Genomic DNA, 118,153 nt, shown 5'->3' on the forward strand with positions numbered 1-118,153 from the left:
ATCCATTGCCATTTAGCTGGAGACAATCTTTTTGTCACTCATTGGGCGTTACCAGATATAACCCGTGTATAGTCATATGTCTGATGACATCATGTACATTCCTTCTATTTTAGAAGATTAAATAAACTTCCTCTCCCCTCCTCAGATGCTCATTTATCATCTTTTGGTGAAACTATAATACAACTTCCTGTGAATAGTCTAAAAGTTCCGACCATCCTTAAACTGAAAGCACCCTTAGTGACAGTTAATCTTTATCAGGGCAACCGTCCTCTATTTTCAGTATAATTGCTAGGCTAAGGCTGCACAGGTAAAGAACAACTGTATTTTTGTTGGTATTCACTGTGCTAATTTTTTCTGACTCGCACAATGATGAAGTAATTCAAAGCGGAGATAACTGTGCTGTGTCTTACACATTGGGAGATACAAACACAGATATGAACTCAAGCAGATATAATTTGTCAGACATAATGAAGTAGAATTATTCTACGGTTTGTTTGTTTGTTTGTTTGTTGTTTTTCATGAGACAAGTAGACACTGAGGTACCAGTTAATGGCAAAAATAAAGATGTAAAATAAATGTCTACACAAAGCTGGGAGAAAAGCCAAACGTCATGTCCGAATGAAATTTATTTCCACAGCAGCCCGACAGCCGGCATTTGTGTGAAAACACAAAGTGAAAAGATCCATTCCTCATCCTGCAAAAGCATGAAAGGTCTAGCTCTCCAAAAATCCTGTAATTTTGAGCTAATGAGCCATAATGGTCAAATGAGTTGTGGAAAAAAGCACTTAGGAGTTGCATAAATTACATAAAAGCATTTCATTGTAAGCACTTTCCCATTTTACAGACTCTTTCTTAAATGTCACTTGGCTTTTAGCAGGGGGAAGGTTCAGGAAGTATCCATCAATGGGAGCCCTCATGGTCATGAAGTAGCAGTGGGAGGAATGTGCTGAAACCCACTCTGCAGCCACAGACGTGAAAGGAGATTAACATGCTCCTCTTCATCCATACGCAACATTCAAAGCTGCAACAGTCAGTATTGTTATTGGTGCTAGTCAAAGTCATAGAATTCACAAAGGCAGACTCTGCAGTAATGTGCAGCCTCCTTCAGTTCAGTGTTTGGATTTCGTGGGCCACAATTCGATCATTTTGTTAAAGACAACTCAAACAGCTGAACACTTGGGTTGCAGTAGTGTGGGATTTACAAAGTTGTATGCTTGATGCAAGTTGGTGAGTTTGACTGGCTGTAGATACACGAATACACACCGTATGATAATCCCCCATTTTCATATCAGTGTATGCTGCCAAACGTTTCTACCAATGCAACGTCAACAGACACAATCTAAAGGTGAAAGCTTAAGTTGCTCTGGATCTGGGTTTGTTGGAGGTGTAAGGCCAGGAGTATACTCGCTTTTGATTAAGGATGCACGGGATTATCATGGCTTTCTGTTTGGAGCGTCCTCAGAAATGATCGTAACATGTTCGCATGCTGCAATATGTAGGTGACTGCGAGTGGCAGCCGAGGGCCAAATTTGACGATATGGTTGGCAGCAATAAAAATGTCAGAAGGTTTTGAAGACAAACTTGTAGGGAAAGTCCACAATTACCCAATCTTTGTGATGTATCTTTGCATCCACACAGTGACAAATATGCTTACAAAAATTGCTGGTGTGTGACCAGTACCTTTTTGGAAATATCCATGTCCAGAGAAAAAAAAATTGGAGAAATGGAGTGGAAACAGGGCTGATGGCATGTTTTTTCCACTCTGAGTAATCTGATGTGATCCCCAGAATCCTCTGGTAACATGTGTTTCATTGTGTAAATACACTGTCTGCACTAGACAGTGCAGACTAGTCATCCCGCTCCCGCTGAATTTCCTACCATTACCGCCCGCCCGCCCGATCCCAATGCAGCCCTCTAGTCTGCACTGTTTCAAATCCAATTTGAAAACTCTCACTGCTCAAAAGATTGGTGAACTGACAGCTGCACCGAACCCCCATGCTCCCCTGGCGCTGTGAATAGCTGCCCACTGCTCCAGTGCATGGCATCTGTCTGTATGAGCGTGTGACCCCGTGCATGTGTGCGACAAGTGCCAAGTCAAATGCGGAGGAGAAATTTTGTATATTTCGTGTGACAATGACTACATGACAATGAAAGTAATCTTAAATCTTTTTTTTTATTAATTTTTTTTAGCTAGGCTACTTTTCATAAATTGGCATTATATTAATACAGTTTAATATATCAGAGTGTGTTGGTTTTTATCTAATTGGACAAACAGCTTGCTAGCTAGCTAACGTTCTTTGTAAAGTGCCTTAAAATGACTTTTGTTGTTTTTTGTAAGTATTCTTAACAGCATTTTAGAGTTTGTTATTTCCAAAGATGTGAAAATCTTGAAGGCATGTACAAATTTTGTGCCCAATGAAACACTTCAGTATTACTATTTCATCAAATCAGGGGCCAGATTAGGCTTCTGTAGGGCAGTTAAAGAAAAACAGCCAATTCTGTCTTACCTCTGCAGGGCAGCTGCAGATTTTGTTTAGTTTGAAATGACAAAATCGAGATCATCAAATAAAAGAGATTAATTTTTTTTCTGCTTCACTGATAAGTCTCTTTAATAAACTCTAAAACTGTGCTTCTTCTTTGTGGTTTCTTTCATTATTTATTTTTAGTTGTGGAGCAAACAATGTTCTGATACGCCTACATCCTTTTATGGCAAAAATGGCAGCAGAGTTTGCTTTTGTACATACATGTGTTTTTTATAGTTTATCTATAAATGGCAAACACTGTTCTGCATCTGCTCCCAATAGAGCTGATGTTTATTTTCTAATTACAATATGGATAAAATCAAGATTAAATATGCCAACTTTTATTTGGGTGTCTCATATTTAAGTATAACATTTCACCACGTACCACCAAGCCATTTGAAACAATACAGATATTTACATGCAATCACAAACCTTGCTTGCTTTGGAGAGGTTTTGACATTGCTTCGGAAAGTCAATTTCCTGATGTTACAGAAGGGACTGTTTACGTACGGTTTAAACCAGATTCATTCTGTGAAACCTCCATCTTCTAAACCCGCTTAATCCAGTTCAGGGTTGCAGGTGGGCTGGAGCCTAAACTGTAATTTGGTGACAGGCAGGCATACACCCTGGACAGCTCACCAGTCCATCACAGGTAATTTGGTTCCACAAAGAAATTGTACATGCAGGATTTTTGTATAGCAAAAGATTTTGAAATACCAATGAGGCTCAAGTTCCCCCCACAACAGACTTTTAACTTGTGAACCAGTAAGAATATTACATAAGTTTCACTAACCATACCCCAAAACTATTTAACAAATAGTACTTCTGTGAATGCCAGTAGGGGCATGTTCATTAAGGTATTTCTAGAGTTGTTCAGGAGGTACAAAGCAAACTTTAACAGGTGCACATCTTATTAGGGAAATTTTATGGGGAAGAACAGAGCATAATAAACTATTTCAGGCAAACGCAACACGCTAAAGACGCACACGATCCCTTGTAATGCCATGACATGATGTTCTTGTGTTCCAAATACATGGGCCAGACGTAACCATCAAACAGGCCGGGGGGGTCAGGCACCAGGTAGATCCTCGGGCATGACATATAAGCTGGCTGGGGATAGAGACTCATAAAAAGCTCGGATTCTATCTGCTCTGCCTGTGTTCTTGTGTCAGTGCAGCTTGCAATTTGTTTGGCAATTAAAGGAAAGACCATTAAGTACTAAAATTATGTACAAATCATTGTAATATCCCTATAGCCTGAGAACAAGTCCAATTATGGGAACATTAGCCATAGAGTAATTTGAAATCCTTGTAATCAAAACAAGACCACCTGTAGAACCTGCAGCCCGGGAGCTAGTTTGGCTGAGGAAAACAGCAATACCTTATATTTGATGTGATTCTGAAAATAGTTTTGTGGGCCTCATCCCCAAACGACCTCTATTAGGACAAAGAGAATTAAAAAACTGGATCTCCCTCTGTGCTACCATTTCATAAATGCTGATTGAAATAGTTCTGAAAACGTTAGAATATCAATCAACACAGAGAAGAAGCAGTTTGCAGGAAATAGGAGCTTTTCAGCTAAAGTTTTGTAGCACCTGAAAGGAACAAAAACCATCTGGTTCAGTCACAGTTACATAAGCAGAGTTTGTGTTTTTACATACAGTGTGAAAGAAAATGTAGATGTACCTCAGCAGCTTCTATGGCCGTCTTGAAACAGGTATTCCTAATCAGATTTGATATGTTTAGCAGTATCTATTACTGGAGATGACGCCAGACGACACATACAGTGAAAGTGAATAAAATATTGGTGATACACATGCTCCTGGCACTACAACAAAATACCTGATTAAAAATTAAGAAGGAAGATACCTAATTAAGTTTTCAACATAGTATACCTGGTGTAGGTTAGCAAAAAAATAAAAATACATGGCTTGACATTAAACTCGAGCCCAGTAGCCAGAAAACAAAGCATGTAAACATTTTGTGGATGCGTTTCAAAAAAACTTTAAACATCTTCATCTGGAGCACACACCTTTGTAATTTGGGTTCACGATAACGTGAAAGGGCAACGTTACCGGGTTAACTGTAATTGTGATGTACATTTTGCTGCTGAACATGTCGTATTTAGGGAATGCTTTGCATTTACAGCAGTTTGTCTATGTAGCTGTTAATATTCACCTGGCCATTAGTTTGGGGATGATGGACAGAGACTGCAGAGAGGTCACGGTGAAGGTCAGGTCAATGAGAAGGAGCCTCTCTGCAGCCTGGATGTTTGAACTGTTAACCGGGAGTTCCTGTCCACGTTGTTGCGCTGTGTGTACACTGCTAAATTGTTGTTAAGCTACAATAACAACGGCCCAGTCCACACATGGTAATCTCTAAAGTTTCTCTCAGACCTCTCCCTGCTACACTTTCAGCTAGTTTTTATTTTGTTATCTAACTACAACAATAGCATGTCTTTAACAATGTATACTGCAGTAATATAATTTCACCTCAGGGATTAATTCGATATTATTGAATTGAGTTGAAATGTTGTGTGTTGATATCAAGTAAACAGAATTGTTTATAAGTCTGTGTGACTCAACAACCTTTATTCTTAATTAACAGACAGGTATATAGCGGGTAAAACTTTTTCCCAGTCACTAGTCTAACAGATCCCACAATGCAAGTTGAATTCACTGGTTTCTTTTCATCGGTGTGTGTGTTTTTTTGTTTTGTTTTTTTCACGCGTGAAACTCTGACAGTTCAAATGTTTTTTTCAACATTTGCTATTACGTTAGTCGCCAAAGTGTTTGCTCATAATATGTTCCCTAAAATAGCACCTTATGAACATGTTAAAATGGTTAAAAAAAACTTCCCTCGCAGTGGGGAGGGCTTTTATACATTGCTGTGTTTCGAGTTTGCTCTCCCTAAGTGGCCAAAAGCTAGGATTAGCTCTGCTTCAATCCCTTGCCTGGAAATAAAATGATTTATTTTAAGACCATGAAAATGAAAATTTATTGTTGGACCTGTTGTAAAAGCAGAAGTTTTATTTGTTCAGGCTTATAGTAATTTAGAACTGTAGGACTCCTTGCTGAGAAACGCTTTAAAGCTGTACCTCTAAAAATATTGAAAAAGTCCACATTTTAGGTCCTTGATGAACAAAGGTACCTTAATCCAAAAGATTGTGAACATCAAATGAATAACCCCAAATTTTTGCCCTCCACAGTCTACATCTTTTTAGTAAGAAATCTGTATTATTCACGGAAATTGCATTTGGTTTATGAAAGAGACATACAAAGTGACTAAAGAAATTAACTTTGGTACAGGTTTTTGTATGCTTGTTTGTGAAGAGAAACAATAATCTGAAGGGAGCTGAAGTCACTGCAGTCTGAAGTAATTCCTCTGATGCAGTTTTAACTGTGAAACCTTTCTGCTCGGGCTAGAAAATCACAAATGAAAGTTTGTTCTACTCAGAAAAGGTAGCAAACTCTAGATTATGTTCTGTCGCTTATTCAACGCATGTATTTTTATCGGAAGCTTCGTAGTTTTAATGCTGACAGTATTTTTATGAATATGTTTTACTCTTGTTTTACAGAATTTTCTCTTTTATTTGTTGGTGCGGTTCCCTTTCTCTTAAAATAAAAAACAGATTGCAGGGGATTGTAAAACAGTGTGGGAAAATTGCAGGTTTTAATCTAAATGGTCTCTCTACCCGGTATTGAACCAGAGTCCGTGCGATCCAGACGGATCAGAGCCACCCTTTGGCTCATGAGTTTCTGCTGCTTCCATCAGGGCAGAGGTGCATCCTGCCAAAATGCAGGACAAATAGATATAAACATTCTCTCGTCCCTGCTGCCATTGCTCCTCTAAATAAGCAGCTTTACTTTACTTTGTTTTTATCCATCATTAATTCACCATTAGTACCATGCTGCTATTTTATTGGTTTTGCTTTGTCTTGTTGTTTTTGCATGATTGCAAGACTGAATGACTGCTTGCTGCAAACCAAATTACCCCATGGGGATAGTAAAGACACCTTGAACCTTGAACCATCACACCCTATTATGATATGGTGACCTAGAATGTTGTGACATTTTCTTCTTTCACTCCACTGTCGCATTTACCTCACATGCAAATTCAAATCTTGAATTATCTTGAAGTTACAGAGAAATGAACAGGACCTTCATCAACCATGGATAAAACTGCAGCCATCAACAGCTTATCAACAGAATTAGAATAACTTTTACAGCTCGGTCACTGTGCACATGTTTTAATATGCTCATGATTTCATTTGATTTGCAGTGAGTACCAAGTTCTACAAATCGCACGTGAAAAGGGACATGCGAGAAGAATCTAACACCTCTTGTTAAAGAGAACACAAGAAGAGGAGCTCTGTTCTTTTTCATTATCACTGTCAGCCTCTGCAGCGGCAGGATCTCTGGATTTACGTCAGACAAGCTTGTAAACATCCCCACCAGCAAAGAGAAAAGATTTTATTTGGGGCTTCTCTAACTTATTCAGCTTTGAACAATAATGGGTATTGTGATCTTACTCAATCTTACGCTGATACAATTTCCTTTGTTCTTACTGATTATTCACAATTATTTAAAAAAAATTAATAATTCAGAAAGACTCACTAAGACTGAGATGTTGACCGAATACAAAATAATACTGAGGTAAGTAAGAACTGTCACACTTTAGCATAAATTACATTTATCAACATTGGTTGACGAGTGACATTTAATCAGATTTAAAACCTCTGTAATTTGGCTTTTCTTAGGTTGGTTTTGCCTCTGCCATCACCATTAGCTGCCACAGCTTTGTCTACCACATTTGACATTGATTGAATGGAGAGCCTCTGCACAGATTGGTAAAGGGGACTGAGTTCTTCTACAGAATCCTCCAAACTTTCCTCTGCCTTTTTCCAGACACTACAAACTTTTTATTTCCACATACAAGTGTGATATGACTCAACTGTCTTACCAACTTCCTGTCTTTAGCATTAAGAATGCAGAGGAGGCGGAGTGAACGTGAGAAGTGATGTAAGTCTACATTAAAAATGTGTCTGGATCATTAAGTAAGATATTTTCAAAGCTAGAGCGTCCAAAGCAAAGTTCCAGGGTCGTGTTTTATCTCTGTTTTCGAGTTGTTAGTGACTTACAACATGCAAATATCTGCTCTAAAGCAGATAAAAAAAAGTGGTTTTTTGCATATTACGTCCCCTTTAAGACACCTTTGCCAAGTATGGAAAGACACCTATGAAGTTTTTAATCTGATTAATGGCTTTATATAGAAAGAAGATTTTAGGCTGCCAGAACATCTGTTTTCATTCCTTTCCTTGTGGACATGCCTCACTTGGCACAAACAGTCAGCATTCTCCCAAAGAGAGGCACACGGGGCAGATTCATGGGATGGCACTGCCTGCCACATTTGTTACTCCTGTCACCAGCAGCAGGAGACATCTCATAAATGGAGTGGGCTGTGGGTGTCTTGTCACACATTTGGTTTGCCTTTACCCACCTACGTTTCCTCTACATCCTTCTACACTGTCTCTCTTGCTGCACATTGGTACAGGATGGCAATGAATGAGGGTCAGAACTGCAGAGAATGTTATTCATGATCTACAATCCCCAACAGTGTGGAAACAACACGTCACTTTTACCCTTTCACAGTTTTCATCAATATAAGCATATGTTCATCTCTGTAGAGTGCTACAGCGTTCCAATGAGCATCAAATTCACTTTCAGTAGCTTTGGTTCATTACTTTGGTCCTTACTTAATTAGCCCATGATTGGACGATTGCATAAAATGGTATGCAGACATGTCTGATCTCCGGAGGTTGAATCCTCTGTCGTTACTCAGGTTAGTTTAAAGAGAAATGTCTCCATAACATTTAGAAGGGTTGCAGTTAAAACTCCAACCTACTTTGACTGGCAAGCCATAGCTTTTCCACCAAGCTCTCCTATTTTATCATCATTTCGAGTTTTAAGTGAAATATTTCCGGAGATACTAGTTGTATTGTTATAGTGTTTCAGGTTTACCCATTAGGGTAAATTGGAAATCCGGGAATATTCTTACTTTTCATTTAGAACCATTGCTGTGAGATAAATTCTTTAAGGCTAAACATTTTCAAAGACACAAACATATCTATCACTAAGTAAGCTGTTTAATGCTAGTTTGCAAACGTCAGTGTTGGGAAAACACGAGCTAATGAGGTAGCATTTCCCTCAAAGCATTACTGGCTAAAGTGCGGCTGCTCAGCTTGGCTTTCAGTTCTGTTAACAGACTGAGAAATGATGCAGAGTAGACTGGCCTTGAGCCTCTCATTCTTTCAAAAAGATACTGAGCAGCACCTGAAACGGCATGTACATCATATGCACAAAAACCAGAAATACCTTATGTATGTCTCTGCTCCTGCTTCTTTTCATTTGAAATGTTGTAGCTCAAATAAAAAAGCAAAAAAAATATGCCTATGAAGGACCTTTTTCTCATCAGGAAAACTGATTGCCAAATGTGTCATAAACCTGTGGTCAACCAGATGGTTTGTTGCTATTGCATTTAAAAGTCATAAAATGTTCTTTTACTGGAACCCAATAACCCCCGGAGGCAGTTAGGCAATCAGGGTTGAGCACTGAGCATAACTTGAATTGGCCAAGTAATAATAACACAGTGAAGTTCCACTTCAACTGCAGTAAAATCACTCCTTGATTAATAAACCCTGGTCTGCATGCTTTTTTATATCTATTGTTGAAACATATGCAGGGCCCAGTATGGATCCCTGTGAAGCCTGGGGCCACTGGTTTATGAGGTCTGTAAATCAAAGTGACACAGACACTGTAAGTAAGGCCACGTAAGATCTGAAAGCTGAGCAGGAGAGAGGATGGGTTATGGTGGGCCTCGTGGTGACAATACCAAGAATAAATGATGACGTTCTCTGTCTAACACTAATAGTGCAGATAATATAATTATCCTTGTAATCAAGGTTGGCGTCGCAGCTGCGGTCTGAAATCCTGATTAGCAATATGTATATGTATATTCCCTCCAATATAATTAACTCATTAAATATCAGCCGTCTAATCAAATCGCTTAAATGTTTATATCATCATTGTAAGTGGGGTTCGCTCATTAATGTTAAATTAATTCTTCCGACACAAAAGGTCACGAGGAAATGGATCAGATCCTCTGTCTTTGTTTTGAGTCTGCTGGTTGCCAGGGTTCGAACTGAGAGATCGGATCAGAAAAGCAAAACAGCATCGTACAGAGGCATGGGTGTGGATTTGATTTGGATTGTTGATCTTCCTTATACAGATCCTGGATCTAAAAAACAGCAGCAGTCCCAGGCAGAGGTCCGTGTCTGACCAGCAGAGAGGTGGAACGGGATATAATTAGCTCGTCATAAAACTGCCAAGTGACCCAATCATCTACATTGATGAACACACTCACATTTGGCAAGAATATTATCAAGCTTTGTCCTTCTCCTGCTACTCCAAATCTGCTTATCTGGTTGCTAGACATAATGTTCGACTCCATCTGTTTTAGATAATGTCCTCTTTTGTGAAATTTGGATACACAAATCTTACATTTTAGTCACTGAAGCTCAGACAAATGAAGAGGAGCTTTTCTCAGCAGTTGTTGATGCATTTGTAACCCCATCCTCTTTGGTTGCTCAGAGATAAGGTTGGAAATCTTTTGAAAAAAATAAACATTGCTGCTGGAATAATCCTCACAGTCATGAACAAATTTCCCGTTTTGTGAAAAAACAAAGAAGAACAACAACAAAAAACAATTTTAAGGTTCATTACTGGACAAATGACATGCTAGTATGAATGTTTTTGCTCAGTAATAAGCTCAGTCAAGCTTTGTGCTAAATTCTGGTGATGTCTTAAAAATCCCTCTTGTAAAGACACTCTTTCATGTTCTCAGTACAGAGGCTGGAGAAACCAACTATGGTGCATAAAAATGGACAAAAATTCCCAGGGTTTAGGTGAGACAACAGAAATTAGCTGAGGCGTTGAACTTTTGGACTATGGACCAGAGAGCTATTGGCTTGTGAAAAGTGTAATAACATACAATGTAAAAGACCAACTGCATCATCTAGATATATGGAGAAGAGATATATGCAGTCTACATATACACCTCACCTCACAAATTTACCTGAGATGTCCATGACCTCTTTTACAGCACAATGTCTGATGGCAAATAATGTGCTGAAATTACATGCTGCTGCCATAGAAATGGATAGTGTTGAGGGTTTAATATTACCTTTTATTGTACACATTTATACATTGTGCTGATACAGAGCTGACACACTCCTTTTTGAAGGGAACAAGCATTAACTCCACAGTGTGAAGGGTTAAAAAGGGAAAATTACCGACACAGGGAGAAGACATCTGACTGGAGCAGAGATGGGGAACGAGGCAGATAGTGGACCAAGGACCTATCAGGGAAAGCCAAGTCTAAACCATAGCTTCTCCCCAACTTTTGGACCATTAATATTTACATCATGTTTGTATGGCAATATAAAATGGTTCCCTGGAGGTAGTTGAATTGCACAGCTGAAAGGCATTCATCCAGAGTGAGACTCTCCTCCTCCCTAAAACATGCCCAATGATTTTTATTTTCATGCAGGCAGAGGTTAGCTAATAATCCATTTTCTATACCGTCAATCCGTTAAGCGGGTAGCGGGGGGGGGGGGCTGGAGCCTATCCCAGCAGTCATTGGGCTAAAGGCGGGGTACACCCTGGACAGGTCGCCAGTCCATTACAGGGCGTTAGCTAATAATGTTAAATAATATGCATTATTTATTGGTTGTAAGAGCAATGTATTTTAGTCCAAACCTTGGTTATTTTCTTACCCAAATCAAGTAGTTTGTAACCATATCTGAGTGACGTTACGGCTTAAACTCAACCAGGAAGTGACAAAGTCTGTCCAAGGCAACCAGCCAAATAGCGTCAATGAAGCTAACAGTGTAATTGTAAAAATACTTTATTCTAGCACTAAAAATGATTGTTTCATGCTATTGCCTTACAATAAGCCATAAGTGAAAAAAGAATGGTCATATGTTTGACTCAAAATCATGTCATAGGAGGTCGCGTGATTGAAAGAGCTTTCTGCCATGCTAACATCATTTGCTATAACATAGTAGGACTAGCATGTCTTTCTGTGGAGATACAATGTGTTGATTCTTGTTTTGTCCTTGGAAACAGCACATCAGTAAAAACTGCAGTTGTTCACTTAAACTTGTTCAGTTAAACGAATAAACTCCCAAACCTAGCTTCAATTTTAGCACATATGTATGTGTGTGAGTGGCACTGATATCTAACCCTTGCAGACAGGGAAATCAAGCGAAAAGCCTTTTATAATAATTTTTTGCTAAAAATTCATTATTAAAGTTCAGCTTTCGAAATACCAGTATGAGATTATTTTCAGTTGGCCTTGGGTTTGCATTACAAAGTGGAATGTTGTCCTGACCCAGATATCACCAGCTCTGCATTTATTAGCTCATTTACATATTTAATCAAAGCTGTCGCCCTGATTTACTTCGGGCCCTATCAAAAACAAGCTATTTGTAACTTTACTGTCCTGTTTATAATTGAGCTTCAACCTGTCACTGTATAACGGTGATATAAAAAGGAACATATTTATTCTGATATTGCCCTAAAGCGGACAAATCACACGTCTGACTTGATTTATAACGTAGCTTCAGGCAGCTTTTAGTTTTGGCTGTTATCTGTCTTGCTAACTTACACGGGGGTGATTGATTTTCACACTAGCGTCCCCCCCTCCTTAAAACAATCTCAAACATATTGAAGGATTACATGTCTGAAACATTATGCAGGCATTGTTAAATAATAACAATAATGGAGTGATTTAGTCCAGCTGCCTGAGATTATGAAACTGACTTGCTCCAGTGAAGTATTCCATTAAAAGCAAGGACAGGATTTACTAGCATATTAGAAATAATGTTTTTAAGCCAACTGAATGAAAAATGTGTATGACACATACGAATTTTGTGAGCCACAGCTATTCATCAGGTTTTAGCAATGACTGTTGATGCAGAATCCTGTAATGCCTTCGTCAAATCAGAGTAATCAGCCCCTTTCATTCACTTGACACTGCAGGCTCTCATCGATTTACAGCCTCCACCACTTCCCTCCACTGCCCTACATACTGTACTGTAACAGCTGCTTCATGTCTGCACTCTGCTAATCAATGAGTTGAAAGGTGTAGACAACCTTTGATCTGAGCCCCTTTATTTTTCTTCACCCTGTGTCACCTTTCGACATGCAATTACATGACTCAAGATGGTGAAATCCACAATAAGCATCATGAGTGCTTAAATAAATGGAACAATAGATACTCAACTAATTTCTCACCTGCGCTTTTCACCTCATCTTCACATCCTTATCCTGCCTATTTTCTACTTTTCAAAAATGCTGAAACTTCAGATAAAGAGATGATGAATCAAAACAGTGAAGCTGGAGTCAGATTCTACGGTCTTCACCACCTTTGACAGTTTTGGAGGAGGATTACTTCCGCTGACTGGTAGCATTTGATCACGAGCCTTAAAAATGTAATGAATATGAGTCCAGCAAAATAAGTAGGACAGTCAAAGTAATGCTTGTGTCCACATAGTTTTTTTTACTGGCAGAAAAGCACCTGCAGAGAAACAAGGAGCACAACTTGCAACTGTTCAGGAAGAAAAATCACAAAACTCAACAAAACCAAGAAGGACATTTCTGTGCTTGTTGTGGTGATTTCTGACAGACAGATCAGCAGGTTATGAGCAACTGGACAACTGGAACACCTTCTTGGTTATATGACTGGTTATCTCAAATAGCAGCGGCTGTACCAGAAAAAAAGAGCACTTTGCTAAAGAAACTGGATGCATTTATTTTCTACAGGTGATCATATTTTCTTTATTTCTTTGGAACAAAGTTTGTTAGCCGAGTGAAAAAAAAGGTACTGGTGCTCAGAAAAAAAGAAAAAGAAATAAAAATGCTCTGTGGACACACGCTTTTTATTTTTTCTTTTCTGTTCGGAACTCCACCACATCTTGAGCCTCTTCGTCTTTGTCTTTTTTCTTCTAAATATGTTACTCTATATTATGAAATAATTCCTCATAGCATTTTATTGGTTGAGCTACAGTGTGGCGATCCACTGGTCAAAGTTAACAGTACTTGAATGTAATGCACAGTGGATCATTGGGTATAGTCCACTATCATTTATTCCAGAAACAGTTTAATGCACTGTCTGAGAAGAACACGCCTTATCTGTAATATGATATGAGGACATTAAAAGATGATGCGTGGTGGTGAAGGGGTGAGGGACAAAGGAAGAATGAATTAATATATATGGAGTAGAATAAAGAATAGGGTAATTTCAGGATCCCACTTTTTTAAAAGTAAAACATTTTCTTGTGTTACAGGGAGACAATGTTGATCATTAACCAGTTCCAGTTCCTCTCCTTGGCCCCATCCCTCTATTTTGCAAGGGTAACGTGCCCCTTTTTCTTTTGGAAACCAAGTTGTAGTGGTCATCGAGCCATCCAAAACAGGGGACTTTAGACTTGCAAAACAGAGAACTGGGACCAAGGGGAGAAACTGGCATTTGGCCCAGCAGCACAGCAGGTGGAAAACAGGTCTGACCTCAAAGTGTCAAGACTAGACTAAAACCCATCAATAATCTCATCAAAGTCCAGTTAATTGGTGCATTCCAGGTCCCTCGGTGCCTATTAAAAACATTTTACCTGTAAAACCTATTTTGAATGTCTTTTTTAATGGTATATAATAGGCTGAATGTGCAACATTGGCATTCGGGTTTCTATTCATGTTGGGTTTTTTTCAGCCACTGAGTACACAGGTGTCTTCTGTAGCATGATGCAATTACTTATCTTGAAATGATGTCCATAACAATATCCTCATATTGTCTTCACTGGGCCTATCTCTACATGATAAATAAAACATCAGTTTGGGTTGTGAGGTCATATCCGAAGCCATAAACCTCAAATGATTCAGTAAAACTGTTGCTTTAGAAACTGAAAAACAGATCTAATTTACATTCAGATATGAACAACAAAGCATTACCAACCACTACAGCTCTGCAGATTTATAGTGAAGGAAAATACCGGCCTTCACCACAGGATAAACAGCTTTCCATTTATTGCTATTTGCTTTGGCTTTCAGGCCAACCAATCATCAGGCGTTCTGGGGGAGAAAACCCTATCGAGCGCCATAGCAGTGCTGCCAGAGTTGGGCTTTTAATAGACTTTATGACTGTGATGTATGCTGCAGTGTCCTATGCAATCAACATCCCACCTGAAGCCCCATTACCCTGACTGAATGACAAGATGATGGAGTCATATGACAGATGGCTTTCTATTCCCAGAGGAGCCCCCCCCAGGCGTCACCATGCCCCAACAATTTACACTGATCTTTGATGAGAGCATTCAAGAAAGAAAGGTTTTGCTTTGACTGCAGAGCTACAACCTGACTTGTGTCAGTGTAATATTTGGGAAAAGTATAAAGGTTGTTCACAGGTTACAGCAAACCTGCCACATCTGTAAACCCGATAAGCAAAATGGAACAGAGCCCAACGGTCCAGATGTTGACATTGAGCCCATTCACCAAGTGGAACATCATGGTTGAACAGTCTCGTCCACATTATCATACATATAAAGATTCTACTGTTAAAACGTCTACAAAGAAGCAAAATACTAACAAAGTCTCTCCACAACAAATTCTCATGACAATAGTAACAACAACTCAAATGCGTTACTTAGAAACATCTTTATTTAATCAAAGAATCTTGTTTTTCCTCTGGGTTTAGTAGGAAATAAACTTTACAAATACTTTACACGTCATTAGTTTGATTGAAACTCAATGATAAAACCACAAACACAAGAAAAAAGAAAAAGAGGAAGGCAGTCACTATAAAAAACATGTTTTCTGGATGAATCGAGTGAAAAAATCTTTATGGTAAAAACAGTCGCTGAACACAGATTTAAACAGGCATCAGTCTGCCTCTGGACGATATTCAAAACGATTTTGTTCTGTAGCTTAAATGCAAAATATGAAAGCTCTGTCAGAGGTGAGTTCAGAGAGCGAGAAACAAGACTGAGAGCTGTGGGTTTGACTGAGCTGATGAGGGGCGAATATAAGCCAAAGCTCTTTCCGTCACACACAACTGTGCTTCATGGTCATTCAAGGTGAAATCCTGCAATATGAGATGTGCACACGGCACGGTCAAATTCATAAGCCAAGGCTGCTTTTTATACAAGCAAAGCTGAGGTGCTGGTGAGTGCTGCCGTCTCTGCTCAGAGCGGGAGCCGAAGTTTTACCGAATCACTTCCTGTGAAAGGACTTTAGTTTGAATCGAACAGTTCATGCAAAGACCGTGTCATGCCGCTGTTTTGTTTTAGTTTGTCGGGGGTCCGAGATAAAGACTTCTCCCGGAACTGGCTTCTACAATAATAAAACAATCCGTATGAATAGAATTTATCCAATATTTTAGGTGTAAGACTGTATTTTGATGTTTGAACTGTACAGTGGCTGCAGGCTCAGTGGGAACAATGAATCGCCTTCATCACTTCAAACAAAAGAAAAAAACAAAACAGCATTGTAGAAAGAGGTTCAGAAACTGTTTTTTTTTTCTTTTTTGTTAAGCAAATATCTTTTAATAATGCCCAACTCAAAATTCTCCAAAATCATGGTATTTGTTGAAAAACAACATTTCTTTCCTACATTCGGAATTTTTGCAAAAGAAATAGATGAACTCATTTTAAGGGGAAATATGTAGCTTATGTTGCACTTCATGGCGCCTGAATCTCGAGCACGTCGCTCTTGTTTTTCAGAAGAGTAAAAAGTCAATTGAAATAAAATCCCAGCAGCACCTCCAGAGTTTAGCACTGAGATTTTATTCATTTCATCTACATGTTAAAAAAGAAAAAGAAAAAAAGAGGAGGATTCTGTTCCAAAACGAGTTCCAGTGTACACGAGCTGAGAGAAAGTGGCTGTTTCTTTTTGAACTGTGAAATCGACGCCCAGAGTGGCTGACGGCGGAGAATTGAGCCCCGTGCAGAGAAAATTAGGGCCGTGCATCACAAGGCTGAGGAGCTAACCTGAGCTCTACAAAGCATCATGAAATGTACATGAGGAGGGAACACATTCAAACGTCTAGATCCGCTGGTTGCATCAACTACCTTAAAACCCTGTCGAGGAGACCAGAGGAAACAATAAAAGTGGAAGTCGAGAGTAAAACATTTAGCTGCACACCGTGGCAAACCTATACCAAACTCTTTGGCAAGTACAATCAGAAGAATTTACAGTTGAGGAATTCACTCTTCTTCTCATCAATATAAAAATTGACATAGAAAAACAAACAAAAAAAGTATCAAATTTAATGTCTCCAGTTTGTTATCTTACAATAAAATGTTAACATCAAAGGGTTTATGCCAAAATGGCTATATACCAGTTCTACAAAAATCTATGACTTTATTTACACGGCAACGTGTCATTTCTGTACAGGACATTCACTTTTTATTACAACACGCATTCATGGCTCACACATCCCAGTTATACAGATTCCAAAGCAGAAAAATAACTTCTAGGTACCACTTGTAGGGACGACTTGGGTTGTTTTTTTTTGTTTCCTTGTCACATAAAGTCATTTAGCTCCGCCTCCAAAGCGGCGGCCATCTCATCTTCTTCTGAGTTGCTCCCTTCCTCTTCCTCGTTGGAGTCTTTGGAGGACTCATCGGCGAATTCCTCCCCTTCCCGCTTCTTTTTCAAATCGTCTGCGTCGACTTCGGCTTCCTCTCTGGCTTCATCGTGCTTCCGTTTGTGGCCCCTGGAAAAAAAAACAAAAAGGTGATTTAGAAAGGGAACACGAACACCCACCAGTCCCCTTAGCCACTCTGCTTTGAAGATGCTGAACGAAGGGGAAACATAAATGAATGTTACACCTGCGTACATATCTGCTATTCTACAGGCTGCCGTCGCTTTCAAATGTCTCACAAAATCCAACAAATCAATACAAGACCAGTTGTGGTGACAGAATGTGAACAGACAACAGTAAATTTAAAAGTTTCTTTTACTTCCTGTTTAACATAGTATTCTCCTATTGAAAAATCACATATATTCACATAGAGTTCTCTGTGTAGACTTTATGCAGCATGCCATCGATTTCCCACTCAGCACAAAGCTGAAGACAAAAAAACGTGTCCGATTCCAATTAATTTTTTGTGGCAATTCAAAAGATCACTTCAGTTTTGCATGACTGAGGAATGAAAGCCCCACCTGTCAAATCAAAACAAAATTGGGTAACGTTAGCATATGTGAGGATGGAAAGGGTAGCTGTTAGCCTGGCTCTGTCCAAAGGGCAAAATACTGACAAACAGCATAGGAAGCCGACATCGTTGTCGGATCACCTGAGAAACAAAGACGTTAGAAGAACCAACTCTGCGTGGTTACCATTTCCAGCTAATAATAAAATTTAAAAGAAGAAATAAAATTAAGAAAATAAATAAATTGCCGGATTCATTTTGAGTTTTAGAGTTAGAAATAAATGCTTTTTTTTTTTTGTAACAGACAGTTTCTCATGGCCCAGCTAGAAGTCTTTAACCTGCAAAGCTGGGCTAAACATGATCCTGCTTAGCTAGGCTAGCATTAGGTGAATATGAGGGGTATAAATATTTTCATCTCACTCTGAGAATACACAAGCTCTCAAATAACTTTGCAAAAGAAAGAACTTAAATGAGATAAATATCTTAAAAAGCTGAGGTGAGATTTTTGCTAACTGAAGAAGGATACACAGTGTTAGCAAAGGTGATGACAACATACCACACATTTAGATGTACGATTTTGTACCTGTAAACACGTGTTGAACCAAAATCAAACGAGGTCTTGGATAATAATGAAGCTAAAATAGGTGAGCACATATTTCTCTGTGGGTAAAAATTGATTTGATATGATTGTAAACATGCCATCCCTTCCACTCCTCTCCAGCTTCTCCATGACATCCCCTGCAGAGTGGCTTATTAGCGCGATGCTAATGAGGGCGATTGCATAGTTATTGGGGGGTCTGACACCTCCTCTGCCGGGAGGGCCCCTCTCATTAGACCTGTCAGACAGCCTCGCCAACCTACCACAAGAGCAAGACTCAGGCTCTGCGTTCATTAAAGGTTAAATTTCGGCTAATATAATCGGAGAGGATTGGTGACGTGCCAGTTCCAGGACCCCGTGTGTGCGGGAGGGACGGGGCTGTGTTTGTGTAACAACAGAACAACTCTGATTCTCCAAACTGAAGTTTCATTTTCAGAGCCACCGTGTCCTGGCTTAGCTGCAGCATTGAGAGGTAATTTTAGTATTTAATCTGTAACTTTAGCATTGCTGTGAGAAAAGGTGGCAATACTAAACGCTGTGCTGTTCCCCCTACATGAGCTGGATAGAGATGCTGTTTGAGGAACTGCAGTGCGCGTGTGTGCACATATAAGCATTTCCTCACAGCCGTGCCTCACTCCTTCTCCTGTTTCCAAATATTAAGAGTGGAGACGGCAGGGGGGTAGGTTCCCCCACTGCTTTTTGCTTTGCATCATTACATCCAATCTAAATCCTCAGCTATTAATCCAGCCACCCACAGACACACACATACAGGAGATACTTGCACCACATTCAGTCATGTCAGCTGCTACACATGTTTCAGATATAATCCACTGTTGTCTGTTCAATTCAGGGAGAAGTCAAATACAACACTTAAATTTTGTGGATGAGTTGCTGGGATGATAAGCCGATCAGGAGAAATGATAGAAGTTATACGCGGCCTCCTTGTCAGGTTGAAAAAAAGAAAAAAGAAAGACTTCTGGAAGGCGGTGTGCAAGGTGATGGACAGCTCCCTCGTTATCAACTCTTAGATGTTTCACACGGTGCAAGTGTTTCAGGCCATGACATGTTTGGGCGTGCATCTTTCATTTCAATTCCCTCGTTACTGGATGTCTTATTAGCCGGTAAATTTGAAGAGAAATCTGTGAAACTGTAAAAAGTGCTCGGGAGAAACTTCAGACTGTGTTTAGGAACGACAACTTATGCCATAATGCATAAAAAACGTGAGCTGCTTAAAGAATGGAGCCCTCAGAGAGAGAGAACACTCTCCATCTAACGGCTGGAAGCAGTCAGGTAGCAATCACTCAGCAGAGTTGCTGATACTTATGCAGTTTGGACCATAATTCTCTGAAAAACTCAAACCAATTAAACTCATTTATTCACAGTTTAAGCTCTGTTCATATGCCAGACAAATGCCAGAATTTTCAATTATGAGTGTGCAAAAGGTAACAATGTGCCTGCTTTTACATACACAGATGCTCAAGTCATTACTCTGAGATGTTGTTATGTCTATGTATTGTGGGAGTATGATTGTATTAAGGGCATCAGGAGGAAATACCACACAGCGCCTGCTGCTTCACCCGCCTCAACGCATCATTAGGGATAACACGAGAGACACAAAACGACCAATATAAGTTAGGAAAAATGTCGAGATAGAAATTTAGAGTGGGTTCTTCAGTCCAGACAGGATGAATGTGGGGGGGGCACAGTGGCCACAGTGGGAAAGACCTCACGGAAAGGGCACAGTAGCTAGATGTGCTAATAAATAAGCAAGCTCTAATTTGGGCCCAAGACTACAAACTTTACCCAAGGCATCCAAAAAAAAAAAAAAGACTTCAAACACTTCTCATAGCCCCGCTCTCTCTGAGAGGCAGGGAGGGGATGGAGAAGAGCGCAGAGAGGAAAAGCAGCAAACAGAGTGAGAAAGAGGAGGGAGCCGAGCGCGGAAGACAGAAGGAGGAAGTAATGAACTAAATAATTAACTGAACTTTTAGAGTTGAGACTGAATCAGCTTGACTTCATTTGACACAGTTTGTTCGGAAAAACTTCCTACCAGTTTATTGACCTTATCCCCCATGAAGACTTAGAGACCTGACAGGGACGGACATCGACGTATCGCTCAACATAAAACCTTTTCCATCCATACACGTCATTCACCGTCACTGCGGATACAAAGGCCTCCAAAGTCTCTATGGTTAGCCTGCCAGAAATCAACCAACGCAATGGATCTATAGGCCCAGAAAGTGTTGGCTTTCAAACCCTGTGTTCACAGGGGCAACCGGCTGTCTGCAGAATTCCTCCACCAAACTCAGACCTTAAAGGTGGTCAGTATTCAATTGATGGTCCTAGCAGAAAAACTAAAAGTTGCAACATCGCAGATGGTGTTTCGGGCCCTTAAATAAAGGACGGTTGATGTGTGGTCACAGATAAACCAACCGTAAACACATTCACAGAGACAGACCTGCTCTCATGGAGTCACCAGCTCTACATGCACACTGCTGATAAGCAGCACAGTTAAACCGCTGTTTCTAAACACATCTTCTGAGTTTACGAGGGAAGTGTCAGTTTTGCTGATTAAAAAACAATGTTGCATGGAAACCCACTTAAAGACTGACGGCCCAGCAACAAGCACTCAGAGAGTGACAAAGTCGTTTTTGAGGCCTCGTGTTTTTAAAGCCCCGCTAGTGGGGAAAAAAAACACAAAAAAGCCCACAATGACAAGCATTTTAGACATGGTGCTCACAGCGGAGAAATTCTATATGCCTGGTGGCAGCTGTCAGTCAACACAGCGGCGTTCACCGTCTGCATTCCTCTTTTCTCTCGCAGCAGCAGGAAAGTCAAAACAAAAAGGATGACAGATTTGCTTTTCAGCGGCTGTATCAATACAGCAGAGCTAGCTTTGAGTGCGTTATATCGTTTAGATGGTGTTCATATGACAACAGTTGCATGCAGCGCCGCTATGACGATCAGTACAGAACCCCTGTGAGGTTCAGGTGGAATCACATGTGGTGGAAAGCATCTCTGTGCGTAGCTGCGCCATGTGATGGAAAAACGTCGCTGTTCTTCTGTCGTTGTTCAGAACACAAACACCATCCAGGGAGGCGCCAAGGAAACACTTTGTGCTAAAATGTCAAACTTTGACAAATGCGATCAATTCACTTTTTGGAATAGGAATTGCTGCTTCTCTCCTCGTCTCGCTTCAATCAGGAAGGCTCACTTGGCAAAAAATGGAAGGGTGGAAGAATTACTGCCAATAAAAATCTACAAATATGAACGTTGTCACTGTGAGATCTAAAGAGATCTAAATGTTCTTTTTCTTCTGTCATGTGAGCAAATGGCAGGTTTTTTCTCTGTCCTGCGGCCACTAACTTCCTTTTCAGTTGGCTTCATTGTGTGACTCAGAAGGAATTAACAGGAAGGTCAGTCTCATGCAGCTTTTAATCACACAGACTCTCCAGACTTGAACTGAGTTTAATGACCGGAACTTTCTCTTTTTTTTTAACACAGCGTGTGACTTCCAACATGGCTGCCAAGCATTCTAGATGCATAGTTCCCTGAACTTTTTATTTTTCCCTGCACTGAGAATGAAAAGGAAAAAAAAAAAGTGATGTATATTGCTTTTCAATTCGAACCTTTACGGTCACCTCCTTTCCAAACAAAGAACCGGGCTGACATTAACGAGAGTGACAAAGGTGTGACTCAGCAAACGGCATGAGTCACTGTCAGTTATGTCTCCCCAGTCACCAGCGTGTGCAGAGAACCACCCCCATCTGTGCCGCAGGATCACATTTAAGCACCCAGGCATCCTTTCACGACACTTACTTCTTCTGCAGCTCTGACAAGACACCAGAGATCCCATTTTAACCTCGCTGACTTGCTTCTTAGTGGACAGCAGGCTGGGGCATCAGTTGAGCCTCGGGTGAAAGTCTCGAAACAGTAAATGCAGCAAAAGAAAAAAATGCACGTCAGGTTGAACGGTGATTTGAAATTGAATGGAAGTCTGTGTTGGCCCTGCAATAGACTGATGCTTCTCCTCTGTTTGCTGTGACTACACGACCGGTGGTGGACAACTAATCAGGCTCTACTCTGTCTCTTCTACTAGGGAGAAGACTATCAAATCAGACAGCAACTTATTACAATAGCAGTGTAAAGTTCAGGCAGCTTCAAGCTTTTTATCCAAAGTGCAAGCACTTTTCAAACCTTGAAACCTTTTGAGGGATTTCCGGCACCCGTAAGAGCTCCATTTAGACTATAAATCATGTAAAATGACCTTAGTGAAGTCCAAGAATAAAAACACAGAAGTAAATGTAACTAATTCATAAGCTGAGAGTGTCACTGCTCATAAAATATTTGAATTTGGGAATTTCTGTCTTTGTACTTTTCTGGAACTTTGCGAACATCTCCATTGGCTCCAACATCGCTCAAATATTAAAGGCTTCTCAAACTGACACTGACAAGTGACCAATAAGAAGTGGGCTGAGCAAAGAGTCTCATAATCTATTATTCAATGCTGTAATGTCGAGGATTATAATTGTATTCTACATATTTAATACCTTTAGCACAAGTTCATGCTTTCTTATATGGTGGATCAGTCCATCTATGTCAAAGGACCTTCCAGCTCCAGCAGAGTGCATGTTGCATATAGTAATAGATGCTTATTAGTAAAAACAACACTTCACCTGATTTATGTTTGCTCTGTTTGGAGAGTGAGTCATTTATTATGAAGAAGAGGTGTCAAAAAAAAAAAAAAAAAAAGACGATCAACAATAGAACAGGACTTCTGTCTGGAAGAAGAACGATGGACGTGTTGGAAGGAGTTTGGCTTGTTTCACGCCGCTACGCTGACGGCTAACCTGGCCCGATCCAAGCTAAACCCAATGTGATATTACTTGCAACTCCCATCAATAAAACACAATAGATTCTACTGAAAAAACATTGGGAAAAAATCAGCAGGATTGGCTGTGTGATTCAGTCATTTCACATGCAGATGGTCGATTCTTTGCCATGAGGATAGAGTTATGGTGGCTGGCAGGTCTGTGACCCACTGTGGAGTCTGCTCAGAGCAGTCAAACCGAAGCCTGATTTAAAGCCATGTGCAGGACACTGCTTGGGATGTCTTGATAATCAGTTAAACCACCAAGAGCGTGCGCACAAGTTTCATTTTAGCTTTGACACGAGTCATCTGCCAAACTTTACAAGCAAATGAAGGAAGGTAGCACGAGGCTGCCGACTTTGGAAGGAGACCAAGGAGTGGCTGGTTGTCGCCAGCCTGCACAACAAAGACTGTGGGTGAAAAGTACAAACTCATAAGCAACATGTGATGAGGGCTAAACAGCGTATCGGCACAAACACCTCATACAAACTACCAAGCACGCTGGTGGAGAGCTGATGATTTGGGCTTGTTCTGCAGCCACAGGAATAAAGAGGAGTGAAACCACCGCTCTGTTTAAAAGCCCACGTCTTTGATAGTATGGGGGGGGGGGGGGGGGGGGGGGGGGGGGGGGGGGGTTAATGTCTGTCTCAGGGAAGAACTAGCTCCATTTCAGTGCTGAGGACTGTGGTGTCCCTCTGAAGAACAAAGTTTCACTGAACATCATTGTGATTGGAGGGTTAACTGAATAAAAGGTACACTGCTTTCTAAACTCACGACTGCTTTTGATACGCCCACCCCTCCAACCTCACATGTTCTCATCATTCCCTGATGTGGGAGGAGAGCAGTGAGCAGTTCTTCCTCGTTGATCCGGTGAGGTGCGTCCGCATGAAGAACTCTTCTTCGTGCATTCACTGTCAGGAGCTGTCTGCCAACAAACAGTGCAGCTCTAAGCAAAGACCGTCACCCGCGTCTCCAATTCCTGGAAACCAAAGGCTGAAGGTGCATGCTCTGAAAACCTTCTTGCCATCATGTGAGGCTCTTTGAACTGTTCCTCACTTAGTGAGTTTTTTTTTTTTTTTTTTTTAAATAAGTGCAAGATGTACCGTGATAGCATTTTGGTGAAAACAAAAGGTAGGCAGATGTTGGATGTCAGGGTAGCTATAATCCTCTGTTAATAAACAGTAGATGATTTAGACCCTCTGTAGACTGAAGGGAAACGTTCGACTTTATCAAATGGAATCAATTAAATCTCAACATTGGTTTTCATGTCTGCTGTGATCAGCACGTGATCCGTCAAACTCCTGGATTCATCCCTCAAAAACAAAAAGACTTCCTGTCTTCCAAAATATCCTAAACAACTTCTGCTCCCGAAGTGTATAAAAAAGATGTGATAGAGTCTGTCATGACCTGAAGTAAAAGCATGCAAATGCATGAAAAAAATAAACCCTTTATTCTGTAAAAAAAGAAACAGAAAAAACATATGATATACAAGCAACATATATGAATGAATAAAGCAACATATATGAATGAATAAAGCAACATATATGAATGAATAAAGCAACATATATGAATGAATAAAGGAAGAGAAAAATCTATTCTATTCACAAAATCTATTCACGCATACTGCACGGTCCTCAGAGGCATAGCAAAAACCTCCTTCCCACTCTAAATCACATTGTGTACACATTTCCGTGTGAGGAAAAAATAGTCACTTGCATGTGTGTATGGCTTATGATAAACAATGGCTATTAAGAGGCGGACCATCCCATGAGAGGCAGCTCTTTACCTCATAGTGAGATCAATCCAAGGCAGGAGCAGAAATAGAAGAAGTGCCTGCATCACAGGCGCTGGGGAAAAAACTGGGTCAGATTACTTGCAGTTTTCTTTTTCCCTATTTGCACATTTCCCCCTTCCTCCACTTTTTTCTATGTGAAAAGCCTGAGTAAGCACTCCAGTCTGTCGCCCCCTCACACACTGCAGAACGCAGGGTTCACTGTGCGGCGTCTTACTGCTGCTGGATTCATGGAGCTCACACAGAGCAGATCTGTATCACAGACGTAATCCTGCTTGCCTGCACTGTGACATCTTTCAAAGCCATCCAGGGGTTAGGACATGACTTTAAGGCTATCAGTAAGGCTGGCTTCCACTCAACAGAATGTTGTATTTGCTTGACTGAACTGATCCACTGTCCCCCACATCAATTTAACACCAGTTTACAAACTACTGCAATCGACAATGACTTTAGAGAAGCAACTGTTGCTGCCCATCAATCTGGAAATGGTTAAAAGGCCATTTCCAAACTATCCTCCAACATTCCAGTATCAGGAATATAGAATGTGAGACACTGGTACGATCTACACTAAACTCCTGGTTTATCCTACTGCTGATTCCGGTGAAATGAGTGCCAAACATCCACATTTAATCAGCATCTTGAGTAGACCACATGACCATGAAAACAGAGGAAGGACTGGGTCTATTCTAAAATTCATACACAGCCGTCTGTGTACAATTTTCAAGAAATACTTGACAAACATCAAGTGAACATTGCTTTTTTTTTTTTTTTTTTTAAGAAGCCACCGTCTGCTTTGTATCTGCTCATGTGAAAAATCAGCATGAGACAAAGCAGAGGAGACGCTCCCATCCAGGTTTGAGGGCGGCTTCTCCAGTCTGCAGCCCTGCACTGCATTATTGGATATAATTATCTGCTGAAATTTCATTATCGGAACAATAATTGAATTTTTCTGCTTACTGGTCACAGATATGTGGAGCATCCCTTGCTTTATTTATACATTTGCAAACACATATGGGAAGAAGCCACCGGACAACAATGTCATGAGGCAACAACGTGTGAACTCACACTACTGCACGCACACGCACACCCTGCCCCCAGAAATAACCCGACAGCAGGCTTTATGCAGACTGCGACAGTTCCAGCAGCGCTTTATTACAAACAATGCAAACTCTGGGAAAAAAGAAAGAGGATTCTTTGTTAACTCAAACAACTGCTCTGACTTCAGCTGACAAACAGTGTTGCTACCTGACGAATTGCATAATCTCTGAGCCTGGTCTAACAGAAACAGCTCTGACTGCATGTGGAAAAAAAGAAACATTACAAAAAAAACAGGCCCCGGCGCAGCCAACCGAGCTGAGATGTGTAATGAGGTGGAGAGGCAAAACAGATTGAAGTGACAAGCTGAATTCCATTAGGCTGTTTGTTTCGCTCTCATCCTCAATGTCAGAAACCTGCGCAGGTTCCAGCCGCAAATGTAGATGTTTAATTAATCTACAGCGAGCATCACCGTGCCCTGCAGCGGAGGACAGAAATGAAAGCTTTGCCCTCCACACAGAGGGGGGGGGGTGTTGATATAACAACAAAGCTCTGTCTATCTACAGGTTGAAGAAAACACCTTCAACAAACAAAAAGAGAGAGCAGGGAAGAAAGAAGCGGGAGAAATGTGGCGCCACAGCGGTCTTTGGGGTATCGGGCGATCCTTAAAAACAATCATCCTCTATGGGGCCGCCGGGTGCAGACTTTCTAATTGGAAGGCACTTGAAGTCTAACTATCAACAGGCGCATGGAGATAGCAGCCTTATCTCCCCCCCAGCATCCCCGTCGGACAGACAGCTCTTCAAACACCAAGCATTCGAATGGGATGAAAATCACAATGAGCCCTCTCAGGGTTTCACAGGAGCGCCTTTACATTTAACCAAGGAGCTTCAGACAAGAAGTACACTTCGTGCTCACGTGGCACAGCAGCACCGTTGTCTCTGTATCTGTTCATACACTTGACTGTGTAACGCCCAGAGGTTAGAATGGGCAGTGCGCTCCATCTCCCTGCCTTTATTAAACACCTATAAGTGCCCTCTCGCGTGCACTTTGCATTGATTTCTGAGCCAACAACACACCGACAAATTGTCGATTGGTGAGACGTAAGAAAAAGAAAGAAAAAAAACGGGCATATTTTCAGACTTTGACCAGCAATTTACTTAAATTGGAACAACAAACGGTAAAAATCCAACACTCATCCATCTTTTCTTTTCTAATGCACTTTGTTTGTCCTTGACTTTCTTTTTCATTTTGGTTTAATATATTGGTTGTTTTACAGAACGACTGATTGAAAATGTTCCACTGGAATCCGTTCTCTGTTTAAACAAACAACCAGAGTGCCAGCACTCAACAACCAAGGCGAGGCCGTGAACAGGTCGCGTTTTCTTGTTTCCTTCCATTATCACTCTTGATCAAACAGCCTTGGATGAGCTTCTGACATCTTTAAAGGTGTTGAATTAAACAGTTTACAGATACAGCTCCCGCATTTAGCCCGAGAGGCAACAAGAGAACTATAAAGTTAAAAGACAGTAATTTGTGAATGAAGCCATTTGGTGCCGTCTTTGGGTTGACTAATTCACTCGTGATCATTTTCTTTGTTGATGCAGCCAAAACACAATGAGGCACAGAAGGCGAGGGGAAGATGCATATCTGCTGAGCAGCTCAGGTGCTTTCCGCTCCCTTGTTGAATGGCGGGAGGCTTCACTGTTCATCTGAATGTAAGCTTGATTCAAATGGTGGAGTCGCTGCTGGAAGGCTGGAGGGCTGGGAGACAAGGGACTAGTTCTATAGATGCTGAAAATTAGCCTCTTATTACACACTGTCCAGACATGGCTGTTGTTACATGTCTTTAAGTGCGAGGGCCACAAATAAGAAGTGGAAGAAAAGAATAATCAAGTCGAGCAATAATTACATAAAGGCTCTGTTAAGCTTTTAGGATTTCACACCGAAAGACCAATTAGAGCCATGGAAGGAGAGACATCTGCTGAGAGACTTGAGTCAATGTGCAATATTCTCCAGCATATGAACAGTGCACCAGAATAGACAGCCAGCACCACATACAACTGTAGCCTGGAGAAGGAGAACAAAAAGGTACAGAGGTGGGAGAAAAGAGCAAGGCAAAGACAGAGCGCTTGAGGAAGAAAAGGAGACCAGCAAATCCAATTCACAGGATGCCAACATGGGCTATGTTTTCACTTTCATCTCCGCCAAAGCAACCCACTGAACAAAAGGCAGCGAAACAGATGAAACCAACCAGCTCGACTGTGCAGTTTGTCCTCTGCTGTTTGAAGAGGAGGAAGATAACGGAAGCAGGGGGATTTAGGTAATCAGGCTTTTCAGCTAGATCTATTCTAGCCTAACACAACAGCAGGGTGTTTTAGGGTCAGGGTCTTTTCCCTATTAGTCTGTGCAGTGTTATCAGATTATTAGACATGCTCTGCCTCAGATGCAGTTACAAATGACGGCCTTCTGAGGTGGAGGTATTGTTACATAACCACATCATTTATAAAGTCTGTCTGTGCTTTTCTCTCAATTCAAATAATGAAACTTGCACTGCAAGGGTGCATCGTTTACTTTATGTTATATATATATATACGTGTGTGTGTGTGTGTGTGTGTACTTAGAAGTACCATTCAGGTGAAGGCCACAACAAAATCAGCAAAAGCTATACTCACCGAGCTGTGAGGGGGCAGCTGCACTGCAATTTGATGAGGTGATGAAATGTCAAGTATGGTAATTTAGTGCAGCTGCACAATCTGTTTATTAAGCAGAAAGGTTCACTGGAGAACCTGTGCAGTAGAAAAGCATCTATTATTTCATTAGGGATATTTGTGCAATGGTGGGATGTCAGGGTTCACTGCAAACAAACAAGCCATCACTGATACTCTGTGAGATGGCACTGAGATACCGCGCTGCTTTCTAAACAGTGATATAAGTTTCCTAACCTGATGCAACATATGGTTTGTTTACATCCTGGGAACTCATCCATGAAAACTGTTCTGCTCTTGGCAGTTTATTGTATGAGCCATCCATCTATCACCTTCGGCTGCCAGTGGAGCCTGCTGCTAAATGCTACCCAAGTCAGTCGAGGGAAGGATTAAAGCCTTCATTGTAATTCTTCGCTTTTGTTTTGATGAAGAACTGCGAGACAGTGACGCTGGAGAGGCAGCTACACAATCTGGGAATATCTGGGGAAATGTGTCATATTCAGGAAGACACAGCTCAGTCAGGTGAGTGCATGTTTGCAGTCTCCGACTAGAAAGAGAAGGCGAGTCATGCCACTTTCCCAGCTGTTTGCAAAGTTGTTTCCTTGCACTCTACTGTGTTTCAAGTCATAGAAAGATGTGAAAAAAGCCCAAAAACTCAAACGAGCAAGTATATTTTGTTTTGCACATGATTGGAAGTATCTATTCTTTCTGCTGTTTCCATTCACCTTTTCTTGGTAAAGGAAACCCTGCTTAATGTGTATGGCTTGTTGCCTCTGGCTCTGACACTCAGTGCGGTTACATGCGGGCAATCGGATCGGATTAATGGCTAAATTACAATAAGATTGAGTTATTCAGCTCATGTAACAAGCTTAATCTGACAAGAAATCGAATCGGATCGGGTTACTTGCGATCGAATTAAGACCCCGGGACAACGCCATCTGATTGCCCCCAACGTGCCTGGAGACGACAGTGGATCGGATCGAGCGTTCTGCGCATGCTCGAGATTTTTTCCCGCGATCGTCAACCGGAAGTTGAAGGAGACGATATTACTGTTGTTGTCGCCGCCGTCAGAAAGAAACAAACAACGCGATGAAGAATGTGCCGTTGTGCGTTGCGTTTGTGCCATAACCAGCTCATCACAAATGTAGAGGGACGCAGCTTCATCTTGCTCTTCGTTCGCCATCTTTCTAATGCCTGAGTTTGTTGTTGGTGGTGGTGAAGAGGTAAACCGGAAGTGGCTCTATTAGCGATAGCTGAAATGGGGACAGCGCCACCTATCGTACTGGGGTACTGCATGCTTTGTGCCAGTGATTCGATTCATTCACCGTCATATATCCAAGGATAATTACCCTCAGATAAGGAGCATAACCCAACTATAGCTATAATCGAGTTAACCTCATCATGTAGACCCACTCACTGCTATACACAATTATCTACATTGAGATCTCGTGAAAACAGCATCCTTAGACATTCAGGAGTGTCTTTTTTTCCAGGTCTCAGAGGGATTAATCAATGGTGCTACAAAAAAATGCTGTGCTTCAGATGCAGTTATAAATGACGGCCTTCTGAGGTGGAGGTATTGTTGAGGTATTGTTACATAACCACATCATTTATAAAGTCTGTCTGTGCTCCCCCCCCCCGGCATTTAGCTTATCTAATCAGAAATCTGCACAGTCAGGTTCTTTGCCTCTCCTCTCTGCTCCCTGTGGTACCTGCATGAAGCATCGCAGCCTGACAGCGCTGGCAGACCCGAGCATGCTCTGTCCGGCTTACTGATGTCATCTGAAAATCGAATTAAACTTTTTCAAATAATTGTCTGTGCTGCATGGCATCATCTATCTAAAACTCTGCAAATGGATTTTCTGGGGTCTATAGTGCAATCGCAATCGGGCAGAATAATTCCACCGGTACAGCTCCAAAGCAGCAGTGGATCTGTGTGGTCTGAATAAAAGATATGCAGGTGTGACAACCTCCGCAAGAGGTAAACGAATGAAGAAAGGGCAAAAAATTGGTGCCAGTAACTGCCTCAGTTGGACTTGGAGCTCAGATGGGGAGGGAAATTATGGCTTTTCTTTTTCCTTCGAAGGCTGTTATTTGTCTGCTTGTCTGGCTTGGTGGGGCCCTCGCTATCAAAGACACAAGAGAAGGGTGCTTCCTCAGACAGCCACACATCAGATGCATGGAGAAGACAGGATTTTCTTCATGTTCCAGACAAAATGTTAACAGCAAATTTAGTCTAATGAATTTTGGTTGCCAAGAAAGACAGGCTGTACCGAATGCTGCTGGAAAGGAACCATTCGGAGAAACTTTTGCGATGCTGCCAGCGTGAGCGACATGATGAATGAATCCTGGGAAGTTGAGCTGGTGGGAAAGAGTGACAGAAAAGAAAAATCCCTTCTAGGCAAAGGCTCCCATTCATGGAGGTGTGGTGCATTCCACAGCCTGTAATGTATCCAGACTCTGACATGTTGATGTGAACTCCTCTTATAACATACAGTCTGCAGACCTGTAGGAGGTTTGGGTCTGCTTTGCCACATTTTGGTGGTGAATTTTGGCTATACTTACATCTCCCACAGAGAAAGTTAGAAGTGACAGAATGTGTTGGACGCTCACACAGAGGAGTCAGATGTACTTTGGTTAATAACTCCATTTCTGCTCCAGTGCATGAACACTGAGACAAGGAAGGCGTTCCAGTCTGAAGGGCACAGCAGAGCTCTGCAGCTCGCCTCAACTGTGAGCGGAACCGTGTTGTGTGACAATGAGTCAAAAGTGCAATAGACAAACCTCAACTCTTAATTGATTTGAAATTCTTTGATATTGCAGCACAGTGTTGCAATCAAATGAGTCAATATCTGTGACACAGGTTGTTGGGGCAGGTCAATAAAAAGCTGGGTCCAGGGTAATAAAACAAATCTATCATGTATGTAACTGCCCTTGACTCTTTACTTGCTTGTGAGGGTGAGAGTTTCGGTACTGTGGGTGTATGTAGGGGCATCACAGACACAGATTAAGGATTCATGGATCGTGCACGGTGCTGCAGTTGTTACCACCGTCTGCCTTTCTGCGTGGAGTTTGCATGTTCCCTGCTCCGATGTGAATTTTCCCTGAGCTCTTGTCACGCAGCACGAGGACATGCACGTTAGCTCAGCTGGTGATTCTGAAAGATCTCGTCAGTGTGAGCGTACATGGTTATCTGTCTCTGTGTTAGGCAGCTGGGAGGGGCTCCGGGATAAAGTTTTGTCCACTCCTGTCTGGCCATGCGATGCATGCCGTGCTTTGTTGTTCTAGTGCCTTCGGGTTATCATGCACTTAAATGTACCCTTTAAGCAGTAAGAGAATATATTCATTTATCAAACATCAATGGTGATAGCTCCTGGTGTTTATAATCGTTTAGCATCAAAACTTTCAGTATGCGCATTGCAGGTATAAGATTACAAACAATAAAATAACAACTATCGTGCATTACCTTTGAGTGAGAAGAAATGGCTACTTATGGATCCATAAGGTAACCACTAATTTGGGGGAGAGAGGATGGCAGCACTTCAATAATTAATCTACAGACAGTCATTTTGTCAACAAAAAAGTCCCTGAGGGACAATATATCCCATACTGTGCCATATGTGATTTAGATTAACAGTAGATTAACAGTTGTCCATTTAGGATAGCTAATTTCCAAAGAGGGTTTCAGGTTTATTGCCGTGGCACCAAAATCTCTCACATTTCTCTGGCTGCCTGTAACTCGCAAACTGCATGTTACCGAAGATCTGCCTCCGCTAATTTACATCAGGAGCTGGTACACACGGCACGGTCCCTCAGGACGCTTGCATCTGCACCAACATATCTTTTTGTACCTTTTTAAATTTCATGGGGCAAAACCTTTGCGCAGATCAGAATGAAATATTAATATTACAACCTACCACAAATTACAACCCGCAAACAGCAGAAAGGGGGCTGTTAAAATATGCAAGCAGGTCAGTCCTCAGCGGTGTCAAGTTAATATTTAAGTTCTTTATTATTAAAAAGTTAAGAGCGAATGTCTTCCACAGAGGTGAAGGTTTAAGTCCTTAACCCTTCAACTAGATTGTTAATTTGCTAATTTACTTAGGTTAATTTAATTCAGTAAAATAGACACAAAGCACCAGTAAACTAGCTAATTTGCAAAAAGTGCCAGTAAACTAGCTAGATTTGATCTTAAAAGGCTAACAGAGTACGCTTTTTTTTTAATTAGATAAAGCTAAGCTAAGAGCAATATACAACCTTTAGATAGCTAGCAGCTAGCCTAAAAGTAATGAGCATAACAAAATATCAGAATTTCAAATCACTAAAAGCAAATAATATCAGTGTTTTCTCTGAACTTGACCAAACTGCAAAGCTCAGTAAAGCCAACCTCAGCTCAAACACATACGGTACACGTGGCCGTCTGCCACCACCCGACGTGAACTAATGAATGGCTAGAACGTAAGCTCTGCTATCAGTACTGAAACCCAATTTATCAACTGTCTGTTGAATGGTTTGTATTGGCCTGCACCGTCCTTCTTTATTCAAATTTGTGCAATTACTGTGCATAAGTCTAGCTTCCCTTCCTTGAGAACGGCTTCTTGACAGCCACCCTTCCATGGAGACCATTTCTTTTGAGGCTTCAGTGAACAGTCGATGGATCAGCTGAAGGTCCAGATGCTTTGGCTGGAATATCTTCCTATTTCTTAAAGACATAACTTTCACATACTGTTCATCTGCCACCTCCTCCTTTGTCCTCCTCTTTCTGCAAACCATACTGAGATATGAGATAAGTTTTTGCTAATTAAGCTAATAGCTCTTTGGGAATCAGCCTGTTGGTGCAACACATTTCATTTTATGTCTGTCAAGCTTTTTTTTTTTGTTGAAAAAAGAAATGAGAACAAATGATGTCTTTTTGACAAAGTGCTAAAAGATCATTTAAAAATGGATCCATGCCAAGTTGTCTGCCATGTAAACCCCCCCCCTTAAAAAAAGTGTAACACGCCATGAAATGCATCACTCAGATCATCAAGTTAGCTGTGCTTTTCTTTACAGGAATGTTATCTTGGAGCTTGAGTGAAAACGTGACTTTGGATTATGTTTATCAGCTAGAAAAGTGACAACCTTGTTAATTGTAAATAATGATAGAAATGATGATTATCAATTAGCTTAACAGTTATTCATGGGTCACACATCAAACTGTGGACCTAAGATTAAATTGTTAATTATAGAAGGTTTTCATTTGTGTTTATTTCTAATCTAATTTTATCAAAGCTTGTATTGCAATTCCAGCATTGGTCATAAAACATGAAGTCTGATGCTCTTCTTATGTTATTAAGCACTTTCTCTGCTTGTGAGCGGAATGAACAGAACCTCAGACTCCAGGCATTAAAATCCCCCAGCTGCTCACACAACAACAGGTTACAAAGCAAACATAACAAGGGGATTTAGGGGATTATTTCTGCCTTCCGCACCATCAAAAATATAATTTATGTCAGATAAATCTAACATGGAGGAAAATATTCCAAGCCAAATTAACTTAATAAATCCTTCAGGGGAATCTTTGGCATTCATGCAGCAGAAGATAAAGAATAACTGAGATATTACAGCCAGCAGCATATCAAACCAACTGTGATTGTGGTAAAGAGAAGGCTTGCTTCATTATCAGTGGCCTTCAAAAAGACTTGTCGAACAGCCTAAAGGTCTGTCACAGCGTCGTTAATGATCTAAAGGCAAAATAATCAACCGTAATAAGCTCTTCTCAACATCTGGTGTCGGTCTCACCAGATCTGCCACAAGATAACCCACCATGGCTCATCCAAAAACGTCCAACTTACCATGAGGAGGGTGGTGAAAAGCAAAGGGATGTCAAGGATGTCACAGAGAATAACAATCTTTGAAAATCTAAGAAAAGTCAAGCGTCATGAGCTTTACTCGGTCACTGGAGTAAAAACATCAACTCAGGAGGTTTATTACCTTCCATCAAACGAGGAAAATGTTCGATGGGTGGAGGACACGTAGGCGGGAAAGTAACGTTGTGAGAGGGGGAAAAAAAAGGAACTTGAAATCTTTTGTAGGTCCGGAGTGTTTTGCTGCTCCGTTTCATTCAAGTTTAATCGACTCAGACTGTAGAAAGCTCATGAAATCACACAATGTGCACAATCAAAAGGAGGAGATGACTTCATGCTTTGCCGCACTGCTGCAAATCTAACTTTGCTTTGATTAACAACAGGGGACCATTTAGTCAGACCAGACTGGGCAGGGAGAGCCATGTCTGTGCAGGAGCATCGAGTTTGGGGATTTTCCAAAAAGAACAGACATCCCAGCAACCTTTGTGAGGTGAACACATGCATCTTTCTCACCATCATCTTCCATCTACACTCAAGCAATCTTAGAAAATAGTGTTGTCCGGTGATTAAAAATGGAATTGCAATCGATTGGTTTGGTGTTATAATCTAATTTTGTAATTCATCCAGCTGAAGGATTTTCAATGCTCAGACAGAGGTGACTACATACTGTGATGGGCCCAAATTTTGGTACAACTTATCTAGAAGTAGTCTACTGTGTGTCACAATGGAAATAAAAATTCATCACTGCAGAGTTTACCAGCTCTGATGTACAGGTAGGTCTGATGTTATTATTGGCTGAGAGTGCTTTAGACATAACTAAGGTTATTGATTCAAAAAGTGAATCGTCGTCCCTATTGTGCCTACAAGCTGAGCCATTCTTTGTTCACTCCTGTCACGACAAATGCGCCAAGCTGAACTCATTACTGCAATACTCAAGCGAATGCAGCATTTAGGTAATCGATACAACGTAAGAAAATGTTGTGAATAATCATAAGCTTGTGTCATATTAAAAGTCTACACCGTGGGTTTCAGACATACTCAGCTGAACTTACTGGGCTTTGGCTGCCTGTGTAAAACTCTTAAAGGCTGCATTTGCAAGTGGAATGGATCCATTTTGCCACCACTATCCTAAAAAAAAAAAACCCAAAAAACTTTTTGCTCTGGGAAACAAAAACAGCACACTCTGATGAAGGTTTAGAACAGCCGATAAAGCAGCTCTCGTTTCGCTGTTTCTTTGAATGGTCGTAGGGATTAAGAAAGGAGGTGTTTGGGCAAGAGCTTTTGCCCACTGGCGCTATGATGCGAGGTCATTCTGTTCTTTACACAGCTCAGTGCAGTTGCTGCTCTAAAGAAACAAAGCACCGTGTTTCCAGCCTAAAGCAGAATGATGAGTCAGCGCAAGAAAAGAAAATGCTATTTCTTCTTTCTAACAGGTTGATTTGGAGGCCAGAACTGCTTTAAAGTCTTTCAAATGAAAAGCCATTTTCTTTTCACCATAGCAAGCTGAGATGATCTCTTTATATATGTGCAGAGGAACACTGAATGACAGCGTTACACAGAGAAGCTTTACAGCCACACATACACAAAACAGTCACACCAAAGACGCAGTCAATCCTGCCGACGTGGCAACAAGGAGCTCAAAAGATTCCCGCCTATGAGCGTCCCACAACACTAAAACACGTTTTGAATCTCACACTTTGCTGTCTGACAACTTGAATGGAAAACTTTCCAGCCCACTTGCCTCTACCGTCGCCTCCGTTCTGACGATGTTACATCAACACGCTCACTCCAGCCGACATGCTTCACACTTTCATTTTCACGCGGAAATAAATGCACTCCAGAGATACGCGGCGCGGGATAAAGGAGAGGTGGGGCACGTGAATGGATGTGCGACACCTGAAGAGACAGGAAATTAAAAGGAGTGGAGCGCTGATAACAGCAGATGTGCCAGCGCAGCGAGTGGATCTAATTGCTGAAGGAGTCATGACACAGAAAGGTGCGATGTAACGAGCCTGGATGGGAAATGTTATCGGCGAGAGATCGAATGGGAGTAACTCTAAGAGGCTTTGTGAATTTTAGCCTGGTTCAAACCTCAGCATCACAACATTCAGTTTAGTCCAATTCACGCCATACAACATTAGCACTTCATTTAAATGCCATTATATTTCTATAAGTGTTAATCTTACTAAAAACTGAGGTCCTCCTCCTCTAATTCAATAGACCTCGAGTCTTTCCTGCTAATTGAATTGGAAAACAGCAAATTTAAACAATGTACCCACAATAAGAAATCTATACAGAGGTGGTAAATGTGTTTTTCTTTTCAGGATGACTGATGTTTTTCATCTTCAGGGTTTAGAGAATTTGATTGTTTGTAAGTGAAAAACTATTCAACGCTGAGAACTGTGCGTCGGCACATTGGGTCATAAAAAATTAAGGCTGCCGATGTGTTCTGTAAGTGGGAAGGCTCCAACGATTTCATACTGGAAAAAAGAGCAGATTTTGAGCAGGGAATTCTGAGCAGACTGCGGGAAATATGTCAGAGACGCAAGAAGAAAGCTGATGGAGAACCAGAACATACCGAGTGATTATCAGAATACATCTGATGAAGAATAATTTTTTGTGGAAGGGTGAAACGGAGGTCCCAGCTGTCTTGCACCGAGTATATGAGCAGTTTAATTTTCTAAGCAACTGGGAAGGGTTCCGAGTCACTGACTTTATGTTTATATGGAACAACCAAAGATATATCAAGGTTTCATTTCCTGTTATTGGGGACAACAATATATACACCTTTTCTGTGCTTGAGATCGTAAATTTGAGTTTCCAAAGTAACTGAATCATAAACCTCTCATTGGCAGTTATGTAGAGCGCTCAACATAAGAAAATAACAAACTAATAAAGCTCTACAAGCACTGCAATCACATTACATCAGGTTTTATATTTTACCAAGATATTCGGCTTCTAACTGGCACGCTTACTTTTTTTTTTTGGATGATGGGAATACCAATTTTCCATCTGTCACTGAATGCCACAGTGTCCCGTTGTTACAAAAGCCAACTCTGGTTAGAAAGTTTCATTCATAAAGCGCCAAATTACCATACAACAAATCACAGATACAGTTCAAATTCATTCAATTCCAGATTAGTCCAATTCCTACAAAGCCTTGCTAAGACAACCAAGTGATGGCATGGAAACTTCTCATCTATTCCTGAAGCGGTCCTGAGCATGCACAAGGTGATGGTGGGAAGAAAAACCTCCCTTTTAACAGGAAGAAACCTCAGAACCAGACTCAGGAAGTAAGGCCATCTGCCTTCCACTGGCTGAGGTTATAAGCATCAGCCTTTAAACCTTTAGCAAATCAGAAAAGGGACAACCAGCGATGTCCTGTGCTTAGCGAGCCGATATGTGTCACAGGAAGTCATTTTGGACGGGCGTTTTTTTACGTTTTGGTTGCGTTCCTGAGTCACTTCAACAGGAGTTGTGAAAATTGTGTCTCCAAGATGGATCGGTACCAGCTGTCCATGGCCAAACTGCAGATGAAAGAAATCAAAGTTTGCCTTTTAAGTAATCAGTTTGGTGTTTGTGCAACAATGTGCTTCAAGGCTTCCTGAATGCTACTACTGATCTCTAAAGAGTCAGATCCTGTTTAAGTGAGGTGTGAAAGGGAGTCAATTGGGTCACGCCAAGCACCAGAATAGACTGCTCTGAGAAGAGCTATAACTCCAATAGCTTAAAAGGGTGCAGTGGCACTGTATCGTTGATATTTTTGGCCAAAGTGCGCCACAGATGTTTCATTAAGACAAGGAAAAACGTCAGCTTGTGAAAAAAGGGGGAAAAATGTGTTCTTTAACATCCTGGTTAAATGTAATAACAAAGAAAGCATATTAGGGGTCCATTGTTAGCTCAGCGGAGGTTGGGACTGGTCCGTAGGAAATATTTTTGGACTCATGATGGCTGAAAATTGATAGTGATCTCGTCTAAACTTCAGAAATGACCGTGATTCTTGAAAGAATGCCTTGCTGTTATTTTGGTGTAGACTTCAGTCCTTGCTTCCGTTTCTATTGTTTTTTTTTTAATTCTTTTGATTAGTGTTCCACATTTTGCTTAGCAGTCCTCATCTTTATGCCTGTGCCATAAACCTGGGAAATAGAGTTTTTTTCTTTATGTTCTAAATGTTACAAATATAAAAAGATTTTAAAAGCCATTTACGCAATGCATGACGCTAATTCTAAATACTTCATTTCTAAATACCCTCCCCCCACAGGTTCTGAAATGGACACGTCGTGATTTCAACCTCCTCCAGTTTCACATTAAACCCAATTTCCACACTGAGCTGATAAAGATCAGGAGAGAGGAAGAACATCTTTAGAGACTGGTGTCAAAATATGAGAAGAGTGGTGACTTTGCTGAAATACAGGATGTCATTTCAGATTAAATAACTACGCAGGAGTGTTTGAGAAACTACACATGTTCGATTGTCTGTCACCAAGGCTAAAAAACATGAAAATACCCCCAAACTCCTCTTCAGAAATGAATCCAGCCTGCTAGAAAAAAGGGAAATAAAAACAAGTGGCAAAAATCCATCGACCAGTTGGATTTGTTACTTTAACTTGTGTTATTGTTGGTAATAAAGTTGTAGCAGAAGATGGGAATAAATCCCAAAGCTTGACCCCGTTTCGCACAAAAACTCTCAAACACGAATACACCATTTGCTGTGAGTCTTCTCTATAGGTAGAATATAGTTCTAGTGGAGCAACAGCATATCCACTGATGAAAGGGAGGAACTGAAGACGGCTCATAGAATGAATTAATCTAATAAATGACTTCTGAATTTCTCATAATGACAGTATACCCAACTATGAGCAGGCTTAGTGCTAAGATTGCCCTGGGGAAGGGTCAAACAGGGGTCACTTCTCCATGTGAAGGAGACAGTAATCAGCCAAAACAGACTGGAAAACTGACGTTTTCTGGAAAAGTAGTTTGAAGAGGTAGGTTTCATCTCACACTTTTAATTCATTTCGAATAGAAACATCATCAGTGGAACAAAAGCTTCTCGAGCCTTGCAAAGGATGTCTGCGCTTTTGTGTGTGTTTTCAGTCCATTTATAGTTCTTCATTCAACACTAAACGAACTTGGTTAGCACAGTTTTTTATTTAGGAATATCTGAAAAATCCAGTCAAACCGCTTGGAGTTGAAATAGACAGATAGTCCTATATCTGTAGCTGCACAGTAACATTACACCCATATGAGTGCACGCAGTATATTTAAGTGGCACAAAATGGAAAACATGACCAAGTCCCAAGAAAATGCTTTAACTGCCTCAGTATAATCCATTGTTTACCTGGTGTGTTGTTTTTTCTTTCATGAAATGTGACTTATTTCTATTCAATACACATATTTATGACAAGGAAACAATATTTTTCAAGCTCTGAGCTGTTCCTAACAACCAAGAACAGGCTGCTGTGGTTTAAAGAGCCTCATGATAAATCAGCTGCTGTCAAATCCTGACACCTTCTCACCGGCCCATTTCATACTTATCCACTGTTAATGGGACAGTATTAAAACAGTACATTAGCAAAGAAATGCTACACGAGAAATCAAAGACTTTAAATTCACCACGAGATCGGTATCAGCAGATCCTTCTCTCTCCTTCCTCTGCCACAGGACACAAAAATCCTGATGGGAGCAACAACAGCAGCCTGGCACGATCAAACCCTCCAACCCAACACCAGCAAGCCGGTTTCATGCATGAGAAACAAAACCAGCTCGGAGAGACTGATCTCATTTCCTGACAGAGAAGAAAGAGGAGGACAAAGGCAAACAAACAGCTTTTGAGCACCTTTACGTAGCCGAGTCCCTATCTGATGCCTCGTCACTGTGGGCCTATGCGTTCTCGAATATTGTAAAACAGGACTGATGAAATCGACCTGTGAAATTGTTGGTTCAAATTACCGCCGCTCTCTCTTTGTCTCCGTGCCAAATATTGCTTGAACACGCAGCCAATTACATAAATGTCCTGTCGCGTCTCACTAAGGAAATGAGGGACATTAGCATAAATGTCGCCTTCGTTAAATTGACAGGAAACCATCATTTTAGCTGAAGGATGAAGCCGGCAGCGTTAGATTTTCCATGGCTTCTGCATGTGTCAATGTAACACCTCTGAAAAGCTGCTCTGAGTGTTTACATGCCAATGTTACCAGAGGGGGAAGAAGCAAAAAAAGATTGTTTATCTGATCAGCTATTACTGTTTATTAGGCCAGTGAAATAAGCTGCATTAACTCGCTGTGAGGGTTTAAAATGATAATCCAGGCATGATTTATGTGCCCTAAACACACATATCTGCCCTTAGTTATCCTTAATGGTATTTAATCAGGACTTTGTGGTCTCTTGGAAAAAATTAAAAACGTTGATAGCTCGTCCTGCAGGAAGGAAGGATTAAAGAACTCTGGATTACAGTAGAGCTAATACGAAACGCTGGGCGGAGCCTGATCAGGCCATTGTGGCCGACCAATCAGAGCAGATGCTGATTTAACCTTTTACGGGACTTATAAAATGTGCAACAGCTGTTAGCGCTTCCTAAAAAGGAGAACTGTCAGTTATGCACGCAGTTCATGTCACTGTGTGAATGTTACATGTTAAATGTTGAAAATGTGAAGTTTTCCATGTTTTTTGGAAGTGGGGTTTAAATGTTTATGCCCCTAACACCCGATGCAGGAGACGGGCAAGGATATAGGGAAGCATCCATGACTATAAGTGGTGATGAGCAGATCCAACTCACAGAAATCTGGTCCATTCAGATAATTCATTAGGGATTACTCGGGCTGATTGTATTCCTTAAATCTGCTGTGTCCTGCCACTGCATCCATGTAGAATCTTTAACATACGCATCATGATGGAGCTTAGAGTCGATATATCTGTATCTGTATGGTGGAAATTAGCCACAGAGCTAACAAAACACTGAAAACAACAAGATTAGTCCGACACTTGAAGCAGCTTCGCCACAATGACAAATTAGATAAAGCTACCAAAAGCAAAGTGGTTAAGGTTAAAGCTAGCAAGAGCACACAGCCAGACGTCTTCCACTGGTATCAGCATAAAAAAATAGAGAGGTATTACTAGACTTTCTGACACCAGTACAGCGCCTTGTTGCATCCCTCTGTTTTCATTAACTGGGGCATCTGTTTTTCCCCCCTGTAATGAAAAATTGAAAATACTTGAAGAAAATGTCTTGTTATGTGGTGCATTTTTTAAAATTCCATTTGGAGATGTGTAAAATAAATAAATAAAGTAGAGGATCAAAGCAAATAAAGAAGAATATACAGTGGCTGTGATGTGAAAAATGTAACACTGTTTAAGGTTAAAAAAATCCAACTAGACTGTCCGACGAACACATGTGCGTTACAGCGGTGGCCTGAAAATGTGCCTGCACCGCCTGGACCAAGCGGGTTAAAAAGATAAATACTCATCCCAACCATGGTGCTACAGAGAGACTCAAAAGGATTCAAATCACTAACACATCCACAGGAGAGCTGATGTAACATCATACCGGTGAGTTTCCTCACATTCAAAGCTTTAAAACAAACAGATTCCATACAGAACAGAAAGTTGCATCAGCCGGGGGTTGAGCTGGTTCAAGGCTGATTTTGACTGAACAAGTTGACCCAGCCTTTGCTGTGCAGTTAATTACATGAGACAGTAATGGAAGCATTTATGCTCAAAACACATTAGCAACGACTTTGCCGGGCATCATGCTGAATTCCCACATGCACTCAATGGTTTCATAAGTCATTCATGCTTAAATTTAAAAAAAAGAAAACATACAGAGGTGCAGCTAAGGCAGCATCACGTAAGCCAAAAGTGATCCTGATGAATCATTTTATCAGTAAAAATGTGCACGAGTTTGACAGGCTTTTGAAAATTCCAGGTTAAATTAAATCCTAACATTCCTCACTTTTTTGTAAGGGAAATACAGTGTAAAGGCAGCCTAACAACCTATATATTCCACACTTTTTTTTGGAGTCACATATATGTAAAAATGGCATCTAAACTGTCGGACTCTGAGGAGCAGTCGAGAGATATTTGAAAGCTGATGTTTCTGTTAAATGCTGCCAGCATCACTGCAAGACATTCAGCCCCTTTGCCACACAATGTTCACGCCGAGTTAGCCATCAATCATCAGCCATTTAACCCAACTGTCAACAATCAATATTTGGGACAACCCACTGTGTTGCTAAAACGGGGGCCAGTTAGAGAGAATAAGCCAGTCAGTTTGCAGAATAGAGCTGCCAAATGAGAGGGGCTATTTCAGGCAATCCGCAGTTCTGGGAATCTTTCTGGGATTATTTTTTCCCTTAGGGGCTTTAAAGTGGTGCAGTTTTTCAATCCTTTACTGAATCTTTTCTATATGGACTCTGAATGTGCCTGTTTTGGTTTTGTGCGTGGTCGTCTCTCTCTGTTCACCCTGTAAAGAACTAACGATGCACAGTTCAGGATGTACCCTGCTTCTAGACCACGGATAGATTTCCCTTCTTTAAAGTCTGGGACTGTGAGTCTTCCTTGGCGACAAAACTAGGAATAAAAGTTGTTTAGAGTGCCCTGGTGTTTTCCATCTCTTGGCATTTGATTAAAGCTTTCGTAGGTTGTTATGTAATCCTTTTTAGTTGTTTTGTCTCTTTATAGTGGTCTTATGTGTATTTGTGACTGTTTAGAATGTCAGTGGTATTGTTTGTGTGTATTTGCAGTAGTTGTACCCATCTTTGTAGCCTTTGCAGTCTCGTGGGAGTCTTTAACATTCTTTTGACTCTTTGCCGTTGTTTTGTGTCTTTATCTTTGTTACGTTTTCTCTTTTTTTGCATTTTTTGGAGATCGTTTGAACTGTTTGTGGCTGTTTTATGTCTCTTTGGGATAGCAAAGAAAATTTCTCCGAAACTAATGTATCTACGAACTGTCTCTCAAAACAAACTCGCACACTGAGTCTGAGCTGGCTCTGTCTCCCTGACGACAGGCTATTGTATCAAGACTCATAAACCGCTGCAAAGTTAAAGCTGATAAAGCTGTCAGATGTGGGACAGACTTCCATTTTGATGCTCAGCAGGATAAAAATGAAAAAGGTCCTTTCTATATATAGATGACACTTTCAATTCACGTTGTTTCGGCCGCTGCAGAGTCACCAACAGCTCCTTGATTGAGAGTGAACAGATAAAGATGATGATATTATTAATTCCTAAACCCCCATTCCAACAGCCACAACATCAAAATATACTTTAAAACAGTGATGCACTACTCCTGCTGATATAGATGACCTCTGACCCCTCTTCACTGAAGCTAATTATTGATTTATCTCAAACGGCCCACCCTGCTGCCTAAACTAAACTGATGCGGTGGTGGCATTTTGGTGCATGTGGTTCGATGGATGGCAGCAGAAGGCTTGAAAAGAACAGTAATAAGAGCTGCAGTGTTTTCACTTCAGACATAAATAAGAGACGCAGGCAGGAAGAAATCCTGAAAGATGGTGAGAACAAAACAGAGACACTCACATTGCCACAGTATCTTAGCAACAGATGTGAGCCTATTTTGTACCAAATAAAGGAAACTGTGGAGCCAGGGATGGAGGCTGACACAATGGCAACTCTTATGCCAGCTCCAGGAGGACTGAAGGTCCCAGGGAGTCCAGTCTAAATCAGGAAACATCTATATGAACTCTTGGAGAAAAGTTTAACTATCTGATGGCCCACCGGGCAGCAACACAGTGTGATCCTTTAGCCTGTCAGACGGTAATTACATTAACGCAGTCTGGCAGACAGTAAGAGCAAGTCTCCGGGGTTTCTTTCTCCTCAGCACTTACAAACTGCGTTAAGCCTCACAGTTCTTCCTGAAGATAGTACCCAAGATAAGACGTTTGCATGCACAGGAGTCAGTTTGCATGTCTAAGAGCTTTCCAATGAATTGCAAAGGTTTCCAAAGATTGACATCTCATATTATGTTGCCGCTGTTAAAAGAGTACAATAGAGTCTGGAATGTTTTTGCTCCCGCCTTCCTCTACAGCTGTGTGATCATAACAAAAAATAATAATTAAATTCTCAATCTGAACCCAGCACATGCACAGCCATACATGTGAATCTGTTGTCATTGAGAGGCTGGCAAAGACCCCACCTGAAGCCACTAAACAGTAAAGCGACAAGATTCCTCTGAACTCTCCAGCGAGTTAAAGCCTGTTTGATATTTACAACGTTCTGTCTCACGCTTGGCTCGTCTTCCTCTCCCTTCCTTTAGCTTTCTCTCTCTTTTTCCCTTTAAATGTACAGTTTTACGGCAAAAGTGTCTTGTTATCTAGTTGTTTGCTATACAGTTTGTTGCTGGACTGGAGACCAAAGTCGTGAAGTGTGTCTTCTGAACCTTCAGTTCTCCAGGGCAGTTTCAGGCACGGCAATGTGCACAATGAATGCCAGTGTGCAATCAAGATGAGCCAGAAATACACAGTTTTAAGGTTCACAAACTTCTCCAGTGCTGCTTTAAGGAGGACACTTTACATTTACACATTAAATTATTTATAAGCGATAATCATTTGATGTTTTTTCTTGTTCATAATTGTGAACAGATTAAAAAGAACTGGCTATGATTAAAAATCATAAAGTTGACAGCAAGTATTTTTTTTTAGTTGAAGGCTTATTTTTTCATTCTCTTTAGCAGTCAATTTTGCCTAAATGATACTGCAGAATAAAAAAAAATGGCTGGCTGGTCTTCCCTGCTTTTGAACCATGTTAGAACTTAATTTCCTTTTCAGACCCATTGTTTTTGATACATTAAAATTCATAAAATTCTATCTGAAGTTCAAAAACTGAGGCTGAAGCTAATTTAAAAGATATCAGAGCAGAAATTATAGTGTAATGACTAGTGCATACAACATATCCTCGTGAGCTGAACATTCTTTACAACCAGAGAGTTGTCATGGTATCGCAGGAGTTAGTGCAAGGTTCCATTATATAACTATGTCACCAGTGTCTTTCTGTGGAGACCTCCACCGAACACCCACCTGCCAATTTGTGTCCACACAGCGATCAGAATCAAATTTACACCCTTCCCCGGTGTGTCAGGCTGTTTAATAAGGCGCTGCTCTTCTGCACCACTGCAACGACTGGAGGTGGACCTCTAAAGGTTTTCAAGCGCAAGTAAACAACACTGTGGATGGTGTATTCTGGGCATGACTCATTAGCAGCAACCAAAGGTGCCAGACCAGGTGACAGATGGACTGACATGTCTGAACAGCCATAAATACTGAGCCAGAGCCATTCAGAGTCAAATGCAGAGAGGGTTCAGACTCAATGTAGGTGGAGAAAAACACAAAGTGTTCTAGGCTCTGACAGTCAGTAACCCAAGTCTGCATAAAGCTGCAGTGGACTAATGCAAAAGCTACACTTGATTTTTGCACCCTCTTCTTCTGCAGTTCTGGTAAAATAAATAAATAAATAAATTGATGCTACCTACTACTTTGATAATAGCAGAACAGTATTGGATAGAAACAAATATCCAATATATTTGCATTTTCTTCTAAAAATTTTACTTAAAATCAAAGATATATATCTGGATGAAAACGCAGCTAAAGGGGGAGGTGTGAAAGAAAAAAGCTTTCATTGAGCAAGTCAGAGAATGAATGAGTGGTGTGAGGCGACTGTGTGAACAAAGCAGAGGAACAGAGAATTAAAACAAATATTTTCTACTTGTTTTAGCATCACTTACATTCTTCACAGCTCAGCATAACCCTGTAGGGAGGTGCCACGCTGCTGATTTTTGTGCCCGATTTTTTTTGCCAGCAGGCACTTGTGCAGGACTGCAGTTTAAACACAGACAATCATGGTGTCAATGAAGCTTGGAATAAAGGTGGAGGATATTTTGGACATGGGGGCTCATGGTTGGAGGGTTAAGACATGCAAGATTAGATTCCCTCAACTATCCTTATTTCTCTTTAGACTGCTAACTGGACCTAGTTTTATCACTCCTATACTCTAGTTCTATATCCTCCAGTTTATATTACACTAAACAAAATTTATACAGCAAACTTATATGAAGAAAGATGCCCTATAAAGAACATAAGAAAAAGTTTGTGTTGTCAATTTTAAAACTTTGACACACACATATGTCGAAAAAGACCAGTGAGACATTATTTGTTATAAGGAGAGAGCATGTGGATTACTCCGGGATCTCTAAGCACTCGTACATCTGAAGGTTTATACAGACAGAAAGTATTCTGATGCCAGCAAAGCTGTAAAGATTCGGGCCAACCATGCAAAAGCATAGGATTTACATCCAAAATATAAACAGGTCTTGTGTATCTTGCTTGAATCAAAAGCTATTCATCTTTCGTGTGTAAATGCACTGAAACGTTGAGCAAATTCATCACAAAATGCAGGTCTTCAAAGTTTAACACCATGAACAAAGTAAACAGAGTGGACAGTGTATGTGCTCAGCAATGATTTACTAGAGCCGAGCAATATTGGAAGAACTGTCACAGCAATATTTCATTTCTTGGCAGCATGTAGTGCAACCTAACTGTTAAAAAGACAAACAGCTTCATTTTCCTTACCTTCCTGTAACCTTAGGACTAAGTAATATCTACATGAAGTAACTTCACTATTCTGTGGTGATTTTAAAGGTTAGGTAGTGTAACACATTGAGTGAGTCACTCATGTAATATTCATATAAACAAGTGTCTGTGCAGCTTTGCCACTGCAGACAACCCACCATGAGTTTGTGATGTTACACATCAAATCAGATTCACGTCAGTGTTTGCGATAATGATTTTTGTTTCCCCACGTTGCAGCGCACACATGCTGCACCTTTCAAATTTCTACACTCCTGCTGTATAAAAAAAACCTTCCAAAGTCAGGAAAAGGGCTGATGAAATCTCTGCAGGCCCCTCACACTTTGGGAAACACATGTTGCAGCTTCTGACCTCTCGTCGGTGTTACAGAATATGAATATTGAAATACACAGATTCAAAAACAACTTCTTTCAACGATTAAATCTGTACCTGGTCATGCACCGAACACTTCACATATGCAGCACATATAGTGGACAATTCACTTGTATACATTGTAATCCTTAGATCACTGTAATTTGTAATATTTCTAACTGACTGGGATAAGTCTAACTGCAGACATTCTTCCTCACTTTTTTAATCTTTATCTTTAATGTGCAATGAGACTAGAGTCACATGAAATGTCTGTGTACATGTGCACGTACAGTACGGCTGATTCTGATAAAGCAGAGATGGGGGGGATGATCACAGACAACTAATTCATGTTGTTTATCCATTCTGCAGAAAAAAAGCAAAGCTCTGTCCTCTTACAGCTATCGCAGAGCTCCGAACATCCAAAAAAAGATGTCTGTGCCCAAAACTACGGCAGCATGCCATCCAACACGATGGGGCAGGCTGTGCATGTAACAACACCCAGGAATGTCAGAATTCCTGAGAGTTGTGCAAATGCAGCGAGATCCTGATCCTAACTCTGAAATTTTACTTTTGGTCAGAACGCTCCAAAGAAAGCAAAATAGTCGGTCGTGACAGATCGAGTCCTGGCAGACTGACAGCTCGGCCTGTTCTTCGGCAGCAGGAGATTCTCATAATTATGTTCTGAAATCTTCAAATGCCTGCTGTCTGTTTGGAATTAGTTTCCATGGCAACATACCAGACCGTCTGGCTTTCAGCATAGCCTTGCTGATGAAGTGATGTGTAAAGATAACAGTCGGTGGAGAAATAAGACATAAGAATATTCAGCTTATTTGGAAGGTTTAGTTGAGCATCACTGTCACCTGTAGGATTTGATTCAATATGTGAATAGTGTGCCTTGATGGAAGAGACACTGATAACGGATAATAGCAACAACTAGTAAATATTTGGGATCAGTTTTTTCACATCTTTGACATTTTACTCGATGAGAGGTGTTGGTGTAGCTGTGGTTGAGGGCTGAAAAGTGCTGAGGTGAGAAAAGCTATGACATGGAAACAGCAGCGCCTCACCTCGGGACACCATGGGACACACGGGCGTCACCCGAAGGCGTCTGAAGTCTCTCGTCCACGCTCTGCGGCTGAGGACCGAGTCCCCCTCCTGCCGTCTGTCCAGCTGCCGGCTGCTCCTTCCGCTGCTCCTGCTCTTCATCCTCGTTACCCGGCCTCTCCCTCCCTCGGCCCTCACTCTCGTTGTCGCTCTCCTCGCCTAAGATGTCGTCCACCTATATTTGGTTTTGTTTCGAAAGGGAGCTTTTGTGAGCTTATTTTTGGTGTACATCTAAACACTGACAAACCAGCTTGAACACACACAGTACATGTAACAACGTCCTTGTATGTGGCTTTTAGCGCTACTTCCTGGTGCTGATGAGATTTCTAACTTTTTCTCTTCCGGCTATAAATGCTGCGGTGTGCAGTAAGAACAATAAACAAGAGGCCAAATGCATTAGCCGGTTAGCTTAATTTACCATGTATATCAATTATGCATTTATGTATTATTATGTATCTGCAAAGTGGTTTCCCCCACTTAAATAATCTTAGGTTATGTACTTTCCTGAAATCTTGAAAAATAATCATACTTGAGGCTAATGATTACAAGGCTGATTTAAGATTTTCAAAGGAAATAGGTAGTAGAATTTCAATCAATAGATCAAACATTTGCCTCCTTTTTGGGGCCTAACGTTTGATGAAAAGACAGAGACCCTATGTTCATGTGTATAAATATGACTGAATATTTTCAAGGTTGGTAAAAAGAAGATGTTGGTAAGTTGGTGAAAGTTTTTTTTTCTAATATATAATCTTACATAAATACCTAAAAATAAAACTTCAAAGTGGATACACGCACATAGCAACAAACATAAAGTTTAGTGAGCCGACCTTGGATGTTTTGCAAGCTTCCGTTAGCTAAAGGTGACTCTGCGATGCAAATAATACTGTGACAACCTGTTTTAGGTTCTTTTGCGTCACTCAGTATCACCAGAGGCTTCTGATTTAGTCTACAGCCCGACAAAGAGCCAAAACAAACAAAAGGTGAAATGATCCAACAGTTGGAGTCTGCCAGCTATATCAATATGAAATAGTGCACTAATTAACAAACCACTAATCTAAATGACCAAAATAAAGAAAAGAAAATTAACAGAAACCAAATGCTGTGAGGAGTCCCAACGGCTGACATGGAAAGCTGCTGTGTTGGATGGAAGAACCCTTCAATGCGTGTTGTTGCTTTTTCCATCCACTCCACAGGGAAGAAATGACATTTGAGGTGGTCTCACAAAATCACCACTTCAGGTTTCAACCCCGTGGAAACCTTTCACAGAGGGAAAAGAAACCCAAAGTAAATCTGTCCGGTGGGAAAAACCCTTCCAAACACCGGAGGTGAAATCAGCTGCTCATCAGTTGTCTTTTCTCTCAGCAGCTGCTTATTTATGAAGCCAATGGTCACAATGTTAGCCCATTGACAGCTTTCTGATCAATGCAAATAAGTATAGCCAAAGCAAACGTGCAACGTTCTCTCCTGTGACTCATTAGAAACGTATAGCTTTGGGAGAACTGGGATTAATGAGGAGGGATGTTCCCTTGGGGCTGGAAACAGGATCAGTACTGGCAACAAGCCAGGTCCATTACAGCCATGCTGCTGGTAATTTGGACAGCCACAGACTGGCTTGGCAAAGATAGAAGATGAGGGTACTCAAAGTAAGGCTGAACTGGACAAAAAGCACATTAGGCCATTGTTAGTCGTTCCATTCTCCATCTTCATTTGCCGACTCAAATTTGATTGAGACTGACCTGTAGGGCATCAGTAAAATAGAAGGCAAGATCCAAATAAAACTGTTAAATGAGTTTTGTTTGTCCCCTAAATGGCAGAAAAACACGGTTTAATATTCTATTCTCAGAACAAACAGCTTTTTGTCTTGTTTTTAAATTGGGACATCATAACTATATCCAACAAAATTGCGTCATAACTATATCAAACTAACAATTTCTTAAGCCTTACCTGCGCGACAGGATTAAAGATGGGCTCTATTTTTCTGTCTGGAAAATATAAGTGTGAAAAGAGCTGAACAGAGACAAAAAAAAAGGAGGTAGAGTTTCCATTGCAGTTTTCTTTATGACCCACTGTCTGTTCTGATTCAGTTCAATGACAGATTTCCTGACATATTCCTTTAAAATTCACTTCTATAATCAAGCAGTTTGTTGGCGTCCTGACCCTGGTGATGAGGGAAGCCTGGCCCCGACCATGATACTACCACCACACAGTTTCCCGGACGCTGCAAGAAGCAAGAAGAACCACTTTCTGCTTGTAACCCTGCCATGCACACCAACCAAGTTCAGCGCCTTTCTGATGGTTAACACGTGAGCATTAACATCGGCCAACATTAAAGATGCCTTTAGCTGCTTACATGTTACCTGGAGTTGTCTTTGTGTCCTTGCAGACTATTACGCACTTTGTTCTTGAAGTGATCTTTGCTGATGGACCACTTCCATAGAGGCAACTTATGGAGTTGATACACAGAGTGTCTGCCTGTTAAAATCAAATTCACTGCTTTTACCAGGCACATATATCTTATATATTAGTGGAACATTCCGTTGGCCTTGTATAATATTTTTTGCTGCACACTCTCTTAGGATGTATGAAAACCTGAAGATGACTATATTGACAAACTTTGAACGACCACTGCTCACACGTGGTACAAGTTTCCCCGTGGCATTAGAATTCGTCTCAAGTGACCACTTACGATCGGATCTCACTTCCCTGCTATTTGTGTAAATCTCTGTGGCAAAAAGACAGAAATTCAGCTTGCTAGGAAAGTATTTTTAGACGGCACTGACTAAAGGCTGAACCCAGATAGCTGATGTTTAAACTGCTTAACAGCTCACACTGAGGCTGAAACATGATTTTATCCTCTTTTGTAGTGTTTCAAACTGTCCAGAGCATTGTAGCGAACTCAAGTGTGGAATTTAATACAAACTTAAGATTTTAAATGACTGCAACATTCTTTTGTGGGGATGGTCAGTGTGGAAATACCAGATGGGGGATTCTACATCAAAGAAGAGAAATTTACAACCACCTTTGCCCACAAAAGCATTTTGGGGGAGTTTTCTCAGCCCCTCTTTCCACAGACCTGTGCCATAAATTTAGATAAATGCATTAATAGCTTAGTGCTAACTAAGCTGAACAAACAACGGACCCTCTTAGGAGAGTATTGGGGCAAACCAGAACAGGACCCTCCGACCATATAGGGTTCAAAGTAAACAATGGTGACAGTTTGCCCTGACTCTGATTCAAGCCAGAGACAGTTGCAGCATGGAGCTCTCAAAAGGATCTCACCCAGAATCACTTTTTAACTGAATCTTGAAACTGTATCAAATGTGCTTTGTATCTTTGTACAAGTTCTTTCATGTTCTCAGTGATATCACAAGCTGCATTTTAATACCTTTTTCATGATCCTACGTGGAACGATACGGAAGATATTATTATTTTGGAAAATCACTAATCATCCTATGGAGCCACATTGCCCCCGAGCGGTTCATAGAACTGAATAGTTAAACCCAAACTAATCAACAACTTGCATATGACATGTGACATTTATATGAAATAATGCAACTATTAACCAATGCTTCAGCTGTTTTTTATTGTATTCTGTGTTTAACACAGATAACAACAACTATAACACAAATAACATTGGTTGGTTTGTTATTCATACTTCATAACTTTACAGATATCCATCTGAATTTTGAGACTCATAACCATCATGTTATGTTATGTTATGTTGTGTTATGTTATGTTATGTTATGTTATGTTATGTTATGTTATGTTATGTTATGTTATGTTATGTTATGTTATGTTGTTTTTATGTCTTTATATCCTAAGTTTATGCTATATATTTCCCTTTATATCTTAACAAGTTATGGTGTTTTAGAATCCTCTGAACAAATGTTTATGAGACGGAGGAATGCAGGAGTGGAATTGCTTTGACGCAAACCTCCTTGCAGGTCGCCTTACAAAATACGCCCAGGCAGACGTCACAACAGTTTCAGGCATACCATGGGCTGAAAGTGTAGCGTAGGCCTACGTCATGCCCCGCTTCCGCGAATCAAACCCCGGAACCCGCGAGGAAAAGTTAGTTATTGTCCAGTCATGGCATAAGATCGCATAAGTTCTTGAACAGAATATGGACGGAATATTGAAAGAGAATATTGAAGGTCCAGATCAGTAGAGAAGATGAAGAGCAGAGAGCTCGAATTGATGGAATGAGAGTCTGGCGGAGAGTCTTTGAAAATGGCAGGAGAGGAAGATGAGATGGAAGAAGAAGGTCCGAACAAAGACAGAAAGAGAAGAATGTAGTAGAAAGATACATTTTGCGTTTTTGTTCGTCCGTCATCCTGTCTCCTCTCTATAGCACGTTTTAAACTCTGCTGCTGCAGCCTCCTCACCTATTTTTGATCAGAAAAAGGAGCCAGCGTTCAGCTTGTAAACCTTTTTGTCAATCTTTTGTGAATTTAAGTTCACCTCATCAGAGTTGGTCAGCAACCAAAACCAACTCGACCCTTGGACAGTTTTATCATTATTTGCGTGAATTCCGACACCCCACCCGTTCGTCTTCAAGCCACCAGAAGGAAGGCTTATTCTCCGGCGCAGGAAAGCAACCGGTCCAGTCCCTGCAAGTCAACCACAACGAAGACCGCGAGACGCAGAACCGAGAGAGACCCAGTGGGACCCGCTGGCGATGACCTGTGGTTCGGAGCTGACCTAACCGTAAGATCTGCCCTGTTCTTACATTTCAGACGGTATGCGGTGGGTGTCGAGAGAATTCGCTGTTAAAATGATAAATCAACCCAAGTTGTTAGCTTTTAAATTCAAATAGTAACACAACGCGACTATTTGAATGATTCCGGTATCCATCCATCCCCTCCCCTTAGTTCTTTTCAATTCACTAAGTGTTTCTTATATAATCATCCATATTCAATGCATTTTCTCCTGTTGTCTTAAGGTTCATGTCTTTGTTTATATCATTTTAATAAATAGTTCATATATATACATATATAAAATCAACCGGCTTTTGTGTATGTGTTCTTTACGCACGTGTGAGTCCAACAAAACGAGAATTCACGAGTAGCGACTATATGAGACTGGAATTTATTAGTTATTAATTAATAATTGATTGTTAATTTAACATACCAGAATCGTAAGATTCTGTCTTTTCCTTCGATTGAAGGTGGTGCCCTAAAACGAGGTTAAATAAGGCTTATTCAGACAGTGAGAACTTTCGGATAAATCCTTATATCTTATCACATCACGCTACGTGTGTCTGCTATAAATATATATTGTTGGTGCCTTGTGTGCCGGCGTTATATAATTTGGCTACAGCATGCAGCATCATTTAGCAGTATAGATTATTAGCAAATGGACGATATTTGTGCATTTTCAAAGAAAATAAGAGCCAAAAATGCTTGCAAAGTCATTGCAAATACCTGATCTGTCTGCCACTGACAAATACCTCAGTAGCCATATATATGTATTATATATGGCCACTGAGGCTGGTTGTTATCAGCTTTTAAAAAGGAACACATAAAATTAAAATGGAACTATAATAAATGTTCACAAACAGTGAGGCTTACTTCTCATTGCATCCTTTGTCTTGGTTGTAATCAAAGATCGAGCAAAGAGCTCTACATGAAACTTTTCATGCTGCACCCCCAAAGCTGGTCTAGAGGCAGGCTTTTCATCTCACTACTGCAAGCTGCACGTACAAGTGCAATTCCAGGGCATACAAGCTATTCTTAACCAAATGACTGAGTTTTGAAACTATTGTGTTAGGCTCTGTGTGCAACTTTCCTGTGGTTTCCTGTGATCATTAATCTGTTTGAAGATGAGAGAAAAGTTCGATTGAGCATTGTTTGTTCCTGTCTGGAGCTCGGTGAGTAGGTGCTCAGCACTCCTGACCTGAAGCCCCCCACAAGTCTCACAGTTTAAAAAACACTCGCAGCTCAGTCGACACCTTCACTTGTCAAAATCAGCCAAGTCTTTGCTGCTTTACATTTCCTCAGCCACCAGCATGATGGCAACAGGACTCAACCGTTCAGCTGCATTCTTATATAACGCAGACCCGAAACGGCATGATTCACTTCATCTGAGAGCGGACATAATGTTTTGGCTCATCAGTGTAAAATGCGGCCGACATGAACTGACATATTTAAATAGGACAGGAAAAACTCATTTTAAATTTCTTATGAACAAGCCTGTACTGTAAATTCAGCCGGAGGTGTGACTGAGACACTCAAAGTCTCATCTACTGCAAAAGTAGCCGAGGGTCCATTACTTTCAAATGAAAGCCAGCAATTAAGAGGAGCTGGTGCTGTGAGAGCAGTGAGTGGCTGCTGCCCTGAGCAATGAGTTTCAGCGGAGCCGACGCCAACTTCCAGAAAATTGGAGGCCATTACACGGAGCTTTGATTAAGTCCCTGTTCTTACACTTTACTTTGTACTAAATGTATTTTGCCAGAATGAGGTCTGTTAAAGCTAAAATGCAATTTACATAAAGGCTTTTCTAGATGTTGATGTTCTTAACTCCTAAGTAATGACAAAACAAGACATACACATGCAGTCGTTTTAGCTTCATTTCTCGTTAATGGACTAGTTTCTTAAAGAAGAATCTTCAAGGAACCACTAAAGCCAAGGGGTGCGAAGACTAACTGATACGAATCAAAGCAGATTTTAACATCAAAGTTGTGCTATAAACTGGTTGATGGCCCAATTCCATCATTAACTCATGACCAGACAACGGCTGCCGTCTGCATTCTTTGCACAAAGTGGGCTTGGACAGAGAATTCATTTTTAAGTGAATCGTGAATCCAATAAACAAATTTGCATTATGTGAAATCGCATTATCTTGCATTATCTTAACTTTAAATTAGCAGGGGCACGCTTTCAGTTAATATCACAAAATTATTATTCAAAAATCAGTTCTGAAATCGGAAACCATTTTGAGGAGCACAGGTTCCACTGTGGTCTGACTGTAAAGGGAAACATCGGCCTTAGAGGGGACACAGTAATACAACTAAAAGAAATACACAGCAGCAGAACAGGTGAGGCAGGGACCCGCAGAGAGAGCGCAACACATTTCCATCGGGCCAATCAGCTCTCATTGTCCTGCCCAACGCTGGTTTATTTTAAAAGGAGTCTGGTGGCAGCACAGGGACCCTACCCTAAGGATTATCTTCACCTGCAGGTGGCCACAGCAAGAAGAAAAACAGGGGCAGGAAAGAAATCCAATTATTTTAATAGTTTACATAAGCTGGTGTAAAAGCATGGTGGTTTTTAGTCGATTGTACCATAAAAGATTAAATAAAGATTATAAAGTGTTGCGAGCTGTGAATCAGTAGCATAAAAGCCTCCAACAGCAGTCAGCTCATATCCACATTTACCTCATTTGTTTGTCGGCTCAAAAGCCAAATCAAGCTACTGATAAGAGTGGGGAACAATCTCAGCATGAATTCACATTTCTCACTCTGCTTCTACCTGCTCCTCCTACATGAGGGAGAGCTAAAGTGCTTTTCAGAAGCACTATTCTTAAGAGTATCCACACACAGGAAAGTGCTGGCTTTTTTCCCCCCCACCACCGCCTCAGAAAAGACGTGCCACACAGCAGATGAGGTTAGTCGAGGAGAGTTATGCAAGGCTGTGAAAAAAACAATACACTGCCTCAGGGAGCCTTCGGATTTCAGAAAGTTTTTCCGATGAATCACGTATGTTTTTGAATCCTCAGATATATTCCTGAGGAAATGACACTGAAATGGACGCTTGAATTCTTTGAACTGGGACTAGACGGGCAGATGTTGTCACAGTCAAAGGAGAGATTTCTGTGAAGCTGCCAGGTTCTGCAGCAGAAAGCATACTCAATGTGGGTATAGTTTAGGCACAGAAGATGGTGAGAGCTAATTTGCTGGTTGCATCTGCATGATGGTTAACTTAATTGACCAAATAACCCTGATCTGATGACTTTTTACCAGCTGCTTGGTGAACTGAGGCAATAAAACAGACTTCAGCACCATGGACAGCAGCACACACTCAGCTTAGGTGACAGATGAGGATCTCGCCTTGGTTGGCTCTACTGGATTTAAGATTACGATAAATGTTTAAAATGACATGTTGCATCTTTGTGAAATCTTGACTCATTTCGTGCTTGTCCAGAGGACTTTTGTCCCTTTTTTTGTTTTTTTTCTTAGTTCCTTTTTAAAAAAGACTAATACAACGAATAATACAAAGAATTGGGAATACTTTATTTTGATCATATTAGAGAAAATATTTTTACTCGCAGTCTGCCACAGTTGCTGATGCAACATCATGGGTAGCAGTGATGTAAGAGGGACAAACAGTCTGATCTGTAAACCCTGACAGGGAGATAAATATGACTTCCTTTCAGCCAGCTTGAACAAGAGTGGAACGTAACAAGCGAGTAGAGGCAGCATATGAAGTCTTTACTCTTTGCTTTTCAACTGGAGACTGCAACCAGAATCAGCACCGTGAGGCAATGTAAAAGTTGCAACATTATTGGAATGTTAGCAGCTTGCACATTTAAGTCATCATTAAGCAAAAATGCTCTGTTAGGTAAAGTAAAGCAAAGCACTGTCGACTGTAATGTGTGACAAACTTTGTGGCTTCTGACATATAACTGAAACATTTCATCTGTTGTTAACGTGTATGAGGTGATGAGGGGAACTGTGTTTGAATGTCTTCTGAGGAATAAGCACGAAAACAGTAACGTTAACATCAGATCAAGAGACCAAGTTGTTTTGGGTTTTTTTTGCATTCACAGAGACAGAAAGGATTGGCTGTCATGTTTAATTCTCATGTACTCCAGTCGAGTACAGTTATCATCCCAGCACTGCTACATTCAGAAGGATTCCCATTTGTGCTGACAAACTCGGAAATGACAAGAAAAACAAACATCAGGCCCGACCAGTCTGGTCAGCTGGGGAGGAGAAATTGCACCAGAGCAAAAGTAAACTTGGGATTTTACAGTAAAATTTCAAATCTAATGAAGGTTTTAAATCACAAGAAAACTCATTATCAGCCGTGTGAAATCTTACACATCGCGAGTCATTTTATATGTGTGGAAGCCGTACTGGGACTGCTTCATTCTTCACAATGAGGCTGTAATTACAGGTGCAACTCTGTTGCCACAGAGCAATAAAGACGTTTATGCACTTCAGTCTGAACTTCAATATATACATTTAACCTGTGGCTCCGCTGGAAGAGGACCAGGTAAAAACCAAAACAGACGTGATAATAAGGGCTTGGACTGGTTATAAATAACCCAAACAAACAAGAAATGCCGGTCTACATCCATCATAAAGAAGAAGAGGAAAAAATCCTTAGTAAGGCTGAACATTCCACAGACTCGTGCAGAAACTCTTCCTCTCTCTACAGCTCACCCAGAAAGGAGGTGATCGATACCGGCAGGCAGAGAAAGAGATGGGATCACAGTGAGTGATGAATGGGCAAGACCTCCTGATATCCCGGCCTTAATGAGCCGTGTCTGTGCAGCGTCATGCATGTCCCGGCACCATCCGAGTCCAAATCCTTATCTGACACCGCAGAAGTACGCCGGCGGCTCGCTAATGCAGCCTAAAACTATTGGGTTTTAAATAACTTTTTCACTTTGTGAGGCACAATCACGCTAAATTGATTAATTAGTGGTAAAAGCGCAATTTATTTACACTTTTAAGTAGCCCGGCGCAATTTATTTTACTGTCAGAGCAGTGACTCGATATCAGGAGGCAGCGAGAAATGGCTCAAAGTGAAGAGAAAAACAGACCCGGCATTTCATAATCATCCTCTTTTATCAGAGAGGTCTCTTTCAGGGATGCGAGGGGTTATACAAATGAAGACAAAAACAGCAAATTAAAGAAAAAAGGGCTTCACAGAGAGGGTTTAAAAAGCTCCATCATGCAGGAGTTTAAGCCTTTTCCCTATAACAACAAAAAACAGTGTGATACCGGAGGAACCTTATAACATAACGCTACTGTATGTGGTTGTGATGCCATTTCATCCCAGAGCAAAGAACTAAAGAGAGTCCTGACAGATCCAACGAGGCCGCATTTGTCCAAGGTGTCTCCTTTGACTCAACCGAGTCACGAGCTGGCAGGTGCCTCCTCAGATTTGCTGACGCATAAGATTAGAAGTGTGGAAAATTCTCGCTTCCGAGATGCATCACGATGGAGAAGTGAAAGATTCTGCATCAGCAGAGAGACAGAAATGGAAAGTCTGCAGTCTTCCTGAAGTGTAAAACACATCTAAAATGAAGAGAAGCTTTTTGACATAATTCTAAAAAGTGGATTTATGTCATTTAGAGAGACAACTGGAATCCAGGCTCACAACTGTGGATATGCAGTGAATGCTCAGTGTCCAGAATGTTCGTTTTCTGAGTAAGAGTAGTTCTTGTACGATTCTGTGACAACCAGTGGCCATGACAAACTATTTCTCTCCCCTTTTATAGTCAGTAACTGCAGTGCATTTGCATTTTATGGTAAATAAAAGTGTAGTAATTCTCGCTCTGGTCAGTATTTTTGAATGAGGGGTTAACTGTTAGCTAGTGAAGACAACCTTAGAGAATCGATAACATGTCTATTCTGCAAGTGAAATATGCACAGAAAGTGACCGAATGTTTGCTGCAAATGTATTCAAATTAAGTTGATTTTTTTTTTTTACATTTTAATGGATGCTTACATCTCAGTCCTCACCTGCCTTTTTAATCTTGGTTTACAACTGAAGTGTATTTTCAATGTTATAAAAGAAGGAGGTAATGTCTCCTGACTGTGTTCGCAAATAAAATGGTAGCACAGTGGATTCTAAACTATAATTTCATCTGCGCTTACGGTTTTCTTTACAAAACTTGGAGTAAAACAAAAAAATATGAGGACAAATCTTAACTTCACCGACAAATCCCTATTCGAACTACGATCAAACATCCAGACTTTTATCTTCTTTTAGGCTTTGCTTTGTGAATTTTCCAGGTGTACAAACACGGCACATAGAAACATCAGGAAACAATCTGACCAGGTGTCGTCCGTGGTCCATGAATCCCTTGGTTGGCAACAAATATCCCAGTCGATCAGTTGAATCACACAAGGTTTTGTAACAAGATGCTCCAGAAAGTGAGTGAAAGAAACTCAGCTTCTGAAACTCTGGAGAGCTGTAAAGCTATATGGACTCAGGTTAGGGTGGAAAAAAAGACATTCTTACAAACAGCACTGCTGGTAATTTTGCCACCTGTGGTGTCGGACCCAAAATACGACCGCACTCTGCTGGAAACAAAAGAAGGCACGTTAAAGCGATCTGCTGCCATGCAGACTGTTAAATTTGTCACACTGCCGACTAAAAATCTTTTTCTGCCAGTGGCAACTTCCTTCGGGCACATATGCATGTTATTTTTTTTTTTTTTTTGCACTTTATCACATGCAATGCGCTGATTAAAAATGGTGAGAAAAGTAATGTCCTCTAAAACAACCAATGTGTTCTTTAAAGCTTCACTGAGCACCACTGTTGTACGACACCACTAACTGTTTAAGGGTTGCATGCAATGGTATTCCCACTGGCTGCAATGATCATCAGCAGAGTTTAAATCATTTTGATTTGATGGACGACTCCCTCGGGGGAGGACAAGGCTGTTTTGTGGAGTACTGGCACTTCTGAGATAACCAAGGTGTGCTTAAGAACAAACCACAGAAGAAATTTGCTGTAGTTGAGCAGATTGTGTTCATCTGATCTGTTCCATTTCATGCTGCCCTGCCATTAAAGTTTACCGCTGTTGTTCTGTGTGCCGATGTTAAATGGAACGAACTCACCAGCCGCTCTAACGGAAAAACAAACAGAGTATCGCTACGGAGCCCGTCTTGATTTGACACTAATGACGGAGCAACTCCTGCATTATCTTGTCACTTGTAGAAGGAAAAAAAGGCACAAAAAAAAAGAAAGAAAAGAAGACTGGTGTGAAGTGCACTTAAATCCTCTCATGAATTGACAAGTCCTCTGACAAATGACTGCAACGGCCAGACTAACAACACGTGAGCCACCAGTGAGCCAACAAGGGAACGGTTGTTTTAAAGAAAGGTCACCCAGTCGGTACAACGCTGTTTTCTTTGACGGGGAACTCTGCACATGTGGCTCCAGGTAAACTGACATACCATCGTGTAACCAGCGGTGACATTTAAATGTGAGGCTGTCTACCTGACTCAGATGTCTTTCCTTGCTCCAGCCAATTAAGTCTGGTCCTTTCCCAGTGCCCCTTAAGATCTACAGTGTTTAAGAATGTCACAGACTGCCCTTTAGCCAAGGCCGTCCCAGGAAGATGACATTTGAAATACATTGTAGCTACAAAAGATTCTTCCTATGAGTCAATTTCTTTACTTGTCAAAAGATGATGAGGGAGGAGTTGGCTGTGCTTGCAAGGATGAGAGGTTTCCATGTTTTAGTGGGAGCTAAATCAAGTCGAAAATCACAAATTCTACACGCCGACAACAGCATGTAGAGAGGACTTCCACACACTGAGTGACAGGGTGACAAGGAGCCACTCTGTACTGTACTATACTTTACACATGCATGTGAGAAAGAACAGGGTTCTGTAGGAGGAAAAAATGAAATTTTAGGTGGTTCTTTGCCATAATGTCGGTCATGTGTACACAGCACTGGTTCCACTGTTGAGATAAATGGCTTTTTTTTAACGCTTCAAAGGTTCACTGGTCAGGTGAAAGAACTGGACTGAAAACGAGTGAGAATGTCCCAAAAAAGACTAAGATCGGGTCTTTGATCGAGCACCTGAAAATATGGCTGACATTTCAGATAAGAAGGCGTTATTGCAAAATCTAAAGCTTTCAAAACATAACAGACAAGCTTTGGCTGAACCAGCAAAGGAGTCAGTAGGTTTTTTTTCCTCCTTTTTCTTTTCTTTTTTTCTTAATGGCAAAAACAACACTTGGGACAGAAACATCATTAAATTATCCCTGCCCGACGACGAACCTCCCTCAGCTTTATGCTAAAGCAGTCTAAATGTCACATTTACACAATAAATGCAGCTGGTGTTTAGGGAAAAATGCCCAGTGTGAGCGGCTTAACACCTCATTAACCAACTCCATCTTCAAAATTCCATAGTGCTAGATTAGCATGAGGCTGGCCTTTAATCAAGTTGGAAAATGAATGATAGGTACATGCTGCCATGACAACATCCTACACAATGATACCAATGAGCAAAAGCAAGGTTCTTTGGCTCTAAAACTGCAGGGACGAGATAAATGAAAAGGCTTTTGTATGGTACCTCGAGCAACTTCTTATTATGCTGTCAGCAATTAGAGGAGGTAAAAACAACTCTGTAGGCCTTCGAAGAAGTTTAATTAACACATCAGCGTCAGCTCTCAACCCAGTCGTCATCTAACACATCTGCACGGGCGCAGTCCTCACACAAGGGAGCAAATTCATTTGGGATCCACCAGAGAGCTCAGATGGAAAAACTTATCCAAACTCCTTTTATGGTGATTTACAGATGTCCAATTCTGAAATTCACAACACGTTGATAACATCTGCACTCACCTATGATGTCATCAAAACCACGTCGTCTGCTCTCAAAATACCAAATATGATCTTTTATTCATACAGAGAACACACCGCTCCCATGACAACGAAACTCAGATTCATCCAAACCAAGAACAACTCTCTGACACTGACAACTTAGTGGAAGACCTATGGCCTAAACAACAGAGCAGTTCACATGGGATTATTTTGTGGGAAAGTGTTGGAGAAACGCCCGTGTGTTTAAATCTCTGCAGCTCGTTAGCGACGGGAGACGAAACGAGCTCTAAACCTCATAGCTGCAGCAACAAAGACTTCAACTTTCTGCAGAATATCACAACTGCATAAACTGTGGACCCAGAAGGGAGACATTTCAAACACATTCCTGTAAAAACCGTGGATGACGGGTCCTAAAAAAGGAAAATAAAGGATACGTTCAGATGGGATGGCACAGCAGTTATTAGCCTTCATCGACAGAGTTATCAAACCTCAATTCAATGAAGAACCAAGCAGCCATTTGATCATGTAAAGCATGACTAATGAGAGTGGCATCCAGATCATTCAGTTATCCATCCAGCCATCTATTTTCTGCACTCGCTTCATCCGCATCAACTTAAACTTTTAATTTCGTTGCAGGGTCCACTGCAAACTCTGTTCGAGCTCAAACTGCAGACAGAGATGGTCAGAAAACGACTGATTCTTAAAGGATCCATTCTCCATGAAAAGCTAACAATCTTAAATGTGCTTCGAAACAAAAGGACGCACCCTGAAGGAATGGGATGACTATAATACACTTTTAACTTGTATGAAAATATACAGTGATGTGAAAAAGAAAGTACACCCTCTTTCAGCTCTGAGGCGCCATAAAATCCTTAACAGCTCCTAAAGATCACAGTTTATTGCAGCCTCAGATGGATGACAACTCAGGACATGTTGCGCCGTCTCGTTATTTACTTCAAATAAAGAAGGATAAAATGTTGAAACGGTGTAAAAAACTAAGTGCACCCTTGCTGCCTCCAAATGAATAAAGAGGGTAATTAGCAGTTTGCTGGTCTGGAGCATTCAGGTGTGTGTTAACACAATGCCAAGGAGGAAAGACATCAGCAGTGATCTTAGAGAAGCAATTGTTGCTCCTCATCAGTCTGGGAAGGGTTATAAGGTCATTTACAAACTATTTGGAGTCCATCATTCTACAGTGAGAAATATTTTTCACAAGTGGAAAACATTCAGGACAGCTGTCAATCTTCCCAGGTGTGGATGTCCCAGCAAGTTCACCGCAAGGTCAAAAACCCAAGAGCTACATCTCAGACTCTATGGGCCTCAGTTAGCATGTTAAATGTTAAAGTTCATGACAGCACAATTAGAAAAAGACTGAACAAGTATGGCTTGTTTGGAATGATTGCAGGAAGAAGCCTCTTCTCTCTAAAAAGAACATGGCAGGCAGCTTAGGTTTGTAAAGTCACATCTGAACAAACCACGAGGCATCTGGAACAATGTCCTCTGTGACAACGAGCAGCAAATCTACAACAGAATGTCCAAGAAAGGAGAAAAGAATCAAGTCCACGCTGCAGTGGGATGCCCACAAAAACGAATCAACTGAAGCAGCGGAAATCTGGAAAGTGCGGGCCAAAATTCCTCCTTAACAATGTGAGAGATTGAAACCATCAAACAGAACATTACACACAGACTGCATGTCTGTTTTTTACTACTGACAAACCAAGTAGGAGTCAAGACAACAAATCATCATAATCGTGACCAAAATGCTCAATATTGAACTCCAACTGCAGAGTGTAACGATGGTTCACTGTGCACCAACAGACACCTCTCACATCAAATCCTTAAGTCACCTGAAAGAAAAAAAATAAATAAAAAAGTCACCTGCTGATTGGTGCAGATTTAAAACAAATAAAATACATAGCAAATAAGACACTAAAAACTTATTTTTCGTTCTAAGAAAAACGGTAACTGAGCATCGGTTCAGCTTTCCTGTCATAAAACTGCCATTACATGAAAAAGCAGGTAATCACCATGAACCACATCTCAAACATGGCTCGCGACAGGCTCGACGTGGACAAACCCACACAGTCCCTTTTGTGGAATAATCACTTACTGAGAGGTTCTTGGCAGATCTCAAGGGTCTGCTGTGAGCATTTTTCTCCCCGCTGAAGCATTAGCAGAATTCAGACTCAATTAAAGTGCATTATCCAAGCAGGAGGTGCAGAGCTCTCAGTAATCACTTCAAAAAAATACAACATGCAGACAGCAGACAGCCCAGACGTGGACGGATCTGAACATCAGAACAGAAAGATGGCTGGAAATAAAGTTAAAAAAACTACGTGGGATTTAATGGCAGCTGTGTGGTGATATTTAAATTGCAATTTCGACTCATAGTCCGACAGTTTCTCCTCATATGATGTTTGGAGAAAACCAAATGCAGCATATCGGCACAAACACCTGATTACAACTGTCAAGTACGGTGGTGGAGGCATGATGATCTGGGTTTGTTCTGCAGCCACAGGACCTGGGAACCTTGCAGTCATTGAGTCCACCATGAACTCCTCTGGATACCAAAGTATTCTAGAGTCAGATGTGAGGCCATCTGTCTGACAGCTAAAGCTGGGCTGAAACTGGGTCATCAACAGGACAATGAACCCAAACACAGCAGCAGATCTACAACAGAATGTCTGAAGAAGGAAAGAATCAAGGTGCTGCAATGGTCCAGTTAAAGTCCAGACCTCACTCTGAGAGTTGTACAGGTGCGAAATGTCAGACAACCTCAATGAACTGAAGGAATGTAAATTAGCGTGGACCAAAAAGGATGTGGAAGACTGACACTGTCAGACCGAAAACAGTTACCTCTAGTTATTGATGGTGAAGCTGGTTCTACAAGCTGTTTTGTGGAGTGTATTTTGTCTTTCAAACATCGATTTTGGTTCAGTTCTTGTTAAATAAATAAATGACACATCTAAGGTTCGATGATATGACCTTCTTTCTAAGTGAAATAAGCAAACTGTCTTTTTTTTTTTTTACATGGCTGCATACATGGGACATAAACATCAACTGGCACCCTTCTGCACGTGCAGTCGTCGTCCTCACCTCTTTGTCCATGCTGTCCAGGTCCTCCTTGCACAGCATGTACAGAGGCATCGTTTCCGACATGCTCGGCTGTCGTTTCCGGCGAGACGGTCCCGGCTGCTCGTGGTCTTGGCTGGATCCTGCGGCTTCATTCTGCTGACTCTGTGCCGCTCCCCTGGGATACAGTAAAGATTAAAAAAAAAGTGCAAACTGCTTTAGTCCTGCTAAACACTTTGTAACTATGTTTAGGTATGACTGATTGTTTGCTACTTTTAAAATCATGTGGAGGAAGGCTGGGGAATCTATATACAGGGGAAATGTGCAGCTTTATCACAAAGGATGATGAATGTGAGCGACTGAACCAACAGAAGAGGAATTTCCTCACAAACCTGAGAATGAATGAGCGCTTTTGTTGCCTTTTCTTTTTAATTTTCAGACCTACTTTCTGCTCTTTGTGTCGTCGTGATAAAGTTTTTGGTTTTTTTTTACAGGAAGTGCCACGGAGTAGAACTCATTAGCAAAGACAGTACGCAATCAGCTTATACAGTTCACGACAACAAAGTGAGAAGGTTAAGGCTGTACACTGATGATGGGAAGTGCACAGGCTCCAGGGCCCAGAAGATGTATATGCTAATGTGAGGAGATGGCATCTCCGCTTCCTTTTGGGGGAAGCTTAATTGAACAGATCTTCTTTGATGATTCGATCCAAGCCTTTGCAACTCGGTGAAAACTCCACTGTGTATCTAATCCACGAATAAAATGGGCCAATTTTCCACTTGAGATGATCAATTACAGAGTATCAACACAGATATAATCATTCTGAACATTTTTTTGAGTGGAGGGTATGTGTTGAACTGGAGGAGCGTTTAAAAAGTCAAGCCTGGACCTCCATGTAGCACAGACAAATGCATAAAGAGAGGACAAACTCAGAGAGATGATTTTCAGGTGGCTTTCTCATACCTGCCTCAACACTCCTGTCGAGCTGCAGGGGAAATCAAACGACTGAGGGAAGAAATCACTCCGTGTTGACTTGAATTGTACTGTTATGAAGACCCAGCACGGAGATAAAAAGATGTACGACGAGCGCTCAGAGGCTCCTCTGGGTACTGCAGACTGCAGCTCCCTGACCACCATCAATCCATAAAACAACAGGGTTTGGTGGAGGGCTTGATTGTTTCTCAGCCGTTGTCTGAAGGAGTCTATGTCTCCACTGGGGGTTATTCACACGGTACAGTATCAATACACCACAGCTGTTTTAGCTTACAGAGAAACGAGTGATGGAAACGAGGCCCATAGGACGCATTCACTGTGCGATGCCTTCGCATGGCGACAGCAAAGGAATCTTTATCTGCCCCCTTCAGATCTCTTCAAATTCAACAAACAAGACTAAACAGAAATATCAAGACAGAAAGAATAATCTGTTCCTCTTCAGATCAGAGAATTTGATAAACACAATCTAAAACACGGCTTTAGTGCTTTTTGACTTCTGGTTCCATTCATATTCAAACTGACATTTATCAACAAACCAAGTGTGCAGGACAGGAAGTCACACAGACTGAAATGTGACTCACCAGCTGGACTGTTATGATGCACCATAAGGGCCGATATGGGAAAGCAAATTTTGCATTTTTTATGCTTCCTCTTATACGTGCACCAACAGTGGCACAAAGCGATAGCTGGTTATGAATGTTATGAGTGAACGTGGCCAATCGATACAATTGCTCAACAGAAACAGAAAGAGCAAACATGACAAAACAAGGACTCCGATCAGCCTTCATCATAAAGTGGAAAAAACCATAATGCGGTACCTGAGACCGGACTGCTCTCTGGGATCAGAGAGCGTCGGCTGGAGGTAGGGTGAAGGACGTGGCGCCTGAGGACCCCTGCGGATGAGCTTTCCCGTGACCGCGTCATAAGTCCGAACCTCTGGAGCCGCTGGTGGAGGTCTGGGGTGGAAGGGAGCTGGTTGGAAAAGACGCTTCTGAAATGAGCCCTGACAGTCAGGAAAAGCTGCTGGGCTGTTGCTCCTTCACAGAAAGAAGTTGGAGTTTTAGTCACCAAAGATTCAAACACATTTTCCATCGGTTCATATTCCAAGCAACAAGTTCAGCTGGAATCGGGGCGGCCGCCACAGTTCCCATACCTTGGTGTCTTGGAGTAATCCTCTTTCAGCGGGTACAGCTGCTCCTCCACCCGCTCCCAGCGCTCCAGACAGCTCCAGAGCCAGTCGGGATTGACGACATGGAGGTGATTGCAGCCTTGCGCCTGACGAACCTTCTCTGTGCCTGCTCGACAACAAAGAAAGAGAAAAGAAACTCGCTTTGACTTTAAATCTAAAAGCTATTACCACACAATGCCAGTGTCTGCTGAATAATTTAGATCAGCGACGCAACTTTCTTGGAAGTGAAAGAAGATAAAATAATTCCCAACATCAAAGAAAGCAAGAGGACGCTGGGGGACACTGCATTCAAAGTCACTGAATCCACTGAGAGAAGTATTTTTGCCTAAATAGCACGACTAAAGTTTGATAGAAAGAAAATGAATGAAATCTTTGGGTCGCTTATTTGCAGCCACCTGTTGCAGACTGTAAAAGTAACATACCCATAAAGTCACGACGTGCTGAAACAAAGCAAACGTTTCGTTGGAAAGCTGAGCTTTAAGACCCCGAGCAACCAGACATGGACTGAAAGCCATGCTAATCCTGATGCTAACACGAAGCACTCTGTTTTTACATCGGTGTACCGTTGAGGTTAACAGTAACGCCAAAAGAGAATGTGACGGTACGTTAAGCCAAGCTGCATGCTGGGATGGGAGCGCCATCTTGTGTAAAACGCTGTCCTGTTATCGGCACCTTCCACTATTGCTGCTCCGTTAGCTTTGGCTGACTTTGGCTAAAAAGTCAAATCTGGCAGAGAAGAGAAGAGATGGAGACGGTCCTCTCCTCTTAAACCCCAACGGGTCGCCATTCTGCTGGAGCTTTGCTTCTGTTAAAGGGGAGTTCTCCTCTCCACTGTTCCCTGTGACTTCTCTTGAAGGGACGTAATGATGCGAATTGGATCACAGCTTAATAGTTTTGAACTTTATCTAATTAGACCTTTATTGAACTTGCTTACGTTCTCTTTAAAGTGATCTGAAATGGGCTTTCTGTGTTGCAATATGGTGCCATTTAGATAAACTGGACTAAATTCAAAAGGACAAGAACATTTTCTTCACAGAGAAATATTAAATCATACTGCCAAGGAACAGGAAGAGCAACGTTGATCTATACACGGGACTGGATTACTGACGCTGATGCACTACCTTCACTCAGACTCCCACACACCGCAGACTACATTTTAGGACTGAGTGGAGACACTTCAGTACAAGGGAAAAGGTAAATTGACTGTATTCATTTTGATTTTCTAGTCTAGTTGACAACTCAAAGTGCTTTGTGAAACTTTGCACAAGTTTAAAGATACAAATCCAAGGAAACTCACTGACAGTTGAGGCGCGAATGTGCTAATTAAATAGTCAAAGTTGTACTGAAATCTGATTCCCTGCTAAATACGAACCCGAACTATAAAGCAAAGCAATAACAGCAATTTTAAAAAGATTCCATTTGTTTCATGGAATTGTAATCAGCGGGTAATGTAAGCTGCAATGCGGAAGTAAAGATGGAATACAATCTTAAATCAAATTTTTCTCTTTTTACCTTCAGACATATTTAGCATTTCATAATCCTGAATGTTAATAAGCAGGGTCTCTGCTAACAAAAGGCAGCCTTGGTGCTTATGAGCTCCACAGAATATGATGCATAAACAAACCCATAGCAGTCTTTAAAGGCTTGAGATCATCAAGCCATTTTATATAAACTTCCCTTTAACATGCCTATGATAACAGGAGAAGTTTCTTTTCAATGAGACGGATGAATTTGCAGAAAAGCTACAGACATAAAAAAAAAAAGTGTGTGCATGAAAACAGTGCAGATGGCAGTTATCCCCTGATGGTAGAAAATGGCTGCTGAAGTCGGCTATTTTGTTTGTTTACTTGAGTTAGACTTGAACTGAAACTTTTAGCTTGGTTCATGTTAAAGACGCTGTTATTAGCAAGCTGGCTTCATAGTCTGGTTTAAGGCGTGCATCAACATACCTGCTCTTGCTGCGATGAGATGCGTTGTCCGATTGGGATCCTGAGAGCTGAGAATCAGGCTTTTGCCAATCTTGGCCCCCAGTGCTTTGGCGTGGTAGAACTCACGGGTCCTCTCCATGGGGTAGTTGGTTGGATACAGACCACTGAACGCTATCGTTGTGCCCTCGAGCGTCTTGCTCTTAAGCTCTGGGACGATCCTACGAATGTCTGGCGTTTTGGATGCGTCCTTCTTCAGGTAGCTCTCGTAGCGAGCGTAGTACTCTGCGTGGATCCTTTCCAGCACTTCTTCCAGGTGGATCAGGTGATCATCGTGGTCGTTATCGGATTCTTCCTCCTCCTCTTCATCCTCCATGCTCTGATCCAGCAGCTCCTCGCCCATGGTGACTCCAGATTGTTCACTATTCTGGGATTCTGTTTCTGGTTCTCTCCGATCTAAGCATCCATTTCCGACCTCGGGGTCAGGGAGTAGAACACCTGAAGGTTCCGCTACGTCAGAGCTATTTTCTATTTCAACACAACCTTTACTGTCCCCTTCCCTTTTCCCATCTACCTCAGGGGGGTCTTGCCCCTCTCCTTCCTTTCCAGACTCCTTTGTCTGGCAAGACTTGGCTTCACTATCACTGTCTGATGAAGGAGGCTTTTCTGTAATGGAGTCATTGTCACTGTCACTGTCACTGGAAAGGTCAAAATCGAGATTATTGGACTCATGACCTGGTGCTAATGAGTTTGCACCTTCCTGTGCCCCTCGTGTCCTATTGATGTCATCTTCTTTGATATTTGTGTGGTCATCCACCTGAGTTTCCTTTGATTCCAACTCAGACCGTGACTCGGTTTCTGACGCTTGACTTTGTCCTATGTCATCCTTCACAACTTCTGCGAGGTGTGTCTTTTCATTTGCTGGTTCTCCCTGAGAAGATTGAGGTGTTGTAGGTCCGTCCTGTCCAGAACCACTGTGGTCTTTTGCCCTTTTCCTGAGGCCATTATTTTGTTCTTCGGCCTGTTCTGTGCTGTCTGCTGGTCGACTTGAGGGACCACCTGCTGGAGCAGGAGCATCAAGAGGCAAGGCTTAGAGAACATTTAATACTTTCTTCTTTTTTTTGTCAATACTAAGTGTGTTTTATAGCTTTCTGTGCATGTAAAAGATCTTCAAAGGTTAAATCCACACTAAAGGTAGTATTCTCTCCTAAACAAAACACTGCTCCCAACTGTGCCCTGTCTGTAGTCCAGCTTCTAGCTTCTTTCTGCATAAGCTAACATTACGATATGCCACGTTTGCGTCATGCCTTAGTTAATTTTTTTCAACACTTGAGAACTAAATCTTTTAGTGGAACCCCAATATAAAATAATAATTATTGGATGTGTGTAATATGGGCTCCTTAAGCCCTCTGGATAGCTAACTAGTTGGTGCTAACTTCTTTTGCACACTAGCAAGCACATAACTGTGCTAGCTAGTGTATGTTTATAATCAATATATTCTATTACACACTGCTGTATAATCAGGAAAGGAGACAATAAATAACATGTACAGCTGAATAGCTTGACAAAAAGAAGCACTTAAACAGGGATTAAAGAAAAAACAAAAGAAAAAAAAAAAGAAAAACATTTGTAAGCTTTCAATCAATGTTAGCTTACTTTGTTAGCATTTCCTGTTAAAATGCTTTGGGCCGCACTTAAACATGTAAAACAGTCACACAGACCATTCAGATATTACTATTACAGTAACCTCACTGCAGTAGCTTCCTTTTTAAACAAAATGAATGGAGGTTAAAAGAACAGAAGCATACCTCACATTTATAGGTCATCCATCCATTTTCTATACCGTCAATCCGTTAATCGGGTAGCGGGTATTTATAGGTCATTGCACATTTAATACAGCCATTTAATTCTGAAGAAATAAAAGTGACAATGGGTGTCTATTTTAATGTGTTTAATGCAGTCTTTTATATTTGATTCACCTACTTTAGATAACGTGCATCTTTTGAAACCACTATTTCTCATTAGCCCTGATAGATAGGGCCTGATTCTTCATGTACTTAACATTAATGCATTCTGGAAGGTCAGTTGCCCTGCATTTTAAAATCTCTTAGTAATAACCTTCTTAACATTTCACACAAGTACATTATAGACAGAGATTTTAGCTTAGAAAGTGCTGCTCTGGTTTGTCCTTGTTGGCAAATACTTCTCAGAGTAGAAAATTCTTCTCAGGCAAAAAAGATTCCTCTGGGTACACTGAGTCACTTCAGAGCTAGTGACTGTTTGAGCGTCAAATATAATTGTGAGGCAATAACCTGTCAACAGCGCAGATAAAAAAAAAGAAAAGTTTGCTTGCTCAAAGTAGCACTTGGAACCACAGGGCTGACTTGACAAAAGAGGGACGTGAAATAAACTGAGGAGGTAGTGTTCAGTGTAGATCAACTCTTAGAATCAAAATGTAGCCAATTAAACCATGGACAAAACTTCCAAAATGCTTGTTCAAAGGGAGTTGAGATTAGCTCCATCGAGTACCCTGAGAGTACCCTTTTTTCTGTAAATTGACATTGAATACAAAATAAACTGATCTAAACTGCTTTTACATTCCCAAATACAATGAAATGTGTGGCCTAACATTACACATATATCTCGAGATGGCTTTTTATGGACTTGCTTGTATCTAAATTCAAATCTGCTTCGGTCTAAAGTTTGGCAAGAAGCACTAAAAATCAGGAACCATGAATCTCCAATGATAGGCTGTGAATAATATGGCTCAGTAGACTCCTCACAGTGGAAGCTTGTATTTTATTAACATAACAAACTGTCCATACACCTCTACCTCTGAACTGTTTTGGGATTTAGTATGTGAAGCCTTGCTGCTGTTCCAAGACGGGTGTAAAAGAGGGGGAGAAGTCACACAACAAGCCCCACATTACTAATGAACCCCCAACCAGTCACACTGGCAGGCTCCAAGAAGCTGTACGTTACCTGCATGATAATCAATAAAGTAACACTGTGCCACCGACAGTACTCCCTGCATGAAGGGCTAATACTTCAAACCCAATACAGAAGGACGTGGAAAGGTGACAGTATTGGAGCTCCTCCACGCCAGCTCATCAACATGCTGTTGATGATAATGCTGCTTGTGGTTTAAGCCGTGTTGGCTTTTGACAGCTCCCTTCACACAACCTTGGGCTGACACGCCATTGCTGCAAATCTGCAACAGCTGAGGAAGTCAAAAGCGGCGGCGTGAGAATATACTTTTAGTGATGATATAGCGCAACCTCAGTGGGAAAGGAGCTAAACAACCAAATCAAAAGAAAGTTGGCACAGTGGGAAAGACCACACTACAACACTGAAAGAGCCTTCGATTGAGTGGGTGTACATGTGAAGCCCAAATATGTGTTCATGTGGACCCAGACCCAGTAGTACATCCAGATTATATCATTTTCTTTCATTTTGTCCGTCCTTGTTGTTCACCCAGTACAAAGACACTGAATCAAACAAAACAAACATTTAAAGGCTGGCTTTTATCTGAACTGCAGTACTGAAGCACATCATGCTCTCAGAGCGTGACGGTACCTTTCCTGGCCATCTGAGCTTCCCGTGATCCAGGTGGAGCGTTGATGTCGCCTGTGCCCTGGAAGTAGATGTATTTCTTCACAGTGATGAGGTTGGGCGCAAACTTCCAAACATCCTCCCGGTCGTCTATGATGCAAACCATCGAATCCCCACAGGGGAAAAGGTTCCTGTTGGAAAAAAAACATGCACGAAATATCAGTAAACCCTCTGAGCATCGTGACAGACGCTAAAACTCATCTGTGGTGTCGCATTCGTGACCAGTACTGGCAATAACTGTGATATTAGAATATACAGAATGTGATACACCTCTGATAATATTGTAAGGGATCTGTAAAATTTGCAATGTTCCTTACCTCCTATTTTGAGAAAAAGCACTACATTTTTCTGTTTTCTGTTCATATCGCAATAACGAGAATCTTTTTGGCCAAGATAAATGTGCGGTGAAAATCTGATGGTGTGACAGCCCTAATGGCAGGTAAATGAGGGGCAATTAGATTTCTTACATCAATCTTCAGCTGCAAGGAACGTTGCTGAAGTCACTGACAGCCATTAAAAAGATACGCTGAGAAGAAATAACATTTGTGCTCTTCTACCAGCAATCAAAGGTAATGGAGCCAGATTGTCCTCCTAACTCTCAACGTAAACCACATAAAGCATACTCTAAATGACTCGATGTAGGGAGACACAAAGGAAAAGAGCAGGATCACCACATGCTACACTGGAAGGTTGATTCATTTGTCACGTTTAGCAGAGGGCAGTTCCCACCTAAGATTCCCCGTCTTGGAGAACGGATCGATGCATTCATCTCTAGAAAGGATTCTGTGCGAGAAAAGCTTCTTTTCAGGATCCAAAAAGCCTAAAAAAAAGGAAGAAGACAAATGTAGATTTAAACGCCCCGACTGAGCTGAACTTCTCATCCATCTGTGTTTCCTGATCTTCTCACAGAAGCTATTTCACTGGTGAAACATGCTCACTTTTTTTCTTTTCCCTCTCATCTTTTTCAAAAGCAGTCCGTCAAACTTTCTGAATGTATGAGAAGGAGAAATGCTGCCATGGGACCACACAGACAGATCTACCGTGTCTGCATGAGACGCGCTTTGTAGAGGACGTTACAACCACTACAGAAACTGTCAATAACAGGAGCGCTGCTCTGAAACGCACCCATCTATGGGCATCAGGGTCAGTAGTAAAATCCAATTCAAAATGCATTAAACATTCATCACATAGAGGCAGAACTGGACTGGACTGGAGCTGCTGTTATTACATATACTGTGATGAACGACTGCGGCATGAATACCAACAGGATGCCAGTGAACCCCCTGCCTACACTTCAATATAAGAAAACCCTGAATCATAAAAGTGGAAGACATTTAACATTGAGAAGGAAAGCAAAGGCCAATGCAGTCGAATGTAAACTGGAAAACCCAGAATTGTCCAAAGTTCCAACTAGTTTGGAGAGCAACCAGCCGAAAATGACTAATCCAAACATTTCCTGGCTTTAATATGCATTTTAAAGTTTAACAACCCAGCTAGCTACTACACACTGTATGCACGGCGCTGATTCAAACTGAGCATGAGCAGACACTTCCCTCTTATGGACACAAACAGGAAGTACAAGCTGAGCAAACTGTATATACTCTGTTACATTTCTAAATGAATGGAATCGGTACCTGAATTACTGCACCTAACAAGGTAAGAGATGCATTTTAAAGCACTTATGCCTATTATGCAAAGAAGTTGCAGTAATCTGTCTATTACCAGCAATGGTGTGTGCATAGAGGCGGCTCCCGAAAGTGAAGACATGCAGCTCATAGAGTTTGGCAATTTTCTCCAGGAACTCCTTGCAATGTGGGCGTAGCCGTGTGTGGAGCATAGGCTCCCCTCGCCCGAGCTGGAAGTGGAAAATACCCTGAAGGAAACAAGATAAGACAGAAAGCATACATTATCATATCAACATCTGATCTTATGGGAAGATTTCGAATCGACCGAAGCAGTTTCAGCAGGCCGCTGTGAAGAAACCGCTCCTCGGATGTGCTTTTAGCGGTAAACCACCAAAATAATACAATCAAACCATTCATTTCAGTTTAAACTGAGACACAACTGTGCTTATACTGCACAATTGTTACAAAATGTGATTCAGGGTAAAGCTGAATAGGTGACGGACTGACAAAAACAGGTTTATTACATGTGGGTATTAGGACTGGGATAAGATTCTTACTACCCAATTATCGCAGCCAATTAGATTCCCACGAACAATATCATTGTAATATCTATATATATATAAAAAAAATTTGATTCACCTTTTTTTTTGTCTTTGGTAACCGACTTACAAGGTAGGGGGACCTGGGAAAATAGTTAAAAATCTGCAATTTGCAAACAATAATCAATCCATCCATTTTCTATACCTGCCTAATCCTATTTAGGGTCACGGGGGCTGGAGCCTATCCCAGCTGTCATTGGGTGAGAGGCTGGTACACCCTGGACAGGTGGCCAGTCCATCACAGGGCCACATAGAGACAAATGAGACACACAACCATTCACGCTGACATTCACTCACTCACTCACTCACTCCTAGGAACAATTTAGTCACCATTTAACCCGACATGCTTGTTTTGGGAAAATGGGAGGAAGCCGGAGTACCCGGAGAGAACCCACGCATGCATCTTTCTGTGAGGCGACGGTGCTAACCACCAAAGCACCGTTCAGCCCGCAATCAGTAATGTTTAGATTTTATCAGCTGGGACCAAACCATATCATAAGTGTATAATCGAAATCCTATCGGCATCTAATTCCTATGATATAAGAAGTATTGTCAGTACCAGGGTAAGGTAACACCGCTAGTGGGTGTAATAAAACAACATGAGGGATTACTACCTTAGTGGACATGCGCTGGCAGTGCTGCTCAGTGGTGTGAATCAGCGTCTGGTCCAGATCCACCATGAGGACGAGCTTCTTGTTCCGGTGGAGCCTCTGCTGGTCTTCTCTGCCCAGCTGCTCTGCTTGCTGTTAGGATGATGGAAGGTGATGGGCAGTACATGACGGGGAAAAAATGCAAACAATACTTTAGAATCGACATACTATACCAAGCTTTTAGTAGATTAAAAATAAGTCTGTGATTAACATTTTTCTCAGATATCTCTTGCACTTGTTTTTGCTTGTGTAGAAGACTTAATGCGAGTGCCTTTCAATGGATAAACAGAGCTGTGTTCACCTGAGCTGAACAAGTCCAAAAATGCAGGAGTCAAACAAATACACTCGCCTGCGGTTGGCGAAACAGAAACAAATATTTTGACTGCATGTTCACGACCCAACTTCTACAGGCCGATGATGGGAAATTTGCTCCAACATCATTCCCATCGTGCAAGAAAACACCAATATGTTTGAGCTCAAACTGTTTTCTACAACTCAGCATAACTAAATGTGAATTCAGAATCTTCGTTCCTTAACAGCTTGGCTCAATCTCCACTTGCACCACATCCGGATGTAGAAAGAAATCTTTTTGTCATTTTCAATCAGTGACTCAAAACACTCACAATTCAGAGCAATCCATCTTCCAAATACTAAGAAATTGTTATCTATGCATTTATTACATCAGGCTGTACTACTGTCACTGACTCTGTACTGAGCATGTACTGAGTATAGAGTTAGTAAATATAACCTTTACAGACTTCAGTTAACTTAGAATGCTGTTGCCAGACTGCCATGCTTACACTATACTGTGCTTTTCAGAGCTGACTTAAAGAATTAATTGACCACTTTTAAGACAGGTTAGGGGCTGGCCACTGGAAATGTGTATAAATGTTAACACTCATGAGTGTATGAGTGTATGGCCTGAGATTGTCCCGTAGGTTGCTAATGGAGATTCAAAGATCTCTCACTCAGGGCTTCTTTACTTTGGATTATCTAAAACATCCCTTTTTATAAAAATGACGTATCTTCTACTTTTCAAGGTAGTGTGTCAGTGTACAGTCCGAGGTCAAAGTGCTTCCAGTCTTCCAGGTGTATCTCTATCATATGACTCACCTCAGAGCTGACCTTCAGTTCAGGGACGCTGTGCACCATGGAGACTGTTGCTGTGGAGATGGGAGCTTGCTGGTTCCCATTTGTCCCCTGGAGCCTGAAAGGAAAAAAAAAAGAGTGGGAGTTAGGTACTTTGTGCATCTCTCAGGTCCTTGAGCATATTGTGACTGAGAGGAGAAGGATCTATCAAGTTGCTAAACTTAGCAGTTGTTCGGTTTGCAGTGCTTTAAGCTACTTAAGAGACTGTTTTTAGTAAATAAACATGTTATTGCGGGATGTACAACGATTACCTTGCCACCAGGCATCTACATCGAGTAATCACAAACTGCAATCTGTGACGCTGTGTGTCAACAGAGGCATCTTTTCAGTTAATACTTTCATTAAATCAGCCTCACTTTGAAGTAAAAACAGTAATAGAACAGCAGGTTTGTTTAATAAAATCTGTTAAACTGAATTTATCTTCAGATTCTGACTGACAGCAGTAATTTAGGCATCTGTACCAAAGTGACACAAGGGTGCGTTCAGGGACTCTGCTCTCAGTGTATGCTCTCCGGTGCCATCTGACGGTACCAAATGAAACGAAATATACCCCAAATACTATCAGTCGGAAACTGTCATGTGTGTCATGCCAATGAATGTCTCGTCCTCATGATGATTAAGGTCTAAATTGTTCCGCTTCACTGGTGTCGAAACTCATCAGGTGACGCCAGAACTTTTACATCACTTTAGGCATCGTGTGTGAAAGCAGCAAAAATGTTGCTGTGAGAAATCATCATGCAAGCAAAAGTGTTCTAAGTTTTAAAAAAATGGTGATGCAAGCAGAGTTTTTACACAGAGAAGTAAAAAACGCTTACTGGGTCAGATCCTGCCCACATTCGGCACATAAACCCTTCATCACTATGGGGTGGCTGCATTCTTCGATTCTGACGATGACACCCCTGAAAACAAAACAAACCAAAAACAAACAGTCAGGGTAATCAGCTCCATCTTTAAACAGAATTCTCATTAAATTAACATTTACATGTATAGCAGGTGAAGCCTAGATACCCTAAATGCCAACTAAATGTTGTATGCTAAAGAACTTGTAACTCACTAAGTTGTGTACTGTATGTATTCACACAATGGAAAAGCACTGGATTACATACACACACAAACACTTGCTTTGTAACTGGGACAAAGCGGCAACAACTGTAGCTGATGTACATAAACCTTATTATGATATGGAACCAAGTTTGATTAAGTTCCTGTCCAGTGTTATTCAGAAACAGACCTCCACCTCCGCTGTCTGGCTATCGGTTGTCACAACAAAAGCAGTGTGAATTTTGAAAAGTCTGAAGCGGGACTTTACAAGCACCACCTGAAGGCAGCACAATACCTTCCTTTGTCACAGATGTGACAGCAAATCAGTTTTGTCTCAGTTGTCTGAAACGAAAACTTCTTATATTTTCTAGATGCCTAAAAAGTGAGATATTTTAAGTATATTTGGTAAAACTTAAAAACAGTATTAAATAGGCTGACAAATCCATACATATATATGTCTAAATATCTATCTCTATATGTATATGACATATAAAACTGGCTCCAACTAAACAGGGCAACACCTCTATTTCACCTGTCAATCTACTCAGCCCTTAAACACATTTGCTGCACGCGACAGACGCCTGCATCAAGCCAAAAAATGCGAGACAGCCCGCCACGTGATTTTGGTTTCAAAATAAAAATCGGATATTGCCTTGCCTGGAAGCATCAGTCTGAGTTTACCAAAGTGACGAGTGAACAAATACCAGAATTGTAGATTTGCTTTCTTTGTTAATTAATCTATTATCCCATGAGAAATACAACACTTGAAAAAGTTCAGAAACATTTCAATTTGAGGGCTCCGCTTTTATTTCGAAAGAGTCAGTTGAAAGTCAGTTTGTTTATTTTGACTGACTTGACTTGGCTAGCATACAGGCTAGTAGATAAGTTAGCAAGTTTAGCTTTTTAGCTAACTGACGTATAACTGAGGTTGAAGTCAGTGGCTACAAAAGTCATCCCAAAACTCAACTGTCATACAGCCTGGAGCCTTTCAGAGCAGAGACCGGGTCGGTTAACATTAGCTAGATATAAGAGGCAGAGTGACTCACCCGGGAGGAATGATTTGTCCAAGCTGACAGCATAGCTCCTTAACTACTCCAGCACGGTCCGATTTCACCTTCTTCTCTGGCAGCCTGGCAGCCTCTGCCCCCTTTTCCAGAGGAATGGGAGCACATAGTGCTAGCACAGAGTCCACGTTAACAAGAGACCCGGGTTTGACTTTCCACTCCAGAAGCCGTAAAGGCAGAGCCCCGGTCGGCCAGCACATATCCGCCACCTGCACCTCGGGGCCCTCCGCCGAAGCTGCACCACCGCCGCCACCGCCAGAATCTGCAGGAGGATCCTCCATCTGCCCTGCACACTGCAAAAATCCCGTTAGTTTCCAGCAGTGGTCCTTTTACAACGTATACACTAGACCTCGCGATGCCCCGTGTATCATTAAATCGGGCAAACCATCGACATCGAGTAAAATTAAAACAAATGTGCTGGAGATTTAAACACTGCAGCCTCCACAGTCAGTTTCTTTCGCTCTTCCCGCCCGTAAACAGGAAAGCGCAACACTGCACCGACACGGGTCGACACAGCATCCGGTAGACAAGAGAGCAGCGAGATGAGAAACACCGCGTTTCTGCCATGTTTCAAAATAAAAGCCCCGCTTAACAGCTCCGTATTGTCCGCTCTAACTTTTTGAAATTGTGCTTTCACTGCATGCGCTATACAACTATCATATTAACTGATTACAATGCCGATTATTATCGAAGGTAACACAATATTTAATCGTTTAAGTGCAGAGGCGGTATTTCATCAAATTTATTTTGAAAGCTCAATCTTTTTTCCCTTTTCTTTCCTTTAAAACTGACACGTTTGACGTGACTTACTGTACATTGACAGCAGCTATGAGGGCCAACTATCTTTTTTTTTCCTTTTTTGCAGTGCACCATACGACAAATATAACATCATAATGAAATATGGCTTTATTTATGATGACTGCAACTTTCCAGTGAGCTTGCCTTGAGGACCATGGGACCCATGAGACACAAACTGATGCAAGGTTGTGTAACATATGAATAAGTGTCTTGTGCGGCACACTTGGCATTATCATATGACTTTTTCCTCGCAGGTGAATAAGCTCAAACGACTGTCACGCTCGCTGTCTTTTCCAATACCAGCTGTAATTAACGTGCAGTTAGGCGTAGGCACAGTGGAGCAGAAGGAGAAAAGCTCAGGTCACGTTTTATGTCGGTTTAAATGTCGACCCTCAAAGTGCCGTGACTTTTACGACCACATGGGTGTGGAGCACAGTGTACCCTTCAGGCTGAAGCTGAAAGAAGTTCGAGACATGAATTTCAATAATCACACTTTCGGGACAAGGGCATGCCCTCGCGCCACTCCACCTAATCAGTGACGTCTTATTTCAGTACCTCCTCCCAGAGAGTGTGCTATCAAGAGCTGTCCAGCCTGTCTGCCTGTCTGCAATGTCCACACGTCCACCCACTTACAATTTACAGACTTGCTGTGTTCGGAGCAAAGATGTCAGGCCCTAAATATGCTTTATTGAGTTTGAGAAAAAAAATCCAAAGATGCGGTTTTTAACGACAAAGTGTGAGACAACTGTATACCCGAGGAGAGTCTCACTGTAAGCTCCATGTATTTTCATTCTGACAAACCATTTTAAAGCGAAAACGGAAGTAAATGGAAGTGCTTTATCTCGCCCCCTGTCCTTAACTCTTGGTAATCATGCTAGTCGTAGCTGGAGGAGGTGGTACAGACGTAAACGAAGTCCGAAATAGGGAAGAGCCTGGCTTCCTGACGTGAATTCGTCGCCGTGTGCAGAGCAGGTTTATCACTCCGGGAAACATGACAGGGGAGACCTCCAGAGTGGTAAATACATGCTGTTTTAAAATGATGTTTCGCTCAGGTCAGCAGAAGAAGTCGCTGGAGTTAGCTCGGTGGCTCACAGCTAACTGTAATTAGCTGTCATGTTAGCCAGTTGACTTGTGATGTGTCATGTGGAAAACTCATTAATTTTAAATGAGTGTTTTTACGTTCTGCTCAGTGTTACATAGCTGCATTCCACAGCTTTCTGTCACCCTTTACACTTCCGTTGTAGAAATGACAGGAACAGGAGAAAAATGGTATTGAACAAAACTTTCTTTTTTTTTTTTGCACTCTCTCGACTCGTCTTCGTGTCTCTCTTTACTTCCACGTCACTCTCTCTCATTGGAATTGGGGGACTCGGTCTCCAGATTGGCCCTTCTCAGAGTGTGAGTGACGGAGAGCCTTTTTTGATATGTCGGTGCTCAGGTCACTGGCATCACTGCTCTTTGTAAATCAATTTGTCAGCTGGAGAGACATTTTGTCCCTCAGATGCAGACAGCGAACAAAAACAACACAGTATTGACCTTGAGGAAGACCCCCCCCCACACACACCACCACATACACACACAGACAGAGATGCGCGCTCTCTGCTTTTACTCCAAACACACATTTTGAACCTGTACTGTGAGAGTAGATGGAAGTGGATAAAAGGCCTCTTCACTGTCCTGAGTTCACTCTCTGTTCCAAAAGCCTGCTGCAAAGAAAACATGGAACAAAACTATTTGTTTCTTTGTATCTGCCGATGCTTGAGATGATTCCTTTTGTCTTTAGTTACGATTATGCCGGCATCATCTGGCACAGCTACGAAGACATCCGCATCCCAGCTCATCGCTCCGGGCAACCAGATCCTTCAGCTCACTCAGGTACCAAACACCTGTCCGGTCAGAGTCTTCCAGTCCTGGCTGCTTTCTGCGATGAAGCTGCTGCATTGATGAAATGGGACTGTGTTCACTCTCTCCAGGGAGGGGAAGCGCAGGGGGCTGTTCTGGAAGACGCTTGTCGGCCTCTCTGTTGGTGTACCTGTGGCGGTGGGTGTCCAGTATGCTGTATCAGACCCCAGAGAGAAGAGGAAGATGAGGATTGTGATTGAGGGATTTGGTCGTTTCTGCAGGTTTGTCTTTGTCTTTGTTCCCCTTTTTTTCTTGAATAATAACCATAATCATCATCAACAGCGTCCCTGATAACACGGACAGTCCATACGTGAGCCCGTCTTAGTTTTATGTGAGTGGATGTATGGGAAAGTGGTCAGTGACAATAGATGAAGTGCAGATTGAAATTTCATGCTGCATTGATTTAGAGTTTTTTCTGGTGTTTGTCATAAAGTGTGAAGCTGTAGCAACTAAACGCAGGCAGTGCTGGAACATTCTCAGCCACAGACCTTCTCCTTGCACCAAACATTAGTGGTACGACCTGTCTGTACCCATTAAGGTCACATAAATGATCACAGTAACCTTAACACAACACCAGAGGGCTGTGTGAACCACCAAAACTCATTTTGAAGTACGCTGATACTCATCATGCACATTCCTGGGCCTGAAACTGCTCTGGGGGCTGAGATACCGCAGTTTACAACGTTTGTTTCCAGCTTTGCCCCACACCGTCTCTTATCAGGCCTCCGTTAGCCACTTCAGGTGGGTTAAAACTAACATCCTCTCAAGTGAAATTTTCACACCAAAACCTGGAAGTTTGCAGCCTTTTAAATGGAATCTCTGTAGTAGCACATACAACACAAATAGAAGGTATTACTCGTGCACGTCCCGTGCATGTGCCGGGCACAGAGGGAGGTTTGTGTTTACGACAGTAGGGTTACACCCCCACAGCTTTATTTAATGAACATTACAGGTGGCAGATGGTCTCATCACATCAGTTAAATCTGAAGATGTTTTATTCATCTAAAGGTGACCTGAGAGTGATGGTGTGGAATAAAGCTTTTTCTCCAGCATGGTCCTCGTTCACATTAGCATGCTTTAAACTAGTTTAGACTTTTTGTTTCTTCAACTGTCTCGCATTGAAAACTCTCTCAGAGTATCTTACAATTTAAGGACACTGTTGAATTTAATTGACACTGTTCCGGGTTTTCAGAGCCAGGTCTGAATCTAAATGTCATCGGTACTTGATAAACGCGGTGAGCCGCCATGGTTACCCTGGTAACTGTGTTCCTACCATCATTTCCCGTGCTGTAGTTGCATTTCTTGGCTGCAGCAATGAAATAAAACGGCTTGTTTTCACTCTAAATATTGTTTTGTTGCTCTAATTAGGCTCCACCACCAGAACACATTAAGAGTTTTCCCTCACAGGGAAGTTTCAAGGTTGAGAAAATACCATCAGTCAGTTCCCTTCAGGCACTCAAAGATACGCCTCTTTGTTGTGTTCACACAGCCGAGATGGTTGTTGCGGTGCAAAAGCCGCAGCAGGTATGAATTACATTCAACACACGAGTTTAAAAATGAAAACCCCTCTTTAAAACTTTGGCTTTTTTGCACCCCTTTTAGTTTGAAATGTTGTCCCATGCTGAGTCAGATCAAAGCTAAACAAAAAACACAAGCTAAATGAAATGTAATCTGACTGATTTTAGTGGATTTCTACTCTCCAGCAAATGTGTTTTACAGGCTAATCGCGCCAGCCTTATTAATGCCAGTTGCTTTAGTTTAGGATCATTTTTTGTTTTGTACCCAGTTTGTTTCGTTTTAGCTTACTCTATGTACAGTGTAATAATGTGTTAATAACCTGTATTGTAATCTTAAGACTACAAGTCATAAAGTCAGATCATTGTTAGTTTTTAATAACCAGTAAAGTGTCTGTTTGATTTAGTTTAATGTGTTTTACTTAAAAACCAACACATCATATGGATTATTTGATGTAGTTATGTTTTTATGAAGCATTCAAATCACAAACCACAAAAATAAGCCGGCAGTAATAAACCACAAGGGATAACGTGTTTTTTTTCTTGTTGGTTAAAAACAGTGAAGCGTATATTCATGCAGCTGAATTCCCGATAAAGCTGCTCTCATCCACACATTTCTCTTTCTTTTGACCGCTGAATGCATCAGAAATTGTGACCGTTAAGATCAACCTGTCAGTAATTCACAGAGTTTTGAGTTGTTACCCCATTAAAAGATGCCTACCTAAAAAATGACTTGATGTGACACCGTCATTATTTCTTTGGCGGTTTTTGATTCTTTTTTTTTTTTGCTCAGTCTTCTGGTTGCTGAGCTCTGTACAGAATCATTCTGCACTGCAGAGTTCTGTCCCAGCTGAGAGTTGGACATGGTCTGTGTTAACATGCTATTTTCCCCAGCGGGGGTTCTCTGGTCGTCGCTGGATCTTAATGTCGGTTTGGTGTGTGAGAGCCTTTAAGTGCCCTTGTGTTTAATGCAGCAGATCGTTGGTGTATCTGTTCAAAACGCCTCCCACAGCGCCAGAAGTTACGAGGCTTATTGCTGCTCTCAAGATATTTTTCAAAATAAATCAACTGTGATATCTGATAATCATTTGAGAGAGAAAAGAAACAAACGAAGAAGTGAGCATCCTATCTGTGTCCCCAGGTCTCTCTCTGTGGGGATCTTAATCTCTGTCGATTACTGGTGGACCACCAATGTGTCTCTGCACGGATTGGATGAGGTAAATTCCAGGTCTAATTACAAGTGAGCTGCTCAGTTCCAGCTTTCCTTTCAGCTGGAACTGGCTCCGTGAGTGTCTGTGTTCTGCAGTCAGTCACGTCATCCTGCTGTCCTCCCCTGCTAGAGCAGCCCATCCAACCTGACCCAGATGTCAGCCTGCCACCAGAGGGCAGCAGAGTGCATAGTGGAAGGGGCCATAAGGAATGGAGGGATATACATCAAACTGGGCCAGGGTCTGTGCGCCTTCAGCCACCTGCTGCCCCCAGAGTACATACGCACGCTGCAAATACTGGAGGACAAGGCCTTGAACAGGAGGTACAGAGAGGTGAGAGCTGCAACACAACAAGGCACACGGTGTAAGTACAGGAAGGACGGCCTGTGACTTCTCACGCCTGTGTTTGCGTCTGTAACAGGTGGATGCTCTCTTCCAAGAAGACTTCAACAAAAGTCCAGAGGAGCTTTTTAAAACCTTCGACTATGAGCCCATAGCTGCGGCCAGCTTGGCTCAGGTGCACAGGGCGGAGCTGTTGGACGGGACTCCGGTCGCTGTGAAGGTGAGCATCAGTCAGTGTTTTATTTCCTTTTTTTGCTGTTAAAGTTACTCGAATTCAACATTAGTAACCTTTAAATGCCTCATATTTCACTTTCATGAGTGGAAGCTCCTGAAATGAATGGAGTTTGTTGATATTTGTTTATGGGGTTCGATTTAAAAAGCATGTTTTGTCACCCCACAGGTGCAGTATATTGACCTCAGGGATCGCTTCGATGGAGATATCAGAACATTGGAGATCCTGCTGGATATTATTAAGTTTATGCACCCCAGTTTTGGGTTCCGCTGGGTCCTTAAGGTCAGAAAATGATCATAGGGCATGTTCACATTTGATGCTGACATGCCTTCTGGGTAATCCTATCACCAGTGAACAGCTGAGAGAACATCTGTTTCCACCCAGTGTCCCATGAATTCCAAGAGAGACCAGCTGGTTCCGGTCGAGGCATCCTGAAGCACTTCTGAATGTGTTCTTAGTCCGTCCCAAGCACGTTCACAGCTGTGCTTCCAGCTGTGCTTCCAGCTGTGCTTCCAGCTGTGCTTCCAGCTGTGCTTCCAGCTGTGCTGCCAGCTGTGCTGCCAGCTGTGCTTCCAGCTGTGCTGCCAGCTGTGCTTCCAGCTGTGCTTCCAGCTGTCCGCTTGCCATTTGATCACCCAGGACTCAAGTTGGCACCAATTCTGAACAGCCCCCAAATTCATTGCTGAACAGAGAGCCTTTCCATGACTTAGTCTTTCGTCTCATCTCTGTAGGACTTGAAGGGCACGCTGGCTCAAGAGCTGGACTTTGAGAACGAGGCCAGGAACTCTGAGCGGTGCGCAGAGGAGCTGAAGCACTTTCCGTTCGTAGTTGTACCAAAAGTCTTCTGGAAGCAAACTAGTAAGGTAAGCTTCTTTTTTTTTTTAACCTGCTGTAAACAACAAATACACTTCCTTCTGCTTTCCGCCTTCCTCTCATCGGTGTCATCTTTTCCTTCTTTAACACAAAAAGAGGGTGCTGACAGCTGAGTTTTGTCACGGCTGCAAAATCAACAATGTGGAAGAAATAAAGCGACAAGGAATCAGTTTGAAAGACGTAAGCTGATCACTCCCCATGACAGATGGTACTTTCAAGTGATGCCTCGGTATGAAAATGTCTGAACACACTCACTCGATCACGTGCTCGTTTGTCAGACTGCAGATAAGCTGATCAGAACCTTTGCAGAGCAGATATTCTACACCGGTTTCATCCACGCAGACCCACATCCTGGAAACGGTTGGTACAAGTCTCGTGTCCATTTCTCAACCAGAAGTCAGAAGAATGATTGTGCAGCATGTAGCTTGTTATGGCATGTTCCAGTGACCGGTCTCATCCATCTTCTTTTAGTAACTGGAAAACTCGGCATGTCATTTATTTACACACTGGATATTTTTACTTTAAGTCGGTTCTGCAAGTATCCACCTGCTGTCGATGACTTGTCTTTTGGGGGGTTTTAGGGCTTCTAGCGTTGACTCGGATAAAATCTGCAGTTCGGGACGTGTTTATATCTTTGTTTGAATGTAGATAGCTTTAAAAAGCAGGCAGTAATTGAAAGAACCAGAGGTTTCTGACCAGGGTTCTCCACGTGGAGTCTTAACCTGCACACTGTAAATCAGGAATTACTGTGCTGGGGAAAAAAAAGAGAGTAAAATAATTCTGTGAACTATGCCGGTTGTCTGAAGAAACGGCTGTGATGGCTGACTGTTCCTTCTCTCCCTGTTGTGTCGCAGTTCTGGTTAGACGAGGTCCCGACAGACGGGCCGAGTTGGTGCTGTTGGACCACGGCCTGTACGAATACCTCAGTCAGCAGTAAGTGCCGGATGAGCCGGTGCCATAAACGCTTCTGCAGCGCTTACAATGGCTTTCAAAAGTATTCCTCGAACTTTTCCACATTTCGTCAAGGGGCAGGAATACTTTTGTGAGTCACTGCACGTGTTGTTTGCCACGCTAACTGTGACCTTTGACCGTAGCGACAGAGAGGCCCTGTGTAAACTGTGGCGGGCCATAGTCCTGCGAGACGAGGCGGCAATGAAGAAATACTCCAATAAACTGGGGGTCAAAGGTGAGGAAGACCAACATTCAAGGCTGATATGAATGAATAAATGTTAAATTTGCCTCTTGGTGTGTAAGAAATGGAAGGACTTAAAAATACAAAATAAGGCTCCTAAGTTTTTCTGATGGGTTAAAGAGGTCCACTTTATTTTCACAGTCATTTCTCTTCCCTGCAGAGTACTTCCTGTTCTGTGAGATGCTGCTGCAGCGACCAATCAACATGCACAAGTTGGGCCTGTCCAACATCCTGAGCAGAGAGGAGACGGCCTACATGCGTGACATGGCCATCAACCGCTTCGGAAGCGTCATGCAGGTGCTAAAGTCCATGCCTCGGCCCATGCTGCTGGTCTTCCGGAACATCAACACGGTCCGAAGCATCAACATCACTCTGGGAGCGCCGGTGGACCGCTACTTTGTTATGGCCAAGAGGTCAGCATGTTCAGGGAGGGAGGGGCATCTATAAAGGGCAAATCTGCTCCAATTTCTTCAGTTGCATCAAAATGCCAAAAAAACAGATATAAAACAGTATTGTAGCACCAATAATGTGTATTTCCAGTGCGGTGCGCGGCTGGGGGAAGATCCAGGCAGAGAAGACGGGGATACTTCCCAGTCTGGGGATCTTCTGCTGGTGGAGGACGACGTGGGAGAGCCTCAAGTTTGAAGTGGCTTTAAGGTGAGCGTTTCGGCTAATTTGCATCAGTCACATACGATACGGTCAGAGGCACAGAACGAATAAAGCTCAACTCCTCCGGGCAGATTAGAGATGGCGACGATGAGTCTGACGCGAGCCTGCCTGAAGCTGCTGGAGATCCTGGGCGTGGCAACGCTGGACGACAGCGTGTACGAGTACCTGAGATAGTGCACGGACGCGCCACCTTCCAACGCCAAATCACAAGCAGTGCTGGGATGGGCCAGAGCACACCGAGCCCACGCAGAGACACCTTCAGACTTCACCTTCAGAGCCAGTTCTAGGGATTTTAATCAACTTTTTTTTTTTAAAGGAACAAGTGACATTTGCTTCTATCGGAGCACTTTTTTTTTTTTAGAAGTTGCATCATCGTAGTTTAACAGTGTTTCCAACTGAATCTGTGTATTTCATGGATGTGCTGTAAAACAAATAAGAACAAAAATACACTGACTGAAGAAGTGTTTGAGCTCTGCGGTTCAACCAAAAGAAACCTTAGCGCAGGTTAAAGGAATAATCCGCTTAAACAAAAATGTTTAAGTCATTTTAACACATCAATAAAATGTTTCTACCTCTTCTCCTGAAACCTTTCTGCTTCTTTTTCTAACGCTTTCACGTCCAACGAGAAGAAACCAAACTCATCAAACTGGTTTTGTTTTTGTTTTTAATACAAAATATTCTAAGAAAACACAAAGAGCTTCTTTTTGTCTAACAAATAAGAAAACCAAGGTCTGCACAAAGATGGCCGTAACAAAACCGAGTCCTCGTTCACCATAAAACGGCAGTCGGGCGGAGGTGGGAATGTGGCGCTCAGAAATGAGCCGTTACTCTGTCGATTTCCAGGAGGTCGTCCAGGATCTGGTGAGAGACGAAAGAAGAGAAAGTCAGCCGGAGTTTCAGCGAGCTGCAGCTCTGTTCTGCGGGTCGGTGCGCTCACTATGTCCTGCGTGGTTCCGATCTTCTTGGCCAGCTCGCTGCGCTCCATTGTGCTGAGGTACAAGTACTTGTTGAGGAGCTCTCCGTCCAGGATGTTCCTCACGGTGTTCTGCAGGCTTCGTCTGTCGCTGTGCATCATTCTGCGAGCAAGAGGCGAGAAACGAGGTCAGGAAATGACACCGATGTGCTGAGACCAACAAAAAAAACATGGCCAGCGGCTGCAAACCTGAAAGCTTTTGGGTTGAGACCAGCGTGGTGAGGCAGCATGATGGTGAGAGCGTTCTGCAACATCAGCAGACGCCGGTAAGTCTTCTCCGGCATGGGGAGCAGCAGGCCGATGCCTCCGTCCAGAGTCGCTGTGGGAACATAAAGCTTAGTCCACCTTTAGGACATTAAGATTTTAAACGTGTGCGGACGTTAGCCGGCGTCCCGCCTTCTCACCAAACCACGTGATGTGCTTGTTGTCCCAGGTCAGCGCCTTCTTGGTGCCGGCATCCAGCGCTCCTCGGCACGGCATTCGCCAGAAAGTGTTGATGTGGGCTGCGGCGTTGAAGTCCGCTCGCCTCAGCAGGCGCATTCCCCCGAAGCTTTCTTTAGCTGCGAACACCATCCATGACTTTACATGACCACACGTGCCTTTATGACGGAGTTCGTTACATTTACAGCGCCGACTTTAACACCCACCTTCAGGTAAATACATGTACACGTACAGGTTCTTGTCTCGATCCGACACTGAGGGGAAGAAACCATTAAAGCTTAAAGGGACAGAATTTGATAATTAAATAAAAGCTCATCCCAAAGAAAATGACAAACTTTACCCAAGAATCCCAGCTGGTTGTTATCCACCATGAATTCGATGCTGTAAACCTCTAAAGGCTTCGCATCCTGTTGCCAAAGCAAGAAGAAAACAGTTTGGTCTTAACAAAAGGCAGCTGCAGTCTTTAAAACAGCCTCAACTGAATCTAAAAACCCAAAGCAGGCACACCAGCTCCGTTTGCACCCTACAGTGTGCTGCAGCCTCATCTGACACAAAGGGTTCCTCCTCACCCTGCTGACGAGGGACAGCGTCTTGCTCTCCTCCTGGTAGCGCAGCAGCGAGATGCTCTTCATCAGGTCGGCTGCCAGGATGAAGTTCTTGATGCTGAACATCTGATGGATGTGGAGCTGCGTGTCGATGAAGGCCATGCCTGTCAGGTCGTTGTCCTTTAGGACCCACAGGAAGATCTGTGGGAACACGGAGGAGGTTACAGCCTTCATAAGCAGAGCCAACAGCAGTGTTTTTACTCAGTTTCTGTACCTTCTGTCCGATGGCCGACACCAGGTATCCGTTGCAGTGACACAGCGCTGTCACCGGCCCCTTCTGTTCCTTCTCATACAGCACTTTGAACTTGTTCTTGGTGAGGGGCTGGCCCGGCTCTGGCACCACTTCTATCACATCCAGGATCAGAATCTGAACGCAGGAAGCAAACATTTGAGCCTCAGCTGTTTTGATAGGAGACGAGAGACGCTCTGGATGTCGTTCTCCAGCTCACCCGGCCCCTGCAGGTGACCTCCTCCCCCTGCATCACGCAGGTCCCGGCTGCGATGTAGCCCTTCAGGCCGGACACCGTCTCCTGGCTCCTCAGAGCCACCGTCTTCATGCAGGTCACGTGTTCCCACTCCTCCAGATCGAACCTTCAGGAGACGAAAACTAAAGTCATTCCACACTCACTCTTATCAGCAACTATCATACGATGTGTATGTCCCCCTTTTTGGCAACTGCAAGCACTTAAGCAAGCACACGGTGGTAATTACCGAGAGCAGAGTCACTCAATGAGCAGGCTCTGGGATTAATAACAGTGTTACCAATTGAGTCAAATGAAGCCAAGCAGCCATGTGAGACTTAATTAATCGTCTAGCTTGGATGAATGACCCGATTACACCCCCCCCCCCCCCCCCCCCCCCCCCCCCCAACATGTTAAAAACAGCACCAAAGTAAAGTAAGAAAAGAGTCTGATCTCATCAAACGGTATTTTGTTCCCAATAGACCATAAAAAACATATCGTTGACCGATCGTTTGACTGTTTCCTGAGCAACAGTCGCTCATCCTGAATTTGATGGTGGACAGGGCCATGTTTATTTTTAACATCAGTCTGGAAACATCTGGGAGCTGCGCAGGCCAGCTGCCGGACCTTTGAAAGAGGAATGCCGACCATGAGGCCACACTGTGGCCACCATGAGGCCACCATGAGGCCACCATGAGGCCACCATGAGGCCACGCTGTGGCCACCATGAGGCCACCATGAGGCCACCATGAGGCCACCATGAGGCCACCATGAGGCCACCATGAGGCCACCATGAGGCCACCATGAGGCCACCATGAGGCCACGCTGAGGCCACGCTGAGGCCACCATGAGGCCACCATGAGGCCACGCTGTGGCCACCATGAGGCCACGCTGAGGCCACCATGAGGCCACCATGAGGCCACGCTGTGGCCACCATGAGGCCACCATGAGGCCACCATGAGGCCACGCTGAGGCCACGCTGAGGCCACCATGAGGCCACCATGAGGCCACCATGAGGCCACGCTGTGGCCACCATGAGGCCACGCTGAGGCCACCATGAGGCCACGCTGAGGCCACCATGAGGCCACCATGAGGCCACGCTGAGGCCACCATGAGGCCACCATGAGGCCACGCTGTGGCCACCATGAGGCCACCATGAGGCCACCATGAGGCCACGCTGTGGCCACCATGAGGCCACGCTGAGGCCACCATGAGGCCACGCTGAGGCCACCATGAGGCCACGCTGTGGCCACCATGAGGCCACGCTGTGGCCACCATGAGGCCACCATGAGGCCACCATGAGGCCACGCTGAGGCCACCATGAGGCCACGCTGAGGCCACCATGAGGCCACGCTGTGGCCACCATGAGGCCACGCTGAGGCCACCATGAGGCCACGCTGAGGCCACCATGAGGCCACGCTGAGGCCACCATGAGGCCACCATGAGGCCACGCTGAGGCCACCATGAGGCCACCATGAGGCCACGCTGAGGCCACCATGAGGCCACCATGAGGCCACGCTGAGGCCACCATGAGGCCACCATGAGGCCACGCTGTGGCCACCATGAGGCCACGCTGAGGCCACGCTGAGGCCACCATGAGGCCACCATGAGGCCACGCTGAGGCCACCATGAGGCCACCATGAGGCCACGCTGTGGCCACCATGAGGCCACCATGAGGCCACGCTGTGGCCACCATGAGGCCACGCTGAGGCCACCATGAGGCCACGCTGTGGCCACCATGAGGCCACCATGAGGCCACGCTGTGGCCACCATGAGGCCACGCTGTGGCCACCATGAGGCCACGCTGAGGCCACCATGAGGCCACGCTGAGGCCACCATGAGGCCACGCTGAGGCCACCATGAGGCCACCATGAGGCCACGCTGTGGCCACCATGAGGCCACGCTGAGGCCACCATGAGGCCACGCTGAGGCCACCATGAGGCCACGCTGAGGCCACCATGAGGCCACCATGAGGCCACGCTGTGGCCACGCTGAGGCCACCATGAGGCCACGCTGAGGCCACCATGAGGCCACGCTGAGGCCACCATGAGGCCACCATGAGGCCACGCTGAGGCCACCATGAGGCCACCATGAGGCCACCATGAGGCCACGCTGTGGCCACCATGAGGCCACCATGAGGCCACGCTGTGGCCACCATGAGGCCACGCTGAGGCCACCATGAGGCCACGCTGTGGCCACCATGAGGCCACGCTGAGGCCACCATGAGGCCACGCTGAGGCCACCATGAGGCCACGCTGAGGCCACCATGTGGCCACCATGAGGCCACCATGTGGCCACCATGAGGCCACGCTGTGGCCACCATGAGGCCACGCTGAGGCCACCATGAGGCCACGCTGAGGCCACCATGAGGCCACGCTGAGGCCACCATGAGGCCACCATGAGGCCACGCTGTGGCCACCATGAGGCCACGCTGAGGCCACCATGAGGCCACGCTGAGGCCACGCTGAGGCCACCATGAGGCCACCATGAGGCCACGCTGTGGCCACCATGAGGCCACGCTGAGGCCACCATGAGGCCACGCTGAGGCCACCATGAGGCCACGCTGAGGCCACCATGAGGCCACCATGAGGCCACGCTGTGGCCACCATGAGGCCACCATGAGGCCACCATGAGGCCACGCTGAGGCCACCATGAGGCCACGCTGAGGCCACCATGAGGCCACCATGAGGCCACGCTGTGGCCACCATGAGGCCACGCTGAGGCCACCATGAGGCCACGCTGAGGCCACCATGAGGCCACGCTGAGGCCACCATGAGGCCACCATGAGGCCACGCTGAGGCCACCATGAGGCCACCATGAGGCCACGCTGTGGCCACCATGAGGCCACCATGAGGCCACCATGAGGCCACGCTGTGGCCACCATGAGGCCACGCTGAGGCCACCATGAGGCCACGCTGTGGCCACCATGAGGCCACGCTGAGGCCACCATGAGGCCACGCTGAGGCCACCATGAGGCCACGCTGAGGCCACCATGAGGCCACCATGAGGCCACCATGTGGCCACCATGAGGCCACCATGTGGCCACCATGAGGCCACGCTGTGGCCACCATGAGGCCACCATGAGGCCACCATGAGGCCACCATGAGGCCACCATGAGGCCACCATGTGGCCACCATGAGGCCACGCTGTGGCCACCATGAGGCCACCATGAGGCCACCATGAGGCCACGCTGTGGCCACCATGAGGCCACCATGAGGCCACGCTGTGGCCACCATGAGGCCACCATGAGGCCACGCTGTGGCCACCATGAGGCCACGCTGTGGCCACAGACAGTTTGTGGTTTAGCTTTGTCCAGCTGAAATATTCGAGGCCTTCCGTAGGATGTGTTGAGATGTGAAAATCATCCCGTTCGCTTTATTGTAATCATTTATAACACATTTTACACAGCGTCCAAACTTTGGCCCTGTGTGTGTGTGTGTGTGTGTGTGTGATGTAACGAGAAGGGAGCTTTTACCGTGCGTTTGGAATTGCCTCCCAGCTCACCGGAGAGATGAGCTGGATGGAGAACTTCTCCTGCTGCGGATTAATATAACGATCATCTGCAGGGAGGATGAGGAGAAACAGCAGTCATACGTCAGCAGGTTATGTTCAGTGGGACTAATAACTTCCACTAATCTTATCTTAGTAGCTTAGCTTAGTATATGACCACTACGAGCGAACACCACCTCAGGTGTGTGTGTGTGTGTGTGTGTGTGTGTGTGCACGCGCTCTCTGACCTCTCTCTATGACTTCGAACTCCTTCTCCTCTCCGGTCATTCTGGGGATGCGAGTGCAGGGCTCCTTCACACTGGTGCACACAGCATACACCTGCAGAGAAACTTCACATCAAAGACTAATCCTTTCACTCCCATTGATTTCTCCTCTTTTGCGGTAAGAAAACTTCAAGGCCAGAATCCTTTCATCTCCAACTTTTCATAGCGGCTCGCCCGATCGTTACGCTTTTATATCGCATCGTGTTACGGAAAGTGAGAGGGTGTCACTGCGTTCTGCTGTGAGAGGAGCTTTTACCTTGGATTCAACGTGATAGGAGACGTAGTGAACTGTGCACCTCAGTGGGATTTTTCTGACCGGCCAGGGAGCATCGTAGGACAGGTAGGTGGGGAGGACGCTGATCCTCAGTTCACCCTGTTGGAGAGAGAGAGAGAGAGAGAGAGAAGACTGCTCAGAAACTTCAAATCACATGAAAAGAGAGACGAGGACAGGAGAAGTCTACCTCGCCAAAGCTGAACACAATAATTAAATTTAAGATAACAGATCGATAGCTCATTCAGGCGTCTCTGAATCAAATGCTCCTTGCACCTGCTTGTTGAAGTAGAGGAAACCTTTGGGGCAGTTGATGTTGTGGAACGGAGAGAAAGACTCGATGGGGCCGTCGATGGTCATGGGGTGAAGCCTCAAGGCGCCCCGGGAGGTGACCAGCATCCAGTGAGGAGACGGGCCGCAGATAAACACCTGAGACAGCAAGGAGGTGTGAAGACAATGCAGTACTGGCAATAAAGTTCAAAGCTTTTTAAAAAAAAAAGCCTCCTTACCCCCGAGTACCCAGAGATGTCCTCGAAGTATCTGAACCTCGAGATCCGACTTTTCAGCACCGCAGCTTCCTCGCTGCCGCCGCTCTCTGCCTTCTTATCTTTCCTCAGTTTGGATTTCTTTTCCCTGAAGTTGATGTTGTGGGGCACCTGTTCAGAGAGGAGCGTTAACACCGCCTCCGCCTGAAGCCGGCCTGAAGCCGGCCCGAAGCCGGCCCGAAGCCGGCCCGAAGCCGGCCCGAAGCCGGCCCGAAGCCGGCCCGACGCCGGCCCGAAGCCGGCCCGAAGCCGGCCCGAAGCCGGCCCGACGCCGGCCCGAAGCCGGCCCGAAGCCGGCCCGAAGCCGGCCCGAAGCCGGCCAGAAGCCGGCCCGAAGCCGGCCCGAAGCCGGCCCGAAGCCGGCCAGAAGCCGGCCCGAAGCCAGCCCGAAGCCGGCCCGAAGCCGGCCCGACGCCGGCCAGAAGCCGGCCCGAAGCCGGCCCGACGCCGTCCTTCCCCGCCTCCCCTGCTTCTTACCTTTTTGAAGCGGACTTTCAGGTTGTTTTGTGGCTGCTGTTGATCGTACGGGAACGCTTCGTAGATCAGAAGCTCGTGCTCCACGTGGACCTCGAATACAAGACGAAAATTCTATCAAACGCTGGACGTTTTCATTTTCACGCCCTTCGATCATATGAATCCCAAAGACCGGGTGAGGTCAAAGAAAAAACTCACCAGTAAATATGGTCTGCTGCGGTTGTTGCCAAGGGAAACCAAAGACAACTCTTTGACTAATGGAATCTCTCCTTGTCGAGTCACTTCTTCTTTTTTACCGTCTCCCTGCGTTGCAGATTGGCCGGAAGAACTGTCCACCAGCACTCTTTGGCCCACTGGGAAGTTCTTCACCAGGAAGACCAGCCGCCAGTCTGGCAGCTGGTAAATCTGTTTTAGGACAGCGGAATGAAGGAAGCGTGGGAAAAAAAAGCTCAACCGTGCTCTTTTGAAGGATAAATTACAGCACATACACTACATCTTGTGCAATAGTCATTTTTACACTTTTGAACCTGTAAAGACTGAGGGGGACGAACTGAAACAAGGGATAAAAATAATGATAAAAACTTTATCAGGTGAAGACAGACCGGAGTCAGGATGTTTTCATGCTTGAATTTAATGATCCCAAAATGATTGTGACAAAAAACAAGAATCCACCGTACCTCCATCACACCGTTGTCCCTGATGATCAAACACCAGTGGGTGGGCTCTGCTTTGCCGGGGCCTCCCTCGGACAGCGCCGACACCCCAGAGCCGCGGCCCATCTCCTCTCTCGCTGATGCGGTGCTGGCGTTTGAGTCTCCGTACAGCATTTCCTCCTCATCATCCACCGTGTTGCTGCACAGATGGGATCAGCGCTGCGGTTAGGCCGAGGTGCGGGGGACCGGCTGCCGTGTCGGTACGGCGGCTGGCGTTAAACTCTTACCTGAGGTCCTGGATGACGGTCTCGGCCTCAGACTGACTCCTGATGATGGTGTCCTCTTTGACGGCGCAGCTGGCTTTGTTTTCTGTGGTGAACATTCCGCTCACGTCTCGGTACGCGCACATCGTGATCACACGGGACTGCTGTGGAGCGAGAGGCATTTAACAGCTGAGTACTGGCACTTTGCAACGACAGTTTCCACAGGCTGAATACGGTCATGTTGGTGGGTGTTTAACAGTGAGCTGAAGGGAGCGCGGTTTGGCCAGCAGGGGGCGTGTTTGTGAAGTGTGAAACCCCAGCTGTCACTCACCGAGGAAAGCTGCGGTTTCTGCAGAGCCAGTCGATGCGTCTTCCCCATGTACGAGTCGCTCTTCAGCACAAACATGGTGACCACTCCCTCAGCAGTCATGATAACTACGAAAGGGTCCGCCACGGAGCAATGCACTATGGGAGAGCCCAGATCCACGGGGATGAAGTGGATCTGTTTCACTGAAAGCAGGATGGATGAAAAAGAAGAAGCGTGAAACAAGAGATGGGGGGAAAAAATTAAACGTTGGAGACACATTTGTGTATTTTACTGGACTGACGGACATCAACACGTTTAAAAGGTTCTGTTGGCTAAAATCTGAGGATCTCTGCTCAGAGCTCATGCTCCTGATCCCAGAGAAGAGGCAGAAAAGGGACGGATGACTCTCAGATACTCTGCATAGGAGTTTTCCTTTCTTCTTTTATGAAGAGTTGCCGCAGTGAATCCACGCCTCACTTCTTCCCATTTCCTTTCCAAGCAGTCAGATTTTCCTGTGCTCTTTCAAAGTTTGAGCAATAGTTCTCCAGGCTTTCCGAAGGTCTGTCAGAGTTTTTCTTTGGCTGGCTGCTTTTTCATTTTCAGTCCAGTCCTTGTACCCGACCATTTTCAGAGGTTTTTTTGTTTGTCAAGCCACGACTTCTAAGAAAGAAACCCTCTGACAGCACATGCTACATCAGTGTAAGTTAACACAGTAAAATTCATTCAAGCATTAAAAAAGCCCCTAACTCAGATGAATCAGTGTTGTGTCTGCACATAACAGACAACGTAGCAAAGAATCGGTTTTAAATGGGATCCTTTGTTACAAGCTGCCTGTCGCAAAAACACATCTGTTTAGATTTATTTGATTACATCTATGAACAAAAATCACAGTTTGACAAAAATAAAATAGAATTTTTGCACCAACGTGGTGATTCTTCGCTGAAAACGTAGGCATATCTCAGCATGGTGTGCATGTGTGCTGAAAACAAAAACTGGACTAGTGGAGGACAAAAGAGGAAGTGTCAGGCCTTAACAAATATCTGAAAGTGATGTCCTTAAGAAAGAGGGAATAATCCAGCAAAGACCTGATGGACGCATCTGGTCCTTCAGCTGATCCATCTACTGCTCACTGAAGCCTCATCAGAAATGGTCTCCATGGAAGGGTGGCTGTCAAGAAGCCATTCTCAAGGAAGGGAAACAGGGAGAAAAGGTGCTGAGCTATGCCAAATGACACAAGAAGTGGACTGAAAATCAGTGGCAACAGGTCTTATGGAGGGATGAATCCTCCCCAGAACCTCAACATTACTGAAGCAGTGTGGGATCATCTGACAGAGAACGGAACAAAAGGCAGCCGACATCCAAAGAAGAGCTTTGGGATGTCCTTCAAGAAGCCTGCAGAACTATTCCTGAAGACGACTGTAACAGAAAGCTGGTCTAAGAGGGTTCAGGCTGAGTTGAAGAATAACGGAGCTCAGACTTTTAAGCCTGTAATAATTGCACAAACTGTTTTTTCTCTCTTCCCTTTTACGCTTGTTCACTTTTCAATAAATCACTGCACCTGTTTCTTGTTTTCCTGGATTACATATGAAGAAACGAGGGGATGGTTCAGGGCTTCTGCACACTTTACAAACTTTTTTTTACCTCCCTCCAGAAGTCGAAGTCCCATGGGTGAGACCTGAATGATGTACTGGTTATCACCGATGTTTCCTGCGAACACGGTGGGTCCCTGAGTCGCAAAACCACTGGTGTCCAGCTCCATGATCTCCTGACCAGTCTGAAGGATCTACATGAAAACACGACACTATGTGATCTCCTCACTGATAATCAAAGAAAAGCAACTAAGTTTAACATAAGATGAAACTGCAGAAAGCTGAGTTTTCACCATGGTGGAATCTTCTCTGCTCAGGATGAGAAAGCCGTGCTTCTTCGCGTCGTCCTCTATGGGAGGTTCCGTCTTCTCCTCCTCTTTCTCCGTCTCTTCCTTCTCCTTCTCTCCATCTTCACCCTCCTCCTCAGTCTCGGGCTTTGCTCCGTCGTCTGTCTCCTCGCTCTTTGCAGCCTGGAGCGGGAAACACAGCGCAGTAATAAAAACAATCACGACAAAACAACCGGAGAACAACTTGAAACCTCATCGGCAAGAAAACCTCAATCTGTCCAGCAGAAACACTCAGTACTTTTTTATCCTCCTTGACTTCATTTGAGATGACGGTCCACATGTTGTGGCAACCTGGCAACTCAAATGTAGTGACGACTTGGGGTCGGATGCTTCTCTGCAAACAGAATGGAAACAAAAGCATGAGCCACAGGATAAAAAACCTAAAGTACTCGGGTGTTGTGACACACACATGCACACACACAAGCTCTCGCTCTTAGGAACAGAGCAAACGTGTATCTGGGGTGTTTACAGGCTACTTTGTCGAACTCTGAGGCAGCCCTGGTAAACCCAGACTTCACTGTAGCACCGTCACAGGACCTGTGGCAGACGGCCCTCGCCACCAAAGGTTTTAGGACGGTGCGGTGCCATTAATCGTGCAAACCACAACCTGAACTCGGAGCGGAGGACTTACCTGGAGGACAGACAGTGCACCATTCTTGCCATAGCCAGAGCACACCACAACCTCCAGGTCAGGTTCAGGGTTGCTCTGAAACTGTGGGGAAAAAAAAAATTAAAAATTTAAGCAGATGACTTCAAACGACTCCATAGATTGTGACAGAGAATGTTCAAAGTGTTTCAAATGTGTGTGTACCTCCTCAGAAAGGAACGCGGGTTCACCCATGGAGGCATTTGCACAAGGCCCAATGTTGAGTATACTATCACACACCTGGAAGAAAAGACAGGAAACACCCTCCATCGTGCTGTTCACAAGTAAAACTGCTGAATAAATACAGAAAACTTTATTACCTCAAAGGAGTAGGTGGCCAGCTGAGTGCCTGACTGGGCCTCGCTTCCGTACACCTCGATCTCATCCACCTCATCTGCCAAAACAGTGAAGTCCGACATAAAGCAGAGCGGCTTATATACACCTGACGTGTGAGATTATGAAGAGACAGTGAACGTACCGGTCCAGTTGGTGGAAGAATCTACTCGCTTCTTTTTGTTGGGCGGTTCTTCCTGGAAGTTATAAGCAGCCATTAAAAAACTACAATTCTCAGGGACAAGCTGTCAAATAAGACCAGGATGCTTTCGTGCGCAGTGAGCTTCAAAACTCACTAAAAGTGATGAGTTCCTTAGACTCAAACTGTGAAACACACAAAAAAAGTGTGGCATTGGAATAGTTACAAACCAGCAACGTTTGCTAAATGTCATTTATTTAGTTTGAACCTTAATTCAACAGACGCAAATAAAAAGGACAGGATGCTTCGTGTCTTCTCAGACCAGCTTCTTTACGTGTGGAAAAGAACAATGTTTCAATTTGACGTCGGCAACAAACAAAAAAGTTGGTAGAGAGGCAAAGAAGAACAGATTTCAGAGGCTCAAGCTTTCCAAACAAAGATGGGTTGTGGTACGCCACTGCATAATAATCTCTGTCAGAGAACCAACATCAAGCTAAAAGACCATGTTCTCAGTGCAAGGTTGCAAAGAACTTTGGTTATTTGACATCTAAAAGAGCAGAATGTTGTACAAATAATTGTGTCAGTCTGACCAGAACAGAGCTTTTAAAATTCACAAAAGTGCATCGGTTCAACTGAAATCATGCATAATCTCCATATAAACTAGTATGATCAGGTCAAAAAGGATCAAAAACTTTAATCGAAAGGAAGAATCATGTAACAAATTTGTAGACATGCCAACTTTTTTAGTGTGTTGCTGTCATCAAACTTTAGATTTGTTTAAATTCTCTAAACATAATTAAGCTGGTCAGTGAGCAGACTGAAAATCAGTTCCTCTCTACCGTCTGTTCAATAAAAGTTCGAACAAAGTTTCTGCTGCAAAGTTCCAAACTTGTCTGGAAATAGACTTCGTTTCTTAGTGTTGCATTTACAAGGCAGACTTGCCTGCCTCTCTCTTTCCTTCTCTTTGTCCTGCTTGTCTTTGCCTTCCTCTGCTGGCGTCTCCTGCAGCTTCTCCGTGTACTTCAGGAGCAGCGAGTTTCCAAGGCGGGAACCGAGGAAAAGGTAGCCGGGCTCCATGGTCACCATCTGCACCAGCAAAGGATGATGTAAGGAATTAATTCACCAAACTCTTTGTATCATCAAAAAAAGGTAAAATATAAACAAATATAAACACTGTTGGGAGATTTTTTTAGCAACAAATACTCCATCCAGTTAAATTCAGGACTTACGCAGGTCGTCAGGACACTGGCTGCAGCTTTGTCAAAGTGAAAAGCCCTCACGCTCCTCATGCCATCTGTTATGAGGGTCAACACGTAACTGAAAGGCAACAACACACGTCACAAATCGTAAAACGTCATAAGGGCTCACGTACGTTCTGATAATGATTCCAGAAACTCACATTTCCCCTCCTTTTAGTGAGATGACCATCTTGTCATAAGCAATGAAGTCAGACTGAGCACAGTCGAGCGTGATCTTCACCTCCTCTTGTATACCTATGTAACAAAAACATGTTATCGGGTGGTCATCGAGTGATGGCATGACGCTCAAAATTGTTCAACGTGATGCTGCTTACGCAGGGGGAAGGCTGTGGTCCCGGTCGTCTGAGAATTTAAAGAAACTCCATATGGTGGAACACTCTGGTTCAGATACAGCAATGAATTCACAGCGAACACCACCACGCCGCCTGAAAAGACGCCATATTTGGTCAGCACTCACATCAGCCACATTTCCCTGCATGGACACGATCTTAGCTTAGCAAACGCACTGACACCGAGCTTACCAATGGGTTTGGGAACAGGCATGACCTGAGTGCAGTCGAAAGGCAGGTTGCTAAGAGACCAGATGACGGGATGAACCTTCTGCATGATGTTGAGGGAAATGGCGACGATGCTGCAAGTGTCCTGACGAACAGCCACACGTCTAGAGAATGGACCACGTCACATGGGTTGAACTTTGGGTACAAACTGGCAGAATTAAAGCCACAGCTGCTGTTCAGAACACAAACAAACACAGACGGACTCACCCAGGCCATGTCTGGTTGGGCTCAAACAGAATGAGCAACGTGGGCTCGTAGTAACCGTGGAGGAACTTCATGTCAATGATGTTTAGCAGCTTCTCGTCCAGCTCACGGACATCAATGATGTAACTGGGTAGGAAGCTGGACTTAGGTCTGCAGGGGACAAATACAGACGTTAACCTCAGGGAAAGGTTTTGTTCTCAGGCACAGACATGATCTCTGGACTTCCGTCGTACCCTTCCCCGACTCCGCCCTCCTGTTCGTCGGTCAGCGTGTCCTTTCGGAACGGCAGCACCACAAGCTTGGTGCCGTAGACGAGCATTACAGCACAGCGATTCTCTGGATCTACACGGACGATGGGGATATGAACATTCTGGACAAAGCCATCCTGCAAATGCAAAAACCGAAATCAGAATCAGAAAAAACTTTATTTATCCCCAAGGGGCAACTAGGACGAGGATAACGTTGATAACAACCAATTTGCTTGTGCAATTTAAAAAAAAAATTCCTTTTACGTACTCTGAGCTCCGGCTCCTCAAAGTAATGTAGAGATAGCGTCTTGAGGTCATGTGTGCCAGGGTCATACTCCACCACAGACAACTGATTAGAAAGCAAACACACCGGCAGATTAGTGAAAACAGATGCTAGGCCTGTTCAGAATCTGTTTAAGCAGTGGACTGCTGACACAGCAATACCTTTGCATCTTGGAAACTGAGGAGGAGTGCATCTCTGTTGGCTCCTACGAGCTGCACGCTGGCCATTGACATTATATTGCCGAAAAGAGAAAAAGATGCCACATGCTCCAGCTTCTCTCTACGTGTTTTGGTATCTATAACATAAAGGTCAAGTGTGAGAAGACACACACCTGCTACTGTATCACTCATAAAACTTGTGTTAACATAAGATGCCTGGGCATACCGGATGACTTGTCAGCCTTTGAAGTACTCTGAAATAATGACACAGGTGTCAGACCCAACAAAAATCCTTTAGTGCTTGGATTTCCAACAATGGTATACACAAACGAGCCAAGCTGACAATAATTACCTCCACATCGTGGATGATCCTGTAGACGAAAAGCTGAGATGTTCCAGCGACTACTAGATTTTTCTCCCTGCTGGATATGAAGTTGCAGTAGACAGAAAACTCCACAGCAGTGGGGGTGTGAGCTTGCCTGTACACAGCATACATCCTGGAAGGCTGCCCTCAGCATCTGACAGGTGACAGCATTCACGTTAGGAATTCTAACACCCCTTTTTTGCCTTTATTCATTTAAAGGTCGTTCTTCAAAGTTAACTGAAGTGACAGGCAACCTACTGAACTTTCTGATAAATGGCAAGCAAACGTTCGCAAATGTGTTTTACAAGAGGCTTTGCATTTTATTTAGCAGAACGTCCTCGTGCTCATAAAAACACTCATTTACTACATGAGGTTTCGTTCAATTGCAGCAATTTAATAAAAAGTTCAAGCCATGAATTCTTGCCTTAAAACTGACTAATAAAATGCTTCCAGCTAAATAAAACGTTAGCTAGCACATTCTTTACCACATATGAAGACAGTGTTATTTTTTATTTTATTTGACAAGCTATATGATACGTTTTCACTCTTATGACGTCCAGTAAGCTTAAACTGTTGTTGTTAAAACCAAAGTGTGCATCTAACAGAGCAGGCACTTAGCTTCGGGCAAAGAAGCCAGTGACAACAGTTAGCAAACCGCTCAAAGCTAGCACACTAGCTAGCACATCTTCGCACCAGCACGAGACTGTGTTTGGTGTGTTTCGGCAAATTATGAATTAAACGTGTCAACGTACCTATATCCGACACGTTGTCTGAGTTTTTCGTTTCACTATCTACCCTTCAATTTACTTTAAGTGCGTCATATTTTGTGAAACACTAAGTTTGGGCTTCCTAAACGATAGCCAGGCAGTTAGCTGTGTGTTATGGTTGTCTTCGCTCTGCTCCTTCTTCTTCTTCTGGTTTTCGTTTTATGGCAGACTAGCTATGCCGAGGCGCCCTACTGCCCCCTACAGTTTAAGATTTTACAGAAGCCTCGAGCACAAGCTAAGTATATATTGTAAAGGAAATTAACAATTTATATTAGCTGAGCTGTATTCTTTAAACCACCGCTCTGACAAATGTTTCGTTTGTCAGTGGATTTTTTTCAGGGAGCCGCAGGTCTACATGGCTCGTGTTTGTTTAGGGGTCCAGCGAAATAAGAGATTAGTCTAAATGTATGTATTCTGTGATTCTGAGAATGACAAAGCATACAAAAAAAGTGCTTTACAATCTCACCACCTGTGTCAAAATCTCTTTTAGAATCTCTATTATTATAATTATACGATATAGAAATAAATTCAATCTGAATTTTTGGTTTTTCTTTTGACCCCATTTTGTATGTCCACGATAATTTGAGGCATTCTCAGAAAATGGGAGCAGAAATACACACAGAAGAAGATGCATTTGAACATCTCAAGTCAATATCGAGAAGAAAACGAGCCTTGGAATGGTTTCTCATTTGAATATTTTATTTTCCTTTTCAAATCAAAGGGATCTCAACTATGACCACAAACTTTATTTAAAAGAAAAAATTATCAATAAAGTGTAAACGTAAAAAAAAAGGATAAGAATAAAATGCATCGTAGTCAACCAACTCCTGGACTGTAGTCTGAGATCAGAACACTGAAGCAGACAGCAGACTGTGTTCATCAAGAAATCAAACTAACGAGGAGAACAGTAGACAACAGTCATGTTCCAATATGTTTAGAAAATGGAAAACAAAGCATAATTCACAGATTACATGATACCTGTAACAACAACATTAACCCTTCAAAGTGCCCAGCAGTTGTAATGGATGCAAAAGGTTAAAAAGTTACAACAGAACAGTGTTCCTATGACTTAAAACTTCTCACTGTAAAGTAGTGGACTGCTGCTTCTCTTTCTGACACACAAATGTTCCATTTATTTAAACTAAATTTAGTAACCATTCACGCAGCACCCAAAAACATTCAAATTTGGACAGTGTAGTTAAGTCAAAGGAAACTGAAATTCCACATAGCAAAAGTGGATAATAAATTGGTCAAATCAGCCCAGTCTGTTTGCTTTAACCTCCTGCTGACAGGCACTTTTGGATGCTTGCAAGCATTGTCTGACTTTTTTTAAACACGTTATATCACATCAAACCAAGTCCCTTGAAACATACAGTTACTGTGCTCTGTGGGTTAAAATGGGATTTTATGGCTCCAGTTCCTCCACTTAAACTGATTTTTTTCCCCCTCCACTTTTAAGATGTTATTCTTTTGGCTGGCTAATACAAATATATTTGCTTCTTATTCCCTGTTATAGCGGATGACTGTTTAGCTTCCATGCTGGTACAACAATCTACTTCTCCAAACTGGGGACAATCAACTGTCTGTAATACACCGACTACAAAAGAAGAGCTTTATGCAACCCCAGTTCAAAGAAAACAAACAGTCCCTCAAGGCAATGATACAATTTACTTGAGTGTGAGCAATGTCGATAATTATCAAATTACAAGTGAAACATTAAGTGTTGCGGTGCTAGGGCGTGCTTAAAGATTTCAAATGGGCTTTTCAGGTTTGGAGAATTGATTGTTCCTTCAACACATTTGCCTAATTTGTAGTAGTGAGAAACGAGAAGCCCTAAAGAGCTTGAAAGAAACTTTAAAATTGTGCACTTGAAACAAAAATGAAGCCCTTTATCATTCAGCTGCACTTTTCAAATCATTGTATAAACATCAGAACAACATTCGCAGTCTTTTCTCCAGTTAAGCTCATCCATTCCCCCCCTCAGCGGAGGATTCGCTGACACGTGATGAGATATTCCGGAATAGCTTGCGTGTCGTTGAAGATGACGAACATCGTCGGCTTGGTAATGTCATCGGTCACGCTGTCGTATCTGAGGGGAATATCGCCCGTCTCCTTCAGCGGCGCCGTCTTCATCGAATGGCAGCCTTTAGTGAAGTCACCTGTGAGAACTTTAGACACGAAAACAAACTTGTATCCATCCGAGTTCGGGGGCGAGTACTGATCCTGGACAGACAGAGCAGAGTTGACTGCAAAATACACCCCTTGTCCATAGACTGTAGCTGCGTGGAAAGAAAAACAGACAGCATAAAAAAAAGATTAGAAAAGAAAAAAAGCAGTTTATGAGACAAAACAAAGAAACGATGAATCTGAACATACCATTCTTTCCACAGAAGCTTCTGTTGAACCCATGAACGCATATCTCCTTCACACTCCCCTCACTGGTGCCGTGGTAGAGGGTCCGTTCGATTTGAGGGTAAGTGGATCTCTGCAGTACGCTCGCCTTCTTCAGCTTGTACTGGTTGTACAGCAGTCGATTCATGAGCTTCTCCACCTTTAAAAAAATAAATAAAAAAAGAACAAAATGACCTTGTGCCAGTACAAAAGCATCAAAATAGCCGTTACAAAGACATGCATTTCATTTTTCACCTGTATGATGCGGATTTTGCTGTGGTAATCTTGTATGGTCTCGTAGAAACTCTTCACCACGTTCTGAAATTCGTCAGATTCCTCATCCACTTTGCTCGCTTCGGGCAGATTCGACAGCAGAGACAACTCCTCCTCTGTTTTCAAATGGTTTAGTTAGAGTCTTTGCTTTAGGAAGACACGGACATGGAGCCATGAAACTGACAAAAGGCAGTCAAATATTATGGGTCAAAAATATAACCCACTATGTTCAGGGGCTTATGTTTCTAATCCCTGAGCCCCCACTCCCACCAGGGATCCAAGCTCATTTATCTGCTTTTTTCCCCTAGTTTTTCCAGTGAGAGCACGCGCTGCAAAGACACCAACTCAGACACAAACTCTTCGAGCTCAAAGAGAGAAAACGCAGATAAACAAAAAGTAGGTGCACAAACGCAGCTCGAGCTCAGTTGGGCATCTTTGACGTGTTTGGAAAACCTAATAAAACAGTATTTCAATTTGGAGAAACACACTAATTATTTGTACATTTATCCCTCAAACATTAAATGCTAACAATGTAGCCAATCAGCTGGAATCAGAGCCCTACTGTAATAACTGAGAGGAAAGCATGGTTGGCAAGGTAAGAAAAAAAAAAACAAACCCACTGGACCGCCCTTTTCTACCACATGCGAAGCTACGGCGGTGCGCTGCTGCGATGCGTCATGTGACGTGGTGAGGTGCTGGCACTGGGACCGACAGGAAGTGTCACACTGCAGCGCATCTGACCACAGTCCAAACGTCATGTTTCTACATTTTAGACCTTACTGGCAAAAAGAATAGCAGCTACCACTTAATAACAGCGGATGGCACAGCCGTACCATTCAGTGGGATATAATATGAACTTCAACAATAAAACGCATCACTTTATCACTCAAGTTATTTTTATCATACATTAAAATGTTTATAATAGATCCATTTTAAATATATGAAATTCAGGTGTTAGTTTAAATTTGTGCGTCGAAACATGTGACTTAAACTTCATCGCATGTTAATCGCATAGATCCAGCTTTCTTGACACGCGCCGTTGGGCACCAGTGAGTTCACGCCTTTAGACAACTTGAAGCAGAACGCAGAGGGCGAATGCGTCTCTATACGATGGAGGAGCTACGGTGTGGTTTATTTTTCTGGGGACACTCAGATAGACCCTGAAACTGTTGAAAAGCACATTTTGAGTATTCTGAGTGAGTACAGCTAAAGATCTCAAGAGTATCGAGAAAATTTAATTTAAAAAATTAATTAAAAAAATGTAAACACTTCATAAAGGAAGACACCTGGCCAGCCATCTTCTACTTGGTTCACCTCTAAGCACCATTTGCCTTGTTCTCTTGACCCCCCCCCACCTCCATTTCCCTTATCCACCCTTCCATTTATCCCCTTTTGAGGGCTTGCCCTACTCCCCTCGTTTTCAGACATCATCTGGTGGGGGTCAGCTCGGGTCAATGACCTCCTGAGACATCCATACCCTCATTTCCTCTTGTCCTTTCACTTTAAGCTAATGCTTTGACTCATTAAACCAGTAAGTTTTCACTGTGAACCGAACCATAGCAGCTTCACTGGATAGTTCTTCTATTTATGACTTACATTTTGCCTCTTTTTAAACACAGTTTCATGGCTCCAAACACAACAAATGCCTCATAAATTTCCATTTACCTGGTACATCTTGGGTCAAATCCTCTAAGTCGGGTAACTTCCTGGAGATGGTCACAGACTTCCCTGAAGCTATGTTGTATTCTTGCATCTTCTCAAAGCTGATAATGTGGGGTTGATTGTCGAGCACGATATCAACTTTCTTAAGCTTCATCCTCCAAGCATTCTCTATGAATACCGTCGCGTCATCAGAATAAGCCGTCGGGTTGGAGGAGGACGGGTCGTGCCGCTCCCACCGGACAATCCTCAGGATTTCCTGATCTGTCACAGAGTTGGACATTTTCTCCAGCAGCAGCTTCACGTCGCAAATCGCTCCGTTCACATAGTCCTGAAACCCAGAAACGGCAATGATGGTTCCCTGAACCTCAATCTCCACCGCGTGCTTCCTCTTGATCATCTCCAGACATTTTCTGTGGTAATCGGACATTTTGCTAATGCACCTGTGCTCCAGTTTCTCTTCGCTCTGTTTTTGGCTCACCTTCTTATTGAAGGCAATGTCCACCCGAATCAGGTCACAGCTATAACCTGCGAACACATCAAGCTGGAGGGTGTTGGCTGCTTTTATTGCATCCTGTAAGGAAGTCTTGCTAGTTCCCTTCTCCTTCTGGTCCACCCATTTGCTCTTGTCAGTACTAGAACAGCGCTCCTTTTGGATCATTGTCTTTGACAACTCCAAGGCCTTTTGAAGCTGTTCCTCCTCATCTTTCAGGGACCACTGGCTTGACTCCATAGAGTACTGAATAGCCAAAGACAGCTGGGCCTCCTCTTCCAGATCGCTTGAGAGGCCCAGAACTCCATCATCCAACAGATATGACCCACCGGCAGCATTCTGATCAGCTAAGAGCTGAGAAGCTTCAACAGCTGTCCCATTAGAGTCCTGATCTGTTAGGCTGCCAGGTTCCTCTGCTGTGTACAGGTCCACATCATCCATGTTGACCAGCTGATCTGCAGTGGGCACCCCCTCCTGCTGCTTTTCATCAATAGCTGAGACGATTTTCTTCGCCTCCTCTAAAAGGCCTACAAAGTTTAAAGTTAAACAGTTAAAAGTAGAAAAAAAAAAAAAAAAAAAAGAGGAATCGGGGGAGAGAAGATACTACCTCCGTCTGAAGCTCCATTGGGACTCGTCTGCAATGGATCCGATTTCAACTCTTGAGCAGAGCCATTCGTAGAGGCCTTCTGAAAGTTTTTGTGGGACATCATCTCCCATGCGGTTTCGAAAATATCCTGAAATAACAAATAAAATGTTTTTTCATCAGCTCCTCTTCTGCTTGAGGGACACTTGAACTGATTCACATGTTGTTCTAAATAACAATCAGAACGTTGAGACTCAATTTACATTTAAGGATGGTGAAAAACTTGCTTACACAACCTTTTTTTTTTTTTTAAATACCCAAACTATCCCTTTAAAGAGACAGGAGCTACAACAAAGCTGATGAGAGAGTTGGCAGTTGCAGCTTTAGATCTATTACAGTGGGCCATCAAAATAAATCATGGACCTGTACAATTCTCCAAAACCATCAGAAGGGTTTAAAAGAATACATGATGCCTGTGTCGTTTGGGAGTATACTCATTGTACCCGTTCATTAAGCTCATTAAGCTAATTGGCAACTGGTACACGTGGCCAGCAGAGAGAAAGCCTGCATAAAAACCCACAACATCTTCGAAAATGTTTGCTTTGTTCCATCATAGCCTTACCTGGTATGGTAGGGGCTGCCAGGGCACGTACTTTGGGTTGATGTAGACCTGAAACTTTGTCTCCATCTCATTCATGATGCTCCTGCACTCCTTTTCATCTAAAAACCGAGTTACTCCTGCAGCATTTACTGTGATGGTTCTGGTGCAGACAGAGGAGACGACACCTTGAAGCACCTCCTCTGCCATTTGGCAAGCAACCGCGTGGCCGTGGATCTTTCAAGTTCATTCACAAATACATAAAATATATTGATGAGACAAGGAAAGAGACTTAAAGTATAAACACTTTTTTTTTTTTTTTTTTTTAAAAAAAGAAGGATTTGTACATTTTTATGGTAAAAAAAAAAAGTTTCTCGTTTTACATGTAATACTGATGCACCACATACCTTCAACCCTGAAGCATCTTCAGCCTCCAGGGGAAAAATAGACACCTGGTCCATGTCAGCCAACAGCTGGTGACAATGAATCTGCATGTACTTCAGCATGCCTGGGTCCATAGAGATCACCGTCTCCCTCTCAATGGGGGTAGACAGAAACTTTACGATTGCAGTCTGCTTCTCATTCTCCATTCCTTTCAGAGTCAGGACATCAATATTCCCTCCACGTTCTGACGACTTCACAGAGACAAAACCCAGAGCCTGCAGGAACTCGGACCACTCTCTGCAATACATAATGCAGGCAAGCTCCTCGCTCACAGGTATGCTGAAGTCACACAACTGGGATTTTAAAAAGTCACCAGCCTGGTTGGCTGCGTCCTGAGATAAGGATGTTACCGTGACATTAGAGTCAGACACGGTGTACATGGCAGGTGAGCCGGTTTCACTCATGGTTTTAAGTAGCTGCTCTTTCACATTTTCTCTTGCCAGAAACTCAGCCTTTTCCAGCTCTACGGTGAACTGCATCTCTTCCATCTTATCAATAAAGTCCAGGATCATTTGTTGTAGCTGCTCCACTTGAAGTCTATCGGGTCCTGCAATGTCCACACCGTCAGCATCTTTAATTTGGATGCTAAAATTTGGGTTATCTCTTTGTATGTCTTGGTAAAAAGTGCTACACTTAAACAATGCATATTTTACTGGGTCAGTGATGACAATATGACATAACAGTGTTTGTTCTTCCTCAGTTTGATCCTCCATGGCTTCCTCTGCCACCTCTTCTGACGTTTCACTCACAGGAGTTTCCACGGCCATCTGAGAGGAGGGGGGGCTGCTGTCTGACGGCCCAGCGGTGGCGGACTGGTCTGCATCCATCAGGACGGGACTGGTCTGCATCTGAATTTCATTTGGGTCCTCTGAGCTGTTCCCCATGCTATCTTGGCTCTCAACTGCAGCGTCTTGCGACGGTGAACTCTGTGCAGGTTGAAGACAGTCAAAGTAGGGCTTCACTACAAGTTCAGCATCATCCAGTTTGTGTTGACGATCCACGATGAGGTCCACGGCTATTTGAAGAAAAATATATAAAAAGAGACATTTTGTTTCATACGTAAACGCCGACAGAGCAACAGCTGCAGTAAAGGCTCCACAGCGCAAAACTTACACTCATGGCTTGCAAAGGACACTTTAACTGTGCTCTCTGCCAGCACGGTGACCTCCTTCACCGTCTGACGTCCGCCTCGCTCGCTCTCAAAGTACAACGTGAGCAGGTCTGCTGTGGTGCCAGGGTGCAGGTTCTCCACGAGGACAGAGTCGCTTTGCTCAATCTGTTCAAGCGTTACCTCAGCCCCATCCAGTTTTCTCTTTGAGAATTTTGTGCTGAGAGTTTGGAAATCTATTAAGCAAGACAAACATTTTATAGAGGCAACAATAAAACAGCTTTAACAAAAACCACCAACCTCCCGACTGATAGACGACCAACCTGCCACCTGACAGACCGTTCTGTGAAGATGCCGTAGGGTACGGCCAAGCTTTAAGCTAAACGCTAAGGTTAGCCGGCCAACATTACCATAGCAGCCACACTTTTAACCATTTTCACTGTTTCAGTTTAGCATGTTTAGCACATTAGCTGGAGACAGTTGGGTAATATGACGTGCATAAAGACTGGATTCAGTAATGATGACAATAAGTAGAAAAGTTCACCAAAGTTACCTGGACATCTCATTGTGGGCCAGAAATATAGAAATGATTCTGTAGCTCTTTTATTGTAAACATTAAAGGTATCGAAAAAGTTTTTTGGCTACATCATTTCTACTAAGAAGTGGAAAGTATGTACATTTAGACCTTTTGAGAGGGGTTGGTTGAGATGAATGAGGACGAAATCTGTGCCTGGTGAGGGATGCAGGGTGTAGTCAGTCATGCTCAGGCCCATCATGTTCTCCACGTAGAGCTCTATCATCTCCATGTTGGTGCTCGGGTTGATCCCTCGCAGGAGCAGTCTGCAGCTGTCCTTTGGCGGAGACTTTCGCACAGTCAGCTCGACATTATGAAGAACATGGTGTCCTTTAGACAGCACTCTGGCTGCAGCTGTCAAAGTGGTTAGAGCAGAAATAAAAGCATTACAATACAGTATGTGAACGACCAGTTACTGCCCTCTCTGCATTCCTGGACTCTGGAGCACAGCGACACCTTCTTTTCACTTTAATGCTTCCAGGCAAAAGTGAAACAGAGATGTTCACAAACTTTTGAACTGCAATCTCAGCTCATTGAAGAAAGAACATAGATTTTAAGGAGTATTTCATCAACTTGTAGGTTGACATTCATTCATTCATTCAATCTCCAGTCATGTGAAAAAGAAAAAAAGAACACCTTTTTCAGTTCTAAGGTCATATGTATCAGGACAGAATAAATATTAGGCGAAATAAACCTCAGATCAACAACAATACAGGACATATTACAACATGTCTTTATGTATGTAACAAAGACGGAACCAAAACGTTGAAGCAGTGTATGTAGAAGCATGTTCACAATGTATTAAAGGAAGTTTGATATGAAAGGCGTCATTCATTTGGGGCACGTTGGCTACTTTCAGCGCCTAGTTTTATGTTTTATGTCCCTGAACTTTGCTCCTCTGGCTTGGTTGCAAACTTTGACATTTTGTGTCCAGATGCAACAACTGTTTTCAGCAAAAAGTGGACAAAAAAAAATAAATCCACATAAACGAGCAGGCACACACAGATGGAAGCTCTATAGTTTTAGCAGCATTTAGCAGCTTTCTTTGAAGACCTGGTGGGGACCAAAGCAAAAAGTGGATATATGCTCTAAGTGTAAATAATGTTGCTAACATAGTCAGGATGTCACCTTTAAAAAAAATAATCTCATGATTTTTTTAACAGCTTGTTTCTTTAGTCAGTGCTCCATAAATAAGGTGCTGACAATCTAACAATCAATTTATTGCCATAATGCACAGCTCTCTTAAGGTCCCACCACAGCAGCTCAATCAGGCTGAGGTCTGGACTTTAACTGGACCATTGCAGCACCTTGATTCATTTCTTCTTCAGACATTTTGTTGTAGATCTGCTGCTGTGTTTGGGATCATTGTCCGGCTGATGACCCAGTTTCAGCCGAGCTTTATCTGTCAGACAGATGGCCTCACATTTGACTCTAGAATACTTTGGTATCCAGAGGAGTTCATGGTGGACTCAATGACTGCATGGTTCCCAGGTCCTGTGGCTGCAGAACAAGCCCAAATCATCAGCCCTCCACCACCGTGCTCGACAGTTGTAATCAGGTGTTTGTGCTGATATGCTGTGTTTGGTTTCCTCCAAACGTGCTGCTGTGCATTATGACCAAACATCTCCACTTTGTTCTAATCTGTCCAAAGAACTTTGTTCCAGAAGTCTTGTTGTTTTGTTCAGATGCAACTTTATCAACCTAAGCTGTGCTGCCATGTTCTTTTTAAAGAGAAGAGGCTTTCTCCAGCAACCCTTCCAAACAAGCTGTACTTGTTCAGTTTTTTTTCTCATTATACTGTCCTGAACTTTAACATTTAACATGCTAGCTGAGGCCTTTAGAGTCTGAGATGTAGCTCTTGGCTTTTTCACCTTGGGGTGAACTTGCTGGGACGTCCGCTCCTGAGAAGATTGACAGCTGTTTGAATGTTTTCCACTTGTGTATAATCTTTCTCTCTGTAGAATGATGGACTCCAGATTGTTTAGAAATGATCTTATAACCTTTCCCAGATTGATGGGCAGCAACAATTGCTTCTCTAAGATCATTGCTGATGTCTTTCCTCCTTAACACTGTGTTAACACACACCTGAATGCTCCAGACCAGCAAACCGACAAAACTCCTGCTTTAAAAGAGGTGCATGTTAACCTTTTATTTCTTATGGATGCAATAAGGGTGGACTTTTCACACTGCTTCTGCATTTTGACTATTTTGTTAAATATATAACAACAAGGTGTAATATGTGTTCGTGTTAATCTGAGGTGGTATCTGTCTAATTTCAGGACCTGAAAAGGACCAAAATACTTTTTGTTTCTTATTATGTCCTAATAAGTAAAACCTTTGAACTGAAATAGGGTGAACTTTATTTTTGACATGACTGTATGTCTGAATAAGATAAAGTACATATCCTAACAAATAACACAAGCCTTCAACGGCTGAAGAAACACGATTATATATGACAGCACTTCAAAAATGTCCAAGATACATATACCTTATTTGGACTTATGTTTATGTTCATGCATTTAGCAGACGCTTTTATCCAAAGCGACTTACAAATGAAGATATAACAAGCTATATAAAAAGCTAACAATAAACTACATAGAAGGAACCCACTAGTCCGACTCTGTCAGATGTGACAGAGTAGAGATAGGGTGCAGGCATAGAGGGAAGTACAGAAAGATAAAGTGCAAAGATAGGAGGGGTAGGTAAGTACAAGGTAAAGGTACAAGGTAGGACTTGCCTTCTGCCTCCTCAAAAACCAGTACGGCATGGTTGTCCTTCTTCTCCACAGATTCAAGCACACCTCCCCCTGAACGCCTCCTATTCTCAAAGTAGAGATACAGTAGCTCTTCATCGATTCCTTCGGGCAGAGCCAGCACCTCCACTGTCCTCTCCTCCAGGCTTTCAACAGGCATCCTAAAGATACAGAGACATGCAGAACCAGATAAAAGTTTGGACGCACTCACTCGTGTGTATTTTCATCTTATCATTAACCGTGGCATTCTGCAGCCACATTCAATCCCATCTGGTTTGCGCTTAGTTGGACCCACAATATACCTCCAAGCTATTAAAGGGTTATTTAACCAAGAAAAACAGTGAAAGAGAGCCATCACTCATCCGACATAAACCCAAATAAGATGGTTTGGCATGAGTAGAACGATAGAGTGAAAGACAACATATCTGTCTGTTAGAAAAACATTCAAGGTGATAAATTCCTAAAGATGGCCAAGACAATGTCACCAAAGCAAAAGCACATGTATTTTTCTTACTTTAACACAAGACTGCGTGTTCGTTATCTTACAGTTTGGTCATCCAGGTAACATCAGGACTCCGCCTCAGTCTGGACTTTTTACTGATTAGTTACAACAGACTTAAATGTAAGTGCATTTTGAAAGTAGCTACGTCACTAAGCACAATTCGTGGCATTGAGCATTTCATTTTAAACGTGTTTCATACGTAATTCTAAGAATTTATCCACGTTTATTGAGGCGCAGTTTGAGAATTAGTCTATACATTTTGACTGTGGCCTACACACCGCTACAAGCTCGCCTGCATTTCAGGAAGTCCGTCCATTTTCACTCGCATTGTTTTCGCACGTAAATGCCAGGCTGCTGTTTTTAAACCGACGAGAGTAGTTATGCCTCGCTTTCAAGTTGCGTAGCTGTGGCGCAGTTTTTTTTCAATGTGGCTAGTTTTTTTTTCCAACCTAAAAGTTCATACAGCAGGGGTCTGCGATGTCATACAGCACGCTACAAAGTGAAACCAGTACGCCTAGTTGCTGTGTTTGTGAACACTAAAGCTGTGCTCTGTCGCGGAAGCACTTTGTTTTAACTACAGAAGAAGCTGAATATAATTTCATAAGGCGCTGACACGACTTTACAGCTTTTCTTACCTGTGCTACAAGGAAAACATTGGCTCAAGTCGGGCTCGAGTGTTCAGGACTTCCTTGTTGTGCTGCTTGTTGAACGTCGGGTGGCGTCATCAGTTTATCGACGTGTTAAAGGGGCAATGCAAAGAGCTCGAGCGCCCAAATCAGCTCAATGCAAGACGTGATGATAAAAACTGAGGGAAAAGTCAAGTTTATGGATAGAATTTCACTCGAACGGTAGTGAATGGACTTTTAGGACTTCGCTGGCCTTTTACGATGTATTAACAAAAGGAATCATTTGGTAAATTCATTCAACAGTTTGCAATGCCTTTGAGATGCCTGTAGTCAGCAGTATTTTGCAGGCATGAGTCGAGTCCACTTTAGAGGGAAGGTTCAGAGTCCATGAATACGCAACAACTGCTTATGAAGAATAATTCTGAGTTAATCACAAATGGAAAAATAAAAAGCGCTGCAACATTACAATTTCCCTTTGGGATTGATTAATTCAAAAAGAAAAAGTAATTTAATTTTACTTAATTTAATTTAATACAAAGCTGCACTTTGAATTTAGTGATATGTTGGAAGATCAAGCTAAGCACATCAAGATTTTTTTATACGTTTGACTAATGTTTGTAAAATAATCCTATCGTAGCCCTTTTCTCAATCCAACAAAGTCCAAGAATCACCACAACAGAAGTCTAAATAAATTGGGGTTATTGTGGTACTAACATCTCATTTCAAACACAAGCAGACAGTCTCATCTCCATGGACACCACCCAAGGAAGACTTCATTCTACAAGACAGGCACCCAAAAGGTTGTCTCACCTCTGACTTGAACCGAGAAGAATGTGCTTGGTTTTTAAGTCGGAGGTTGGGTGAAATGAAAACAGACTTGTTTGGACACGGGAATGACGCAGAAACATTCATCCCTAATAATACCATTATCATACTGGGAATGTCTGTCATGGCTTTGGGCTCGTTTTTTTTTATTTTCTGTCAGGCAGTGGGCCAGTGTAACAATTTCAAACGAAAGGGCATCATGAGGAAAAAAGGATATAACAGGCAGTTTGCAGAAAAATCCCCACCTGAATCCATCCCAGAATCTTTGGAGGGAACAAAGAAGAACAATGTAGACAAAAATACGCTTTCCATTCCACAACGTACATAAACATGACTCCCTAAACTGTGGCATTATCAGCACAAAAAGGTCTCTCCATGTATAATGCAGATATATTCACTCACTCGCTTTAGATATACATTTTCAGCATCAAGAGCTAATGTTAACATTTTTTTTCCACAGCTAACCTAACCGAGCCTAGGATAGTAACGTTTGCTAATGAGATAGTTTTGACATCAGGAATAGCTTGTTGTCTTTAAGATTTTAGAGATTTAATTTAGGGAACTTTGTTATTTTGTGGAAACTGAAATCTCCTACACACCAATAATAATATGACTGATTACCATGAGAATACATAAATGTAAACAGTTTAAGAAGCGCCATCTTTTTTTCTTTTTTTACTTTGGAAATTAAGGGGTTAGTAGTGACAGATTTGATTTAATGTGAAGTGATCAACTGTGTACTGGAAAGCAAGAATTTGTTTAACGATTTTCATTCACATGATATGCAATATCTTATCCTCTGGGCTGCACAGTAGTGTGTGGTTAGAACAGTCAGCACGAGGGTTTCTGGTTCAAAGCCCCAGCTGAACCAATCACTGAGCTGGGTTAAGCGGGTATAGAAACTGGATGGATCTTGCCCACTTTTGTCACTTGTTTATATCATTTCGGGTCATGGGAAAGCTATTGATTGAGTGACGATTTAACATGACAATCAAAATTTGACATGGGTATGAGTAACTTTGGAATGAACTGTACCTATACTGTCATAATGCTACATTTTGACTTTTTAGAAAGGTTACTTTTACAATATTATATTTTCTCAAGTTAACACAAAGAGTATTTGTGAATACAGGACTTTTCCTTGTGGCAGGCTACATTGTCTTTGTGGTAAAACTGAACATCACATGCATATGCACGTTTTAATGCCATCTGATAATGAGGCTAAATGCGTATCAGTGCCAAATACTGATTCGAGGGAATGGGATTCTGTAACTTGCACTCATTTAGAGACTCATTTAAAAGTCAATTTAAACAGAAGCACACAATAGGCATTTTAAATGCTATCTTGTTCAGTCATGAAGTGCAATCAGCAGCAGCCAGATCTCTAAGATTTAATTGCATTTCAATTTTGTTACAGACAAAGCCTGCCAGGCCAGTAGACTCCCTCACACTATAATATGAGCTTTTACTGGCTCATAGCTTGTAAAGTTTGTTTTGTGTAAAAATGTATGCTTTTTACAGTACGTACAGTACGTCAGGTATGTTTGTTAACTGTAAGGACAGCAGGACACCTGTTCCAAGCATCTCGAAGAGGGTGCTCCAAGCTGGATTTAGTGTTTCTTGTTGTCCTCTATGTATGTTAAAGCTTGTTGCAAGGGTCAGGAATAAATTAGGCAAAGACCTGGTGCCTTACTATCCGTGTTGAATATTGGAAGAGAAAATAAATATGTAATGTGCTAAAAAGTTGTGCTCAACATGGCAAATGAAGTAGCTGCTAAAACTAAGTTGATGAACTTATTACTTTAACAATCTTTTTTTTA

At 42.8% G+C, this 118,153-nt stretch overlaps 4 protein-coding genes across 8 annotated transcripts; 1 reads left to right on the forward strand and 3 right to left on the reverse strand.

The window, feature by feature from the left end:
* Positions 1-15,282: 15,282 nt before the first annotated feature.
* Positions 15,283-79,626, reverse strand: ctdp1 (CTD (carboxy-terminal domain, RNA polymerase II, polypeptide A) phosphatase, subunit 1). Of its 3 annotated transcripts, XM_072370957.1 has the most exons (14): positions 79,098-79,626; positions 77,826-77,909; positions 76,975-77,068; positions 75,826-75,954; positions 74,710-74,860; positions 73,717-73,807; positions 72,952-73,118; positions 69,400-70,437; positions 67,415-67,556; positions 67,080-67,298; positions 65,293-65,446; positions 48,646-48,857; positions 45,662-45,775; positions 15,283-17,347 (listed from the first exon to the last, which is right to left on the reverse strand). In XM_072370957.1, exons 1-14 carry the CDS (start codon positions 79,394-79,396, stop codon positions 17,155-17,157), a joined length of 3,087 nt encoding a protein of 1,028 aa, XP_072227058.1. In that variant the 5' UTR covers positions 79,397-79,626; the 3' UTR covers positions 15,283-17,154. The 3 variants fall into 3 exon arrangements, with proteins under 3 accessions (XP_072227058.1, XP_072227060.1, XP_072227059.1); XM_072370959.1 differs by lacking the exon at positions 45,662-45,775 and having other exon boundaries at positions 15,285-17,347; positions 69,400-70,434; XM_072370958.1 differs by lacking the exon at positions 45,662-45,775 and having other exon boundaries at positions 15,285-17,347.
* Positions 79,627-80,772: 1,146 nt separating this feature from the next.
* Positions 80,773-88,423, forward strand: adck5 (aarF domain containing kinase 5). The gene is made up of 15 exons (XM_072370960.1): positions 80,773-80,928; positions 81,697-81,788; positions 81,887-82,036; positions 84,471-84,546; positions 84,670-84,870; positions 84,959-85,099; positions 85,280-85,393; positions 85,843-85,974; positions 86,081-86,164; positions 86,263-86,344; positions 86,839-86,917; positions 87,079-87,170; positions 87,337-87,589; positions 87,717-87,833; positions 87,917-88,423. Exons 1-15 carry the CDS (start codon positions 80,905-80,907, stop codon positions 88,017-88,019), a joined length of 1,740 nt encoding a protein of 579 aa, XP_072227061.1. The 5' UTR covers positions 80,773-80,904; the 3' UTR covers positions 88,020-88,423.
* A 72-nt stretch (positions 88,424-88,495) lies between these two features.
* Positions 88,496-103,654, reverse strand: cpsf1 (cleavage and polyadenylation specific factor 1). 2 transcript variants are annotated; one of them, XM_072370015.1, is made up of 38 exons: positions 103,491-103,654; positions 102,727-102,892; positions 102,601-102,628; positions 102,378-102,511; positions 102,202-102,282; positions 101,919-102,070; positions 101,689-101,835; positions 101,446-101,585; positions 101,239-101,349; positions 101,065-101,158; positions 100,895-100,982; positions 100,608-100,751; positions 99,672-99,723; positions 99,514-99,587; positions 99,359-99,433; positions 99,179-99,259; positions 98,786-98,881; positions 98,494-98,670; positions 98,253-98,394; positions 96,636-96,814; positions 96,329-96,468; positions 96,066-96,240; positions 95,587-95,793; positions 95,392-95,481; positions 94,879-95,025; positions 94,646-94,798; positions 94,355-94,471; positions 94,063-94,153; positions 93,801-93,885; positions 90,314-90,455; positions 90,079-90,231; positions 89,829-90,005; positions 89,600-89,666; positions 89,466-89,513; positions 89,223-89,378; positions 89,008-89,137; positions 88,783-88,921; positions 88,496-88,703 (listed from the first exon to the last, which is right to left on the reverse strand). In XM_072370015.1, the coding sequence occupies exons 2-38, from the start codon at positions 102,868-102,870 to the stop codon at positions 88,656-88,658; spliced, it is 4,404 nt and encodes a 1,467-aa protein (XP_072226116.1). In that variant the 5' UTR covers positions 102,871-102,892; positions 103,491-103,654; the 3' UTR covers positions 88,496-88,655. The 2 variants fall into 2 exon arrangements, with proteins under 2 accessions (XP_072226116.1, XP_072226115.1); XM_072370014.1 differs by having other exon boundaries at positions 99,672-99,719; positions 100,604-100,751.
* A 527-nt stretch (positions 103,655-104,181) lies between these two features.
* parp10 (poly(ADP-ribose) polymerase family member 10) lies at positions 104,182-115,605 on the reverse strand. 2 transcript variants are annotated; one of them, XM_072369920.1, is made up of 11 exons: positions 115,518-115,605; positions 114,366-114,541; positions 111,740-111,982; positions 111,060-111,290; positions 109,910-110,961; positions 109,527-109,739; positions 108,929-109,055; positions 107,835-108,848; positions 106,152-106,285; positions 105,882-106,056; positions 104,182-105,784 (listed from the first exon to the last, which is right to left on the reverse strand). In XM_072369920.1, the coding sequence occupies exons 2-11, from the start codon at positions 114,538-114,540 to the stop codon at positions 105,486-105,488; spliced, it is 3,663 nt and encodes a 1,220-aa protein (XP_072226021.1). In that variant the 5' UTR covers position 114,541; positions 115,518-115,605; the 3' UTR covers positions 104,182-105,485. The 2 variants fall into 2 exon arrangements, with proteins under 2 accessions (XP_072226021.1, XP_072226022.1); XM_072369921.1 differs by having other exon boundaries at positions 105,582-105,728.
* Between the last annotated feature and the right edge of the window lie 2,548 nt (positions 115,606-118,153).

This window comes from Leuresthes tenuis, unplaced genomic scaffold, assembly GCF_036924035.1.
Source record: "Leuresthes tenuis unplaced genomic scaffold, fLeuTen1.0.hap1 SCAF_18, whole genome shotgun sequence".
NCBI classification, from domain to species: Eukaryota; Metazoa; Chordata; class Actinopteri; order Atheriniformes; family Atherinopsidae; genus Leuresthes; species Leuresthes tenuis.

What these genes read in the sequence shown, in the direction of transcription:
- ctdp1 (XM_072370957.1), bottom strand. Translation starts at nt 79,396, where the DNA reads ATGGAGGATCCTCCTGCAGATTCTGGCGGTGGCGGCGGTGGTGCAGCT. An exon ending in TGTGGGCAGGATCTGACCCA is followed by an intron (nt 77,069 to 77,825) that starts GTAAGCGTTTTT and finishes TTTTCCTTTCAG; the next exon opens with GCTCCAGGGGACAAATGGGA. An exon ending in GTGTCCCATGGTGTCCCGAG is followed by an intron (nt 45,776 to 48,645) that starts GTGAGGCGCTGC and finishes AAACCTTTAGAG; the next exon opens with GTCCACCTCCAGTCGTTGCA.
- adck5 (XM_072370960.1), top strand. Translation starts at nt 80,905, where the DNA reads ATGACAGGGGAGACCTCCAGAGTG. An exon ending in CAATAAACTGGGGGTCAAAG is followed by an intron (nt 87,171 to 87,336) that starts GTGAGGAAGACC and finishes TCTTCCCTGCAG; the next exon opens with AGTACTTCCTGTTCTGTGAG. An exon ending in AAGTTTGAAGTGGCTTTAAG is followed by an intron (nt 87,834 to 87,916) that starts GTGAGCGTTTCG and finishes TCCTCCGGGCAG; the next exon opens with ATTAGAGATGGCGACGATGA.
- cpsf1 (XM_072370015.1), bottom strand. Translation starts at nt 102,870, where the DNA reads ATGTATGCTGTGTACAGGCAAGCTCACACCCCCACTGCTGTGGAGTTT. An exon ending in GTGCACTGTCTGTCCTCCAG is followed by an intron (nt 98,882 to 99,178) that starts GTAAGTCCTCCG and finishes TTCTGTTTGCAG; the next exon opens with AGAAGCATCCGACCCCAAGT. An exon ending in TCGGAACCACGCAGGACATA is followed by an intron (nt 88,704 to 88,782) that starts GTGAGCGCACCG and finishes GTCTCTCACCAG; the next exon opens with ATCCTGGACGACCTCCTGGA.
- parp10 (XM_072369920.1), bottom strand. Translation starts at nt 114,540, where the DNA reads ATGCCTGTTGAAAGCCTGGAGGAGAGGACAGTGGAGGTGCTGGCTCTG. An exon ending in GGCAGCCCCTACCATACCAG is followed by an intron (nt 109,056 to 109,526) that starts GTAAGGCTATGA and finishes TTGTTATTTCAG; the next exon opens with GATATTTTCGAAACCGCATG. An exon ending in GCAAAATCCGCATCATACAG is followed by an intron (nt 106,057 to 106,151) that starts GTGAAAAATGAA and finishes ATTTTTTTAAAG; the next exon opens with GTGGAGAAGCTCATGAATCG.